This window comes from Ochotona curzoniae, unplaced genomic scaffold, assembly GCF_017591425.1.
Source record: "Ochotona curzoniae isolate NIBS_2020 unplaced genomic scaffold, NIBS_Ocur_1.0 contig_2210, whole genome shotgun sequence".
NCBI lineage: Eukaryota > Metazoa > Chordata > Mammalia > Lagomorpha > Ochotonidae > Ochotona > Ochotona curzoniae.
In genome coordinates, this window is record NW_024465369.1 from 45,360,917 (window position 1) to 45,492,284 (window position 131,368).

Below are 131,368 nucleotides of genomic sequence, written 5' to 3' on the forward strand. Positions count from 1 at the left end.
GTATCTGAGGTAAAGGGGGATATTGAGGGAGAAGACCCACCCTGTTTCCCACCCACCTCAAGTCCCGCATGTGGGGCATGCTCTGAGATACACGCTCAGGTGGTTTTGTTAGTTCACCAGTTATGAATCGCTGCCAATCTCGCCTCTCCAAACAGGATGAGGTCATTGAAAATTCCACTATTGACATAGTCCGTCATAGCGTCTCTATTTGCCTGGTATTTTGTTGCCAACCTATAGCTGAGGTGGTTGATTAACTTGTTCCATCCTCTGTCCTTGCATGGTTAGGGTTCTGAGTCTGGCATTTCAATTGGGGAGATCACCAAAGAAACTTCGTCTGAGGTGTTCCCAAGCCAGATTCTTGTATGCTCCAACAAGTACAGGGCCCAGCACAGTCCATTGCCCCGATCAGCTGGTGGCTGCAATTGCTGGGTTGGTTCTGTTTTCAGCCTCGCCTTCCATTGGAACCAATGGGTGTTGCATTCCAGACTGGTTCTGCACAGCGCATACTCAGCCCTCACCTAAATCAGTGGGAGCTGCAGCCTGGTGAGAACGACCCGCAATAACCCCCACCAGGCCCGCCCCCTACCCTGGTTTGCCAGTATGTGTAGCAGACCAGTCCAATCTGTCCCACATCCCCCTCGGCTCTCGTACAAGGCAATTGGCATTGAAGCTTAGTTCTATCTAACCAGCTCAACAATCAAGCCCTCATGGGTGTTGTTGAGTGCCTCTCTGTCTAGCCACCCCAGTTCCTGTCCTAGTTTTTGTGCCCTCCCGTGGGAGTGGTAACCCAAGAGGAGGGAACCCACTATTTCCCTCCCAGGTCTCTCACTCCTGGATTGTGCACTCTCCAGGTGGTTCTGCAGTTTAACTTGACAGAATTAGCCCCCTGTGCCAGTTTCTGCCAGCTGATGCTGCAGTTACGCACAAACAACCCTCATCCACTCTAATTTTGTTTACACCAGTAGGAATAATCAGCCCAGCCTGGCTTTTCCCTGATCTAGTCCACATGTTGCCCACAGGTATTGTAGCCTTGCTTAGTCTGGTCTGCCCCCATCCCGGCTCATGCTCTCCAGTGGGAGTAGCTGTCCAGCAAGGGAACCACCTCTTATTCCCCTGCCAGCTCTGTCCCCTCCCTTCCTGGTTCTCACGTGTACTGGATGGGCACTGCAGTCACGTCCGGTACAGACAACCTCATCCTGGCATTCCATGTTGTGCACTGGTTTTTATCGCGACCGAACCTGGCTCAACCCTCACTCTGTTCTGGTGTTCGGATTCACCAGTGGATGACGTGAACTGATTCAGCCTGGTCTGCCCCAGATCCATGCCTAATGTATGCCAGTGGGAAACTTTTTGTGGCCTATTCTGGGCTGTTTCCATTCATGCTTTTTGCACTTACCCACAGGGTCTGTGTCCTGTCAGAGGAGTTGCCCAGGCTCCTCCATCAGAACCCCTCTGAGTGCTAGATTTTGCGCATACCAGGGGGTCCATGAGCCAGCCCTACTCAGTCCACCTCCTGTCCTAGCAGGAACAGTGGCTTTTCCTGACTGGTCTTTGACCCAAGCTGGTTCTTGTTGTTGGATGTTTCAGCCCAGCCATGGCTCGTCCATACCCACATACAGCTCACACATGGTTCAGTAGGGGTTGAGACCTTGCCTAGTTCATCCCACATCTACCCTGGTCCTCCAGGAACACCAGACAGTGTTGGGGTCTGGCCCAATCTTGCGCGTCCAGTCCCAGTCCACACTTGTGCCAAGGGAGATTTCAACTGTTACTTGATCAGAACGCAGCCCCCATTCCAGCTCATGCACTCCTTGGCGGTAGCCTTAATCCAATTAGTTTGACACCTTAGCTCCCCAACTGGGCCTGTTCCCAGCCATAGATGGTGTGCATGCCAGTGGTTGCTCTGACTCAGCTCCTCACTTGTCCCAACCTCTGCCTTAGACACTGTGGCTTTATGTCCTAGACTTAATGCAGAGCAGTAAGTGTAAGAGCCTGGCTCGGAATCACCTGTGTTCCATCCTGGTTTCCATTTTTGCTAGTGGACTAAGGCTTGCTCAGTCCTGCCCGGTATGCCCCATTCCATTACGAATCCATACATTAGCCAGCCATTGGAGCTCCCTTGCCCAGCTTGTCCGACCCCCAAATCTGGACCACATGTTCACCAGCGGGAGCTATGACTCGCCAGGGAAGTTTCCCAAGTTCCTCCACTTGATCCACTCCCGGATCCAGTTCTCATACATGCCAATGGGTTTTAGACCAGTGCCTGGTGCAGTCTTAACTCCCATTTGGCTGTGTATGAGCTGGTGAATGTTGCAGCCCGGCCCACCCCACACCATATTCAGCATGCACATTTGGGTGCTGCTGCCGTGACCAGTCCAGACTGTTGCGGGTTCCTTTACCTGTGATTGAGGACATGCTCCTTGTTCACCCCGAGCTTAATCCATCACCTCTGCAACTCTTGAACTAACCAGTGGGGCTAGAATTTCCACAGTGCTTGGCCCACACACCCCCCACAGAATCTACCCCTGGATATGGCTCTCAAGTGCTAGTTAATGTCATGGCCCTGACCAAAGTGACCATTCTCCTGATCCATCATCATGTTAGGTAACAGAATATGATTCTTATGGACAAGCCCCATGCCATAGCTTTAGCATGGACTGGTATTTGGTGGTCAGCATTGCTAAGTGATAACACGTTCTTCAGAGGAAGAGTAACTGTCATTGGGAATCTTTAGAATATATTCACCTCACAGAAACACAATGGGCTCAACGTGGAGCTACATAAGCAGCAACTCAAACCACCAAAATTCCAGATCTCCCCTGCCGGATGGCCAGCAGGCAAAGCCTGGTGCCAATGGTGCACTGGCCGCCCAAGCCCAGCTCACCACGTGCACATGATGGTGGGCTCTTGGGATCCAGGCATGAGACACCCTGTCCCAGGACCCACCCACAGCCAAGAGGCTGCAGAAAGTTTAAACTCCCAGTGCCAAAGTCGCGCCCCACCCCAATCCTGTCCGCCGCCCAATGAGAGCAGCGGGTGGGCCTGCCTACACCCACTCCGGAGACCTCCCCACTCGGTGAGTGTACTCAGCTCAAAGGGACCAGCCCCAGAGCCCAGGCAGGCCCAGGCCCAGCTCACCACGTGCACATGATGGTGGGCTCCTGGGACCCAAGCATGAGACACCCTGCCCAGGACCCACCCGCAGCTGAGAGGCTGCAGGAAGTTTAAACTCCCAGGCCCAAAGTTGTATTGCTTTTATTTTTGTAAGAGGCCAATAAATTTTTCCATAAGGAGAAGTCTTCCATATAAGAATAATTTTATTAACAACATTATAGCATATTTAAGATCTTCAAGCCAGATCATATCGATAAATGTACATGTGGTGGCAGCTGGGTGCCCCACTTCCATACAGTAGCAAGGTACCTGGCTTAGGCAGCCTCAGTGGGCCTAGATGCTTGTACTGGGGCTGGGGGAGATGACCTGGCCTGTGAATTCCTGCTTATATTTGGGGGAGGCAAGGAAGAGGGTACTAGTGCCAAAGGCTGGCATGCTGATGTGGTGCGCTGATATAGTGGACTTGGGATTGGTTAATAAACTTGAGTGCACATTAGGGCCGGTATGGGGACCTAGCTATGATGTAGAACCTACCAGAATGAGCTGCAAGTAGGGACAAGCTGGGCCAGGCCACGCTGCAGCACCCACAAGCAAATGCCAAGATGAGGCAGGCCATGCCACACAGAGACACAGCACCCACCAGCACAAGTACCACTTAGTGTGGAGGGTGAGTCTAATAGGGGGCAGCTTGTGTGGGATCCCCTGCTGGGCCACTGCTCCTGCTAGTGTGAAAACTAGGATCTGGGGCAGAGCAGGCTAGGTAGGTTTACAACACACTGTGTTCTGCATATGAACTGGCTGACAGGCGGAACCAGATTGGAGTAAGTGATTGTATCACTGGTGAATGAATAAGTCAGAGTAAGCACATGCCGGTCAGGCTTTGCTGAAGCATCTGCTGGCATGTGATGGGAATGGAGGCAAACCCTGTCAACCTAGACTTCAGAACCACATGGAAAGTAGAAAAGGTAGGACTGGGAGTGATCCCAGTAACCAAATTAGGAACACCTCTACGATGGGTTGTAACTCACAAAAAAACCAAGGCTGGAGTGGACCTGGCTAGATAGATGGTGGCACCTGCCAACATGAGTATGGGCTGGGGAGTAAACTCAGTTTGGTTGAGCTAGGATGGAGAACACATTGGTGTGTAGGAGATGTGGCATATGGGTCAGACTGGATCAGCCTGCTACACATACCTTTATGCACAGGAACCAGGGCTAGGGCCGGGCCTGGTAGAAGCTATTGGGGGTCTCTCCAGCAAAACCGCAGTTCCTGCTGGTGTGTGTGAGGACCAAGTGTGTGGTGGGCCAGTTTGGTCTGAGCTTCAGCAACCGTTGGTTTGTGTACGTGATGGGTCTTGAAACTGAACTGACTCAGCATCTGCAGCCACCAATGTGTGTGTAGAGTAGTGTGGGTGATGGACTGAGCAGACCCCATGGTGGCCAGCACACACAGGAGTCTGGTCTGGGATCACTTCAGACAAGGTTTCTTTGGGGATCTCCTCAATTGAACCACTGGGCTCAGAATGCAACCACAGGGAAAATCACAGGATCGATGGTCTGATCATGGAGTTCATTTTTCAGAACCAGGATTCCTCAGTTTCTGAAGACAGTGCAGTGGGCGGCATGCCCAAATGCTCATGGAGAATATGGCAGTCCATTGGAGTCTGCAGAGCACAACTGGTACCATAGCAGAGGGTGGAGTGCAGGATAAATTGGACAACTACCCTAGCCAAGTGTTGGCACCAAATATCTGGATCAATGGAGTGTCTAAGTTAGATTATGTCATGCACTGGACCTTGGAAGGATCCATCATCCTTGGATTGGCAAGGAAACCAATAGCATTTGGAACTATTGGAACCACTGAAGCAGGACCCTTGGAGCATGCTTCCAGCCCACATTCACCATTCACCCCACTGTATTCTTCTTTCTTCTGTCCTTTTTAAAAATGTTTTTTCCAGTGGCATACTTTCATTCCTGTTTGCAATCACAAGCTTAGCACTCCATGTATAAAGATATCAACACATAGTAAAAGATTAAGATATCCTAGCATTTCTCTATATATAAGTGCTATAAATAATAACCAAATCCCAAATTCAGTATCATTGTTTTAATGCACACTTTTTTTACTCTGCATGGTATCACAGATAGGGGAAATATATTTGTCTTTTGGGGATTGGCTTGTTTCGTTAAGAATGATGGTTTCCATTTTGAAGCCATTTTGTTGCAGAAGACTTGAAATCTAGTATTGTGATGCCACCAGGTTTGTGTGCCCTGTATTTCCATTCCATATCTGAGAACAATGCCACTAGTTATTTGGAAATGCAGTTCTCTAGGATGGGACTGGTCTTAGAAGTTTTTGTCAGACATGAAACTTTTTAATTTTTCAGGCATAGGTAATGAATTCAAGAGAGGGAGAAAGAGAGAGGCTTTGTATTAAATGGTTCATTGCCCAGATGGCACAGGTGGCCAGAGGTTGGCAGATCCAGATCCAGGAGCTAAGGGTTTCTTCTGGGTTTCCCACATGTGCGTAGAAGCTTAAGTTCTTTAGCTATGCTTGGCTGCTTTCCCAAATACAATAACATGAAGTTGACTGAGAATTGGAGCAAGTGATATTCCAACCAGAGCTTATTTGGGATGCTGGCATTTTAAGCAGAAGTTTAGCCAACTATGTCACAATACCAGCCCCATGCACAGGTTTTGTTTTGTATACATAGTAATAGAAAGAGAAAACAGAGCTAACGGACAACTATGAAGGCCCATTGCATTAACCTCAAGAGGCAAAATCTAGAGTAAAACATGGAATTCATATTGATGAGCATGTCATGCAAATCATAAGAGTAATCATCACCATTAAATAGAGGTGTAAATGAATGTTTTAAATAATTACATTGGGATTTACCAAAATTTTAAATTTATAATTACTAGTACATTGGTTACTATAATATTAAGCTGAAACAAGGAAGAACTAAATTGATGTAAATGGATATTTGAAAACAGTTTTGGCAAATAAGCAGTCATGGAAATATATACAAGATCAAAATATTATAAGTGTATTATGTTAGAGATACAGACATAGATACATAAAATGGTAGAGCCAAGAAGACAGATTTCCAAATTCATCATTACAGTGGAATAAAACCACTGTGCAAAACCATATGAATATATGAATCTTTTGGGAAAAAAAAATAGAACAACCAACTGTCCTAAGCTATGAGGAAAAGATGCGGATATGAGAAATATTTGAATTACTGCTAATGAAGTATACGAGTTTGTTGCAAGGAAGAAATAGAATGAGGTATTCCAGGACTGTGTTCTCAAAGTGTATAGTGTGTTAAACGAACAGAGGGAGTTCAGTGTGCTTGATGCAAAATGTGTGGAGGTGAGGCAAAGGTGGATAAAGGAAGATAACAAAAGACCTCACCTTGTGTGGATAATGGTTTTAAATTCTATGTTGTAGGTAATGGTGGTAATGGTGAGGAAGGGATCTTAGGTGGAAAAGTAAAATAATCCAGTCTCCTCTAAGGAAAGAATATTAAGTCCACATTGCACCATGCACACAAATACATAAAGAAGGAGAAATATCAGTCAAAGAAGACAAGAAAGAAAAGAGAAATACTGCTCTAAGTAAAGGAACTTAAGGGGAATAAAAAGAAAGAACAATCTGAGAAACCAGTGAGAACAAATTTATAGCTTATGGAAGATAGAACATAGATACTCAGAAGTAGTTTTATAAGAGGTTTCCAAAAATTTGGAGTTAAGCAAAGACAAAACAAAGCTTATTAAATTTAGGTACTGAGTGAGATAAAATAGGAAAGCAAATAGTTGTATTTATACCAGATGATTATGAGATATTTCCATCAGCACAGTTTCCCTTCCTCTTTTCCTTCCTCACCACCTTCCTCTTTCCTGCCCTACGGCTCTCTGTTATTCAGTATAAATGCAATAATGAGGCCAACATGCTGACTGGGATCACCCAAAGAGAGTGAATGTGATTAGGGGGAGATGAGCAAGTCTCGAGTAAACGACAGTATGCCAGGGGCAAAGAGACAAAGCCAGTATTACACACAACAACAGCAAAATGTTCACAAGTAGGCTCAAGAGAAACATTCAAGAAGTTAAATCAGTAAACTTTGTAAATGCTTGAGAAACTGAAATGTAAGAGAATATTGGTTACTTTGGCTGTAAGATTTGAATAAATCCATTACTTTACTGATTCAGTAAGTATTTATGAAAAGTTTCCTGTGTGCTTAGGCTTGGGATAGAAATGTCAACAATCTATATTATCACATGAACTGCATTGAAATACAGCGACATCTGTTTTTATCAGTAGTATTGCCAGTAAAGCAGTCCCTTATGAACAGATTACCATTTGTTACATTAGGCTTTTATGTCGCATTCATCATCTAAAAATATATTTGAGTGAAAGATGCATTTCATTCTTTAATATCTATGACTTTTAAGCCACTAGGCCACGCTGCCGGGCCCATTAACTGCTTGCATTTTTAACTGTGAATCTTGTGCAACTAAACCCTGGGTCATCCAGGCTACTCTGTCTTTAAAACTTATGTTCGCTCTTATCCCTTCCTGTACTTCATGATTTATTTTCTTTTGCAGTATGTTGTATTTCCCATAAATTGTTACCAGGCTTCCAGAAAAGTTGATGGTTTGCTGAACTTTTTTGAAGTGTGTGTTTGCTCCCAGGATGGGTTTCTTGGGAAGTCGTAGGTTTCCGTTTCACACAGACCTTCTTGCCATAAAACAGTGATTTCATTAGTTCTAATAAGGATTGGTTATTTCTAGGAGTTCAGCTACTTCCACCAAGATAAAGTATCCTCCTTTCCTGAGAGAAATCCTTAATCTCTACCCCCCTCCTATTTTAACTTAAAGCAATCACTTTTTAAAAAAGATTTATTTTTATTATTTTTTTTATTGGAAAGGAGAGGAGAGACAGAGAGGAAGATCTTCCATCCGATGATTCACTCCCCAAGTGAGCGCAACGGCTGATACTATGCCGATCCGAAGCCAGGAGCCTCTTCCGGGTCTCCCACGCCGGTGCAGGGTCCCAAAGCTTTGGGCCATCCGCGACTGCTTTCCCAGGCCACAGGCAGGGAGCTGGATGGGAAACAGGGCTGCCGGAATTAGAACTGGCACCCATATGGGATCCCGGGCGTGCAAGGCAAGGACCTTAATCACTGTGCCACTGCGCCGGGCCCAAGCAATCACTTTAAATGTGGTAGGAGGGGCTTGAGTTGTGGCATCCTATATCCTATGTCAACTTCTCCTGCTTATTCCTCACTTCTGTTTTGATCCAGTTTTCTATCTGTGCTTCTATGTGAAAGAGCAGGTATTTGGATTCTTGCCACCCATGTGAGAGACCAGAGTGGAATTCCTGGTTCAATGGCTTGGATTGGTTCAGTCTCAGCTCTTGTGGGCATTTGAGCAGTAAAGCAACAGATAGAAGATCTCTGTCTTCCCCTCTTTTTGCCATCCCACCTTTCAAAATTAAATAAACTTTTTTGAAATGTAGAAGAGCAATCATTAGGTGTAACAGTTAAGATGCCAGTTGGGATGCTTACATCCCTTGTGAGAGTACCTGAGCTATCGTCCTATCCTTTCTGCTGATGGGCAGCACTCTGTGAGGACACGGATGAGGACTCAAGTGCGTAGTTCCCTTTCGATCTTGTGGGAGACTCCAACTGATTTCTGGGTCCCTGATTTTAGCCAAGCCAGCTTTGGCTGTTGTAGACAGTTAAGGAATGAACCAACAGATACATTTTCCCCCTCCCTTTCTAATATATAAGTGAAACTTATAAGAGGTAGATCCCATGGGTGGAAAAAAGAGGATAAAATTAAATGATAATAAATGCTGAATGCAACAATAATGTTAGCTTTAGCACTACATTATGTCTTTCTTTGTATATGGTTGAGAAGATTGAATTAGTCAAGTGATTTCCTATTATCATTTACTACTTAATAACTATAGTTAAATATTCCCTTTGCATTTGAAAAGGTTACATATGATATAGGTTCACTATTTTTCCAGTTTCTTTTTTCTCTTAAGTGAAATACATCATGAAATTTCTTGGCAATTCTGGTTGCTATGAAAGCTTTCATTGATTTTAATAGAAAGGAAACTGAGATATCATCCTTTTCTTATAGTATTTATACTTTACTCATTCTTTCTGCTGTTTTGTTGGGATGAAATACAGTATATCAGTGAAATGCTTCAGGCCTCTAGAACTGATGGTCGCTTTTTTCCATATACTCAAATTCCAAATGACTAGCATCAGATTTCCTAAACATGCTTGGTATCTGTTTTACTCATGTCTTTAGCAATGTATCTGTAGTCTTACATGTGGGAGCTACCCATCACCCTGAGTCTATCATATATCCAAACTCCCCTTTTATACTACTCTTGTTAATGCTTGTTGATCATATTTTTTCTCTTATGGAACCTCTCTGTCAAGTCAATTTTTCCTTCTTTTAATATTTTTTTAATATCTAAGCTAATGTTGAATGGAATGACTGCTCATAGAAAAATAATGGAATGGAAGAAAACATGAGTTTGGGTCCAGAAGTATCAAATAATATTAAAATTATGAGCTAAATATCAAAATCTAGAATATAATATATAGAGAACATCATGTGTTTGGATTCTGAGATACATTAGCAAACAATTTTTCCATTCTGGTTTATTTTTACATCTTTATTATGTAAGGAAGGATTATTAAATGTATCTAATTTATGATCATTCATAAATATAATGTGCTAATGTTAATTTAGAATCTAGGGTAAAGGGCCCAGTGCAATGGCACAGTGGTTAAGGTCCTCGCCTTGCATACCCGGGATCCCATATGGGTGCCGGTTCTTATCCCGTCAGCCCCGCTTCCCTTCCAGCTCCCTGCCTGTGGCCTGGAAAAGCAGTCGAGGACAGCCCAAAGCTTTGGGACCCTGCACCCGCATGGGAGACCCGGAAGAGGCTCCTGGCTTCGGATTGGCTCAACTCCAGCCTTTGCGGCCACCTGGGAGTGAATCATCAGATGGAAGATCTTCCTCTCTGTCCCTCCTCTCTCTGTAAATCTGCCTTTTCAATAAAAATAGAATAAATCTTTAAAAAAATGCATTAAAAAAAGAATCTAGGGTAAAAACAAGGAAGCTATAAGCTGAGAATTTATCATTATCTGTATTTTTATCCTATTTACTGGGAAGAAATATATATGCTTTTTAAAAAAATGATTTTTTTACCTGAAAGTAGAATTAAAGAGACAGAGAAGGAGAGGCAGAGAGGTTTTCTTTCCACTGATTTAGTTCCCAAATGATTGTAACAGCCAGAGTTGGACCAGTCTGAAGCTGGGAACCAGGTACTTTTTCTGGATATCCCACTTGGGTATAGGGACCCTTGTGTCTTTGAGACATTCTCCTCTCCTTTTCCAGGCCATACACAGGGAGCTGGATTGAACTGGAGCACATGGGACAGGAACTAGTAGCCACATGGGATATCAAATGCTGCAGGCAGAGGATTAGCCTGATATACCACCATGCAGGCCAAGAAACGGACAAGCTTAAAAGAAGATGTAAGACCCAAGAGGCAACTAATTTAGTTCAGATTATCATAAACTGAATTATAAATGTGAAATCAACCAGTCAACCATCAGCATTTAGATCAATTGTGGATGTAAAGATTTTTTCACTATTCATCAGTTCACATTAAGTTCTACACAACTGGACTTAAAATTTTATGATTTGTGGAAGATCGTTTCTGTGTCTTTGCCTACTTAGCCTATGTGCGAGGTCACAGGCATACAGCACACTACCTCCCTGGGGGAATACTTGACAATGGTATGGGCTGACCGAGACCTCAGCCTGACCTGTTCACTGGTCATATGGGTGAGAAGAGTAGGCTATACCCCAGTCTCTATGCTCTGTCCTTGGATGAGCTGTGCTGGGACTTCCTTGATAAACAACTCTGAGAAATTGGGGCAGTCACAAATTGCTTGCCAGCCACACATGGTGTGCTTGACTTTCAGCTGATCCAAAGCCACAAGTGGTGAACTTCACCTGTGTCGTTCCTGCCAACCATGTGTGTTGTATGTGACCTGTTACATGATAGGAGAGTCCTGAGAAATAGATATGCTTTCTAGCCAGTTACAGTGTTTTTGTTGGGTGGAGGATTGTCAGGGTACGCCCTTTTGCCCTTCCCTAACCCTTCTTAGTTTATATAAGTTTGTACTTGCTTTACAATAAACAGACATTCTCGATCAGATTGCCTCTGGTGGTTCATGCAGAAGAACATTGTTGTCTTATCCCCTTGGTGGTTACTGGGGACTGCCAGACAGGAAACCCATGAGAATGATTAGATATACTTCTGACGATTGTCCTGGGTGGAAATAGATGAAGATAGTTAGTTTTCCGTGTTTAGAGTGGTTCGCTCATCACTGAAAAGCAGGACTTCACAGATTTGATGCATTAGAGAAACTGAATTTCGAAGATATACGTTTGAGAAATTTCAAAATACATTCACTTATTTTGGTTTGATCTTTGAATTTGCCTCAATTTTATTTTACTTGAAAAGCAAAGATATAAACATAGATCTTCAATCCACTGATTCACTTCGAAAATGCCTGTAGCAGGCTTGAATTGGGCCAGGCTATCTCCAGGAGCCCAAAACTCTATTTGAGTCTCCAACATTATTAGCAGAGATCTGTATTTGAGCCATCTCCTGGTGCTTCCCAGGGTGCATGTTAGGAGGAAGCTGGGTCTTAGATGGAGGACCCAGGATCCAAATCAAACACTCTGATCTATGATGTAGGCATCCCATGGAACAGCTTACCTGCTGCACTGAATGCCCACATGCTGGTTTGGAGTCTTAAATATAGCATCCTGCTTACACATTGTTTTATACGTTTAATGGGAAAAGTGTTCATTCTTGGTAAGGTGCTGGTGTTTTCTCCACTGATTCATTATGTTATTATTAGGAAAGAGCAGCAATCCTTTCAGATTGCAGTTTTCCTACACAGTTTGCAATTCTCTGAGAACCAAAAAGAAAAAAAAAATCATAGAATCATTCTCATTCCTTTCTAAATATGTAGGATCTCTAAGTCCTTCTGAGATATTACTGGCAACCATTCCCTAAAACTTTAGCATTCTAGTGTCTCACTTTTGCCTAATCTTTGGTTATAAGAGCTATTCATTTCTTTTTTGGAAGCAGCGTTTCATCATCACCCGTGAGCTTGCTCAGATTGCACATTGTTTTCTCCACTCAATGGATTACCATGATGTGTGGCTGGTTTTCTAAATTGCCTCTTCACATTTTTTGTGTGTTTCTTGGAGCTGTTGGGTAGCATGACAGAGCCTAGCAATCCTTTGCTAGAACAATGTCTTTCAATATATGAAGCAAAATACATAGATTTCTAACAATATGTTGTATTGAAATTTCTTCATTGAAATACTGACAACACATATGTAGTGTAAAACAACTACCAAAGTTGTGAATTCTCCGTAATATCGCTACTAGATACCAGCAACAAAAATGATGGAATATGCCTATTTCAGTGATTTTTGTAGGGACAGCAGAGTGAAAATGTTCTCTTAAAACTATATATATGAAATACATATGTAGATTGTTAGATACCTAACCACATATGTCTAAACAAATTTTAAAGTGAGAAAAACCTGTGAATTCCAACAATTATAAAGAAAAGACATACTGATTTTCAGCCAAAGGCAAAGGAAAATAGAAATGTTGGTTCTCTTTGGTTCCAAATTCATGGATCTCCTAAATTGTTTCCACACACCCTAGGCAGAAAAAAACCCTTGCAAGACAAGTGATTTTCAACCAATCTAAAGAATACTTATATTATAATCTGATAAAAAGGATACATTGTGAAACAACATAAGATAGGATGAATATAAAATGTGTTCTGGGAAGTGATAAAATATATTGTTCTCCCCCAGGGCACGTTGTATGTAACACCTGCCACAGTTAAAGCATAGCTGCTCTCATAGTTGACTGGAAAGTGTTAACAAAGTTTTGTACTTTCCTGGCCTATCACTATAATGCTAAAAGCCTTTTCATGTGTTCCATATATCGTGAACTATCAATTTTTATTTTAATTAACACCTCTAAATTTTTATAGCCTTTTGGAAACAGCAAATTTTCAGGTCTGATTCTCATGGTGTGACTTCTAACCCCACCTGAGGAAACGGATATTCAAGGATCACAAAAACAAGTGAAGGTCATGAAGCACAATTCAGGGCCATGACTTCCACTTCAGCTCATAGTCCTGGTTGTGATTTCTGGCCTTAATGGTTATGGTTGCAAAGAGGCAGAGTGCCAAAGAGACCTGGCCACCATTTAAGATAACTCAGGGACGAAAAAAAAAAAAAAACCAGAAAGGGGATTCTTTCACTTTAGTTACTCTGGGAACACTATTCATACAAGGAAATTAGAGTATAAAAATGAACTCTTGTCATCGTGAAGCAAGGGACACAGGAAGCTGTCAGCAAAGCAACATGTTAATATTTTCTAGGTGAGATTTTGTGTAACAGGAATTTTTGTTTGTTTCATTCAGAAGCCTTTATTTTTTTAAATTATTTTTATCTGATACTCATTTTTTTTTCCATATCCTGTGAAGTGACAATGTAAAGCTCTTGGAGAGCTTTATATTTTCTTCTATATGTATTTGTAGTGGTATAAAGCACCAGAAAAAAATGAAATGGGCACTGATTACACTTTAATTTTATCATTTAACAACTATGTGATTTTTGACATATGTTTTCCAAAACTTGGTTTTATTAGTTACCATCTTATTTAGATACTTACCATCTCAGCTGGGTGTGTCTACAGAATAATGAGTCTTAGCAGGATCCAGCACAATTAGGTTGGGTGACCCAGATGCTCTGACTTTTATTCCTGAGCTTTTGATAGGAATACAGATATGTTTAGATGAAAATGGAAATTTTTTTATTTAATTTTTATGATGTTTACAAGGATGCATGCCCATGTGGACTACTGATTAAGGTGAGAAGGACTGAGTGTTAGGCAAAAATGTATGAGACCAAATTTCCCAATTCTTTTTTCTCTTCTTCCTTTAACTGGGAGAAGGGGGGGGGAGGGAAGAGGAGAAGCTGCACCAGCATCCTAACTGCATCAGTACCCAGAAGTAAGGAACAGTAACATGCTGTCATCTCAGGGTCCTAGATTCAAAGCATGCTCCAAGGGTCCTGCTTCAGTGGTTCCAATAGTTCCGAATGCTATTGGTTTCCTTGCCAATCCAAGGATGACGGATCCTTCCAAGGTCCAGTGCATGACATAATCTAACTTAGACACTCCATTGATCCAGATATTTGGTGCCAACACTTGGCTAGGGTAGTTGTCCAATTTATCCTGCATTCCACCCTCTGCTATGGTACCAGTTGTGCTCTGCAGACTCCAATGGACTGCCATATTCTCCATATTCTTAGTTGTATATACAGTGGCCTTGTTGACTGAAGTCCTTCAGACACATTCCTCACCGGCAACATACTCCTTCAATGATCCTCCCTCTTGCATTTCCCCTTATTCCCTTCCCTGAGCAATCCACAGGCTCTGTGCCCAGGCACACATCGGTTCCCTAGAGCAGTCCAAAGCTCAGTCTTCCAGTGGAATGTTGTGCTGGCCTGGAGCCATGCCTGCCACTAGGGTCCTAAGCTTCTGACATGTGTGCTGGCCTGAGACCTTAACCTTCCATCTACCCACGATCCAGACCTAAAGTCTCCCCCACCAACGTCCACCCAGCAGTGGTCTAGGTTGCATTGTACCTAGGCAAGTTTTACACTGGGATAAAAACAGGTAATTGCTGGTGGGCATCCTGGGCCTGGTTAATGCCAAATCTATTTTAACCATACCAGTGTGCCAATATAGTCTACTAACCTATTCTGGTGTTTTGTTTTGTTTTTGAGGAAATGAGGGAGGGTATTGAAGTTCTAGGAGCAGGGACCTTCGGGGGCCTAGGTCATCTGGCTTGTGTCCTAAAACTGACCTACACAGTGGGTGCTGCATCCATGAGCCTCAAAGGCCAGCAGGGCCTAGGTCCAGGAGTGTGGGGCACCAGTGACCCCTGGAAAAGCCCATTGGCAGCCTGTTGGAACCCTTTTGGGAGCTTGATATGTGAGCTTGCAAGGGGTCTAGAGGATGGCATAGACTGGGACATGCAGGCACATGAGGGCTCAAGTTCAGAGTTGGTGGTCTTACCAGAGAGTTCATGTGTCAGACTAGACCTCCTCACTGGAAAAGATGGAACAGTGGTTGGCAGGCCCAAATGCACACAGAAGATATGACAACCCACTGGACCCTGCAGAAGACACCTGGTATGATAGCAGAGGATAGAGGGAAGAACAAATTGGATAACTACTCCAATCAAATGGTGACAGCAAAAATCTGGGCAAATGGAGATGCTAAGGTCAACTATGTCAGCCAGTGAACATTGGGAGAATTACCTGATTGTTGAATCAATGAGATCAACAGCATTTCAGAACTATCAATACTACTTAAACAGAAGCCTCAAAACTTGCTCTGCACTGGGAACCCTGGGTTGAGATTGGGTGACTTCCCCCTTTCTGGGTATGGAGTGTGGCTTCTCCCCTTATCTCCCACCTTCCCCCCAGATATAGGAAAAATAAAAAGAAAATTTGGAAAAAATTGAAACAGTCAAACAATGTTCCCCAAGCCTGATCCACAGCACACCACACCAGCCTGCTAACCTAGGGCTCTCCTTTCCCTGCCAAACCAAGCATGTGGTGAAATCCCTAGGCTTGCTCCACCTGTCTTAGCATGAGCCCCAGGTCTCTGTATGCTCCCACCAGCTGCCTGCTGCCCACATTTTCAGGCATCCAGGAGCTCACCCTTCATGGTGCAAAGCCAGGTGCCTGCATTGACTCAAAGGCTGAAAATGGAAACTTTAAGCAAAGTGGAAGACAGGGAAAATATATATTTGGAGAGTTGGAACACAACAGATAAGATTATTACTTTCTATAATTTCCTTCAGCAAGTCAAAGATAAAGACTTATATTTCCTTGCAGGAAACTCCCATTCTGCACAGTACCATGCAGGTACATTTGCATTATAGGGTTATCATTTCTAATAATTCATGGATGCCACACTAATAATTATTGTGACTGAAATAGCGGAAAATAGCTGGTAAAAGTATTGTTATATATATATATATATAATCATGGAATATATTTGTACACCCCCCCAAAAATAAATATTTACTGATTTAACATGTGCTTAATTGAATCTAGGAATTCACAGTACAGGCTTACTTATATTTGTGATCTCTGGTAATAGCACAAATGGAAGTATATGGTTAGGAAACAACAAGGCTATTAAACAGCTTTCTATGTCTTCTAGTAATTATTTGCAATAGTCAAGAAATTTATTTCCAAACTTAGAAATCACAGAATTCTTGAAGCTTTGTGCAGAAACATGCACTAAGTACTATGCTGGTCTCTGACCCAGAGAGAACCTCTTTTTGTTCAAACACAACTTCTTTTAATTGGAGCCCTTGTATGTATGTGTAGGCAGTCCACCATGCACATTGAAATTCAATCAGTTTTTAGGTACAAACAACCATCTTGATTCTGCTCCATAAAACAAGCATTGTCCTGGACATGAATATAAATGGTCTAGGCTGTGGTACTGGGATTCTCAGATATCTGGGATAGAGCAAAAAGAAAAAAAATAAGGTAAGTTAAAGCTGTATAGTGAATATATTTACTCGGCTCAGATAACTTCTCATCACAGGGAGCCAGGTCAAGTTAGAGTAAGGAGAATTGGTGTGTCCAGAATGCACTGAGAGAAAACGAGGCTCCTTTTTCAAGAAATCGAGGCTAATACTACAAATGTTATGATGGAATTGATGCCGGGATAGCAAGCAACAAATCCACATTTTCTGTAAAAATGGGGAGTATGTGCACCCTAAATTTATGGAGCACATACTAACCTGTGAACTACTCCAAAAGAGCTCTGGTTGTGAAGACCTGGATGAAACATTTTTCTTTTCTATTCCTTTGTTTTCTTTTTTCTTTCTTTTTTTTGGTAAACATGTTGTATTTTCATATTCATTGAGATGGTAATCATAATAAAAACCACAGTTCAATGAGGGAATTTTTAATACTTTAAATAATAAGAATAGAATGAGTAGAAAACTTCCTTGTGTTTGAGTTGAAATAAGTTGCTTGTTTTCTGAGTGTATCTTGCTTTTGTATGACATGAATGTGGAGCCAGAAATGTGGACTTTGTGAAACTCTCTGAGGTCAGCAGAAAGAGGCTTCACTGTGGGTCTTGGTGTCCTGGCCACACACATGCAAGTGCAGTACATGCTCCATGTGGGGAGAGCATGAAGAGAGGTGGCTTTCTACTGTTCCATTTATTCTGTCTTTGTCCTTGAGCCTTGAATGATGTACATCAATCTAGATGTTGATAGTCACTATGCTTTTGGAAAACAGCATATAATCCAGTAGAAGCATTATCTTTGGCTGATAATTTGAATTTTTTTAAAAACATAGCCTATGATTGAAATATAAAAAAATCATGACAGGGAGCAATGATAACCCATTTAATTAAACTTTTTTATAACTGCCTCTGCTTTTGTTAACACTGTTTTTTTTTATAGCTGCCACAGAGTCAAATTAATTGGCTCTATAGTGTTGCTATGTTATGAAAATTACATAAGAGCAAAATACTTTCATTTAGCTAAAACAAGAACTTAATGAAAGCAACTAAACTAAATAAACTTTTTCATGTTACTAGAAGTAAAAATATTTAGTAGTATTATATACCCACCGATCTGTCAAAACAGATGCTACCAATAGTGTTTGCAAATTAAAGACATGAAGGTGTGTTATTTGGTGAAAATTCCAGGCGAGTGAGATATATAAACAACCACTGATCAATACTGAGCTATGGTGTTATCTTAAATTATAAATCATATTATTCAATAAACTTAATAGAACATAATGTATCTACTGTATCAGAAGCACAATGCTGACAACATTATGGGATAAAATGGAGCTCCTCCTTAGATATTTTTATTTTACAGTGCTATTTTGCTATCTGATGTCTCAGCTTGCTCTCAAGATGTTGTTTGTGACATTAACATCTTGTGTTATGCAACATCATTCAACGATTCATCACTAAGCAAAATTCTATTTATTTTCTTTTTTATTTTACATACAATGGAAGCACTTTATCTCTGAACACAATTTTGTCTTTTCTGAAAGTGTTAGGGATTCCTGTAGCTGTAGGAAATTATTTTACTTGTTTCATCAACTTTGCTTATTTATCATTTTGATATGAAGGTTCTCAGTTTTCATCCTTCATAAACAAAGGTGCATTTTCTGGTTAAAAGTTGTCTTTAAGAAGAATTGTTGAATTTCATTAATTCAAAACCAAGTTTTTTATTGTTATTATTAATTTCCTCACTGACTCATAGGTCCCACAATAGCATCATTTGCTTCAGGAAGGTCTTTGATTTTCTTTTTCATTTCTTTAGTGGCACATTGGTCATTCAGTAACATTATTTAACTTCATGATGTTGCAAATTTTCTATTTTTCTCTCTTTTGTTGATGTTATTTTATGGCTTTTCATTTAAGAGAATGTGTAGTAATTTTGTAATAGAGACTATCACATACAGATGTGGAGATACAATGCAGTGTGCATCTCTACTTCCAAATCGAAGATGGATTCCCAAGAAAAGTGTTGAATGTATCTTGACAATAGGATGCTGGACTCTCTTACATGCCCATTCCTACACTGTCAGGATACAATTTAATAGCAGAATGATGGACTTATGGCTGATTGTGAAGGACTCTAAGATAAGGGAGTTTAGTAGGAGGTAAGGATTTTGGGGAAGGGAAAGGGAAACTCTGGGGTCTTTGGAACTGTATCATGGAATAATAAAATTAATAAATATTTTTAAAAGGAAAATTGTTGATCAGCAGTAGCTCAGATTTTTGCTTTTGGTTTGCTTGTTTACTTTCTGTGTCCCTTTACACCTTTGAGACTTGCAAAGGATCCCAAATGCTGATATCTGCCATATGGCTAAAAGCAAGAATTTGGGGGAAATATTTAATTTTGATACACTTGAACCTGGCAATTAGGGAATTATTGCATGTTAACATCAATCATATTTTTGTTTGCTCTTACATAATTGAACCCTGATCTGTTATGAAGTTTTTCTTTTTACTTTTTTATTATTATTTCCATGTTATGGTTTTATAGGTAAAGGGTTTTCCCCCTCCAATTACTCTTTTTCACCTTTTCATTCTTCCCAACACCACTGTTTTGTTTCCCATATAATTACAATAATACAGTCAACAAACCCAACATTCTGCTAGTTTACAATAGCATTGTAGCTATAGGCACTAGTAAAAAATCTAGTATCCTACATATCCTACATATACATGTACATGTATATATGTACATATGTACATATGATATGTAGTATCCTACATATCAAGGTGTAGTTATCAATTTTCTTGGTAGTCCTCTTGTTGTTTGAGAGTAAAAATGCAAAATATGACATATCTTCACTTCTGGTTTGTTAGTCTTCATTATACACTTCATCTATGAGAATATAAGTATACAAAATTTTAAATTGTTCAGAATACAAAGAAAGAAATTTACTAAAAGGCAAAATTTTCAAAGCAAACTTTGTTTTATTTATAATATCCTGGCATATGCAGAAATTATGATAGGTATTAATACAATAGCAGGACTTTGTTTTTGATTGATCCCAAACTTGGTTCCTTGATAACTAATTACTCCTTCTTCAAATGTTCTTTAATCTGCCAGAATATTTCTAGGGTTTACAGTTAATTTTGTGTGAATTGTATTGACTTTCCTGTTATCCTAGATCAGTAAATGAAAACAATAAAGACCACAAAATTTCTTATACATAAGGAAATAAACACTTTCAGGATGTGTTACCCAGGTTTGTTATGGTTAAGTATGTCTGTCGTTCCTTTGACCGAGTAGGAAGGCAAGCATTGCTTCTTGTGCTCCCGTAATTGTTTCTTATCGCTGTTCAAGTTCCTTTGATTTGCTATTTTTGTTTAACTTTTGCCTTTTCAAAATCTGTTCAGATGTATAGAAAAATAACAAAATTTCTTTTTAAAATGTACTAACTTGAAAATCATACATAGAGTAAGGGAGAGAAGGAATTTAGGAGGGTGGGAGGGAGGCAGGCATAGAGAGAGAGAGAGAGAGAGAGAGAGAGAAAGGAAAAGAAGAGAGAGAGAAAGATCAGTCTTCCATCCTTTGGTTCACCCCCAATGGGAGCAAGAGCCAGGGATAGGTCAGTGCTGGCATGCATAGAATTTCAAGATATATTTTTCCCATGAAATTATTAATAGCATTTGTCAATGTCCCTGAAAGTTACAAAGACTTGTTTTTTCATTTTATGAAAAAAATAAAGTAAAACAGTTTTTTTCCATTTGTTGGTATTATGATGCTTTTATTGGAAGAACTGGCAAATCAAAACAGGGAACTAATTTTGCTAGATTACATTTTTATACATAAAATATAGCATTATCACTTCAGGAAGTTTTTGTCAAGAATTCCATTTTCATTCTGTTTTAACCTTTGAGGAAACTCTAATTCAAAACTCTGACAAGTTTTCTAAGGTTATTCTTGTTTTGCAGTGTTTTGCCAAATGACATTATAAAATAATAAGATATTCATAATTTTATTATTTAAAACTTTTAGTCATAGTCTTCTTTAAATTTAAAGTAACATTTTCTAGGTTATTGGCTCTCAACTGAAACATGTTTAATAATGAAAGGATAGTAAAATACAAATATATTGTTAGCATCAAACTTTTTGAATCTCCTTGCTTCACATTCTTAGAACAAAATTACATCTCAGAATTATTGAGTTTTAGTTCAAGGTGTAGTACTTTTTACCTTCAATTTCTTGAATGGCTTTATTATATTTGTTTTTCTTGTAACAGGAACAGTTGTTTTCTCATCAGTTATATTATTCTTATTTAGTACTTTTTTTATTATATATATTTTTTAATTACATTGTATTATGTGACACAGTTCTATATAGGCACTGGGATTCCCCCCACCCCTCCCTCACCTCTTTTCCACCCCTTCCCCCATGGTGGGTTCCTCCCCACCGTGGCGCAACCACAGTTCAAGTTCAGTTGAGATTCCTTCATTGCAAGCATACACCAAGCATAAAGTCCGCATCTCATTGTCCAGTCAAGTTCAGCGGCTTCTTGGGGAGACCCTCCCCAGTCCAAAGGCAGAGCCAACAGAGTAGAATCCCGGTCAATTAAAAGCCCCGACATAACATCAGCAACAATATATAACGTTAAGGGATAAATTGACACAATATTGAGCAACCAATTTGTCAAAATTGGATGCATGGTCTTAACCTCCTGTGACTATTTCAATGACATTTCAATAATCGAGGTGCGAAACAGTTTTACGAAGGGTGTGCAGAGAAATCTTCCATACTTTGGTGAGGAGCACTTAATCCCAGTGTCTTACCTAGTAAGGTGTGTGTGAGTCCATGCTGACCAAGCCTTCCGTGTTGTTCTCTGCCTATCCATTCCAATTTGTGTGTGTGTGTGTGTGTGTGTGTGTGTGTGTGTGTGTGTGTGTGTGTGTGTGTTGGGGGGGGAAGCTCTGGAGCGTCCCTTATTTAGTACTTTAATGTGAACTTTCAGTTTCAAAAATTTTTGCTAATAGATTAATAAGAGACTCTTACTTTACCATAAATATATTTTGCCTATTGCTTAGTTATGTTTTATTCTGGTGTTCATCCTAGTGTTCTACTTTAAGTTAAGGCCAAAGTATGTATCACTCTGGAAGATATATATTCATATGTTACCAGGCCAGTATATGCCAATACCAAGGCTAGTGACACTTTCCTTTTTACTTAGATCAGGAACTAGATAGAGATGTCAGCTGTTGCCACTATATTCAACATTTTAAAAAAATTGCTATATATTTATTTGAAAGGTGGATTTACAGAGGCAAGGAGAGACAAAGAGAAATCTTTCATCCATTGGTTCATTCCCCAAATGGCTACAATAGCTAGAGCTGAGCAGGGAGCCAGGAGCATCTTGTGGGTCTTCCAAATGGGTGCTGGCACTCAAGGACTGGGACCATCCTCAACTGCTTTCCTACGACATAAGCAGGGAGCTGGATTGGAGGTGGAGAAGCTGGGACATGTCCAGTGTCCATGTTAGATGTTGGTCCTTCTATTCAACATGTTATCGGAAGTGCTAAACACATTTCAGTAAAAATAAAGAGAAAGAAAAGAAGGAATGTGAAGGTTGGGCAGGAGAAAGGATGGAAAGAGAGAAGAAAGGATGAAGAAAAGGAAGGATGGAGAAAATGAAAGGAAGGAAGGGGAGGTAAAGGAAGGGAAGGAAGGAGAGAGGGAAAGAGGAAGGGAGGGAGAAAGAAAGCAAGCAGGAAGAAAGGGAGGAAGAAGGCAGGAAGGAAAGAAGAAAGGGAAGGAAGGAAATAAGGAAGGAAGGAAGGGTTGGTGGCACTGGATCCTAGGGATGGGAAGAAAATTGTGCAGCTAAACAGTACACAGTTTCTGGGCCCAACATGATGGTTCAATGGCTAAATCCATACCTTGCAAGCACCGGGATCCCATATGAGCATTAGTTCATATCCTGGCTGCTCCACTTTCCCACCTGATTAGGACTTGGGAAGCAGTAGAGCATGGCCCAAAGCATTGGCACCCTGTACCCACATGGGAGACCAGAAAGAAGTTCCTGGCTCCTAGCTTTGGATCAGCTCAGCTCAGGCCATTGTGACCATTTGGGAAGTGAACCAGTGGATGGAGAATCTTTCTGTCTCTCCTTTTGTCTAAGACTGATTTGCCTTTCCAAAAAAAAAATAATAATAATAAATCTTTTTTTAAAATACAGTATGTTGTATTCTTACACAATAATTTTTATTGTATAAAAATACAATAAATTTGACAGGTCCTGGTTGCATGTATCTGTGAAAGTATTATGAACACATTAGTCTCTATATACTAGAAACCATATTAATGGGTATGTTATATGATATATGAAATATGTCTCACTGAAGCTTGTAATTATTATAATATGGTTCCAGTTTTGGAATCAAACTTAAGGGGTACTATATCATAAATTAATTCTCTTTTATGGCTATTTGAATAAACCAGAAGCTGGCATTAGGTTCATAGGTTGATACCACTTGGCTAGAATTTCAGCTGTTCTACTTCTGATCCAGCCTCCTGCTACTATACACTCTTGTGAAGCTACAAGTGGCGGTTTAAGTACTTGTGTCACTGCCTCCGATTTTGGAAGTCCAACTCTAGTTTGCAAGCATTTAGAGAACAAGCCTGTGGATGTCTGTCTTTCTGCCTTTCAAGTAAAATTTCAAATGTTATTAAAGATAACCAGATCAAGTCTGGTGATAGTTGCAATTTTTAATCAAGTGCTTTTTTTTAGTTTATTATGTTTGTAATGAGGAGACACTCTGAGAAAAAGTACTGAAGTCCTTAAAATTAATATTGATACAGAGATATAAAAAAGAGATAACCGTGCATATGAAAAATCTTCAAAAAGTTCAGGGATTTAAAAAAATGTTTTGAAGTGTATTCATGGAAAAGGGAGCTGAGTTTCTGAATATTGTCCTGTTCTTGGGCATTAGACTTCTCTCTGCCTAAGAAGGAATTTGCCTCTGATCCAGCCTCTTGCGATGGTGCACCCTTGGAAGCAACACATGATGCTTGAAGAACTTTAGGTCACTGCCTCCCATTCAAGTTTTTCCATATAGAATAGGCAGTTAGTAATTTTTCGTTAACTGATTTATTCAGTTCAATTATTGATTTACTGAAGACTTCAATGAGGGCAGCAAAGTATATTTATTAATTTTAAGGAGTATCTCACTAATCAGTGTAAGTATTAACTTTATAAATTAGATTATTCAACATTCCTGTATATTTGAGAACTCAAATTTTTAATATTTCTTTAAAATCAAGTAAAAGAAACATTATACAGGCATAATATGAGTTGTTATAATTGATGAGAATATGTTGAATGTGTTTTACAGATAAATCAGATTTTTATTAGCAGATTAAACCAAAAAAATCTTCACATTTAAAATTAGAAGCAATAAATACAGGACTACAACTACTACCTCTAATTCTATGTACACTGGTTACATTAAAACAATCACTAAATTACAAAATGGGTATTTTGAGAGTAAGTACATTTTAAACTAACTGGAAAAGAATGACAGATCAGAGTTTTGATAATATTAGGGTGTGACATTTGCTAACAATTGCAGAAAAAATGAAAACTAGAAATGCTCCAATTTAATGCTTAGATGCCAAACAAATTTGCTCTAAAAAGTATTATATTTACTTGTCCTTATGAGGAGGATACAAAGATCTTAACTAGAACTTCAGCTGTAACATTTAAAAATATTGCTGCTAAAAATATATGGGTAAAAAATAACACTGATAATCACAGCGCGCCTGGTACTCCTGAAGACTACAAAAGATGGACTCCTATGCCAAAAGAAATCTGACCTAAGCTGAATATAGAAAAAACACACACAAAAAACTAGAAATTACAATATCATTGAAATATAATGCTTGCTGGCAATTCAGCATTTTCCAATGTCATATGTGGTTAAAATTTGACACTTTTTCTGGAAGAATGCTGAAATACCTGAACACTGTCACCAAAGAATTTGAATTGTTCCTTTAATAATAATAAATAATTGAAAAATGAATTTACTAAATTTTTTTGCATGATTTAGACAACTGTATGTCTGGAACAGCCTGCACTCCAGTTCATAACAGTTCATTGTGGCATTCATAAATTTGAAACTAAATTAATATATCTGCGTTGTGTAGATACCTTATAAACGGAATAACCACACCAGGTAATTTCAGTTCTCACTAATCTATGTAATCTTCCTAGATAATTTCAGTTGACTTCTTAACTCATCAGCTTATGACAGTTTAATAACCAACTTAAGACTAAGTAATTAATTTTAAGCAGACTGACACACTTCAAAAACACATACACATAATGTCTCCCCAAATTGACTTTTACTAGTTTAACTCATTGCTCTTTAAAGATTTCAGTGCAAATATAATCCAAGAAACTGAATTCATTTTAAATGTTATTTTTAATTAATTTGCAAAGCTTTCTTTCATCTTAAATTAATGGTTTTATAAATGACTGAAAATAACTATTTCATAATAATATGTATAAGCCTTTCAGAAGTTTGCATTGAAATGTACAGCAGCTCTATTAAAATATGAAAACGTTATGATATTGTATTTTCTGGTTCTTTTTCTTTGAAAACCTACAGCATTTCTAATATGACTTTTATTATATTTATAAAAGAAAAGGTTAGTCAAGGAATATTTTAATACGGTAAAATTGATAGAGTAACAGATCGTCATCTATTGCAGTAGTTGTTTAAAATTTCTGGATGAAAGTAGTAGTTCACCTTAAAAGTCAAAGAAAAAATATTTCTAGCTCACCTATTATTAAGGTTTAAATCACCAAAACTAATGTACCAATACGATAGTGAGTATTGCATTTTTTAAATAAATATTTTCTATCTTATAAAGGATGTTTCTATTTTTTTAGACTTCAAGAAGATTTCTGATGCTAGCATCTGGTTGTCTTTAAAATATTTACCAAATATAGAATTCCAGACTCTATTTTTTATTATAAAATCAGCCCAGACACAGTATCAGATATTAGCATGTGTACATTATTGCATTATGTATTTCCTTCTAAGAATCACCTAGAGTTCATGTATTTGATGTGAGGATACAAAATAGTAATGCAGTATTCACAAGCTCATTTTTCACTACTACTTTACAGTTTCTCAAAAAAATAAGAAATCCTTCGTTGACCTCCTTCATGTAAAATGATTGCTAAGCGATCTATACAATAGAAATGGAAGGGACACAATTTCTGTTGACAAGAACAGAGAAACTGATCCCTGTTCCCACTTGTGTAGCAAGCTAGGAAGTAACTGAGAAGGTGTTTTGTAATATAACCAGGATGTCTCCCTAATGAGAAAGAATTAGGGGTATATATTACACATCCTGTTCACCAAGTTTTGAAAGTGGATATGCCACAGGAAAAACTTGTGATGAGTCAGCAAAGGAGCAGCTTAAAGCAATTGTGCTCAGCTGCTCTTCTTAAAAGAGGATAAACTAGTAGGAATCATTAACTCTGTCTAGTCCATTTCACATGTTAATTGCAAAAAAAGAAAAAAAAAAGGATGGAATATTTTTAGGGAAAGAAAATACTACACCCAGGAAGATAAGATGAAGATTTAAAATACAAACAATCAAAAAATGTTCATTTTTCTCCATGTGCTTAGGATCTATTTGGATTTCTGTAGGCAATAAGGTTAGAGTTAGACCGAAGTAAATTGATGCAGGTGTGCAGGAGCTTGCTCAACCCAACACATGAGGGTTGATTGTGCTTATCTTTTTCCAAGTTCATATTTGCTAGTTTTCAGTTGGTAGCTGGAGTTCAGTCATAGTGGCAGTATTTTTACTGGCTAACATTATTAATCATAATGATTTGCACACCAAGAGATGGTTGTTAAACATCTGTCCTAACATATCTGATTTCCTGTACGGATTTTTTTTTTATGACTCTCTAGAATTCCGTATAACACTGATGTCTTCTGGCTGTGTAGATGTGGATCCAAGTCCTTGATTCAGAAATGGCACTAGTCAATGATCTCTGTATTTTCATATAACTAAATCATACAACTTTTCCTGTTTTAACACAACATTTTCCATATCGTGGAAGCTTTTTCCATTTAAGTGTTCACTTGGACAATCATGACTGAAACCTGGAACATCGCTGATGGTCGACACCGTGTAAGATGCACTACGAAGAGCATCTGAGTGGGAAAAGCTGTTTCCAAATTGGATTTTGTATTGATTCCAGTTTCTTCTCAAAATTGCTTGAACCTATTAATCATAAAAAAACAAAGAATAGGAACGTTCATGAATTAAAACGAAGAGATTTTATCTAAAGCACAATCAAATGTTATGTAGAAAACTTTTCCTAAGAAATTGATATGATTTATAATATTGCTTCATTGCTTTATTAGTCTAAAATTAAGTAAATAATCTGCACATTTGCAAACATGTTGTAATTCTCTGTATTTTTAGATTGCTTTAATTTTTAAGAGGCAGAGAGTAAGAAATAGACATAGAGCTTCCTCTCTTCCTCTTCCTGTTGATTCTCAAAATGCACAAATCAAAAAGCAGTAATTCAATCAAGCTCTCACATTTGGGTGGCAGGAACCAAAATACTTGAGCCAACAATAGCTGCTTCACAGGGTGCATGTTTGGCAAGAATTTGTAATCTGGAGTGGAAACCTAGACACAAACTCAAGTGCCCTCATATAGGAAGTGGGCATCCTCACCAGAATCTTAACTGATAGGAGATGTTTATGTTTTTCATTTCGTGCATTGGCTTGAAAGTGTTAATAATGTAAATGCACTTACTTTATTAAAAAGAATTAACTAGATCACCACCTTACAAGACTGCATGTACAGATCTATTTTATGTCAATATCTTTACAAATGGAATGAAATGATAATTAGTGAAAATAGGAAAGAGAAAAGATTAAAAACAAAGATATTAGACACATAAGGGCTACAAATTATTAATAAGATCATGACCATCATAATTAACAGCAACAGCAAACTGTTATTGGGAGATGATAATATGCCATCCATGGGTCATGTTCTGAGGGGAAAAAAAGAGCAAGCTATTTTTTTCCTCAGACATTTATTTCATTGGAGGAAAGGAAGTCTTTGATTAAATAATTACAAATCTGGCAAAGGTTGCAAAAAAGAAGCTTGGAAATGTCCCCACTCCATTTTCATATACTTGGAATGTTCTCTGCTTAACAGATTTTTTAATCAAATGATTCCTCTCTCTCTTATTGGAGCTTGAGTTCAAGGCTAGACATGGCCCATGTGACTTTGGTTTCAATTGGACTTAAGACAGCAGGGTGAATTCCTTCAAATAAAGTCAGTAAGCACACATGAGAATAGTCAAACATGAACATTCTCGAACTGATGAATAAGCAAACTGACTTGGGGAGGTCTGCTTTTAAGTCACAAGTATATTTAATCAAATCCCTCTAGCCTGAACTATGTCTGAACAACATGTGTCTTGCTTTGATTGATATTCGTTAAGTCACTCACTGCCCTTGCATCTTGGATTACGTCCCAGAGGGAATCTAATTTTCTAGAAGCAATTTTCCAGTAATCTATGTACCATAAACATACTACTACTACTAATTGTTTAAATTTATACTGCTTATAAAGAATTTCTCAACTTTGCAATCACTCTATTCTTATGCACATATCAACATTAAATATTTAAGATGAGCTTATTTATTTATTTATTATTTAGCTAAGTAAAGAAAGTTTCCAAATTAGGAGAATTTAGTAGCAAATAGAAATTCTCAGGATATTTGCAGTTCCCTGTGCTATTGCAAGTGCCTATTCAAATCTCCTATGCACTATCATTTGAAAGAAGCACAAAGTTTTACTATTTTATTTCATTGTTTTTAAATTTAGAAAAAAAGGAATAATAAATGCAGTCAATAACTTCGTCAAAATAGAATTCAAAATGAGTTTTTAAGTTAGCATATCTCAATAATTAAATAATTAAATTATTAAAATCAAACAATGTAGTTTATAAAGTTATATTGCTCTAAAGTTTAGCAGTTTTATGTTCATTTCTGTATACACAATTGCAATAGCTGGAGGAAATAAGTTCTATTCACATTAATCTGCCTAAAATATAAAAGTCCTTGTAGAAAAAAATATGCTCTACTTCCCATTTAGTTTACCAACACTGAATTCTCCAAATAAAATATTTAAACCAATTTAAAGTTAATATTTATACATGTAATATCTTCAAGAAAATTGATAAATGAATGATTTATAATTGTGCATTTTCACTACAGAAATTTTTTAAAATGTTAATCATCTAGCTAAATCGTATGGGAATTAGTTTTCATCCTGCTATTTTATGTTTAATAAAGCTTTACTAACATTGTTACTAAATGTTGAATTGACTGAGTGTAGAAACTGGTTAAATGGAAGTGAAATGTACCGTTGTATTAAAGACTACATTAATGATGAAGTAATGGTGACAAGTAGAATTATAGCTGTGATTCTAGGAAAGTCTTGAAAACGAAAGCTTGAATTCAAGTCTAAAAGGCAAATTAGCTGTGAAAATTTTTATCTTCTTTGAATAATGATATTGCCCCTTTTATCTTTTTTGATTAATGCTATTTCCTTCTTTTCTCCCTCTGAACAAAATCATCAGAAACGCCATGGAAAATAAATTTCATGAACTCTAGGGTATTCTTTTTTTAAATAAAAAAATAAATCTAATTGGATCCAGGTCTTTTGGTGCTGTTAGGATGCTGCTTGGGAGGCCCACATTTCAAATTAGAGTGCATGGCTTTTGAGATTTGGTTCCATCTCCAGTCTAGCTTCCTGCTCATGTGCGCCCAGGAAGGCAGGAAATGACAGTTCCAATACTTCAGTCCTTGCTACCCACAGAGAGATCCCAACTTTGTTTCAAGACATGACATTGGTCATCTCCAGCTGCTGCAGGCCTGCTTTTTAAGCAAACAAATCTGATCAAAGACATATAAACATTATAGACTTGTTTGCTTATGTTACTTTCTACAATGATGCTACAAATTTCATCTGTGTCCCATAATGCATATTGTCTATTCAATAGAACCTTAAAGGCGACACCCAGAATGAGGAAAATCTGAGGAGAGATATTTTTCTATTGTTAAGTATGTGAATATTTTTTCAGTCTTTCATTTGTGAATACTGTATAAAGTGTTGTAAGAGAAACTATTAAGAAAATAACAGTATGATTTTACATGCCCAGAAGCTATCCCATCCTTTTTACTCTAAATCAATTGAAATACTTAATAGAGATTCATATAAATATTCCAAGGTGAGATCAGTTCTCAGAAAACCTTATTCATTTTATAAAAGATCTACCCTGAAGCATTAAATATACTCTTATTCTGGGAGTCCCTAGACAGCTGTGTTAGCAGAGCACACTTTGTCTGTGCTGGACTAAGGATGAGACAAGAGCTGCCTGCGTGCTTGCCAGGCAACAGTGATTCAAATCACTGTGAGAAATAACAGCAAGAGACTCTTGGCTAGAATAATAAATCAGAGCTGAGAGTAGAAACATACACACACGTAATTAAGCAAAAGACAAATCACTGGAACTAACGTGGAAAACAAAGAGGAAATTAAGTGTGGGCAAATGATTTTTAGATGTACGTGACATAGTTGGAATCACACAAAATGACTTTGGCAGCTGTTGCTTCATATTATTAGAGTGGGAAAACCTAAAATTCAGTGGGACAAGAAGAAAAGGATTACAATGTTTCTGCAGATGAGAAATGAATCATACTTAAATAAGGTTTGCATCTCTAGAGATTAACAAAGGAAACTGATATGAGAGATGTGTGAAGAACTGAAGGATTTTGCAACAACCAAGCTCAAAGTTTTTTGTATCATTTTAATTTTCTAGAGCCAAATTTTTCTGTCTTAGGACATGGCAGAGGATCAAAGTTCCGTGTCCCTTTTGCTTACAGAGATAGAGTGAAACAAAAGTGTTAGGGATTAGCTGGGGTAATCCCTTGGCATGCTTGCTTAATAAAAGGGTTGATTTGAGATTTCTGATTTAATATGACTAATGTTCACATTTGCACATGTATTTTTAAATGAGTTATTTCAAATGTATTCCTAATATTTGACTGGTTGAATATCTACTCAAAGTGAAGCAATTACTAAAAACTTTATATTTCCTAGTTTACATTAAATCTTGTGAGACTTCTGTAAGTAATTTAGTTTTTATTTCTCCTTAGCAAAGACAGACATGCAACCTAGAAAATTGAGCATTTTCAGAAATAACATTGCCAAAAAGAAAGTGCCATCTCTGGGGCTCAAAGGACTTGCTGCATTTATTGCACACAGGGCCTGTCATAAAATATTGTGGTAATGATTAGGTTTTGATATTTGAAAATTAAACTTTAAAACGTAAGATCATTTTCTGTAAATTCAGAAGTACATTTTATATCCGATGCATATTCTTTGAGATGTGTCAATAACTGCTTTTGTACAACCTACAAGGCATGCAAAATTGTTTAATTCCCACATGCATCCTCCATCTGCGCTTCCAATTGACATTAGAAAAGCAGTCTTATTTTCTAAAAGCAAAAAAAAAAAAAAAATCATGAAAGCACAACCTTTAGGACTGAAATGTGACTGACAATTCAACAGCCTACGATAAATGGATGAAAATGTGTAGATTATAATGAAAATGTAGCATAATTTTAATTTAATTGAAATTTGAGTTTATGCCAAAAAAAGGAATCATCCTCATAAAATGATAATTGGTTCCACATGGTCCCCACCAGCCGCTTTGTGATAAGGCTCTCATTTAGCAACTGTCCCTACGTCACTCAGTTGTGCTCTGGGTTTCTAAAGTTTGATTTTGCTAAATCCTCCTGCAGGTTGAAATATGTCAAGAAGATTAAGAATATATAAATATCAATAGAGATCAAGCCAATGAGCTATAAAACTAGTCATAAGTATGAGAAATATGGTCCCATTTCAAAATGCCTGAAATTCTCAAATAAGACAAGCTAAATAAAAATAAATAAATAAATAAATAAATAAATATCCAAAGTCACATTTCCGGAGTACAAATTAATGTATTATATTCTAAATTATACATTACTTCTCATGCTTCATAACAATTTAATTTTTAAAAATTTTTTGTATCCACTAAAGAAACTTTCCAAAGGCCACAATGTGGAGAAGGCAAGCAAGAGAAATGGGTAAAGTGAGCCAATAGCATTTCTGATTAGTTGGGAGATTCTATGTAGTTACATTGTTTACACTAATATAGGTCAAAAGACTCAACAAATAAAAGTCACTGTTGGAATATTTCAGTCTTTCCCAAGGCTACAACTCCAATATGACTTAGCTTTTGGAACGATGGTTGCGTTTATGAAAGCAGACTCCATGATTTGGCTTTCTGATGAAAATGGAATTTAAAATAATTGTTTCTGGGGAATTTATAATTGCATCTCACTTTTCAAAGGAAAAAAAATAAATTACAAATATGAAATGAAGCAAGGGCTAAAATTGACATACCTCTCCATTAAAGAAGCAGAAAATTGTAGAGACTAAAAGGCCCTGAAAAAGAAAAAAAAAATACAAACCTCTGAATTTGAAAAAGAAAAGTTTCAAGCACTTGTAACCAATGTCTACATAATCAGAAATAACCGAGGCCAGATGTCAATTTGCTGACCAATTTCATAAGCTGTATTCTTGATGCGAATGCCATACCTGATAGTGCATTAGGATGTGCATGATGTAGTCATACAACTCCTCTGCTATCCGCCCTTCAGGCCGCCACGGGATCAGCACAAATTCAATGCCCAGCAAGGGCACCAGGATGAGAGTGGCTCTCACAGCTTTCATGTAGAGGTTAGATTCTGCTTGGTGTGTAACTTTTAACTTGGTGATGAGAACACGTACAATATTCAAGAGAAAGAAAAGATTCACCTAAACAAAAAATAAAATCGCATATAAAATTGTTTAAGAAATATTATTAAAGCATCTCCAATTTTATAAAGATATTTTCAATATTAAAATATCTTCTATTAAATACTTTATATACAAACTATTTCTATATTTCATGGAAAACACATCTCATAAAAATGCATGAATTTTGAAAAAATTCCACATCAAAATTTATTTTTATTGCATTTTTTATAAAGGTTTTGATATCCTCTATGAATTTATATATATATAGAATTGTGATTTGCTTATTTGCTAAGCACTTAAGTTAATGAATTTGAACTTTGAAAAAATAAAATTGTATTGTGGGAAACATGCAACTACTTGAGTATTTTTCTAAGCTCATTTTTTTTAACATGCAGTTTTAATTTTCTTTCCCTTTTCCCTAAACTAAAGCCTATAGATTTTTTCAGATGGTTATAAAACCACTTTATTTTAAAGCATCACTTTATAATTGTATGTACTATATAATTTCCAAATACATATTTCACCATAATAAGCAGTTTCATCTTTCGGTTAATCCTCTCTATGTTTATGTAGCAATAATCATTACAACAATTCTCCAAAATAACAGTGTAATATTCCTTGTCCATATAGAAGACCGAGTCGTGCAACATAGCCAGTTAATAGTCACCCCGGTATATTATCCAAAGCTAAAATCACTTGGCATTCTGTAGGACTCTTTGTTATTTTGTAAAAAAAAAAAAAAATGTGTATTTATTGTTTCCTGTGCCTTTACAACCTTTCTTAAAATACACCATTTCTTTTGATTGGATGACATAAAAATCCAAAAAATCAATAGTCCTATTGAATTGGATTCATTTCTTTCTCTGTTTTCTATCTCTCTCTCAGTGCTGTTTTGTCTCTTTCTTATATTCATCCTGGTTTGTGTTTTTCAACCTTTGTCTATTTTTAATCTATGTGAGGCCCAGTACTGATGCTTCACATAGGATTATGTGCCTTAACTCCAAAGGAGCCGAACGAGGGCTAATCCTTCTCTTTCTTTTTCTCTTTCTTTCTTTCTTTCTTTCTTTCTTTCTTTCTTTCTTTCTTTCTTTCTTTCGTTCTTTCTTTTCTTAATTTTTGGCATCTGACCTTTATTCAGTAATCTTACAGATCCAACTACAAATCAATATATAATCTATATATTCACATAACTTAATAAAATTAAAAATATTGGAAGTAACTCACTTAACATGAAAATACACAAATAATAGAGTATTTAAGGCATGTATTGAGAATAATGAAGCATAAAATCATTCAACTGCTATTCTTAGAGAATTTAATGTGACATTTGCTTCATAAATATAGAGCTCACTATTACAGTGATAGCAAAGTGACAAAGGAACATTTTTACAGACACGGGAATGTGATAAATAACAAAAGCAAAATAAGCTGTTTCAACAAGTATAAAAAGGAAATATGACAACTCAACATTTCAGCTGTTATTTCACCAAACTTCTTGTGTTCCTTTCCTGATCATTCATGACTATTTTAAAACTTATGACTAAATATGGAATTTACTGTTTTTGAATGAGACTGATATCTTTACATTTGAATATTGTTTATAGCCCCTTCCTGCATTATAACTGAACTAGGGTCTTTTCACTTTTGCTTGTTGGATTCTTTATTTAGTAGAGCATTACTTGCTTGCATTTTTAATGTAAATGAAAGGGAAGAGAAGGGAAGAGTGTGGGATGTATCATTATATTCTTAGAATTGTGTCTATTTCGTACATTAAATCTATCCCCCCTTTACACACATTAACATGAAGGTCCTTATGTCCTTACAACACTATAATAGAGAGTATTTTAGAATACTAACAAACAACTATAAATCATAAATTAACAAGACATAGTCGAAATAGTAGAAATGCTGTAGTTTACATGCACACAGCTTCTCTAAAGTCGCAAATCTATTTAACATGCAAAACTAGAAACAAAAACTGACAAGGGATAGTCCTCACACTATCTACTGCATGCTATCTCCCACAAAAAATGCTTTTCAGAATTACGATCTTTGCATGCTACTTGATTTTTATAACTACTACCATTAATTTTATCCAAAAATAGGATAAGAATTTTTTCACATGATATAATCCAATTTTGAAAGCAAAACTGTTTAAAAGGAAAAGAAGCCTATTTTTACCCCAACCCCCAGAAATTTGTATACCTATATACACAAGACGTTTTCATATCATGACGTCAATGATGTGTCACACCAACAAATGGGTGACATCGACATAAGTGAATTCTTGGAAGCCCTCACACACACGCACAATGACTGGGAATTCCTTAAGTATGCCCTTGGAATGATCAAAATATCTCTCCATTAATCTGAATTAGATGTAACCACTCTCAGCTTCTGTGAAGCAGTAACTGAACAATGCTGAAGTGTCTCCAATACCATCCTGCCTAAATTGATAGAGGAAGTGTGAGTGGAAAGAAACTGATTGTGGTTAGACTCTCAGATGGCACTAGCAGCTGGTGCAATCTACATTTGCCGTGAGCTTTCAATTGAATTTTTGATGCAAGAATTAGAACAGCACATCCACTTTTGCAGTTGGATCGTTCATAATAAAATAATGCCTTGGGTTTGTTTGAAAGCTCCTAGGTGACCCAAAAATGCTGTTCAGTTTCTTTGAACTCTGCTCAAAATGGAACCATAGTATCATACAGAGATTAAAATGCATAAAACTTTAAAACGTTTTCCCCATTTGAAACATTGTGCTAATCACTTTATTGAGAATATTAATCTTTGTAACACCTTGTGAAATGTGCACTCGTATTATTCATCATTGTAGAGAAAAAAAAGAAAAGTAAGTCCCAAAAGGCTCACAGCAAAATAAAAGAAAACTTGACTTGCAATCCACAGTCAACAGTCACAGAGCCAAGATTCAGTACTGGCTCTTTGAGGACAGACTGCAAAATAGTCAGTCTCTGAATATAGCTTAAAAATAGTGACTCGCTGTTGAAACAGAAAAGCAATGAGGCATTTTGCCTTTGAAAATTCACTACACTGTGCAGTGTGATACATTAAAAGTTTCATATAAAGCATAAAGGAAATAGAATGTTGATTTGTAAGCTTTTTGTCTTGTGTGGTCAGGCACAAACTAGAAATGTGACACTTGCTGTGTGTTTTCTACCTTTCAAACTAAGTACTTTTTTATGTTTAAGCACATTTGATACTTTTTTAATTTAAAAAAATCTTTAGATGTCACTTTTATTAAACTTGCTGTATTATCTATTTTACAAATGAAAGATTGAGGCAAAGAGTGACTATTTTAATTGCTTAAGATCACCAAAATCAAGGAGGTACAAATGCCATTTGTATGTAGGCATCAGTCACCAGAATGACTTAACAATTACTCATTTTTAAAAATAGCCTTAATGGTTTTCTAATATAAACATAAACACTAAATTGCAGCTGGTAAATACATTAAACTCACAGAACCACCCCTCAGCCACAACAGCTTCATGAAACCCTGCTCCAAGTACTGATTGTGACAGATATAATAGGCAGGACAATTCAGGAAGCAAAGTTTAAATACCAGTACTAATGAGAATAAGAGAATTTTAATTACATACCAGTAAAGCAGCACAAATTGGGCCATGGATAATGTAGAGGAGATGGGTATCAGAACTGATCCAGCAACTAGGGGATAAAATCAAGAAACCATCTTTAAGATTTTTGTTGTATTTAGTTGCAATTTAAATCATAAAGAGAGATTCTTACTTGTCGTTGTAATACAAGCTTCTGGCAATGGCATGTATACAAGCAGGAATCAGTGGAAATCCTAATGATATCAAAGAAATAAATAATCAGGCAAATTTCCTTACAGTTGAAATTCCTAAATTATGTCATGAAATGTGAAACTTCAAAGTCAGTGTAGAAGCAAGACTGACGGACTTCCAAGTTATTGAGCAAATATTAACTCTATGGTGAAGTAACAAATATGATGAATGACTATTTATGTTTTATGTACTTGTGTACATTTTCTTATAAGTTATTTGTGTTGGCAGATGCCAGAGCTTAATTTTATGAATGTCCCTCCTAGCCGGTATGGCTTAAGATAAGTACCAATTTTTGGTACTGGATGATATATGAGGAAAAGTTGAGACTGGTAAGAATGTCCATCAACAGAATAGCGGGAGATTAAATGCAAATTCTTACGTAGGAAACAGAAGAAAAAATGATGGTTTTTATAATAAGAATTTTGCATTTTCCAACATTCTAAATCAGAACTTTCAAACAGGAAATTTTAAAAAATGCTTTCTAAAGTAAAACAAGATGGGCCAAAGATTGTTGTACATGTATATAAAGGTATTTCAAAAAGTTTTTGGAAAATGAATTGCAAAGATGAGCTTGGTAGCAAAAGATGCTTCAGATTGATGCATAATTCTTTATAATATGTATTTTCCATGAATTTGAAATGACCTTCCTACATACTTCTATGTTTCTATGTGTACCTGTACTGTAGATATATAAGTTAAATTTCTGTTTGATTCTATATTCTAGTCCTATTGAATTCATTTTTGGCATTTTGTACTTTGCTTTATTACTTAGAAGTTATTCCTTTATGCCATAGTGTGTCTCTGCTTTGTGATTAATGCTTAGAGAAAAAAAAAATCTCCCAAATTTGTTTTTCTAATCCCTCTAGTCTTACTGTAAAATGATAGTTTTCTTTTCAGAAAAGATCAATTTTTTAAGATAGAATTTCAAAGTTGGTTAGATTCAGGAACTATAAACACGACTAAAAAGCAGATTCAAAAGTACTTGACAGCTGTGTCCAAAACTCATGATTCTAATTCCATTGTCTTAGCCATTAAGTACTCACCCATGGTGCACTATTAATTGAAATTATAACTACTGACAACAGTGTAATTTGGTGATACTTTGCTTTAGATATTTCAGTTTAAAGCAGTGATAAGAAATAAATTATGTAATAGTCTTTTAAAATCCTTCTTAGTAAACTAATTTTATCATAAAGGGAACGTAAATGCTAAAAAGGTTTCTCAGTCAGTTAAGTCATCTGATGTGTGTCATGACACTTACCCCAACCAAGAAAATAATACCACATTAAGTGTTGCTTCTCTGCAAAAACAGCCACCACAATGAGAGTGTGAAGGTAAATGCCTTCACAGAGCATCCAAAAGTAGTTGCAGCCCATCAGGTAAAGATGAATGAACTGGGAAACTTTACAGCTAACCTGCGGGGGGAAGAAAGGGTTGGGGCGGGGGCAATATTTAGTTGTTTATATTTAAACCATTGTCTAGCTCAAGAAATATGGAGTTTTCTGTCTTGATACCCTCTTGTATACTAACAGCTCATCTATCTATGCTAGTTTTCAGCATAGACTTAAAGGACTTTATCTCCAGAAAACAGTGTATAAACCCAAATTACCTTCATTTAGTGAATGTATGTTTTTAACTATGTTTGATTTTATTATATAATTGTAATTAACAAAGTTTCACATACAAGTGACTTTATATCTGTTTATACATAGCTTAAATATTCCATCATGAGTTCCTAGATGGTTGCATATTGGTGGGGAAAAGAATAATTTTTTAAAACATTTCACTCGAAATGCTCAACTACTTAAAACTCTTACATACAACAGGTCACCCATGCAAAACACTTATCAAATAATAATCTAATGAGCCCCTATATCCTATCCAAATATGAATTTTGAGAGTTTTATGTAGGTTAAAGGAACAAAAATATATAGGTTTCTTTCACATTTTTCCCAAGTATTCCTTTCTTTTTTATCCTTACAGAGGCAAGAAGATTAAAAAACAGATTAAATATAAAGAAATAAGAGATTTAATTTATTCTCTTCCCAAAGAGAATGCATTTAAAATGCTCCTAAGAAATACATTGCAAATTATCCTCATCAGCTATAATTTCCTGTCTGAAAATGAAAATTAATAATACTTAGTGGAAAATACCATTATATTTTAAATAAATATTTCCAATAAAAGTAGAAATGAAAGGCCAGAAGAAAATAAATATTAGATTATCATGAATTAATATTAATAATAATTGCATCAAATTTGCTTAAAAATGTATCGGGTTAAGTATTTGGCTAGTGATTAAGATGCTGTCACTTGGGTTCCCACATCCCTTACTGGAGTGTCCAGTTTGAACCCTAGCTTTCCACTGCTGATCCAGACTTTTTGGCAATGCTCCTTTAAGAGGCAGCAGGCATGACTCAGGTATCTGGGTCTTTGGGCTCAGCTGGGAAGCCATGATCTAGATATCTCACTCTGCCTTTCCAATAAAATAGCAACAATTTAAAATTGTTCATACAAGTATTTAATCCTTGCAGTAAATCTGTATTTATACAAGTATTTATACAAGTATTTAATCTTTGCAGTAAATCTGTAAGATATGCATTATCATTGTTGTATATTTTATAGAGAAAAAATTGAATAATGGAGAAATTTTTAAGTGATTTACTAACACTTGTATAGCACCAAAGTCATACCCTACATACAATTCCTGCAACTCCAAGTTTGTTACTACTACACACAGTTCCTCCTGGTTGAAGTATAAGTGAAAAGTATGGTCCTTTATTGGTATATGCAAAGAATATAAAACATTAAATTTAAATTATACATCTTTGTATTCAAATCATTTCAAAGATATGACTGAGTTACTCATCATATGATAGACTTCAACTTCAGATTTTTCTGTATGTTTTTTAGGTATTCAGATCTAATTGAACTTCAGATTTTTATTTCAATTAGAAACTAATCTACAAACCATTATGATAAGCATTTAGAGATTTTTGGAAAGATATTTCTTGTAGGGCATTGATTAAATGAACAAAGAATTTTTCCAAGATGGTGCTAAAATGTGTTACAGTTTATATTTTATGTATTAAATACAATTTCCTTATTTAGAAATACCAAATTTAGACTGTATTGTCACAAAACACTGAATCTCTTGGCCTTGGAGAAATTCACTCTAAAATTATGGGACATTGGCCAGTTTTTTATATTACTAATTATACCCCAGTGTGTTTCCTAACCCGGTGACCGTAGAGTGGAACATATACAAGATTAAACCATCCGGATGCACATGTGCAAACAATGCAGGGAATTTTGGAACTTTGGAAACTACCCTAAAAACACATATAAAGTACACATGAGAGTGTTGTTTATTGACCCATTGGTAACAATTCCTTCCTTTGATTTCTCTGATAGCCTAATCTTAAAAAACCACTGGACTCAAACACAGAAATTTGTCTCTAAAACTAGTATATCTATATATTCACTACAAACATTGTGAAAGCAGACCATTTTTTAGAATTTGAATCTTTCTTTCATAAATGCAGATATTACATTCAAGCAGAGCTGCATTTGCAGATGGCTTACATAAAATATATACATTTATAGAAAAAATAAAATAATGCCTTAGAAACATGATTTAGAAGAAAAAATGATATACTTGTTCATTGAGACAATGGATACTTGATACAATCTCTTAACCTTTTAATGTTTTTGTTGCTAAAGTTGAGTATTATGTAGAGAATGTATAATTCATTATTTTCCCATTTTATTGTTTTACAGTCAGCCTGAAACAAAATACAGTTTAATTTATGTGTCTTGTGTTTATATTTTTCCTAAGTATATGCAATTATTTTAAAATAAAGTAAATTTATTTATTTGAAAGAATGACATTGAGAGAGGGCCAAAGCAAGAAAGAGTTCTTGTATCTACTGGTTTACTCCCCAAATAGCCACAATACCCATTAATGGGCCTGCTGGATTCTGGAGCCAGGAACTCCATCCTGGTTACCCACATGACTAACAGAGCCCCAAGAACTCGGGTCATCATCTGTTGCCTTCTCATGTACACTAGCAGAAAGCTGTGTAGGAAGCAGAGCAGCCAACATTTGAACCAGTGCTCTGTTATGGCATGTTGTGGTGTTGCAACGGTAGGCTAGCACTCTAGGTCACAATGTTGGCCCAGATTTTGTTGCTTTGATTGATTTTTTTCCCTGGATTGGATAGATGTTATGTTGTTATAAACACTGTTCCAACAGCAGCATGATTCTACATCCACAAAGGAGCTGAAGATAGGTATACCACATAGAAACAAAGCAAAGAAAAGTATTGCTTTTTGGGAATATTGAGAAATATTTATTTCTGTTATGGTAACATATTCTTTGGTATATCAAATCATAACTATGCAAAAATTTGTGCTTAGTTACACACATAATGCATTTACCATAACAAACCCACCCCAAGAGTGTCTTTTCCCCTCTCTTGCTTAAGTAACCCTGGAACCAAAAGGCTTTTCATTGCACTTACGGGATTCGTGGCCACTAAAGCCTGGTTGTTGGCTACTGCAGTGAGGTGGATGATTGTCACAATAGAATTACAAACAAAGGAGAAGAAGAGATTTTTGTGTAAGGTGATCCTCTGGCAACTTAGGCTCCTAGATGGCAAAGAAATATAAAGTTTAGCTGCCAAAATGTTTCCACATTTCTACTAATTGTCATTCAAATAAAATGTAGTCCCAATTCACAGCCATTTTTTCCAAGTTGTGAGAAATAGCTTTCTAGCCAAGGCTCACTCACAATAAAAAATATTCAGAAAAAAACGTATAATTCCTTATAATTCCTTGAGCTACAGACAAATAAGTTGCTTCAGCAGAGATAGACTACAAATGGAATAGGAAGTTTACATGTGTTAAGGTCCAAACAAGAATTTTTTGTAATCACAGAACCTTATTGTTATTTACATTTATTGTTCAAATATAAAGCTGAGGTTCGGTCATATTAGGTAACCACTAAAAACACTTATGCAGCAGCTAACTAAGATGAACAACTTGTATTTGTCAAATTCTTGCACAAATTATATGCTTGTTATAAAAACACACAGGCTGCTCTGTGTGTATGATTTTCTGTGGCGGTGATTATGCAGACAAACCATGAGAAAGATAATGTCATATTTAAATGAACTGATAAAAAGAAATACAGACTTAGCACCAATGAGATTATCCAACTTGACTACATTTTTCTGATAGGTCCAGTCATGAAAAACAAACAAACAAAACAAAGTCATTAATGAAAGGGATATCCTCTTGTAAAAAGCAAGAGAGATGGAATGGTGATGTGAGCTTGTGTCCAAGTAGATGAGACAGAGGAATCATTAGCGATAGAGGAGTACCACACTCAGAAATTGTGTATATATAGACTTCCGTACACAAACTCAAGGAAAAATTCAAACACTACCTTCTTCATGAAGCATTTCCTTAAAGGCTTACTCCTGGTAACAATTTAAAATAATAGACTATAATCTCTTTGAGACTGAATACATAAGTCTAAACCCACAGAAAATCATTTCATTACACAAATGCAACCTCATTCTGTGTGTCCCATTCAGTTATAGAGTTATTTGCATCACACTAACCTACCCTACATAATTGAAACCAAAGATTTCTACACTGTTGACTTTAAGGAAGGAAAAGCATTATAGAACAGTGCATTAAGCTGCTATTTGCCACACCAGCATTCCATATCAGCAAACAGATTAACAATTGTTCCATTTTCAATCCAGTTTTCTACCAACACTACTGGGAAAGCAGCAGAGGATGGCTCAGCTGCTTGGAACAATACATCCACCTGGCAGACCTGACACAAATGTCTGGCTTCTAACTTCAATCTGTTCCAGCTTGGAAATTTCCACCTTTTGAGGAATGAACCAGCTGAGAGAAGATCTTTCACTATCTGTCACTCCACCATTCAAATAAATAAACTGTTTTTTAAAATAAACCCTTAATGGAAATTTCACCTGATTTTATCCCTAAGTACCTTGTTTACTCAGCATATTAGATTTAGTATTGGATACTAAGGTTTTCTATATTTAAAGCTGCAAAAATTAATCTGTATTTTTTCTGAGAATTCTTCCCTTATATATCTGTGATTTTAAACATAGCCCTTGTGTTTTTAAGAACCTAGAAGTATATTTGGACCAACTAATAGTTACAGATTGTTCATATGTGCATTCCACTAAAAAAGAGAATGCGAAATACTCCATGGAGTGCATTTAGTCATCTAGAGGAACTGTATAACAGACTATCCTACCCAAATGTAAGCATCTCTCCTTCCAAATCAAAGATGGACTCCCAATGGAAGTGTTAAATGCATCATGGCAATGGGATGTGGGACTCTCTGCCATTGTCCATACCTACATGTCAGGATACACTTAAATAGGAGAGTGAGGAATTTATGACTGTTTTTAAAGGACTATGATATTGTAATAATATAGGGGAAATCAGTGGGGGGAGGAGATTTTGCAGGGTAAGGAGGGGAAATCCCAGAACCTATGGAACTGTATCACAAAGTAAATGAAAAAGAAAATGAATTCCATTAGTGGAAACTTGTGTGAAAGATTTCATGCACAGAAATGATCTTTGGAAAGATCATTGGGAATGAGAAGACACTCAAAACAAACGTGTATGAAATCCCAGTGGAGTTCCTCTAAGAATGGTTAATTTCATATTGGAAAGTCATATTTCTGACTTTTGGAATCTGTAGGGTGGTAAGAGGCTGGCCATTATAAAATCTGAGAAATAAGATATTGATTATGTTTTACAGAAATAATGATTCTTTCAAAGTTTTGAATAAAAGAAGAACACGATACTTGTTATTACTTAAGGGAATACATACTAAAGAAAAGAGCTAAGTTAAAAAATTAATATTTCACTTAGATAAAGTAAACAAGCTTCATGCATTCACAATACATAAGGATTTTGGAACGCAGTGATACCACACACAATATCTTCCTTCCTACCCGCATTTCCTTCCCCCACTTCCTCCTTAATTATTTTGTTTTTCAGTTTTTGTTTTTTTCTAAGATTTATTTTACCTAGAAAGTCAGAAATACAGAGAGGAGAGACAGAGAGGAAGATCTTCCATCTGCTGATTCACTCCCTAAGCGGCTGCAATGGCTGGAGCTGAGCCGGTCTGAAGCCAAGAGCCAGGAGCCTCTTCCAGGTCACCCACACAGGTACAAGATCTCAAGGCTTTGGGCTGTCCTTGAATGCCTTCCCAGGCCACAAGCAGGCAGCTAGATGGGAAGTGGGGCTGCCGGGATTAGAACCAGTGCATTTATGGCAAGGACTTTAGGCACTAGGTTACCACGCTGGGCCCTGTTTTTCAATTTTAATTTTTACAATGGTATGCTTCATTTCACTTCACACTTAAGCCCAATTTAAATAAAATATCCTAGCGGTATTTTTTCTTTGAAGGCTCTGAAGTGAGTTGATGTATAGGAGAAAAGACCTAGTATGGAATATTCTTTCCAAATTGGTATATCTGTCTGCTGTGATGAACTACTGAACATATACAATGGTTACATGGCTTTATTTTGAAACCAGTGCTTTAAGGTTACCCCGTTTCTCCTGCAAGCTGAATCGTGTTTAGAGAGGAACCGATTGCCCATGTAAAAATACCACTTGTTTGTAATAGAATTTCAGTAACTCAGTTTTCATCATGGGGAAACAAATGTTTGCATCGCTGGGATGTTTTTTCCCCTTTCTGTTGATTATATATATATATAATATATATATAACTATATATTAGTTTTAATTTATGGCAAAAGTTTGAGAAAGTCTCCTTAGACAACAAACATGAAATATTTATAAGAAGTAACTTGGAAAAAGGAAAACAATATGAAAGACATTTTTTAGTTAATAATTGAATACAAATTTACATGAGCTGAAAGGATAGTAGATAATCAATACAATACAAAGAGCACATTATTAAAACTTTAAGTCAGTCATAATCATATGTAGAAGGATTAGAAACAATTGCCAACTTTGATCAGTTTTTAAAAATTTTTAATTTGCTTTATTCACCTTTTGTGCTTGTGCTTCTCTATGTAGTCTCTATTCCTTTCCTCTGAGAACTGCCTCTTCTCCTAATCTTCCTACCCTTCAGTGTGTTTAAATGAACACTCAAGAGTGAATTGCTGGTGCATATTCACTTGTAAACATGTTTATTGTGAGTGCAGCCACCACAGAATCCTTTTTGCTCTCAACAGATAATAACAGGGTATACTTTCATTAGTACTTTTGATTCCTAAACAATGTCTTTATGAACAAAGTTTAAAAATATAATAGAAGGGGAGTAGAGTACAGATGAAGTCGCACCATCAGAGACATGCCATCTGATTTTGAATATTTTATAAGATTATCTACATGGTATGGTTAACCCTAGAAAACCAACTCTCTATAACTCAAACCAAAGACTTTTGTCTCAGAAACATGATATCTAGTTTTTCTGTTCAAATTACCGTGATAAATTGGACGGTTGCCAAAGCATTTCAGTTTGTACTGTGTAAATATGTCCTATGGCCTAAAACAGTAACCTAGTGTTTTAGTTTCTGCCTTTCCTGCCTGCAGGCACTGTGCAACTTAAACAAATGCAGACAGATGATATCTGTCATATGGTTTTTATCAATGTCTTGAGGTAAAAGTGGCTCAGATTTTTCTGGTAATGGATATTATTTTCTTCTGAACATATTCACTAGCACATGTAAATGTGCTGGTACAAATAAAATCAACTTGTACTTGAAAACCAAAAACACATGATTGGTAAACAAATAGCTGGTTTAAACAAGAACCTTTCATTGTAAGAGATCTTTATCAAACATTAACCTGCAAATAATTTTATTTACCCCAAATTCTTAAAGCATCCTTATTTCATTCAAAATACTAAAATTAATTGTTTATAAACTCACAGAATGTTTTACAAAAGTCCTCTCTTGGTTTTTTAAAAATTTTATAACATCCCTTTATATTCTAGCATAACCACAGAATACAAAATGTGGTTTGTGGGTCTGAATCGTCTCCACTGAAAAACTCGACCGCTAATGATCTTAAAATATCATTTCAATATGTGGTTTTGACAAGCAGATTTACAGGCAGTTGGTGCAAGCCGAGCCAACAAAGGCATTGCACTCTATATGAAATAAGATCACATGTTTCCTATTCTCTTATGGAACAATTAGAAGCAGCTCATATCACTTTAGTATGTACAGTTCAGAAACCTGAAATGAGGCTACAGCTGTAGGAACCTTCTCTTTGGATTGAGTAAATTACTTCAGATCTTTCATTCTCAGTTTCTTCATTTGTAAATACATATAGTAACAGTGCTTCAGAGAATTGGCTTGAACATTAAATGAAATAAGCAATGGCACATATTTACCAAATATAACATTCAGTTGATGAAGAACATTTAGTAGTAGTTGGTTATTTTTAATAGAATATCACATGATGGATTTTTATCAAATAATCATAGATTTCTGTCATGAAAGATGAACTATCGCTTATTTTCACCTTGGTAATATAAAACTACCCCCTTTATTAAAACAAATACTTAAAATACTTCAGTTAGACATTAAGCAAATTTTCATCTTTTGTCACAAAGCAAGAATTTAGTATTTGGGAAAAATATCCCCAAGATCAATAACAGTTGATCAGGAAACCTAAATTTCCTTGCCTAAAATTTTCATCTTTCCCATAGTTGTCTTCAAGTTCCAATGTTTGCTGTCATATTGACCCCAAACACCATGCTGTTTCATCTGTACAATTCTGTGCTAGTATGGGCAAAAAGGTTGCCTTTGCTCTTCCATTTAGTTTTCACATGAGCTAGAAATTTCCAAGCTACTCTTCTCAATACTTACCCTGAGCATACAAAATAACAGGAGGAAGAAATGCCAGCAATACATAGACTAGTCTGCACTGTCATGTTTTCTGACTCTAGTTTACCTAATTTGATTCCCAAACACTTTGATCTGTTTCCAATAAAAAAATTAATATGAATCTGAGGGGAAAAATTCATGCCAATCTAGACACTGCCAAAGCAGTAGGCAGAAGACATCAAATATATTGAAAAGAATAAGCAAAACAACTATATTTTGTCTTTTGGATGGAACATTGAGTTGATATACTCAGCTACTAATGTATCAAAAGTGGTAGACATGTTTTCATCAATAGTTACTTTTGTTGACTACTGGTGATCCATTTAGTTAGATTAGTGTGTGCATGTTTCCACCACCATGACCAATGGAAACTTCCTTTACAGTGTAAATGGTTTTCTTCCTTCGTGACACGGCTTCCCTATCAATGCTTCTCTGGGGTGGTAATTAAATCTAACATGAATCACACTGCATAAGGAACAGCCATATTCATTTGGTATGGCCAACTGGTTTTCTCCCATTTGAGAATGATCCTGATACAGGCAATGTTACTGATCTCCTAATCCACAGGAAATGAGCCAATTTGTCTGAATTCTGTCATTTTTATCCTCCCACAAATAAACAAAAAAGTGTTTTACAGTTAAAATTGATAATAAAGGAAGCTACTCTTCTTTTGGTCCTTAGAATAATCTAAGCACAAAGTTAAGTCTATTATCTTATTTAACAACACCTTCAAGTCTCATTACATTTAACAAAATTTGAGGTAAATTGTACAAGGTCATATTTGTACCCGGTACTCGGTACTCTGTTGAATTTCAGTACTGAAATTTTAAGGAAGCACTTGGGTTTTGGTCTAACTTATTGTTCATGTGGGGACTTGCTAGTTATTTATTCAGAATAATACACTGAGCACTGTTTCTAAACACTGAAGAAACAGCTGTGAATAATACAAAGACGATTTCATGTTGCTCCTATTGTAATGGGTGTTACATAGATGCATAAATCATGCAACTCTAGATGATATAATGCGTTGTTTTAGAAATTAAAACAGGATAAAGGATACAGAGAGGCTGTGGTCAGAGAAAGGATATTCAAAGTAAAACTGAAACATTTCAACTCTGTATTGCCTAAGAAAAGAAGCTATGTCTGCAACAGTGGAAAATAGCATTGCAAAATATATTATGACTTTTAACAGAAAAATCTTATTTACGTCTATTCTCTGTTTCAAATCACAAAGTTTTAATCTATTCAGATAACTATACTTTTCCACTAAGTAAGAAATAATCATTTTTTTAAGAATTCTCACTGTATTTCCAAAAAAAGCTATGCTTAAATAGCACTTCGTTTTATTTTTTTCCAAGTAAAATGAAAAAAAAATCAATTTAGAAAATGGATGTAATTTCCTCAGATGATCCACTTTCTAAGCAACTAAATGTTAATCTGTTACCAGTTTAATTTTTTTAGTTATAAATACAGTGGGAATTGTTTCACAAACTGTGTGAAAAAAAGTCTTAGGTGTCTAGTTTAAATAATGTGTATTTCCATCAAAAAGAAGTGCATATTTAAGGAAAGCCTCACTAGAAGTGTAAATACAATTTCTGTTAAAAGTGTTTATAATTAAAGTGATGCATTTGTTATTTAAAATAAATCTAACTTCCTTAATGCAGTTATTTGCGTTACATTTTCATACCTAGAATTCTCCAGCATATGCTGATAATACCAATTACCTTTCAGTGGAACTGGTTTTTGTTAAAGCAAGTTTATTTCTTATTGCACTACTCTATCCTTAGTTGAACCTGGTACTCTAATGTGGAAATGCAATTACTGCATTATATAATTACATCCAACATGTTTTCAAAGTTTTCCAAGCAAGATTCACATTACTAAGTAGGAATGTGTTCATGAGAGATGGTTTCATCATGTCACTGATGAAGATTTACTCATTTAGAAATGTATCGAGTAAGATTTAATAAATGAAACAATATATAATATTTAATAAAATATCTAACATTGAACTAGAATAAGCCTGACACGCATTAAACTGAATAAGATACAGGACAATAATATATAACAAATTTACAATGCGTGAATGTGTCAAAGTTTAGGAAGCAAGGATGATGCTGCACAGAAGTGTGCTGTTAGGGTATTATTCATCGGCCATTTGGAATTCAACCCTCTGTAAACGTCCAACTGCGCAAACGTGCTAAGTTTTAAATAAATGGACAATGTCGATTGCCAACAAAGTTTTATCAACATTATTTGTAAGGAAAGGCTCAAGGTAGTATTTCTTTTACTAGCTAGCTGTGTCTAAATTGATTTAAAGATTAGATATTGTACAATTTCAGGAGAAAATTATATCTTTAGGAAAAAATCTAGCTGTAACTCAAATAGGAAGGAACTGTAAATGAGGTACAAGTTCAGAATACTGAAAAAAATATATGTTTATATACAACCCAGAAAAGCAGCAAGGCTGAAAAGTAGGAATACAAGGACTACAGGATTATTTCAGTGAAATACTTTGAGACCACCTTGGGCTTCCAACTGAACAAAATTTTTTTTGGCTGAATTTTACTTATAGCCTCTGATAACTACCTGAAGCAGATAATACTGTCTATGTAATTGCAAATATGTGACTTGAGTTTAAAATGGTTAGACTCCATGTTTGAAATGCCATAAAAATGCCATTTGGCATTTTTTGAAATGCCAAATGGCATTTCAAAACTAAGAAAGTAAAGAATTATTTTCTTCAAGCAAGTAACATAGACATGAAATGCTGTTTTTTACATGAAACTAGATGGATTCCTTTGTCTTAGATGAAAGTCAATGAGGTTTGCTAGGCTCTCAGATTTTCCTTTTTTCCAAGGAAATGCAGGGTGGGCTTTATTCTTCCCTTGCTGCATATTTTCTGGCTTTTGATGTAGCTTCCTCCCTTATTAAATGCATTCTCCAGGCAATCGAAATGATGGGATTTTTGGTGTTTTTTTTTTTTTTTCCTTCATATAAAGTGAACAAATGTCTCACATTTCACAATACAGATTTCGGAGCATGGTAGTACTTCCCACAATCACCTCCCTCCTGCACACTTTCCCCACCCACACTCCTTCTCCTCCCCCCTTTCTCTTCACAATGGCATTCTTTCATTTCAATTTGCAATCCCAGATTTGAAACAGTAATTAAAACATAATTTGTAACTAATTCCAGGAAAGTTTATTTATTTATTTTTTATTTAAAAGGTTCTGCTTTGTTTTTCCAAGGATCATTATGAGTAAGTCATTGCCTCTCAAGGCTTGGCAAAACTCAAAGTTACATTTTTCCTCTCTCTCTCTCTTTCTCTTTTCTGCTCTCCATCTTTTGCTCGCCTCTTTTGAATTGGATTTAATGCTATTGAAATATATCTATTGAATGATGTTTCATCTTCTGTTTCTAATTTGAAGTGGATGAGTAGATTTTCCTCTTTCTAAATAAGAAAAAAAATAAACAGTACCTTAAATCAACATTTTTCATAGTCTTTGGTTTTATTAGCATGCATCAGTGACCCTCAATTACCAAAGACTGGGGTGGGTGGAGCAAGTAGTTTTCTCTATCAAAGGCTATGTTAGGGTAACTACAGTGACAGGAACATAGTTACAAGCCAAAAAGGATATGTTGGTAGATTTTCTCTTATATGCAGTGATTTTATGTGAAACGTCAGCTCCTCTAAGAATTATTTCCAGATTACTTGGAATAAAGCTAATGATGTCTTTTGGCCCTAATCTACATGAGCAAGCTTCATGAACCATGTAGCCCTTATCTTCCTTTGATCTAGCTCCCCCTTCTTATTTTACACAGATCCCTCTATTGGTAAGAATTTTAAGGAGTCTTAGTCTAAAGGTCAGATAAAAGGAAAGACATCACGATAGGGCACAAAACTCAGTCCTACAAAGAAGCTTCGAAGCTACAGTATGTCTTGATTCCCCAAAAACAAATAAATAAACAAACAAAAACCAAACTCTTGCGTGCCTATGTTCAGGGCTGTCTGCAGAGCATCAGGGGATGTTTAAGGAAATAAAACAGAGATGTTACCTGCTGTAACAAAGCTGAGTAACATTATCTTCGTTGCTCCTAGAGGCCTTTCTCATTTTAATAGATAGATTTGGGGCCACCATGGCACCATGGTATATTTCAGATTTATCCTCCAGCTATGCTGCTAACATCCCATTTGGTTACTCATTCCATCCTGGCTGCTCCACTTCCCACCAGCTCCCTGTTTATTGCCTGGGAAAGCAGTGGAAAATGGCTTAAGTCCTTGAGTTCTGGAAGAAGCTCCTGGCTTCAGATCAGATCAGTTCTGGCCATGGTGGCCAACTGCTGAGTGAATCAGTGGATTTACCTTTGTCTGTTTCTCACCTTCTCTCTCTGTAAAATCTGCCTTTTAAGTAAAATAAATCCTTAAAATATAAAACTAGTTTTGAGGGGTATTTATTTCAAGTGTCTAAATTCGGTTTATAACTTTTTCAGTATCCAAGATGGAGGTATAGAATAAGCTATACAGTCTCCTATGGTAATAAAAGAAATCTCAGGGCCAGTATTGTGGCACAGTGGCATAGATAGGCCACCATTTGTAATGCTAACAGGCCATTTCTCAGGTGTCCTGGTTCTTTCTGGTTTTGATTTTTGGTTTTGTTTGTTTGTTTGTTTATATTGGGAATGCAGATATACAGAGAAAAGGAGAGAGGGAGAAAGATCTTCTGTGCACTAGTTCACTCCCCAAGTTGTCACAAAAGCTGGAGCTAAGCTGATCTGAAGCAAGGAGCAAGGAGCTTTTTCTGGGTCCCTCATGTGGGTGCAGGGTCCCAAGGTCTTGTGTCTTTCTCTACTGATTTTTCCAGGCCACAAGAGAGAGCTAGAAGGGAAGAGGAGCAGCTGGGATATGAACCAGTGCCCAAATATGATCCCAGGGTGTGCAAGGTGAGGATTTTAGGCACTAGGCTACTGCTCCTACCATGTCTACGCGTTTGTTAAAAATAGACCACCGTGCATGTATATCCCAAGTCCAAAGTTTAGGCCCCTTCCACTCATGGGGGGGACAAGATATTCCTGATGGTCCTGATTCCTGACTCCAGTTTGGCCTAGACCTAAGTGTTGCAATCATCTACAGAGTGAAATAGTCGATGAATATTTCTCTCCCTCTTTCTCTCTCTTTTTCTCCTCCCTCTCCAACATTTCTATCTGTTGTTCTGCCTTCTACATAAAGTCACATTTCTTTTGATCAATTTACCTACCAGGGCTAAATATCCATACCGCAACTTTAATACACTAAACAACACAGAGTGATTGCAGAGCCAAAAACTGATACTAACTAAATAAACTAAATAGAAAGAACACAGATTGGGATTAATCTTATCAAAACTAACTAATTTCTTAAAAAGTAAATTTAATGTCATACTAGACTGTTTCTTCATTGCTTATAAATTAAAATCTCTATCGGCTGATATTTTACTTATTGAATTATTTGTAAAAATAGATGATCATGTCAAGGCTCCTCTGATTCTATGAGTCAGGGCAAGTCTTTCCATTCTCATAAACCCATGACACTTAAAGGGCCATCATTACACTGGGTTTTTACCCTGTATTATTATTATATGACTGTTATGTTGGGTTACTATGAAAGGTAGTCTATTAGCTAAATTTATTTATGTAACTCTAGTGAAATAATGATTGACTCTTACCATTCATTGAATGGTAAATGCAAGATACTTTATAAGTCTTTTTATCCTAAAATTTAAAGAGAAAAAAAACATAATGGCCCATATAAAACAAATTAGGACTTGTTTAAAAGCAGGATCCAGTTAAGTCCATAAAATTTTACCATTTTAATAATTATTATAGGAAGATTTGAATATGGCATATTTTTAATTCAGAGCCAAGTGCATACCTATCACATTAGATATTGATTCTTTTCATTTTGATTCAGCTTCGAAAATGACTAGTTCATTGTACTTCCATTATCCACATATGAGCACAATACTTCTTTAAAAACTTGTCCAAGAAATGTAAGGGCATGCTAATGATTTAAATTGTATATTTAAAAAATATTTGTTTATTTCTTTGAAATGGAGAAAGAAAGAGAGAAAGACAAAATGAATAAACTAAGTGATTCACTCTCCAAATGGCTGAAAGCAGCATGGCTGAGTCAGGCCAAAGCCTGGAGTCTGGAGCTCTACCTGAATCTTCCAAGTGGTGCCAGGGCTTAAAGAACTGGCTATCCTGAACTGCTTTCCCATGTCCAGTAGCAGAGAGGGGAACTGTATGTGTTGCAGCCAGGACCCGCACCTGTATACGTATGAGATACCCAAGTCACAGGCAGAGGCTCAACTCATTGTACTACAATGCCAGCCCTGATTTTATGTTACTTAAAATTGAAACTCTAAAATTCGAAACAATGACAAAATCTGATATATATCTAGTATAAATCTTTGGACATAGTCTGGCTGCCTTGGTTGAACAGAATGAAAAGGAAAAGTCAGTTTACTCCATAAGCCTGGTGGTGATAATAATAGAGTTGAGGCAAATTAGATAGGCTGGAGGGATTCTAACGAGTTAAATTTGCAGGGCGTAGGGGAAATGGTGGGTAAGAAATGGAAAAGATCAGAGATTTTTTTCCTAATAGTCTGGTTATTGCCACTGGATTTCAAAAAGTATCACTCTTGAAGATGGGTCCTTCTCACAGAAAACCAGCATCAGGAAAGAAGTAGATATTTACAAAATTATTTTGAACATACATTTTAAGATATTTTTAAATTGACATGTTTCAAAAACTATCAAAAGATATATATCTGTTTACCAAGAAATCACAAGATTCTGGGACGGTAGCCTAAGAAAATATTGTAAAATATGGGAGAAGTTTTAACTGAAAATCTCCATTGCAGTGTTTTTTATTAATAGAAAAACACGAAGCATGCCAGTGTTCCAAACTAGAGGAGTCACTCAGTACAACATTGTAAACCCATGAAGTAAAATATTATTTACAACTTAATGGCTGTTTTAAAAAACTTTTGTGTCATATAAAGCGGTAATTACAGAACATTAAGTTATAAAAGTAGTTTAACTATACAAACAAAACTATAAAAACAAGCCAATATGAAATAAAACTGGGAAAATATGAGAAATTGCTAAATAGGTTGTATTAATTATAACTATTCAAATATAATCTCCTTAAAAGTTAGTAACATGCTTTATTTTTTTCTATTCTTACAAGATATTGTAAATTTAATTAGTTTCTGTTAATTAGTAATCACATTTTTCTTTAAATAATCAAAAGATTTGAAATTTGCAAATACTTTCCCAAGAAGAATGATAGGCAATGTTCAAACCCTTGTGATTTATAAATTATGTCATTAGTGGAGTGGAGGATTGATTTTATACCAATGCATAAACTTATTTTTCCTCATGTTAAAACAAAAATTTAGACAAAAACCCAGAAAACTTACCATTAGCTACATTCAAATTAAATAATAATTATTAATGTTTTTAATCTTTTTGTTTTCTCTCCTTTTAACAGATAATTTTAAATTATTAGACAACAATGACAATTACGGAAATACAATAATATAGATATTTGCTGTTGTCATAATGTATTTTATAATTGCTAGTAGTGATCAAAATTATAAAAACCCAGTTAAGATATACATAATGCATATATGTTTTGAAATTTACCTTTGTATAAATTTATAAGTTTCCTGTTGATTATTTGATCTAAAAATTAGAGCCATCATTCCCCATTCCCACAAAAGGAGTAGATTACAAATAAACTTCAAAGTAGAATTTAACCTTTTAAATGAAACACATACAAACCCCAAAAACAAACAAAAGTACCTGTAACTACAATTTGTTCATATTACATTTTGGATAATTATATGAGATACCATTGCTGGTACTCATACAAAACTCCAGTTTCTGTAATGTGCATGCAAATAGGATTAAAACTGATTAAGTTAGTCATTTAAGATGATATCATATGTATTAGTTATCAAAAGTTACCCAACTTTTTATGACTTGTTTCTTAGATTGCTACTAATTTTGTAAAGTTGGAGACTTAATGTTTAATCAGTTTCTCACTACATGCTTTTTCAATCAAAATCAATTACTCCAATTTTTAAAATATTTTGTTAATTTTAAGCATTATTAATTTTCTATATTTTGTATATTTTGTCAACTTTTCAGTTAAATATGCCCAGGACACTGTATTCACCAGAAACAATTGGTAACATTTTAAATATAGTTTATGTACTTACTTGAAATAAAAAAATATGCCAAGTGAAATAAGCAGTGAAGCAATGGATAGTCCATGTCCAATTATAGTCAAGTAAAACAAATTTAGTGCAGTCTATAAGTAAATAAAAGCAATAACAAATCATATTAACACTCTGAGTATCTACAATCCCAAATATTTATAAGCTCAAATTTATTTAAGTAAATTCTCTTTTTAAAAACATGCAAACTGATAGCCTTAAAATGATTATCATGCAAAACCTTAAATACTTGAATACATCGGGAATAAAGAATCAAATCTTTCAGATAACTTCTATGAATTCATAAATTATATTTTCTTTCATTTAAGAAATGAGAGGACATATTTGGAATCTATAAATTTATACTTTCATTGATATCTTGATTGTATAAGAAGCCAGTATTTTATATTTTGTGTGCCTGAAATCAATGATACTGGTCATTTGTTTTGGTCTGACTTAAGTGCCAAGTAAAGCTTGCTTTCTTTAATGAATTTCTGTTTTTCCTTTGGCAAATTTGAGGCTCAGAACCCAATCGCGATATGGTTATTTATGAACTACATGAGATTCATGTTTATAAATGTATTTTAAAATTCTCCTTATTTTGACTTTTTTCTTTCACTTTTTGTCTGTATTCTGATTAACTATACCCTATCACTTTATTGCATATCTTTATAGTTCTCTTCAGACCATTTTATCAAATTCTTACTCTATGCCAATCACTTAAGAACATTCCTTATATTAAACAAAAATAAAGCTGAATATCAATGTAACACAATGGCTATAAAACACATATATACATACATGCAGGACTTTTTGTCAAAGCCTTATTGTTAAGAAGTATAATTCAATTTGACTTTAATGTGTGAGAAGTGGGAATGTGGAGCAGGAATTTGCCTATTGGTTAAATTGCTGTTTAACATGTTTTTTAGAAAAACATATGTTTAATATGTTCTTTAAGAAAAAAAAGATTTATTTTACTTTTTTGCAAAGGCAGATTTACAGAGAGAAAAAAATACATAGAGAAAGATCTCCTGTCTGCTGGTTTACTACCCAAGTGGCCACAATAGCTAGAGCTGAGCTAATTCAAAGCCAGGAGCCAGGAGCTTCCGCCAGGCCTCCCACATGGGCGCAGGATTTTAAGGATTTGGATCATAAGCAGGGAGCTGAATGGGAAGCAGAACAGCTGGAACACAAACTGACGCCCATATGGGATCCCGGGGCATTCAGGGCAAGCAATCAGTCACTGTCCATCGCAAAGGAGCCATGTTTTAGATGTGTTTGTCCTAGACTGAAGACCCTGGATTTGGCACCTGGCTATCACAGCAGTCTCTGGGCAGCTATGGTGATGGCTTCAGCGCTTGGGCTCTGGCCATCCATGACAGACCTGGACTGAGTTTCTGACTAGTCCTAGCTGCTTCAGGCAGCCAGTGAATGGTAACACAATTGCTTTCTTTCCCACTTTCCTGTCTGTCCCGTTCTACGATTAAATAAACAATAAAAATAATTTTAAAGTGGAAACATGAGTCAAAGTGATCTAACAATAATCTTTTGCTGCCAGAAAGTTGGGGCTGGTTAAACCCTGCTGAGTTTATTCTGCTTACTTAAGCACAGTTTCTGAGGTAATTGCAGAAATTCCAACACAAATGACAAGTTTCCCCTTTCTTACACGTTCAAGGTATGTTTTCTTTGGGAAATTGGAGACATTAGAACTAAGACATTGACTTGTAAATACGCTGTTACCTAACAGGATTGCTCCATCAGTGTAATCTCAGAATCACGAACATAATGAATTGGCAACAGAGCCCTCAGTAGCACTATATTGGACAACCATTTAAGTAAATAATGCAAAGTGTATGTAAATTCATAATCACGAAATACCTTCACTTTCTCATGTGTGTTCACATTACACCGGGTGTAATTTGTCCACGTTCGGTTGCTTGCTGGATGTCTAAACCAGTTTCCATCTTGGTCACAGATCTTCGTAACTTTTTCTTTAAGATGAACAAGGAAAACAAAGAAATGGAACACTTAGTCTCGAATGCGTTACAAAGATGTCAGTGAGATTCGTGCACAAAAGTCTGCTTTTACCTGAAGGGTCGAAGTCCTGGAAGTAATCCGGGCAGTGCTGCATTGACTCTGTGCCTGCAGCAACATCATTCCAGCACAGCCACCCGTCCCAGGTGCGGTTGCAATAAACACCTGTGCATGGAGAGAACACCAGAATAAGTAACTCCCTCTGGTCACACAAGCAGAGAGGAGAGCTCAAGGGTGGTGCCATGCTGACAGCAAGCAAAACCTTCCCACTGAAAATGAAGATGTCGTATAAAGTCCATCTGATTTCTTGATTCCCCAAGTAGTAACTAGTAGAATAACTAGTTTCTAAACAAATTTAGTAACAGCTAAATACGTGAAAAGTCTAGATCTAATTCAGATGTTTTAAATATAATTTCCAACTCTGTAAATCAAGTATTGTATGTTCATTGTCCTTAGCTATCAAGTAGTTCTTAGCGTTCTCGCACTTGAAATTCGAAACAATATGGGATTCTGAAAACATGTTTTATTTTCAAATCTTTACCTTTGGACAAAATGTCCTTCTCTGCATAAAAGTACCCCAGTATTTCCTATCTTACAATTTTAACAAATGAATAATCTAGTGTGTAATCTAACCTGGGAATATACTTACAACAAATTCTAGTCATTTATCTTTTCCTTTACAAATGCAACAGAAAGTTTAATAACCTCAGCTTTTTTTTTTTCAATGAGAGGAGAACCTATTACATTGCAATATGGAAAAACGAACTGACCAAATGTTCCAGTTTTATTCCAGCCTATAATCAAAGAAAGCAATTTTCTAACTTGTCAGCTCCAGACAGAGCCATGAAAGCTGCGTGAGATGTTTATTATTCTTAACAGACTTGCATAGCAATCTTGGAATTGATCTAGCCCTCATGAATGTAGAAAAGTTCTAATGATCTGAAAGTCTAAATAATTCTAGTGTTATAAAAACAAGACAAGTACCTCACATAATCTCCGTTTTCCCTCCTCTAATTTTCTAAACAGCTATTAAAATACTTTACATTGGTATACTACTGGTTTAAATACATCTTTGGTTTATCAGAGAAAATTTTCTTGATATACTTTCAGAAAGCTTCTCAAACATGTCCATGTCATATAAGCCCCAAATGGTTTATGTAACTAAGTACAACATGAGCATCATGATAAATTTCAAGATCTAGATGTTTCCCAATTATGTTGACATTTCACTGAAAAGTTGATAGTTATTCCATTAATAAAGTGTTTGTAGTCAAGTTAATTTTGGAAATATGACTTTAAAATATAGTTATTTGGACCCTAGCAGCTGAAGTCTCACCTTATACCCAATCTGGATCCCATATGGGTGCTGGTTCTAAACTCGGCAGCCACCCTTTCCATCCAGCTCCCTGCTTGTGGCCTGGGAAACAGTTGAGGATGGCCCAAAGCCTTGGGTACCTACACCCATGTGGGAGACCTGGAGGAGGCTGCAGATTGGTGCAGCCCTGGCTCCTGGCTTCAGACTGGTACAGCTCCAGCCCTTGTGATCACTTGGGAATGAATCAATGGACAGATCTTCCTCACTGTCTCTCCTATATATCTGCCTTTCCAATAAAAATTTAAAATTTTTTAAAAATATATAGTTATTTATTATGATACTTTCTAGAAATAGAAACAAGGCTTTTATAGAAATAAGTTCATTATGAAGCTCCGGAAGAAATAACTTATTCAGTGATGTTGATTTATACTACTACAGAATTATTTTGTTATTAAACCCTTGTGAATGTATTCTTATTGCACCCCATTGTACGCAAAAACTACTTTTATATATGTCCAGATGATATGAAAGAGGTTAATTCAATAGCTATAAAAGAATAGCACTAAGATCTTAAAATGAGATGCCAAATCAATGAAAAAAGAGTATGTATATAAATATTTTAATTACTGACTAGCTCAAACCCTACTGTCAAAATGAGATGATCTCTTATTTTCTGGGATATTAAAACATATTCTAATTGAATTCAACATTTTTAAAAATTGATAGCATCTCAATATATCTCCAAAAATTAATATTTCCTTGGTTCATTCAATTAAGAATCCAAAAGTTGTTCAGGGTGAAAAGAACAGCTTTCATCCCCTTTCACAAAAAAACAAATTTGCCAGATACAAATATGAGTATAATTCAGTTTGTGGAAACTTAAAATAAAATGTAAGTTATTTTGGTGCAAAAAGATTTTTGAGGAACAGGCATTTGGTCTACTGGTTAAGATATTGGCTAGGATGCCCATATCCCATTATTCCATCACAAAGAATGAAATCCTGTAATTTGTGACAACCTAGACGAATCTGGAGAACATTATGTTGGCATAAATGAGCTAGACACAGAAAGGCAAATCCTGAATAATCTCACTTATATGTGAAACTGAAAGGGTTGGTCTCATAGAAGTAGGCAGCAGTGTGGAAGTTGTCAGATCAGGCAATAGGGCAAAGATGGGGGAGTTGAGGAAGCTGTTTGGAGGACAAAAAAATTCCAGTTACATGGGAGAAATAAATTCAAGAGAATGATTACACAACATGTTAATTATAATTAATAAGTCTATTTTTGAAAATTCTCAGTGAATTTAAAATGCTCACCCATAAAATTTTAACTGTGTGAGGTAAAATATATATATTCATTAGCTATTTTAGTCATATCACAGTGTTTGTGTGTGTGTGTGTCTGTGTGTGTGTGATCTGAAACACCATGCCATATACTTATTTTTATTCGATTTTATTAAAGAAGCAATATAAATACAAGGTATTTGTCACAAAATATTCCTCATACACAAATAATTAAAATTGCATATAGTAGTAAAAACTAGCAACTATTTTTTATACAGAAATAGGGAGACCATAATGGCATAACAAAACAACTTTTAAAAATGTCAAATGCATTTAGAACACATAGTTAGTATTACCTTCTGATTGTTGAATGGGATCTTGCATAATTTTTTGGTAACATTCATATTGAGCTGTCATGATCTTATTTCTGGTGACCCCTAGTTGAGTCAAATCATCAGGGCTCACTTGCAATTCTGCAGTGACAACAATCTAAAGGATTAAAAAAAAATTCACAATTTTAGACCTCTGAAAATATCTCTGCCACAGCCAGTCTGTCATGTTTGTAAGCAGCCAGTATGGTGAAATGTTGGGTGATAGAACCTGTCTTGGGAGAAAAAAAATTCCTGAAGTTTGGCAATTTCCAGGGTGTAAATGTCACCACTGTTTCCAGTTTCAAACAACCAGAAATAAAGACATCACCACAAGTAGACTTGGGAAGCTAGATTCAGGTTGTCTGCCCTGAAATGCAGGTAGAACTGTCTTCTCTAAATTTTTACCTGGTCTTTAAATGCAGGCAACATACTACCCATCACACCCACACATAAATTTTTGCTTTCTTATGTAAAATAGTATGTAGTAGTATAAGGGTAATAAAAGCAGCATATCTGTAATATTATAAAACATCAAATTGGGCCCGGCACGATAGCATAGCGGTTAAAATCCTCGCCTTGAATGTGCTGGGATTCCATAGGGGCCCCTGTTCTTATCCTGGCAGCCCCACTTCCCCATCCAGCTCCCTGCTTGTGGCCTGGGACAGCAGTGGAGGGACAGTCCAAAGCCTCGGGACCCTGCACCCAAATGGGAGACTCAGAGGAAGCTCCTGGCTCCTGGCTTCGAATTGGCTCAGCTCCAGCTGTTGTGGCCACTTAGGGAGTGAACCATCAGAGGGAAGATCTTCCTCTCTGTCTCTCCTCCTCTCTGTATATCAGCCTTTCCAATAAAAATAAATAAATCTTTAAAAAAGAAAACATCAAAAATTATTGCTATTATTACTGTATTTTGATAATATCATGGTAAACCCATTTATGCATTGGCAAATTACAGAATTTTTGTTGCATGCACATCCGTGAGGATTTGGATGACTTATAAATGTATATGTTCTTCACAATATGAAACCTATATAAACCTAGTCTTACACCTATTTCTCAATTTTTGTATTATATTTTTGTAAAGTTGTCTTTCTACTCCTTTTTTACCCCTACATTCTTTTTTTCTTTTTTTTATTGGAAAAGCAGATCAGACTTACAGAGACAGTGAGAGAGAGAAAGACTTTGCAACCGCTGGTTCACTGCCCAGGATGCCACAACAACCAGAAATGACTTGATCTGAAACCAGAACCAGGAGCTTCTTCTGGGTCTCCCATGCAGGTGTAGGGTCCCAAGGCTGGGCCCATCCTGTACTGTTTTCCCAGGCCATAGGTAGGGAGCTGGGTAGGAAACGAAGCAGCCTGGACAGGAAACAGCACCCATATGGGATCCCCATGCTTGCTAGGTGAGGATTTAGCCACTGAGCCTTCACTCCGGGAACTATCCCCACATTCTCGATTTTCTATTTCTAGCAAGCAGTTGGCCCTAGTGAAGTAAAAATTATATTTCTTATCCCAGTGGCAACAATCAAGTTTCACTGTCACTTGACCACCTTTTAAAAGCACACGTTTCATTCTTTGATTTAATTTTCCTATTAGAAAAATGGTTGAAAAACTAGAACCTTTGGAAAATGAATACTTTTAAATCATGGAACTCCTGATCTTCTCGGGAAGTTTGAAGAATAGAAAAAATCATTTTTATTCTGACTAATTTAATACTGTTTGTGAATGAATTTAAAAGTCACAAATGTTTATGTCGTAGTAATGAAGTTGGGAATTTATAAAAAGGCCCTGCGGAGGGCATCCCCGGCATGCTCCTTGGAAGGCATGAGCTGGGCAGAGGGAGTCCCACTCCTTGAATTCTTGTGAATTCAATCACTGCTCCTAGAGGTTAGATTGTTTTTTTCTCACCAAAAAATGTAATTTTTGTCTTGTTTAGATTTTCTGTATTTTTCCTGCATTTGTTTGAATCTTTGTGAGGTTTGCTCACAAACACCAGTATTTGCCAGTCAAGAGTAGATGAGAGTCTGCCTCTTAGTGTCTCATACATATAATGAGATAAAAGCATAGTTACTGTTTTAATTTGAGGCAGGAGATACATGACTAAAACAATTCATAAATGAAAATAAAATTAAATGTAAATGACATATTAATCTTCCAGCAGATCAGTTGATTTTTAGTCATGTTTTGTCTGCCTTCAACCTCCGGCCCTAGATTTCCATTACACACACAAAGGCTTCAAACTGATGAGTGCCTACTTCATTGGATGCATGGTTGGGGAAGCTGATCTAAAGCACAAAGAGTGGCTATGAGTCGTCTTTGAAACAATTTATGTCAATCTGTTGGCAAAATGGGAGACTCAAACAGAATCAATAGGTCAGGCTGAAAATACTCAACTGCTACATATTGCTATACCCTAGAGCCATACTGTTTTTTTTTTTCAAACTTTGCTACTTATTTCCTATAGTGTCTTACATATGTGTACTGATCTTCCTTACTGCAGCTCCCACCCTACTTCATCATTCTATGCCTGGAAGAAATTATTATATTGATTTAATAGAAAATTGGTTAATTTACATACATAATATTTTAACTGTGTCATTGTTAAAGTTATTAATTATAGATATATTAGAATTGACAACAGAAATAATCATGTAAGAGAACAATAAGAACGAATTATGCTTACCATTAAAAATGACAAGAAAATTAGAAAATACAGAATACACTTTTTGTCCATTATTAAAGCCAAAAAGAAGTATGTTTTTCGGTATAAGTCAATCTGCAATAGGAAATGAAGGAAATAAAACTCATTAGTACTTATATAATAAATTTAAATGAGTCTCAACAGAAAACTTCTTTCAAACTTTGCAATATTTTACTCTAAGGATTTAATTAAGAGTAGTATATGTTACTAATATTTATGAAGATCATGATTTAAAGTATTAAACAGTTTATTAAATTCTTACATTTAATATAGTCAATATATTTTAAGTAATTAGGTAAAAAGCATTCTCCTTGTCTTTCCCAAAATTAAGATAAAATGAGTTTTTAAAGGCTTTCACATAGACATAATCATATAAATTGGTAACATGTTTGTTGTAAAGATTGTTTTATATAACTATTATCATATCTTTATGTTCAAACATTTCCAGTAATTTAAGCAGGAAAAATGTACTGGAAAATTTCATAAGATTTATCCACATATCATAAGAATATTCTCATAATCAACACAGTTATTCAGCACTAGAGAGATTTGATTTTTCTAACTTAGAAAATATAAATTTGCCAAGTCATGTGCAATACTGAAGTGAGATTACAGGAGATCAACATTATCCAATAAATCTTTCCATTTAAGTATTCCAACAGTAGATAGAATCTTGAGTTAGCAACAACAAAACCTTCTAATTGTTACCCACTGTTTTCTTAACTCTTAGAGACAAATGCTGCTGGATTTACTACCTACATAAACCAAGAATAAGCTACTTTTGCATGCCATTTTTAAATTTTCTTAGTTAATTTTTACTATGTAGTATTTTTAATTACATATGAATTGACATGGTATAGCCATAGGTATACATTAATTTAACTAAACATGTAATTAAAAAAAAATTCAAAGGAGGCAAGAGAATTCCAGGCTTACCTATTTGCCATGTAACTATTAATATAGATTTAATTCTGCTAGAGAATAGCTATGATTTCATTATGTGTCTAATGTGAGTATAAGAATGTCCAAGTCTGTTCCACGTGGTCACATGTTTTACTGTTTCCATGATACATGCATTACTATCATTTAATTAACACACAAAATCTATGATGTTAGTCACTTTCATTAATGACTCACCTCGAAGTAACACTCCTGTTTAATTGCAGCAGTGTTTTTAATATTGTATTTTCTTCTATCCACTCTCCTGAGCTTTTATTATTAGATGATCTTAAAAGAAATATAAGCCCCCAAAAAGAAGTAAACAAAAAAAATCAGAAAATACTGTATTATTTTTAAATATGAAAAATAATATTATAATAAAAACAATAATAAATGTTTGCAATTAAGGAATTAATCTGTTGATATTTTAGTTTTTATTATATTTTACGAGAAAATCTGATTTCCAAATACTTACATGTGCAGTTGTCTCCAGACTCAAATCACATTTTCTTGGATCATATTCAGTGTAGTCTTGAAGGATTTCTCAATGCAAGGGTCATGACCTGAAATATTGATCGATGTAATTACTAAGCATTATGTTAATGAGCTAAAATTATTTCCATAATAAATTGAATATTTAAAGTAAATCATGCTTTTATTAAGTTCAAATCATGCTTTTATTAAGCTACTTCAATTTTTTTAAATTATGTCTTGTTTTTAGTATTTTGAATTACCTACCAGCATATTAATCACACGTTTCAATATGAATGTTACACATATTTGAAGAACAGACTAGAAATATAAATATTTTGTGTTAGTGAATTATTTTAAAAGAATGGTGTGTTTTTTCATGTTAAATTTGTTTAATTTTATATTTATGTTTAATTTTACATTTAATTTTACATTTAATTACACTGAATTTTACATTTGCATTTGCTTTTTCTCACAAAGTTGCTAAAATTGTTCCTATGTAAATATGCTATACTTATTAAATCTATATGAATAACTATACATTCTATTTATACTACCTAACTATAAAGTTATTCTATATACCTTTAAAAATCAAATTTTGTTTTTCCATCTCAGTTTGGACTTTAATCGTCATTCAATTTTCAAAGAAAGGCAAAAGAAAGGGGGGTTCTTTTGCTTTTGTGTTTTTTGTGCTTTCTAAACTGGCAGATTGTTGCATTCACAATAAAATTTCTAAATTTTTTGTGATATTAGTGATAACATTAAAACTTGTTAAAAAAACAAAAACCTGAAGCGATTTGAAATCATCCATAGCAACTGAAGATGAATGTCTCAGCTGGAACTAGGGAGATCTGGGTGCTTACAGATGTGCTGTTTGTCCAGGGGTCTGTGCAGTGTCGTACAACACTGGAAGCTGCTAACCTCTGGCCTCCTCACAGCCAGGGCTTACTTTTCATGCAATGTAAACATAAGAAATCCTGATGCATTTATCCTTACTTGTTCTGTTGGCAAACTTTCTTTTTTAAATTATACATTCTAAATACAAATCACTTAAACTTTTCTATTTAGTATTTTTCTTTTAAACTGATCATTTTAAAGAATATTATGTTCTTGATTCATTTTGTAAAACTGTGTTTATGGAAACAATATTCATCTACTTTCACTAATCTAATAAAATATTTTACTAAGTAAATTTCAAAGAACAGCAAAGGAGAAATCAATTTCTTTTGATTAAAACTAAAGTTTAATTTTCTCTGAATATTTTTCTTCCATTATTTATTGAAGGATACTGCATTATTATCAGATATGTATCTTTCTTGCTGTTATAGCTTGTGAAAGTCAGAAAGCTTGTCTATCTTCACATTTGTGTTGGTGGTTAATAAAAAATTCTTCTTACATACATGAATGAGTGAATAAATGAACAATGATAAAACAGGTTAATGAAGTACTTCAAATTCCTAAAGTCACAAACAAGAACACTTACTGTGATTTTTGGGGAAGATTTGTTTATTCTTATTGGAAAGACAGATTTTAAAAGAGAGGGAAATAAAAAAAGAAAGATTTGTCCACTGGTTCAGTCCCCAAGTGAACAAGGCAGCCAAAGCTCAGCCAATTCAAAGCCAGAAGCCAGGATTTTCCTCTGGGTCTCCCACATGAGTGCAGGGTTTCAAGGCTTTGGGCTGTCCTCTACCGCCTTTCCAGTACACAGGCAGGGAGCTGGATGGGAAGCAGAGCAGCTGGGACACACACCAGCACACGTATTGGATTCCAGTGCATACAAGGCTAGGACTTCAGCTGCTAACTCATCATACCAGGCCCTATCATGATTGTTAGTTATCACTTTTAAAGATTTGTTTTTATTTGAAGGACAGATTTCTAAGAGAGAAAGAGAGACAGAAAGGTGTCATTCTAAAATTAAGGTTATATTTAATTAAGGTTAAATTTTTAAATTAGGTTATATTTGAAACTTAACTGACAATGAAAATTGTCATAATTGAGGCAACATATATACGTCTGCTAATCATTCTTCAGTGTCTGTAAGGGCCACACTAGGCCAGACCAAAGCCAGGAGTCACAAGCCTGAACCAGGTCCCCAGCGTGGGTCAGGGACCCGAACACTTGAGCCATTGTTTACTGCCTTTCCAGGCACATTACCAGGGATTACCAACTGAAGCAGCTGGTATTTGCAGGCACTGGAACACCACACCTCTCCACGATCTCAGCCCCTTATTGTTTTGATTTGGGAGAAGTATAGTGTAATATGCTATAAGTGGGCAACATAACACATGGCTTAGTTTTGTTCAAAGGTTATGATACCCAGGGAACATTGATATGTGTGTGAAATATTTCTGTTCTCCAAAGTTACACTCACAAAGTAAATAACATGGAAAAAGAGAATACAGTGTATGGCCTGTAAAATTCAAGATATTTTGGAAGTAGAGTAGAAGTTGAAAGATTTTCTTCCTTAATCTTACAGTTAGCATACACTTTTAATATTAGAGTCACAGATTCAACTGATTACTATAAAGATAAGAATTGCTATAAAATAAAATTTTATAAGAATTGCTATAAGAAATACTATAAAGAGAAGTAAATTCACAAAAATATAAAAATAACAAACATTTGAGAAAACTAAAAGCAGGTTTTCAAGGCATTGGCATGTATGTTTTTGTGTTTTGTTAGGTTAGTACTGATTTAAACACACTGGTTTAGACTTTTCATGTAGAATAGAATATCCTTTTATACTACAGTAAACCAAGAAGATTGTTGTCTCAAAATTTATGAACTTCAAAATGTACAGTGATGAAAAATTGACATGGAGAGCACTTGTGATACTTTTAAGAAATAAAGCTAGAAGGAATCATTTCCTACATTCCTGAGAAAATAGTCAAAAAGTATTTCAAGTTCTTTCAGATTGCATAAACTTATTTCCAAAAGTTCTGTCTATGGTATCACAAAAATTTCTCATTTTAAATAAGTTTTTTTTTAAATAATATTAAGACATTTTGGGTAAGAAGCATGAAGAATATCTGGAAATAAGCACATATGTTATTTGAAAAAAAGAAAATTATCTCATTTTTAACAATAGAAACAGATCTTCCACTTTGTGTAACTTAGAATAATATGTGTAGCATCCACAGCATTAGCAACTTTGTGGACAAACTGTAGATAATTACTATTAGCTCTGCTCTGATGACACATTTCTAAGGGTCTAGATTGCCCAAATCTGTAGTAAACTACTCCACTTGCAGATTTATTTAATTTGGCTTTTTAAAAATTTACTTGATCTGTCTGCCAAATTAGATGAAAACTTGCATGATTAATATGCAGTTAAACTCTAAAGGTGCTCCTATTTGCATTGATAAATAGCCTGTGAGTTGAATAAAAGCACCTGTAATTGCTTCTCCGTGGCTCATTTAGTGACCAACTTGCTTTTTGAAACACTCTGCTTCAAGTTTTTGAACCTATATGTATAATTAAAGGCAATTTAATCCTAACTCATATGTAAAGCATGAAAACACTGTTTTGCCAAGCTTATCTGATTTCCAAATAGAATAATATTTATTTGTCCCTTTAAGTACATATATATGTATTTCATGCAGAACAATATGAATTAATAATATTTTAAAAATCAACTATACATTTTAAATTTATGCACACAAATCCAGCACATGAAACTGATTGACATTCAAACAAGCACAGACTTCAAAACTAATGTATTCAGAATTTTATCTTTAAGAAAGTAGAAATGCTGATGTAAGAACATTTTCCCTCAATTTTGACAATTTTCATTGTCAGTTAAGTTTCATATATAACCTAATTTTTAAAATTTAACCTTGATTAAAAAGAAGAATTGTAAAATGAGAGAAAACAAATGTGTGTGGAGAGTAAGATTTTAATGTTTGAGTAGAGTTTCGGAAGGGGGGGATGTAGAGAGACTTATCATCAATTGGCATCATCCCCAAATGGTTGCAACAGCAGAAGATGATTCAGACCAGTGCTGGACATCTGCAGCTCAATCTAGATCCTCTGAGCAGTTTGCAGGGACTCAGCTGCTTGAACTCTCACAGGCTAAAACTGGGTATAGAGCCAGGAAATGAACACATGAACTCTATGGGTTGTAATTCTCTTAAGCTCTTGACCAAGCCCTCGGAGAAAGTTTGAATGCCTCACTCCAACTGAGACTGAAATGTTCTTCAGTTTTGGTACATGAAGCAATATAAAGAAATTTCAAAATATAGAGATCTTTCTTTCATAATGATCTGTCACTAAGAAACTAAAATTAGATGTCCTTATTGTGATGTTATTTGAGGTTTTTATTATTTTATAGGCTGTTCAGTGAATTGGTATCAAAATGATGTATAAAATCTACTGGTTATTTGCATTAGAAGAGCCATTAGAAACTGCTGAAAATGTCAGAATGGACAGGTTCCACCAAAGAACCTCTGAATCAGAATATTTGGGAAAAAATTTCAGAGTCTTAATTTTTAATAAACACCAAGGAAATTGAGGGCTTGCTAAATTTAAGGATGCACAATATAAATTTACCATACTCCCCAGAGCATGCTAGAACTTAAATTTCTATTTCTAGATACAGATCAGACCAACTTTTAAAATAAGTATAAGTCAGGAAAAACATTCAGCAATGTTTCCAGGAAAAATTAATGTCTCAAAACTCCCACAAGAAATTATGGAAATATCTATTTTAAAACATAGCATGTGGGAATTCAGCGACCATTTTAAAGTAGATGAATAAATTTAATCTACTTGGAGAAGCTTGGTATATTCTTTACTCTTCCAAGAGTAAGTCATCCAACTTAGTTTTCTAAATAATTGAAGAAACAGAAAAAAAAAGAGAACATTGCTTTAATTCCATTCTATGAAATTCTAATTTAATTCTTGATGGGAACTGAGACAAGTTTTTTCTTTCTTTTAGGTTTCCCGGATGAATCAAATACACTGCTAGCATTGAAAGCCAATATTAAAGACAGAATATTCCTCTTGCTAATATGAGATAATCAATAGTAGAGGAAGCTGAGTGTGTTTTATTAATTATGACATATGTATCATACTGACAGAACACATTAACAACATGGAAGATAATACTACTTCACAATTTTTGTTTTGTTAGTTCAAAAACTACTCTGAAATAAAAGATTTATTTTAAGATAATCCTGTTGTAGGTGGAATAATGACCACACAAATATTTCTGAGCTGTATTGCCCAGAATCTATAATGACAGGTGAGATTATAGATCTTAAGCTAGAAAGATTACCCTAGAATATCTAGAAAAATCTGTATTAATTACATGAGCCAGTTAGAGGTGTGGCAGAGTAAGAGGGACTTGAGTTCAAAAGAAAAGAATAGAAGACATACAAAGACATTGATCCATTTTTGCTCTTAGGAGCAAACATGCAATGAAGGAAATAGCTCAGACAGACACCAAGGAAAAGGGGACTGGTGTCTTACAATCTGAATACATCTGTAGACATACTCTCCCCCAGAAACTCCCAGAGAGAATGCAGCACTACCAATTCTTATTTTTGTTTTATTATTATTATTTTTTTGATAGAGTTTAGTTGGTGCTGAGGTCTTCCTTCTGCCTTCCCTCAACTCCCTCCCCTCCCCTCTGTCTCCCCTCCAGTGTAACAAAAGGTGTCTTTCGTGAATTTTCCCAAGTCCATCATGCTGCCACTGGAGTGTCCCCCAACAATGTTGGAGACTGTCAATCATTTTGTTGTGAGTTCATTCTTGTATCCCAGGGCCCAATATATTGGGCCTATCAGCCTTGAAACAATTTGCAATTGTGAGCTAACAAATGCATATTTTAAATTACTTTTTTATCTCTGTGATAGATCATATGAATGAGATTAGAAAGTAATAATAATAAAAATCCTTACCTAATGAAAAAGTTTTCTCTAAATAGCTCAACTATTCCACTTGGATTCCTCTACTGGAAAGCAAATATTACATTGGAGCTTAACCCTCTTTTCTGTTGCATGCTTGTTAGAAGATGTACACTAAAATCAAAGAAACAGCTTAAAACTTTCGATCTTATAATACTTGGTATTTCTAAGTTAATTCTGAAGTAGATACACTGATTTGGAAGTAGGTGCACAAGTAGTAGCTGTTTGAGGAAGTTGATAACGATGTAACTTACACAGAAAAAATGCCATTAATGCCTGGTTTAATAATGTTTTTAATTTTTGTTACAACTCATTTTGTTAATACATTATAGAACAGATATAAAAAACCTTGTGATGGGTATTTTGGTTTAGTAGTTAAGATTCCTGCACACTGTCAAAGGACAAGGGTTCGAGTCCTGCTCTGCTTCTGTTTCCAGACTTCTGGTAATGCAGATCTGGGGAGGCAGGAGGGAATGACTCAGGTAATTGGATTCCTGTCACTTTTATGTGAGTGTGTTTTTCTGCCTGTCTCTTGTCTCTCAGAACACACAAAAATCCTTATCTCGTAGTAAATCCACTGTTTTATCATCTGTTTTATCTGTATTGCTCTTAGTCATAGCAATGGTGTCTCAATGAAATGAACGACGCAAGTCCAGTACACAAATTTAAGTCACTTGCCCAAGGACGTTAAGATGATTGGGACTGACTCCAAGCTCAGAGCTCAGATTCTTTCATATTTTATCCACAGCCCTTTACCCTGTATTACACTGACTCAGAGAATACAGTCACTTCCTCAGATAATTAAGATTTGTAAAAGTACAGAATCTATTTTTGTTTATTGAGTTATTACCTAATTTCCTTTCATTTTAGTTCATCAAATTCATTTATACTTTTTTGGGCAAATTTTCTTCCTCAAGTTCTTTTAGTAATATTGTCATAACAGATATTTTCTTTCACTTTGGTAAGGAGCTTGAAAGCATGCATTGGACATTTAGGTGAGATGACTAAGTAACACTGCATGTCCTGGCTTGCTTTTGAGCACTTAAAAATACACTTTAAATGACAAAATACTTCCAGAAATTCTGTTGCTCGTTCTACCCTACTTAAGGAGCATCCTCACTGACCTTGTATTGCAAGGAGATAGAAGTCTAATGTTAAAGTTGTTTCCCTTAATAAAAAATAGTTATCAAGTTGGAGAGCAGCTACCTGCTGATTTTAAAGGTCAGTACATTACATATATATGTGTGTATATATACATATATATATATATGTTTATTTATTTATTAGAAAGTAATTTAGAGTAAGAGAGGAGAACAGATCTGTCTGCTGGTTCACTGACCCTGTATGCCACACTGAAGCAAGGAACCGGGGCTTCATTTCAGTTTCCCTCATGAGTGACACAGCCAAGTACTCTGGTCATTTTCCACTATTCCCAGATCTTTCATAATAAACTAGATTAGGATGCCAGTATCAGTGTCACAGCATTGGCTCTAGCTGCTACATCACAATTTTGGCTCCAGCATATTGGTTTTTTTTAACACTATCTAGAAGCCTGGTGCAGAAGCACAGCGGCTAAGGTCCTCTCATTGCACATGCCAGGATCTCATGTGGGTGCTGGATCTAATCCCAGCAGCCCCACTTCCCATCCAGCTCCCTCCTGTGGTCTGGGAAAGCAGTGGAGGATGGCTCAAGTGCTTGGGTCCCCGGACCCATGTGGAAGTCCCAGATGAAGCTCCTGTCAACTCAGCTTCACCATTGCAGCCATTTGGGAGTGAACCAATGGACAGAAGATCTCTCTGTCTCTCTCTGTTCTCTCTCTTTTCTGCAACTGCATCTTTCAAATAATATTTTTTTAATCTAAGAAAAAAGTGAAATGATTTTCTCAACATTTTCAGCAGCAAGTTAGCAGTCATGAGTCTTAGCCCTGCCTCAGTCACTCCTGACCCTGGGCAGGTAATACCTCTCTAGGTGTCTCATTTTTAAAATGAGGAAGTAGGAAAAAAAGAATTCAAGCCTTTGTTAAGATTTCAAAACTTACAAACTGCAAAAGGAGGAACAGCTATTGTTTAAACTAAGTTGAATGCAAAGTGTTTTGTTAGCCTTTTCCACCTGACACTATTATTTTATGCCCAAGAATGCATTGCCTCGGTCTCTAATTGACTATGGGAGTTTGAATTTAAGACAGTAGAAAGAAGGCCATTTGTCAAGATAATTATTCTTTTGCTAAATAGAAAATCAGAGAGAAAATATCCAGGATAAAAATAAAACCATTTATCTTGTTTATGCATCTTCATATTCTGCCTCTCTATTGGACTCTATTCTGCTTGAGAGCATCTAGTCAGGCAAAATCTACTTCTCTCTTCTTTGCAGAAAGCTCAGATTAGATAAGCAACATACTTCTTGTTATAAGTCTCAGAACAGGAATCTGATCAGTTCATCACTTCAAGATAAACTGAATACCATGAAAATTGGAATGTCTCTGATATTACTGGAAGTAGGAATTAACAACTTCTGAGTTTTGGCTGTATTGCATTTTTGCCTTTTTTTCATTTAAGAGGTAATTACTTAGCTAAATTTGTTTAATAGAAAAGGTAATAAAGATTACAGGGTAATAAAAAAAAAAGAACATGTTAAGAAATGATTGAACTGCACGCAAAATCAACAACATGGTCAGGGCTCACATTTTGGCATAGTAGGTAAACCAGCTGCCTGCAACCCTGCAAACCAGCTTCCTTCTGATAGTCTAGGAAAAGCAGAGGAAGAAGGCCCAAGTGGCTGGGCACCTGCAACCCATGTTGCAGATCCAGATGAAGCTATCAGGTCCTAGCTTAGGCTGGGCCTGGATCCAGCCACATGGGAAGTAAACCAGAGGCTGAAAGATTTCTCCATCTTTGTTTCTCACTCTGACTTTCAGATAAGTAAATACATCTTCTTTTAACTAAAAATCACACTCACAGAATTGTTACAGTTAATTTTTAAAAATTCTATGGATGACTCAGCATATAAAAGAAAATCTAACAGCCCATTTTAAAAAAGTCAATGAAAACTCTCACAAAGTCAGAAGAGACATTAATTACAGTCATTTATGGTCTATTCCACACTCTTGGAAATATGTGCGATTATATTTGTACCATTGCTTAATAGCACAGTTTTCTTTTTCTAGATAGGTACTCAAAGTGTCATTCAAATAATTTTTAATAATTATTATAGTGGAAGAATAATATGTGATATCAGAAGTAAAGGCAGTAGTTGTACTGATTGCAAACATGAGTTAAACTTCCTGATTCTAAAATCCAGTTTATATACAAACTAGCTATTTAAACAAGTTTAAGTATACTTACAAGTTCTGTAAGTATTGTTTTCTTATATAAAAATCATTCTTAAACCAGAAAATTAAAATGAAGTAATAGAAATAAACTTGGTATATATTAGATATTAATCATTATTATTACCATATTTTGTGAAAAATATTTAGATGTATAAGTAAGCTTATACATATTTTGACTTATTTACCTGAGTCTCAATAGCATTATAAATTGAGAAAAATTAAAATTTTTAATAACCTTGAGAACTAGATATGTATTTAGGACACTAAATGATATTTTGAAACAAATGTAAATTGTATACTTTTATACAGTCAGTATAAATATGTCTGGTTCCTCAAACATTTATTATTTCCTTGCAAAGAAAATGTCTCAAATTCTATTGTGTGGTAATGAGTGCTGGCAAAGATGTGGAAAAAAGGGAAATCACTGCACATTGTTGGTTGGAATTTAATTTGAGTCCTGCCATGTGGCAGTCAACATGAAGTTTCCTCCAAAAACTACACAAACCTACTGTGTAATCCAGCAGTCCCACTGCTAGGCATATATGCATGGAAATGAAATTTGTCTTTCAAAAAGACATTCTTATCCCCATGTCTATTACAGCACTATTCACAACAGCTAATAATTTGAACAAAGTACTCGTCCACTGATAAATGCCTAAGTAAAATAAGTAGAAAACTTAAGCACCTTTCTAAGTGGTAGGCTATATTGAGATTTTAAAGAAATTTTCTGCAGAAACAATATGATTTTTATTTCATCGTTTATGTAGTTATGGAAATATCAAGTAAAGTAAATCAATAACATTTTCAGATATTTGATAATATAACTGAACATTTTGAACTATTGAGTCTACATACACTGAAGCTTTAGCAAAATTTTTGTACAGATTGTAATGAAATAGAAAGTAATTATTGCAAAGATATAATATACTAATCTTTTAAGCACCATATATATAATCTGAGATCTGACTTCAATATCAAATTGATTCCAATAACCTTTATTACCTTCTATAGGAAAAAGAAAGTTGCCTTTATGTTTATTTATCTGCTTATCTAGTGAACATTCCAGGCTGAATAGTTGAGCAACTATTAAAGAGAAATAACTTTTTGATTAAGTTTGAGATTTCATTTTACACTCTAAAGTACTTACTCCTGGGAGTAATTTTCCCATTGTGGGCATAATTAGCTATTTTCCGGTGATTTGGGTCGCTCTCCTTTTATCTGAAAGAGGCAAGTGGCCAAATCTCCATCAAATTAATACAAGGTGGGAAGAACCTAAAAAAATGCTTTTTACTTGATGGAACAATCTCCCTCTGGGAGAATCAATATGGAAAAAATTAATTGCTTAAATAGCACAGAAACAAAGCACACCTCTCCAGCTCTTTGGATTAAAAGCTTTATACCTATTTCCTTTTTATGAAATTAGGAGTCAAACTCCATGTGAAAACATGTTTTCTTCTACCAACAGTAAAATCAGCAATAACATAAAAAGACATGGTATTCTTGTTTTATGGAACTTTCCAGTCTTTCCAAAATAAAATTCATTCAGCGCTGAATAGCACATCTTACCATGTAGGAACACATCTTATTTACTGGCAAGATGAAGCTTTTTTCCAACGAAGTCCCTTCTGGCACAATTGAAACGTAACGCTTGCTAACTGAGGCAGGAATTGACTGAAATATAGTCAAGCTAGTACAATCCTCTGATGGAGGCGTACAGATGCAAGAGCTGAGGACTGGTAGAAAATCTAGAGACATGTTTTAAAAATCCTGCATCAAATCATATTTAAAGTCCTTCAATTCTGTAATTCCTCATCAATGAAACCATTCAATTGTACTTCTGTACCTAAAATTGTTTGATTTGGAGATATTTTTTGCAACCAAAATACTTTTCAGCAACATTTTGAAAATTGTTGTAGTAGAAAGATCACTAATTATGGAATAAAAAAGTTTCATGTTGCATTGTAACTGTGATTAAATGGGTTGTGCTAGGCCAACTTCTTGACATGTAAAATAAGATAACTTCAAAATTCTGTCTGTAATTAAACTAGATATAGACTATTTTTTTCCTTCACTAAATCAGGACTTCATTACTCATAGCTATAACATTTTCCAAACTCAGCCAATAGGAGTTCATAATTGTCTTTATTTATCAAAATACTTTTTAAAGTGATTCTCTTCCAAATCTGAAATAGACTTAGCAAATCTAGCACTTTCAAGTAATTCACAATTAATGTGTACCTATGGCAAGGTGTTTATACCTAATTCATAGAGCAAATACAACTCTTAAACAAAACATATGAATACATTTTTGTCACTTAGGTAAGTATTTTTTTATATTGGCTATCAAAAGCACAGTGACAAAAAGTAGATAAACTGGACTACATTAAAAGGAAACAGACTTGAAAAATAATACCATTAAGAAAATATAAATACAATTCATTGATAGGAAGAAAGTATTCAAGAATCAGCTGAAAAGGAACTTAAATACAATAAATCCTTACTACCTAAAAATAAAGACAATTCAATGAAAAAAGAGCCAAAGGACATTACAATATTATTAGCCATTAAGTTGTGAATTAGAAGTTGTTAGGAAAAAAGATACTCAAAAAAAAAACCACTTCATAATTACTGAGATAGCTATGCTAATAAAAGAGAACAAACAGTAATTAGTATAAGAAATAATGTGGACAATTATAACCTCATACTTTGCTGAAGGAAATGCTAAAGATAAAGGAGCTTTGGAAAATATTTTAGTAATTCTGTATGTTATTCAGAAAGTTACCATATGATACAGCAATTCAAAAGAAATCAAAGCATCTGTATGCCCAGGCATGTACACATGCATGCAAATAGCGTCATTATTTTTCGTAATTGAAAGTAGAAACAACCCAAATATCCAGCAGTCAATGAATGGATTAAAAAGTCCACAGGCAAATTATTGGGCAGTCAAAAGAAAGTCACACAAAAATGGGCTATGATGTGGCTGAATTTTGTAAACTTTGTGGTAAGAAATAGGTTAAAACAGACATGTGTTGGGGTTGGTGCATCATTGTTGTAGCAGGCCTGCTGTGCCTGCAGTGCCAAGATCCCATATAGATGCTGGTACTGTTCTGGCTGCTCTACTTCCCAGCCAGTGCCCTGCTTGTGGCCTGCGAAAGCAGCAGAGGACAGCTCGTGTGAGAGACCTGGAATAAGCTCTTGACTTCTGGCTTCACATCAGCTCAGCTGCAGCCATTATGGCCATTTGGGGAGTGAACCAGCAGATGGAAGACCTCTTTCTCTAGATCTCCTTCTATTTCTATGAAATCTGCCTTTCAATATAGATACGTGTTATATGATTTGCTAATATGAAATGCTGAGAGTAGATAAATCCTTTTAAATGGAAAACATATCACAGATTGTGTAGGATTGCAGAAAGATATGTAATGGGATGTGATTGCTAACAAGTGCAGATTTGTTTTTTTTTATGAAAATGTCCTAGATAAAATGTGGTGATAGTTGCACAATGCTGTGAAGATTTATATTAAAACCATTTCATTGTACACCTTAGATGAGCAACCTATATGTTATGTGATTCATATCTTAAAAAGCCTAACTAAAAACAAACAAAATGAATATTCAAATCATGCATTTCCAAGTGAAGACTTAAACTGAATAGAATATTGAATCTTTCTCACTTCCTTGCTCTCTCTCCTTTCTCTTTCAAATGATAGATAATATTCACAATGTAGTATGAAAAGCATTGACCAAAAAATCTCTCTAGTGTAGGTGTAAATTCTGTATTATTTCTATGTTTCACAGCAATAAAAATGTACTGTTTCACATGTATAGAAATGGTTAAGCTTGAAAATAATAGCACACCTTACTTAGTACAGAATCATTTTTTAATTCATACACTAAAAATATATTTTACAACTATATATTAAAATAACAACCACAGTTTTAACAGTATAGTTACATAGAAAATTTCTTAGTCTTAAATAAGAACAATAATTAGCATTTATCTCATAATTTACAGTTTAATTTTCATTTCTTAACAAGAGTAGAAATTAGTAAATTGTATTCAAAATATTTTATCTATGATGTATTTTAATTATTATGAACAATAGCTAAGATGTCCAAGAAATATCAGCAAGAAAGAAAATAGAAAAATTGAGCTTTTGCTTTTACACTTGAGAGTTAAGCCTGATTCATTGAAAGAAAAGTGAAAAATAGAAAGAAAAAATCATGAAAGGAAAACAAGAAAGGAAGGAAGGAGGGAAGAAAGGACAGAGGCAGAGAGGGAGAAGGAAAAAAAGAAAACAGGGAAAAATAAAAAGTGTGTCTCAGGTAGATGCATATTATGTTTAAAATTAGCTCATCCATTCTTATAAAGATGCAACCAAATTGTCGATGGCACTGAAATTTGTTCTTCTCAGCACCTCTGTTTCTCAAAGTCAATAATCAAATTCGATCTTAACACTTATTAATGTTTATTCATGTGTGTACTCATCCATTTAAAGATCTTTATTTTAAACCTAATATATTCTAAAAGCTAGGTTCAATAGTAGTGCTGTAATTTATGCTCTCAGACATCTATCAACTGTTGTTGGGGAGAAAACACATCTACTCCTGAAGTGTTGGTAATCAATTATCAATAAATCTTAGTGTCCATGTGACCAAATGAAATGATTCATTTTACATAGGAAAAGTGAATTGTGAGTTTGTGTGTAGACAGAGTGCCAGAGAGAGACGGGGAGAAGGAAAGACCTACCTAGAGAATATGATACTTGGGCTTAGTTTGGAACTATGGTCTTGAGAAATGCCAGGAATGTGAGAGATACAGCTTCTGAGATAATGCTGTAGAATACAGATTTTCATTTTGTTGCCCACCCTGATTCACTGGAAATACCAAGCAGAAACATTATCCTGAGAAGTTTTAGCTTTAGTCTCTCAGAAAGAATCCCCTGGTACTTTGATGATGTCTCCTGCAGGCACTGTCCTAGTCAGGAATGACAGGTATTTCATTTGTTTGCTATCTGTTACCAAAAAATAACACTGAAGCAGTAGAGCAGGATGACAAAACAAAGTTGGAAGATTAATTCAAAGATGAAGGAGGGGGAACTGTAGAGATACAAGTTAGACATGTACAGGGACTTTACAGCAAGTGAACAAAGCACGTAATACTGAGGGCTGCAACTAATAAAAATAGTAGTGGAGAGAACTGTATAGTTAATGTTTATGTTTCCCTAAATTCTGTATGTTGAATCTCTGTGTCTCAATATTCATGGTACTGAGAATTGGGGAATCTTTTAAGCATAATTAAACTTGAATGAAGTCATGAAGAATGTGGAAACCCCATTGAGGGATTGATGACCTTATAACAAAAGAGACAGGAGGTCTTTTTCTCTGTCCCCACCCCCATCAAAGACAAGTCCACCCATGCTGACATCCTGCTTTCAGTTTGTCACACTCCAAAACCATGAGAAATCTACGTTTGTTGTCTAAGCCGCTCACTCAGTTCTTTGTTATTTGTTAGACAAGGATGGTCTATGAGCTAGGAACATATTTAAAGTCAGATATATAAAAATAATCTCCTCCATAAGGATCTGAGAATTTAGTGGATGTAAGAAACTTTGACCAAATTTTCAAAATTTTACCGTGAGGTCTCGATAGGCTTGAATCTTTACAATAAGGAACACAATATAAGCAAAGGGGTGATGAGGAAATGTCTGAATGGAGTTCAGACATCTGGAAGAAAAACATGCCCAGGAATGTTTGTGCACTAAGTTCTCCAATCCAAGAAAGGAGAGCATTGAGATAAAAAGTTCAGTTATGTCATGATAGACTAGTGGTTAAAAGAGTATCATTTTACCCAGAAAGAATGTATGATGGGAAAGGAAAAGAGCATGTTGTCTAAGAAATATATATGTAAATGTAATTAGAGCACATTCAAAACACTGGTCCTCAAGGAATTCAGGGTTAGCAAGGATATGCACTGGCAGGAGACACAGGGTAGAGCTTTCTAGGAATGAAGAATGAGAAGCCGAAGTCATGGGCACAGAAAGGAGCAAAACTGCATGAGTAAAACAAAGGCAGTGCCTGTAGGAACTTGAGCTTCTCTGGGGAACTTAATGAGTGAAAACCTAGTTAGATGACACTGTCCCATGATGCACTCTCTGAACTTCTGTAGTTTTACACACACCAACAGTGGCTTATTTTTAATTATTTACTTCTGTGACTAAGTCTGGGTCGTAATTTAAAAATAGATTTTCCAGTTTAAAAGCAGGCGCACAGGAAGGTGCTGCTTGCTGAATTAAGCAATGCTTAAGTGAGAACCGACCCTGGAGAACAACACGTTCCCTGTGAAAGAGGATGGCAGACCCATTTCAGCGAGGCCAACCTTTACTGAGTGCTATTATCAACTCAATTGTATGTTTTTTCCTGTTTCACAAACATGTTCCCAAAAGACTTTTAAAATAGCTTTCTTTCCTGCTAAATTGTTGTGCCAAGCACTTTTTCTGAGTCTCTGTCTCAACTGAACCAGGATGTGTTAAAGAGGAAAAAAAAAAAATGCCCTGTCACGGTTGACAGAGTTTACTAAGCTTTAACATTGTCAAGAAACATTTTGCTAACCTGACTGTCCCCTCCCTCAACGAAGTGCAATTTTCATGAAAATGCAAAATACCCTGAAGATATTGGAACAATGCCTTCCCAATAAAACTACCCTGATTAATCAAGTCATCTAGTGAAAAAAAATCTACTGAACAAAGCTGAGCATTTATTCTAGCAAAAAAAGGCTACAGATAAAGACTTTTGTATAAAATTTAACCTATAATAATAATAATAATAATTACATAAAATTATTCCCTAGACTCTAAGAGATCTTTATGTGTCTGTGGACAAAGCAAAAAGCTGTGACATCCTACAGTTTGTCTTGCTCATTTCAAAATGAATCTGGTATCAATACTAGGACACTCTTCTCAAAATGCAGTCTGACTTATAGTACCAGGAGTGCTGTGTTCTCAGTGAAATATTTCTGACCAAAGGTTTTTTGAGCTGCAAAAACAATGGCAATCTCAAAAAAAAAAAAAAAAAAACACAAAGATGAAAGTAAGTGTAAGGTAAACACTGTTTGATGGCTACTGTGGTGGAGGCTGGAGGAAAGCTCTCAGAAGAGCCTTCTGCACCAGGAGTCAGAATGGCTATCCGAGTAGCATGTTACTTTTGGTAGAAGATAACAATTTAAAAGATAACAGTAGGGGAGTTGTATTGGGGAAAAGCTATAGAAAGTCAACTGGTGGGGGCATCAGTTTTGCAAGGAGGCATGGTGGTTTGTGATTTGGAACGGGGAGTGTCAGCAGTCATCTTACTTGCACCCTTCATCTCAGACTCTGCAGCTCTCTGATGGGGATAATACATGTAATGTATCGGAATGGTGGAGATTTAGTAACTCATTCACACATTCCAGCATGAAGCAAAAGACAACTGCTCAAAAAGGCAATGACTTGATTTGCTTTAGTGGGACCCTATTTGAGCATTTGTAATTTTGAGTGCCTCTCTATGAATCCATTTAACAGTACCGACATTTCCAGCTTTTTGTAAAAGAGGACACTGGGACACTAAAGTCCTTGGGATTTTCATATTCACAGGTAAAGGAGGAGGGACACTGTATCCAAAAATCATTTGCCCTCTTGGAAAATTTACTCTTGCCCTGCATATGTAACTACTGATCCTTGTTCTGTTGATCCTAGCAACATACACGTGTGAAGATCTATTAAATCCCAGTGATGAAGTATCTCTAATCTCTTCCCACTAGCTTGAGGACAGTATTTTTAAGGTGAAGCCTTGGGCCTGGTGTGATGACTCAGTGGCTAAATCCTCCTTCTGCAAGTGACAGGATTCCATATGGGTGACACACTTGACTCTTGGCTTCACATCACCTCAGTTCTGGGCATTGCAGTCATTTGGGGAGTTAACCAGAGAACGGAGGATCTTTCTGTCTTTCTCTCTGTAAATCTGCCTTTCCAATAAAGTGAATAAATATAAAAAAAAAAGGTGAACTCTTTCATGCTTTGTCATGCAATTTTAACATTTCTACATCTACTTTATCAATACTTGGCTTTCCTTTGTTTAATACATTTTTTAGAGGAAGAAAAGATACATTTTTTTAGAGGAAGATATCAGATATGTTAGAGATAGCAGGGAGTTATTAGGGAAGTAAATTCATGCAAGAAGATAAACTGCAGTAGGCAAATGTCGGGAAAAGATTTGTAGGTTAGAGAAGTGATGGTTGTGTGCGTATTCATGCAAGAACCCAGGGCATAGGAAAATCTTTTAGGATGGGCATTGACTCAACAGTTAAAATGCAAGTTTCCGTGCCTGTTCTCTGGGTCAGAGCACCTGGGTTTGACTCCTGGCTCCACTCCTGATTCCAGCTTCCTGTTCATGTACACCCTGTAAGGCAGCTGATAATTAAGTATTTGGGTCCCTGCCTTTCCTATGAGAGCCCTGAGTTTGGTTCCTGTCTTGTGCAACCCCAGAGTTTTCAGGCAAGTGAAGCAACAAAAGGGAGGACTGCCTGCCTGTCTTCTTTCTTCATCTCCCTGCCTCGCAAATTGATTTTTGAAACTATAAAAAAAAAAAGTAAAAAGATGATCTTCTATTTTTTTTTTAAGATTTTATTTTTATTATGTTTTTATTGGAAAGGCGGATATACAGAGAGGAGAGACAGAGAGGAAGATCTTCCGTCCCATGATTCACTCCCCAAGTGAGCACAACGGCCGATACTAAGCCAATCCTAAGCCAGGAGCCTCTTCCGGGTCTCCCACGCGGGTGCAGGTTCCCAAAGCTTTGGGCCGTCCTCGACTGCTTTCCGGGGCCACAGGCAGGGAGCTGGAAGGGAAGCGGGGCTGCTGGGATAGAACCGGCGCCCACATGGGATCCCGGGCATGCAAGGTGAGGACCTTAACCACTGTGCCACCGCGCTGGGCCCGATCTTCTATTTCAAGGACATACTTCTACCTAGACTATCTGACATCCTTCTGTATAGATACCCATCAGTGTATGTATAAAGAAGCACGTGCATGTGTGTTTTGTGTGTGTGTGTGCGTGTGTGAGTGTGTAAATGAAATGGTTGTCTATATTGGACTTTCGGGCTGCTGGGCTTTAACAGTTCATTTAGGAACTTGACACCAGACCACACCACCAATCATCCTCAGACAAAAACACAAAATAAAACAAAACGTCAAAGAAATAAGCGACAAAAAAGCTAACAGTTGCTGATATATTGAGTCTGAATAACAGCAGTCTGTCATCTTAAAGAGTCTTTTTAAGTTAACATTTTCCTGTAATGTTGTATATATGCTGTTATTTTATGAAAAATATTTTTTAGATGCATTGTTAGAAATTAGAAGTAAATGATTTACCAGGTGAAGATGGAATGAGTGTTCAATTCACTCTAAAATTATTCTGCTGAAAATCATCATGGAGAAAGGAACTTTGAAGAGGTATGTGCCTCGGGAAAATGGTTTGTGCTAGTTGGCGGAAACAAGAAAAAGCAAAAGGAGGAAGAAAGAATGGATACTGAAATGTGCTTTTACTCTCCCCACCTTCCTTCCTGTTTCTTTGTTTATTTCATTAATATTATTCATACTTCCTTTTAATTATAAACTTATCATTAGTACTCAGAATAAAAGACCACAAAATATTTTTTTAAAGATTGAATCACGGTCTGCAGTAATTATTTCTTAGTGTTTGTATGTAAGACACATACCCCACGTACAAAGGAATGACCCAAGAACACTAAAACTAGAGAACAATGTTTCTAATTGCTTTCTATCAGAGAAGGGGTGATAAAATCAGCATCATTCAGTAAATTAACTATTTAATGGAAAAATGCTAAGATCCATAGACAGCACAAATTTAGAGAAAATCGAACTATTTTGTATAAAAATGGTAATAATGCTTTGCTAACAATCTAATTACAAGACTTTTCGTAAGTTTGACTCTATCAGTCTCAAGAAACATAAGTGTGAGCTCCTTTCATTTTTAGCAAGAAGATGGACTTGCATTGAAATAGAAATATACAAAGTTTTCTCTAGCAAAGAACACAGACTTAGGTCACACATTGCATTTAAAACTTCAACTAGCATTAAGTTGAATGGATCTAAACCTAGTTTCTAATTTTAACCAAACCTGAGGATTACTGCAGAGACAGAATCGAGGCTGTTCTGGCAACAACAGGTGCAATTCAAAGGCTCCTCCTGCATGGTACATTAAGGCCGGCTAGTATTCCCACCTCCGTGTGTTGTCTTGGTTTCTGTTACTAAGCAGGCTCAATATAGTTGGAACAAAATCATTTTTCTTCTTTTGGCAGCATCCATTGTTTGATTTTTAATTTGTAAAATAAAGTTATTTCCCTAAAATTAATGTGCTCTCTCTCTTCTTTAATTCCATTGCTCTTAGTGTAAAACTATCATTAAGTCTTTGACACATATTAATGAAAACAAATGACATTTGGAAAGTCAAATTTTAAAATGAATCTTTTTCTACTAATTTACTTCAGATTGTACATGCAATGAAACATCACAGTTTACAACATAATGCTATTTTCATTGTTGGATGTAGTTAGGGTACTTATTTTTGAATTTTTTAATTTTAGCAAAAATAAATCTTTCTTTCTCCTCTCAAAGCCATATCAATTAATGAGTAAACCAATACTCAAAAAGGTATGAACATATATTTTGAAGTTTCTTTATAACATTGAGTAACAGAAAATTTAGAGATAAAACTTGAAGATATTTAATATTTATAAAATTATATACGCTGTATTTCATAAAATGTAGGATGATACAGAAAGCCAAATGCCTATTGAAGAAATAAATAAATGATTTCAGTATAACCCTATTCTGGAATCCTAAACCTGTACAAATTAAAAAACATAAATGTAAGACTTCCTTCTGCAGCTGATTTTGCTTTTGCTCTTGGGGTAAGCCAGAGTGGCTCTAGGTTTTATCATTATTCGTGTGCAAATTCTCACTTTTCAGACAAGATACCAACAAAATTTTAGAAAGTAAGTAATTTTATCAACCTGAAGAAAAGTGAGATAAAATTATATGCCAGCAATAGTTGGAACAACATAAGCACTATTTATAAATACAGTTTTTAAAAGCATATTTATTTTCTTTCTTCAGCTCTTTACAGTTAGTAGTTAAAAACAATGTTTCATTTTAGTTTAGAATATGCATTTTCCTTAAAAAAAAGTAATAATTTCACATTTTAAAGGGAGTGCTGGTAAATCAACTCAGAAAACCTAGTGTTTACAACCTGTTGGTTAGAGGTCTGAAATCATTCCCCTTCTCCCCACTTCCCTCTTTCTCCTAAGATTGTAGCAGTTCTGGAGAGCATTTTGTAAAGGAATGTTTTACATGTGAATGCCTTTGGTTGACTGTGTTTACCGGAAGATGGATAACAGCCTTGATCTCCCTGGGAAAGTGTTTACACCATCAAGACTTTTCTCTGCACCACCCCACCCCTGCCAGCCTCCCCCACCTCTGAGCAGGGTTGGTTTTTAAAATTTATTTGTTTTGATTCAGGGAAAAACCTTAGTAATGTGTAAGGATTTCCCTCTGGACCGATAAAGGAGATGTCACTGTGATCTAAGTAGCTAACAAAAAAATAAACCTTTTCTTGGTATTTCCTTTCTAGAACACTAGGCTCTTTAAAGAGAATCTGCAATGGATCTTTGACTTTATAGTAATGTAAACTGAATGAAGTGATTGCATAATCCATTGAAGACAAGTTTCCAAGATATATTTATAGTCAAATTACTGGCTCATATTCTGTACACTACAAAATATTAACAAATTTACACACTCAGAATACGTTTATTGGGCCACTAATATGTACCTAACACTTGATTAGATGTAGGTAAAATTATTGTTAATAAAGAGAGCTAGATTAAGTTCCTACCAAAATTGTAATTCAAGATAAAAATATTAATAAAATATTCACACAGATTGGAAAATAACAGAAGATAATCCTTATGAAGGATGGAGAATGAAATCTGGAGGACAGTGGTGAAAAGGATGAACACTTTTCTAAAGAGAAGACTTGAGAGAGATGGAGACTGGGACAAGTAGCTGAGACAGGAAGGATAGAGGTTTAATTGGATTAGGTTACACGGATTCTTGTGTTGCAAGCTGGGAAAAAGCTGACTATATCTTTTGAGCTTCAGAATTTTCTACCCATATAAGATGTAGCCCTAAGTCTTTCTTACTTTTCAAAGGCACTTCTACTTGTTCTATTTCCATTAGTCAGCTTGAGCAAGTGTCATTTCTTTTTTTTTTTCTTTACATTTTGTTTACATTTTGTTATTATTGCTATCATTTTATGATACAGTTCCATTATCTCTTATCCCCTTCCCAATTCCCTCCGCCCCAACTAGTTCCTCTATATCATTACTAACATATAGTACTTCATACACAGTCATATGTCCATCATTGTGGGCATGGACAATGGCAGAGAGTCCAGCATCCTATTGTCAAGATATAGTAAACAGATTCATTGCAAGTCCATCTTTGTCTGGAAGCAGAAATGCATACCACACTGCATTCTCACATCTGGATGTTAGTCTCCATTTCACAGCTACTGTACATCCCCTTAAAGGAAAAGTCTTAATACATAATCAATAATAGAAAGAAAAATAGAAATTTACAATGCCATGAAGTTAAATGACATGTTACTAGATATGACAGTCTCCATTACACAGCTACTATACATCTCCTTAAATGAAGAGCCACAAAACGAAAACAAACATCGGGGGAAAAACGAAATTAGCAACACCACGAAGTTGAACAACATGCTGTTAAATGACTAACGTGTAGCTGAAGAAATGAAAATCAAGAACTTTCTTGAAGAAAATGATGCCACTGCATGATCTACGAGTCACTGGATGATTTAATCAGAAGAAAGTGTTTTGAAGAGATGAAACCAACAGAAAACAAAACCCATGTGATAGTTTCCACTGATCTTTGTTGGAGTATGTTTCCTCCAGACAATAAACAGATGGGTTTTGTTTTTTAATCCAGTCTACTAATCTATGATGTTTGATTGAGCTTAAGCCATTTACATTCAGAGTTAAATATGTATGGATGGTACTTTGGTCCTGTCATTTTAGCAATGGGTTGTTCATTGGTTTAGTCTTCTGTTGTCATTTTACTGGGATGTTCTTCCCGTTTGCCTTTGGTTTTGGTAGGTGCTATTCCTCTTCTCTGTCAAGCGAACATCTTGAAGTATCATTTGTAGGGCAGGTTTGGAAGAGGCAAATTCTTTTAGCTTTTCTTTACTGTGGAAGAATTTTATTTCATTTCCAAAGACAAAAGAAAGTTTTGCAGGGTATGTTATCCTAGGCTGACAATTTTTTTTCTTTTAGAATCTGGAACATGTCACTGCATTCTCTTCTTGCCTGTAGAGTTTCCTGTGAGAGATCTCCTGTGAGCTTAATTGGCATTCCTTTATATGTCAATTGATTTTTTTCACATGCACATTGAAGGATCTTTTCCTTATGTTCAATTGAAGAGAGCTTCATGATCATATGTCTTGGTGAAGATTGCTTTTGATCAAGCCTGTTGGGAGTTCTGTGCCCCTCCTGGATGTTGTTTCCCAATTCTTTCTCCAGATTAGGGAAATTTTCCTTTACTATTTCATTAAATATATTTGCAAGCTCAGCTTCTCTTTCTGCACCTTTCGGGACTCCCATAACTCTTATATTTGGCCTCTTAATAGTGTCTTTCAATTCTTGAATACTTTTTATGGCCTGATCCAGCTCTGCTTCCAGGTCTACTTCCAAATTTTTGTTGCTTCCCCCTGGTGACAGGAGATATCTTCCAATTCTGAAATTGCTTCTTCTGCTTGCTTCATTCTATTTTGGAGACTCTCCACTGTACTTTTAAGTTGTTCTACTGTGTTCTTAATTTCTGACATACCAGCCTTGATTTGCTTTATTGCTTCCTTACATCCTTTGAACTCTTGCATGAGCTTCTCATTTTTTATCAGAATATTTAAAATGACTGTCATTTCATAAGACAAAGATTCATTGTGGAATATGGGTGACATTTTTTCTTGAGATGGTCTAGCGACAAGAGAGCCATTGTGGAGTAGACTAGAAGAGCAATGAATGCAGGACCCAGGAGCATGGACAAAGCCTTTTAATAATGTGTGATCTGAGCAAACTTTGCAAATAAACTTATCCCTCTGACCCTCTTCTTTCTTCATCTGTTAAAGGATTTCTGCTATAGTTTGAATATTATCTGGATTCTTAACTCACACAGAGGCTTACCTCCCAGAGTCATAAGGTAATGGTACTGATGTCACCCCTCAAAGTACATGGGTTTGAGATCTGTCTCTGGCTTCTGAGACTGATTTCCTATTAGTACACACCCTGAGAGCCAACAAATGAGTCAAGTAGTTGTGTTCTATCTACCCATATGAGACAGGTCTGGATTGAGTTCTGAGCGCTTGGCTTCAACGCAGCCCAGCACAGTCCTGGCACTTAGAGGATTTGGGGAATGAACTACCAAGTAGAGTTCTTGCTCTTTCTGTCACTCTAAATACATATTAAAAGTACATTAATAATATATTTAGAGTGTGGAAACAATCTAATTGTGTAACTAAAGACGTTATCTACTTGAAGTGAGCTTGGTCAAAGGATATGTACCCTAGCAAGATAATATTTTTAAAGACTTATTTGATCTTGCTTAAAAGCCAGGGTTATAGACACAGAGAGAGGGAGAGATAAAGAGATCTTTTTTCTGCTGGCTCACTCCTCAAATGGTTGCAATGGCTAGAGCTAGTCAGGTCAGAATCTGGGAGATAGGAGTTCCTTCCAGTCTCCTATATTGGTTCAGGGACCCAAAGCTTTGGGCCACCCTCTGCTGTTCCAGGTAATAATCAGGTAGCTGGAGCAGAAGTGGAGCACCCAGCACTTAAACCGGCACTCATATGGGGTGCTGGTACCACAATCGACTGGTACAGTGCTACTTCTCTACATTGGGTCTGAATTTATTTTCATGAAAGGATTGCTTAACAGTCTGAGTTTTCCTTGTTCTTTTATTTTAAACCTTATTGCTGAATTTTTACTTTCATCAGATTGATGATATTTTTTGCCAGTTAATTTAATTTTTTCTTCCTCTTCCTTTTAGGACAAAAAGCAATAAAATGTTGTAAGATCTTTACAACAAGGAAGACATAGTTGCCATATGCCAGAATCACTAGTGTAGATTTGGAACAATCTACTATATCTTGAGCAAATGAATGGAAATTGTTTGTCCATTCAATAATTCTGATAGAAAAAGATCATAAATAATTGTTCTGGTATTGAAATAATCATTTTTATGATGCAATCCATGTATTAACAGTTCAAGGGCTGACACACAAAAACTGATTTGTGTCTCAATAGATAGCATGGCAGACAGGGCAATCCTCAATTGCTTTGCCCCTGTTTACATCTCAAAGCAATTGAGAGTCATTTGCCATTTCAAAGGAAGGAAACTTGGTTCTAGGTATACAATTAGCCATTTGCTGAACTCTGTTTTCTTCAGCTGTGATTAAAACTGATACTTGTGGGCCCGGCGCGGTGGCGCAAGTGGTTAAAGGTCCTCGCCTTGCACGCCCGGGATCCCATATGGCCGCCGGTTCTAATCCCGGCAGCCCCGCTTCCCTTCCAGCTCCCTGCCTGTGGCCCGGGAAAGCAGTCGAGGACGGCCCAAGGCTTTGGGAACCTGCACCCGCGTGGGAGACCCGGAAGAGGCTCCTGGCTTCGGATCGGCATGGTATCGGCCCGTTTCGCTCACTTGGGGAGTGAATCATGGGACGGAAGATCTTCCTCTCTGTCTCTCCTCTCTCTGTATATCCGCCTTTCCAATAAAGAAAATAATAAAAATAAATCTAAAAAAAAAAAAAAAAAAAAAAAAACTGATACTTGCAATGTGTCTGCATAACTAAGGGAAAATATCGCTCTAGCTTCAATCTCTAAATAAATAAAAAGTGAATAGAGATGTTACATCCTATGTATGGGTTGATCTCAAACAGCTAAGAACATTTTATGTCACACTTTTAATTCCATAAATGCTGGTTATTACTATGATGTAAGTTTAATATGACGTGTCATTAATTATTGTAATCTAACATGAGGGATGAAAAGTGTTATATTTCATTTGGGTCAGCAGCTTAAAGTAATATTTAATCTATGTGCAAAATTTTGCTTGTCAGAGGAAAGCTTTTTCATTCTTTGTTAGGATGTGTTGGTTCTCAGAAATTATACCCCAGAATGAAGGCCTCAAATGCCAACTTTCCCTCTGAGATTCTTAGGCTGCCATATTTTTGTCCCTCATTTCCCACAATTCTTTTTCCCCCCAAATAACCATACAACCTAAAAATATTAGTCTTTCTCCCACTTTTTTCTATAATATGTTAAACATAGTTATCAAAAAGTTTTTTCATATAAACTACTTATTCCTTTAGCATTTAAAAATCTTTGACACTGAACAGCAGCACATCCCAATAAATATGTATACAACTTTATATTTGGAGTCTTCAAATCCAATTCTCTTATTTGTTTGTAAAATATATACTAGGTTATTGCAAACTGTAGTCACTTAGCTTTGTTGTATAACTTCAGAACATACTCTGTTGGTCTAGCTGTGTGTTGGTACGCCTTATCCAACTTCCATCTGTTGGCTATTCCCTATACCTTTACCTTTCAGGAATAATTACAGGTTCCTAATTATGATTAAAGATTGAGTACTAAGTATGGGCATTCAGTGAAGCAGTTAGGATGTTGCTTAAAAAACTCCGTGTCCTTATATCAGAGTCACCCAGGTTTGTGGCTCTGGCTAAACATGTGATTCCAGTTTTCCACTGGGGTGCAACTGGAATGGAGCAGGTGATGGTTTCGGTGGTCAAAACCACCCACACAGAAGTTGCTGGATGAATTCTAGGTTGTGGCTGCAGCCTGGGGCAGTCTCATCTGTTGCAGGTGTTTGGGGAATGAAGCAAAGGATGGAGAATCTCACCATCTCTACCTGTCACTAGATCTGTCTCTTTGCCTTTTCAATACAGTGAGGGGAAAAAAAAGCTTTTTAAAATATGAAAATATAATATTTACTTAAGATATTGAGCAATGAATTCAGTAATGTTTATGATAGAATGTTGATTTAAATACTAATAATTAAACCAAATTATTACAATGTAAAGTATCTATACTAATCTGGAAATTCTTGCCATTTAAAAATTTCCTGATTTTTAGCCTGCATCAGTTCCAAAAGTTTTTTTTTCCAGATTAGTGTTTAGACAGGTAATTGATTTTAAAAGAAGTAACAATATAATGGAGCTTATCATTTCATAGACAGACAATTCCAAATAGGCAATTGAGAATCATTTGTTTCTAATTTTTAAAAATTAATTAGTTGAAAGGCAGAGTGACAGACAAATGGAGAAAGAGAAGGCCAGATGTTCCATCTGCCAGTTCACTCCTCAAAAGTCCATTCACAGCAGGAGCCAACAATGCAGTCTGATTCAACCACATGGCTGGCAGGCAACCCAGAGCTTCAGTGATCAGCTGCAGCCTCCTATGATACATGTTAGTAGGGAGCTGGACGAGAAATGAAGGTGGGACTCAAAGCTAGGAACTCTGGTATGGGATGCAGCTGTCCGACGTGGCTGCTTAATTTGCTTGTGCCACAATACCAAACCGTGTTCCTTTGCATCTATATGTAAACACGAAACATTTGTTTTCTATGTATAGTCCTCTACCACATACCTAGTGGCAACTTCTAACATTTGTTTTGACTTTTTCTGCTTACAATAGACCGTAAATCATTCATGAAGGTAAACATCACTAGTTATGTCCCAGCAGTCTACTTTTCACTGCTATTTTAAACATCCCCAAGGATATAGACCAAAGAGTTCTCTAAATGTCTCTAACCTTTAAAACAAGCAGAGTAGGCAATTGGAAAGTTGATTAAATATTATTTAATTGATCCCTTGTCAAAATACTGAGTAATCCATTAATCCATGTAAAGTTAAGTTACAGTGCTATAATGTCTCAATGTTAGGCACGATTTTGATTCAGAGATGGCCTTTTTCCTATTTTGTCCAGTTTGGCTTGTATTGCAGAAAATTCCACCTCTAGTTTGTTAGGAACTGTTGCAGTTGCATATGAAGTTATGCCCTTAGTACACGCCTATATTTGTTGTAATTTCAAATGATACTGTACTTGGAGACAGAGCTTTTAAAGAAGTAAGGTTAAGTAAAATCCTAAATGCAGAGCCCTGATCCAGTCTGATTGATGTGCTTACAAGAAAGGTAGAAATGTGTGAACACAAAGGAAAAGCTGTGAGTAAATGTTGCCAGAAAGTGGCTGCAAACCAGAGAAGTGTGAAGAGAAACCAATTCCACTAACATCTTGTTCCTCCACTTCCCTTTCCAGCATTATGAAAAAAAAAAAAATTCTGTAGTGTGAACCTTCTACTCTGTGGTATTTCATTATGATATCCCAGGCAAATTGCCATTATTAGGTCAAACCTGCTTTCAAATCTTAATTTTAAAGTGATAGCCCTCAAAAATACCCTAAGAATTTAAAAATAGTATTACAATTGCCTCATTCAAAATGCTTTCTTACAAGTAGGCCATTTCATTTATGCAAATGCAAGCACAAAGATGTATTTTGATTAGCAAAGGAAAAATTATGTTAGCTAATGAAACTTTACTGAATGTGAAGTTAAATTAAAACATGTTGTAAACGCCTTCCCATGACTGCGTCACCAGAGGTATACATCTTCTCTAAAGGTCTGTGCTGGAGGCTTGGAAACATTTTGAGGAGAGTAGCAAAATAGCAAGACTTCTTTAAAACAGCTTTAGAAAGCTATGACTAATATGACTAATTACTCTTGGTTCTGGAATCCCATGCTAAGATTTTGGGAAGGGAAATTAGTTGATGTGATGACTTAAATTTTGTTTGTCCTACTAATCATTCAAACAGGTGGCTCTTTTCAGACGGAGTTACAGATTTGTAACAGAAGCTGCTCAAGACTCTTTATAAGATTGAACAGATACTAACATTGCTAATGGGGAAAGTACATTCATTGAGTGCCTGAGTATTTCATGCGTTTCACAGTTCATGTATTTCCCACGTAATATAATATAATACAGAAGTTTCTTTAACCTCATGAATGAGTTTGATTTAATGAATCATTTGATGTATGAATACTGGACGAGACCAATGTTCTTTTGTGAGATTATGAAATAATATTCATAATGTATATCTTGGAAATACATTTCTTATTTAGTCAAACAATATTTTCCCAAGTGAAAAGATGATACTAGTTGAAGTCATAACTCAAGAAGTGGAAAAGCCCAAATCATATTTCTTACTCTTTAGAAAATTTTTCAAAAATAAAATAAGTCAATTGGAAGGAAGAGGCATTGGTGCTGTGATTAAGATCATTGTAGAAGATACGGATGTTTTCCACTTTCCATGTATTTGCCTAGAACTTTAATAAAACTCAGATCATGCAAAAAAAGAAGAGAGTCTATTAAAAGAACACATCGAGAGTAGTTATGAAGTCTTGTCAGCTACTGCCAGGACAAAAATAAACCATTAGGGCCCACACAGATTTAATTAGTAAGTAATCTAACAATCAGTGGGGATCACCTTAATATATTTTGAGTATACTGGTTATAGATTGAGTGATATTTTGAGTGAACACAATTTTTTGTTTGTGTGTGTGTGTTTTTGTTGTTTTTTGGTGTGGTTTTTTTTTTTTAACTGTGTATGCCAGGAATGCAGAAAAGTAGAGGTATAAAGGAGGTTAGGATTTAGAATATAATGTAGAACAAAGTAAATTTCTAAAGTCTAGTCTTCTATATAGGGTAATGGCACATAAAGGGTCTCACTTCCAAATATACTTAATATAGGACCAGGGTTGTAGTAACTGGGTTAAGCCACTGGCTTTGGTGCCAGCATTCCACGTGAAAAATGATTTGAGTCCTGCCTGCTCTACTTCCAGTCCAGTTCCCTACTACTACATCTGTGAAAGCAGCAGAAGATGGCCAGAACACCTGGGTCCCTGTTGTTTATTTGAGAGGCCTGTATGAAGGTTCAGACTCCAGTTTTAGTCTGGTCCAGTCCTAGACATTTTGCCTATTGGGGTAATGAACCAGTAGGTAGATGTTCTTTCTCATGCTCACTCTGCCTCTTTACTCTCTATAACTCTGCCTTTAAGATAAACAAGCAAATAAACGTTTAAAACAAGCAGACATTGTAGAATATTTTGTGCTTTGCATGAGTTTTGAGAAAGGATTGGATTTAAAGTTTCAAGCCACTTGGGAATTTTCTCTGAACATACTAAGGGTACCCATGAATACCAGTTGATTATATCCTGGCTAACAGGCAAGAATTTACATATCTCTTTTCTTAGCTGGAACTGTCTATGCCAGGAATAGATTTACCCTTGATGCAAATCAGCAACAAGACCTCCCATGTGGGAATAGCCATATTCATGAATTCCCATCTGAAAAATAACTTTACTAAGAAATAGCATATACCATCCTATTGCCAGGAAAATCGTATAGGAGCCTAAAATAGTTTGAATAGTCTATATAACCCTCTAGTTCACTTACTATGTTCACAAATTCAAACACTTTGAAACATTATCATGGTTCCGTAGTATTTAAATATTCATCTTTATTATGCCTAAATAATTTCTCATATAATTACATACTTCTTTTTCCACCAAAATTTTATGAGGCCCCAGATCTTTGAATATTGAATTGTTTTTTCAAAAATAAGTCCAGGTTTTACACCTGAGAACTTGGAATATTCAGAAACCTGCAAAGTTTGAAGCTTTTATGATCGGGGCGATGGACTGTGCTGGGCACTGTACTTGCTAGCACATACAAGAATCTGGTTTTAGAACACCTCAGACAAAATTTCTTTGGAGATCTCCCCAATCAAAATGCTGAACTCAGAACCCTAACCAAGAAAAGAGAAGACAACAGGTCAACCAACCATCTCAGCTATATCTTGGCAGCAAAATACGGGACAGAGACTCTATGATGGACTGTGACAATCAGTGGATTCTTCAAGGACCTCATAGTGCTTGGAGTGGCAAGATCGGCAGCGATGCATAACTGCTGAAATATCAAAACCACTTGAGCAAGAACCTCAGAGCACACCCTACATCCTGAGGAGGGTGGGAAATTGGGTGGGCCTTCTTCCTTAATAATATCCCCCTTTAAATATGAAGGAAACAATATGGAAAAAAAAACAGTCTTACCCACTTTCCTTTAGCTCTTGAACCTTTTTACCCTAATTAACTATGTAAAGATTGTAAAAAAAAAAAAAGTTTGAAGCTTTTATTCAATATCTTTAAGGGGCTAAGTCACAAACCAATCTTTCTTTTTTTTTTAAGATTTTATTTTCATTAGAAAGTCAGATACACAGAGATGAGGAGAGACAGAGAGGAAGAGCTTCCATCACTCCCCAAATGGCCACAATGGCAGAAGCTAAGCGCCCCCAGGGTCTCACATGCGGGCTCAGGGTCCCAAGGCCCTGGGCTGTCCTTGACTAACCGTCCAGGCCACAAGCAGGGAGTTAAATGGGATTCAGTGCTGCCAGGACCAGAATCAGCACCTGCATGGGATCCCAGTGCATGCAAGGTGAGGACTTGAGGTGCTAGGCTACCGCATTGGGTCCTTCACAAGCCAATCTTTCACAAAATCATCATGCATCATTTGGTCTTTAGTGCTCCAACTTACTTCATCTATGTCTTCTGCACTTTTGAGTCAACTGAAGTAAAATTAATCTTGGCCCTATATGCCACATCTTTCCTAACACTGTTTTCTGAGGCTTTCATAATCAACTCTTGGCAAGCAGTAGTTGTGCTGCCTTCTATGTTTTGTGAAAAATGGCTTTAAAATACCCACTCCACCAGGTTGCCACCTGAGCCCATGGGCACCAATATTCATGTCTTTAGTTACTGTTCTGTTCGTAAGACTTGCTTGTTTTTATTGCAAAGGTATATTTACAGAAAGAGGAGAGACAGAGAAATCTTACATCTGCTGCTTCACTCTCCAAATGGCCACAATGACCAGAGCTGGGCTGACCCTAAGCCAGGGGCTAGGAGCTTCCTCCAGGTCTCCCATGTGGACACAGAAGTCCAAGGACTTAGGCCATCTTCTACTGTCTCCCCAGGCCACCAAGGAACTGGATCAAGAGTGGGGCAGCTGAATTCACACTGGTGCTCACATGAAATGCCAGTGCTACAGGTAGATTAGTAGCTCCACCCCCTCACAAAGAGATTTCTACATTTAGAACTTAAAATCAATTGCAGTGTCCAATGAAGGACAGAGACCGTGTCCATCTGCTCTTTGAATTTTTGTGTTTTCATCATCACAGATCAATTCGCATGTAACAAAACAACACAAATCAAGTATATCCAATATCCTCTCTTGTGCAGAGGTTCAAAGCTTTTTTGTGTATTATTTCAACCATGTGAGGACAGATGGCAGTAAAAATGTAGTAAGGAACTTGGCAATAGAAATGGTGTTTGGACCAAGCATTCTATCTTCTTTCCACCTTACCAATAAAAAAAAAGAATGCAAACATTTTCAAGAATTTGTTGCCATGACATTAAAAAATCTAGTTTTGACAGTAAAAATAGATAGTAGGGAATACAAGTCAATCAATTGTATAGCTGCATCTAATGTTATTTCTGAAATTTCAATTGGAAATTTGTTTAGTAAAGACATATTAACAATATATGGGTTAAGATGGACTAAAATAATTAATGAGTTAGAAGTTACATTTAGTACTGTATCATTATTTTTCCTCTCTTCAGCAATATTGAGGCAGCTTAAGGCCCAGTTAGCTAGTCAGCTTCATCTTGTATAATACATTATGTTTTTCTCAGTGCTTTTCCAATATAAAACAATGTGGATTCACTTTATTAAGGCCTTATTGCAAATAGATATAACTTGAGATAAGAGAAACGCAGTAACAGGAGAATTGAGAGATCTGGTATATACAAAGTAGTCAGAAGTTGGTTAAAAGATGTGTGTGAATGAAAACCTTATTATGTTATGTTAGAGTGTGGAAGCAATATCAGAATGTTATTTGAAGATGGGAATATCAACTGCACAGCTTATTTGAGTAGGTATTCTGTGAAATCTTCATGAGATATTTTATAGCAATAATTATCCTGCCACTTAACATTCACCAGCATGTTATGTACGCCCAGTAAGAAAATAACTTTAGAAATTCAATAGACAATGCATTGAATAGAAATCCAAAATGGTGTGGTTTCCTGAAATCCAGATCTAACATTATGTGACAGCTTACTTTGTGGCATTGTAAAAGAAACCATTTCTCAAGATTTCTAACAATAATGAGAATTTACAATAATTGTTTAATTCTATATTCAACATCCAAAAAATAATGCAGTAGTATATGGTAAAAAATTAAATTTGTGTAATGAGTTTTCAAACAGAAAACTTGTAGTTTCAAGAAGCTTTAAACATGATACTTTCGAATGTCTGTAAACAGACTTTTGAAGGTGCGGTACCCAAGAATGGTAGCAAAGAGAACATAGGATACATTCACATGCGCCTGGAAGAGAAACAATTGATTCTTTCCTATTTAGTAAAAATTCCAAAGACAAAATTGACCTGTAAAGACAGCATATAACAAAAATAGTAAAGAAACATTAGAAAAATTGTCTTAACTACAAAGAAAGAGACCTTTCCTGGCAGCCACAAGAAAATGTAAAGCAGAATACACAGTGAGGAAGGCCCAGTTACTGGACTTATTGAATCAGAGCTTTTGATTTCCTTGTTAAATATAAGGTTTGCTTTTTGTGGGCATGTATGTTTTAGATTTAGCATCTTAAAAAAGTTGTAAATATTTGCTTTGGATTTCCCTTTGTGTGATGACCTACTGCAGTCTGAGAAAGGAATACCATTTAGCCACAGCAGGAACTTCCTGAAAAAGCAAAATAACTGTGGGATAGCCTGACTAAAAGTTTAATTTTGCTATATTGTTCCAAGGTCACGTATTTGAGAAAGAGGAAATGTTTTGTGAAAATTGATATAAAGCCCATAAAGATAATTAGCATTCTTCAAAAGAAAGAATAGGTAAGGAATTGGGGACAGAACGAAAAACAAATTAAAATATGAAAAGATTTTTAAGTGCATCACACGAGTATTTTGTTTTGCTTTGTTTTATATTTTTTAATGTAGGGTTTCTTACGTAGGAGAAATTCCCACTACAATGACTAATGCAGTTCTGGAGTCTAATGAACCCTGGCCTTAATTTTATCTGAGTGGTTAGAAACTTAATGATACGTACCGCAGAAAAACCTTTGACATGTGATAAAAACTTCTTCCCTAGGTATTTACTATTCAATTGATTGCTTATTCTGAGTCAGTCCATCTTAGGAAAAAAAAAACTGTAGACTTCTCACATTTATATCAATATAAATATTGACAATCTCTCATGTTTTGTGACATGTATAATGTTATTCATTATCGGAAGTAAAAATAAACTACTTGCTAATAGTCATTTCACATGGAATTGGTCAGCTCAAGTCAGTAGGGACTTTCCTTAATTTCCTTATACTTTCTTATTTTAATTAAAAAGAGAGAGAGAGAGAAAGAAGCCCTTCTGGTATCTTCAGCTCAATAATATTTGGGGCCAGGTGTGGTACCTAGCAGCTAGTGTCCTTGCCTTGCACACACTGGGATCGCATATGGGCACTGGTTCTAACCCTGGCAGCACAGCTTCCCATCCAACTCCTTACTCGTGGCCTGGGAAATCAGTCAAGGATGGCCCAAAGCTTTGGGGCCCTGCACCCATGTGGAACATCTGGAAGAGACCCCTGCTCCTGGTTTCGGATGGACTCAGCTCTTGTCTTTGTGGCCCCTTGGAGAATCAGCTGATGGAAGTTCTTCTACTCTGTCTCTCATCCTCTCTACATATCTGACTTTCCAATTAAAAAAATAAAATAAAATAAAGCTTTATTTGTATTTGCTTGTAACTACAAACCTAATTTGTACTATCAAATCATAGTATTTCAAATCCATACTTTCCTCCTTTATTTAAGTCAGGTATGCAAAAAGGGGTTATTTGCTCACAAATGCATTCTGCAATGCAAAATGTGAAATAACTTTTTTTTAAAGAAAATTATATGCATGCTTCTTGATAAACTTATTTAAAGTGAGTTCCATGTGGCAGAGGATGTGCAGAGATGAATGGCATACTCCAGTGCAAAGTAGTATTTTCTGTATTTTTGACATCTTCTGCATAATAATTTGCATGAACTTTATCTATTTCAACAGACAGCTCAAATGCAATGTGTGAATTTTGGGGCACATGTTAACTACTGACGTTTTAAACTATTACTCTTAAATCATGCATTAAAATGTTCTAAAAACTACAAATACAAGAATAACTTGATATTTACCAGATTCAAATAAAAAATAAACGACTGTGCTCGTCTTAGCAATTGGAAATTGTCCTTCTTTTGTTTCTTTCATTGAAGCCATATTGCATTCCACTCCCCATGCTGCCTCAACATATAATTTTATTCTGTTGAGATATTTTTCAAGTTACTTTAAGTGAACCCTTGAAAAGTGAGGTAAGCTCATGACACCAAAGAAGAAATGATTAAAGAGGGATAAAAGGTTTAGCATAGAGAGGGATAGAAATAGAATTATAGAGGATATTTTGAACTTTATTATGTTTGAGATTCTATATTTTCATTTGAAGTTGTTGGTATCACTATTACATAAACCTCTTTAAATAAATTAATACCTCTTCAAATCTTCTCTTCTGGAAATTGTCACCTAGAGAATTTATCACCTTGACAATTATCTTGCAAAATGTCCTGTCCAAATTGTTATACAAGGGATGCTTATCAAAATCCTTGTAGATTACAATGTCACCACAGTTTTTTAAATTAGAAGTAGTGATACTAATAATAACAGTAGAAACTGTTTTGGAGAACTTACTAAATTCCACAAACTAATGTATGCAGTAACTACTTACATTTCTACCTAGAGCTATTCATGTACAGAGTTACCACCATGCTTGGAAACTCAAATATTTAATAATACATGATTAGTTGACATTGCAGTATAATACATTAAAGAGTAGTTTTTAATTTTCTTGAATTTATGTTCACACTGTGAAAGATTACATCAGTTAAAGCTATGATTATTAACTCACGGAGAAGCTGAGTTGTTCATTAACTACCAAGTGAAGGCAAGTGGTCAATTCAAGAGTCGAATTTGTTAGCCTGTTAAATTCATTATAGATTTTGATACAAAATATTGAAACACAGCTTGTCTTAAACAGAACAAGTAAAATTCTGTGAGTAATTCACAAGAAAGGGCAAAATATAGTGGTTTTTTTTTTTTTTTGAAAAGAAGTTTGGAAAATATCAGTGTGTTCATTGTTATTGTCCCCCTTACTTGTGTTCAGGAAGATTGTCAAACCTTTCAGAAATACTCCTTGGAAAGATTCAAAATGAGAGAAATCAAAGAGAGAGAGAGAGACAGAAACACAGTCAAGAAAAAGTTGTGACAGGAGATATTTAAAAAAAAGAACTGCTGCTTTCCAAGGCCACAAGCAAGAGGCTAGATAGGAAGTGGAGTAACCAGGACACAAACTGGCAGCCATATGGTATACTGGTGATGCAGGTGGAAGATTAGCTTGCTACTCACCATGCTGGACCTGTCCTTTTTTGTTTTAATAGAATCAGCTATTTTTGTCAACACACAGCCCTTTTGAAGTAAATGTCATAGATACGGAAATATTTTAATAAATAGACATATATTCATAGGTGTCACACTAAATTTTAAAAATCATAAATATTTTCTAATAGTCTGAAAATATCACCAACATTGTAAATGATTCTAGAGTTCAATTAAACAAATAACCAACAGCAAATTAGTCTATAATAAAAATTTTTTCTTTTGTATTTTTTAAATACGTTATTTGATTTATAAGTCAATAAAGGAACAAATATTTAATGAAAAGTAATGATTGAACTGCTCATAACTATTGGGAAAATATGATTTAATATCAAATTATGACTTAAATTTGGTTCCGATGCTCTGGGCATAGCATGTTAAACCACTGCCTACAGAAAGGGAAACCCATAAGGGTGCCAATTCGAGTCCTGGCTTCTCCACTTCAGATCAAGCTGCCTGCTGGTGCATTTGGGAAAATAGCAGAGGACAGCTTAAGTATTGGACTCCTGAACCTGAAAAAAATCTCCTGGCTTCTGCTCAGAGGAACAGTGAGTCATTTAAAACATAAAGTGAAAGGGAAGATGACACATAAAAAGATTGAATATCAATGACATGCCTAGGGACAAAAGACAAGTATGTGAGTATATTTTTAGTTCAGGAAGATGTCTGCGGAATTTAAAAATTACAGTTAACTACAGAAGAATAAATTATGTCATGGAGTTTTGATGCTAAGACAAAATAATTTGGTAGATTTTACTTTCCATTAATGTTATGCTTTGTTAGGATGATTCATAATGAATAGTTAACAACTTTGTCATCTAAAAATAAGAGCAGGAAATCTAATTTGTAGGAAAGGGAATGATTATCTATATTAACATTTACATTCCTAACATTTTATTTGTCTCAGAATTATAAAACCAAATATAAATAAAAAGACACACTCAGCTGCAATGATAGTTCTTTTTGAAATCACTGATGTGATCTTTAATGCCCAGGATTGAAACTGAAATTGCTTTGCCAGGGAAATCTAACAAAAGTACTTAAAATAACTTTAAATAGTAAAACAAATTAGCTATAAGTATTGTTTTACATTGTAGTTATGGGAAAGTTTACATGTTTATTAGACTATAACAATGATGACATGGATCAGGAAACAGGCCACTCGATAGATGAAAGGGGTTTAGTTCAAATGAACAACCTCTCTGCATTATTCCATAACAATCAACATATCACATGTATAGTCATAGTAAATTATAAATATATACCCATAATACATGCATGTACAATATAAGTACCTATTATCACTACACTGATAATATTATCTCTGCTTCTCTGGCAAAAGGGAAAAAATATGGGATCTACAAGAAAGAGAGAAGTTTATTTTGGTGCAAAAGAAACAAAAACATGGGGGATTATCCTGATCACCAAGGTCTCAAAGACGTGATTCTGTGAGTCTCACAGACATGTGCATTTCCCCCGTTTTCAGTATTTTGTTAAATTTCGCTTGTAATCTCTCTTTTCTTTAGAGTTTACTTCTATTCCATCCCCAGAAATATTTCTTACTATTTATTGTTAATGTGTTTTCATTTTCTTTGACATTATTGAAAATTCAACTTGTTAATTTCATTAGGTCATGAATGTTCTTTTGTAAAAAGTGCAATACCTGAAAGTAGGGTCATCCACAGTTTTGACAGGTGGCAATATAAGTGGTGGGTGTATCATCGTGGCAACCTGGGTGATAAGAGAACATTCCTGTGAATTTGATAATGTAACTAGTGCATGATGAAATTTTGCTGAATTGAACTTAAAGTTCTATAGTAATGTCTCTTTCTCAAACCCTTAAACACATATATTTTAAATGAGGACATTTGGGAAGTTGGGAGACAATATATCAGGCACAGTTATTAGGTGGCCATCATTCTAACTTGGAATTACTCATGGATTTTATTCTTATTGTGTGTTGGTTCCGAGGAAGGGGCACAGTGGGGCAAGATCATATAGGCAGATGACTTGCTTTGTCCAAGGTCTTATCTATAGGAATATGTGGAATCCATGGATGCATGGTTCTGGTATGGGTTCTAAGGATATAGCAGTCACTACGCTCATGGAGATTCTAAAAGTGGGGGGAAAAAGCAAACACGTATTAAAGGATAAGCAATAGCAAGCACTATGAAGAACGCAGGTGTGATGGCTGTTCAGAATGGTCATGGAGAGTCTCTGTAAACAGGTGGCTTGTGAAAAGACACCGGAAATGTAGGAGAGCATCATGAAATGTTCAGGAGAAAAATCATTTCTAGAAGGGATGATTTGGCCAGTAGTCATAAGAAGAAATCATTTGACTGGTTCAAAGTATAGAAGGAAGATTAACATGGACCATTGAATGGATGAGAGCAAAGGGTGTTCAGCGACCTAGTCAAAAGAGAAAGTAGCTGGTAGGTCATGTCAGTCATTAACATCAAGAATACTTAAATATAGGGGGTTAATATCAGAGAAAGGTTTTCCACTGATGAAGAGTGAATGCCTCTAAATGTGGTTGAAATATTTATTCAGATCCAAACTAAGGTTGAAAACAGCTCTGAGCTACTTTGTCTGACTAGTTTTTCGCATTTACATAGTAAACAGAACTATAGAACTCCAAAATTGTGACATTTGCGTTTTGAAAATTATTTTTAATTCCCTGCAACATACTTGCTACATTGTAAAAATATTCAAACACGCTTTTGATCTTTTTCTGAAAACATTGTGCATTATCATTCTCTATAGTGGCTCTCCTGTGTAACAGAACACCAGAAGGTATTCCTAACTATAAATTAAAGCCTTTAACTTGATGTTTATCTTAATTAACTCGTACTGTGATTTGAAAGGCTGTCACTGACAGTATCCTCATGGGGGACATTCCTTCGCAGCTGTGTCTAACAACAGTGAGTTATTGCCAAGGATTTGTGCAAAGCCAGTCAAAATGCTTCTGTGAACATTTGAAAGCATTAAGAAAGCTTATTTAATCTCTGCAATAAAATGTTTTCTAAGCCAAAACATTTTAATTTTGTTTATAAAATTACTTTGTAAACTGTATACCTTCTTGCATCTCTGTCATTTTAAATCTGTCATTACAACTGGTCTGGTATACAGCACAGTTAGGAACATGATCTGGTCACTGTGGAGATGAATTTTTGCACCTTAGCAAAAACTCTGCCAAATCTGGTTATTCTAAAAACTAGTCTGGAAAAAGAAAAACTCTTGCCAGCCTCAGGCACAATTGTCATACCCGTGAGATTCTGCAGGTTCAAAGTTGAAGTCTATTTTCAGCATTTTTCCAACTTGCTGAAAAATGCCACTAGAAACAGAAATGCATGAAGAACACTACTGCTTTTTTCCCCCCTCTATGACTCTAGAAATTTCATTTTTTTAAAAAAGATTTATTTATTTTTATTGGAAAGGCAGATGTACACAGAGGAGGAAAGACAGAGAGGAAGATCTTCCGTCAGATGGTTCTCTCCCCAAGTGACCACAATGGCTAGAGCTGAGCCAATCTGAAGGCAGGAGCCAGGAGCTCTTCCAGGTCTCCCACGCGGGTGCAGGGTCCCAAGGCTTTGGGCTGTCCTGGACTGCTTTCCTGGGTCACAGGCAGGGAGCTGGATAGAAAGAAGGGCCGCCAGGATTAGAACCAGCGCCCATATGGGATTCCGGCATGTGCAAGGCAAGGACTTTAACCACTACGCTATCGTGCCAGAACCAGAAATTTCATTTTTTATCCAAATTGAAAATACTATGAAAGAACTGTTCTATTCTTTTGATAATTTTAATGTGTAAACAACACTAATAGCTAACATAAATTTTGTAATGTGTTTATTTTGGTTAATTAAGGGTGGCACATTTTCATGAAATTGCTGTGTATATATCAGAATATACTCACTACCACTTCCTTTGAAAAGTATCATTACTGGCATGCCAAATCAGAGCAGTAACCAATAAGAGAGGATACAGGGAATTTTTATAAAACTTTAATAAAGTTGATAAAAATTCCTACAGAAAACTCCCATGACTATATGATGTTTCATGTATAAGAAAATATATTTTTACAGCAATAAGTGACACAATCACATGTAGAAAACTGCAAATTGCATCTATTATTTTAAATACTGAAAAGATTTTTAACAGAGCATGTATATACACTGGGATTATTTGCTCTGAATCTCCCTTTAATTTTAAAGCATATTTTGACAGATAATTGATGAGGGGTAAGCAGAGTGTTGGGAATATGGCTCTAGACATATTTCAGTCTGGGAAATCCAATTCACATATTTCCATATTTAAAATGAATGATGCACTCTCTCCTTTTTATGAATCATCTTATTAGAAATAGTTAATTATTAGCAAAAGTGATTTAATTTTACAAAATCAAGTCACTGTTATACAATTAGAAACAAATGTTTCAGAGGAAAGTTCTAATCCACATTACATGTAAAATCACTGTGATTCATAATCAGGGAACTGCAAATAAGAGTCACAATGAAATACTATGTTACACCCACCAGACTGGCAAAAATTAAAAGGTTTGACATTGATACACAGTACTAGAAAAGCTTGGTTGCATGGAAATCTTGTATAGTGTTGGTGATAGAAACTGGCACAAGTGCTAGAATTCTGACATCAATCTTGCAAGGATATATCCTAAAGTATCTGACGCACTTATGAAAAGGAGTCTTCATTTATGTCTTCATTGTTTCTAGCAGACAAATGGTGGAAGCAATCCAAATTCTCCTCGCAAGAAAAAGAATTATGTTCATTGTGGCATATTCTTATGATGGAAAACTATGAGAAAAATAGACTCACAGCGACCCACAATAATAACAAGGATGCACTTCTAAAACAAAATGCTGAACGAAGAAGCACATCTCCAGGATGATGCCATGTTCATAAAGCAAACATAACAAAACTAAGTCATGCAGCACTTGGAAACACAGGCATATGTGGTAAAACAAGGCCAATCGAGAGGATGGTTAGTATGCATTCAGAGCAACAACTTACTTCTTGGAATGCATATGTGCATCAATCATGGAATAACTCCAGAGTCAAACTTAGGTTTAGACAAACAGTGTTTTTTTTCTTTAATAGGAAACTTACATTTTACTTCATCTTCTCCAAACAATTTTAAAAAGTTTCTTATAAACACTAAGCAAATATGACTCCTCAATGGAATCATTTGTCTGTTTTAAATCTATGAGTCAAAATATTTGAAAACACAATGTATTAGTTTTAAATCTATGAGTCACAGTATCTGAAAAGGCAATGAATTTGGAAATTTGGGGTGGAACATGGAGTTTCCTCATGCAGTTCTGACCAGTTTGAAAGTGTATTTAGTTTTTTCAGAATATTGAGATTGGCTTCTTATAAGATTTTACAGTTATATAGCAGAGATATGAACAACTTGTACACTTAGAATTCTACAGGGGCCAGTGTGGTGGCATAGCAGTCTAAACCTTATTCTGTGGCACTGTCTTCCCATCTGGGAATCTGCGTTCCAGCAGCTTCACTTCTGATCCAGCTTCCTTCTTATGACCTGGGAAAGAGTAGGGGATGGCCCAAGTTCTTGGACCTCTGTGCCCAAGCAGAAGACCTGGAAAAAATACTTCTGGCTTAAGACTTCAGATTGATTCAGCTCTAGCAACCATTTGGGGAGCGAACATGCGGATGGAGGAACTTCTCTCTATCTCTCCTCCCCTCTCTGTAAAATCTGACTTTCAAATAGAATATTTAAAAATTATACATATGTATAAATATTATAAAATAATTTTATAGATATGTTTTACATAGATCAAAGAGATTTTATTTCAGGCTACTTTCATAACTATATCAAGGAAATCTTAAGTCTCAATGACAAACTCCTGAATCAACGTGTGTGTGTGTGTGTATGTGTGTGTAGCTGGAGGGTTGAATATGGTGGAGTTACAGACCTAGAAATCAAAAGAAAGTAGAAAAAGTCTGTGAAGTTGTATCTTTGTTTATTGCCAAGTTCCTAAGACTTGAAAATTAACGCAACTAGCTAATCCTTCACCACCTCCTAGTTCTATTATCCATATGGGTGGCAGTTCTTGTTTCAGCTGATTCACTCCCCATTCAACACTTTGTGTCCTGGGAAAGAAGCAGAGGATGGTCCAAAGCCTCGGAATCCTACACCTGCTTGGGAAACCAAGAAGCTTCTGGCTTTGGATTGGCTCAGTTCTGGCCATTGTGGCCATTTTGGGGATTGAGTCAGCAGATCAAAGATCTTTCTTGGTCTCTCCTTCTCTCTGTAATAATGTATCTAATAAAATCAATCTTTTTAAAAAAGCTATAATTATTCACAGAAAATGTGCCCCAAATCAGAAATCATAAATTCTTGATCTAGAATCATAAAATATTATCTAGATTCTGGCATTTGCAGGTTGTTCAGTGTGAATTCATATTTACAGCTTAGTGATTTTGGAATAGTCACTTGTTTTAAACACGGGCCTTGATCACTGTTTTATCTTGTTATTGTAAGCTTTAATATTTTTTATTCTTAATGTCCGGCGTATATTTTATTCTTAATGTCCGGAGTTCAGTGAAGAGAAGAGTGTTTGGGGAAATGCAGGGATCATTTACACATGACCTCTATCCACATGCTGAACCATCATAGATTGATTTGGTAGAATTAAATATGGGCTTTCCGTTTTACCAAATAGCCCTGCCTTTTTAAGTGTGATATGATTAAGTTAGTCTGATTTCTGGCTTGCTTATGTTTATTGAGAAATGGTCCTAGGAGACTGAGACTTGCCAGCGGGTTGGATTTATAATCCCTCTTTAATTTGATTCAATTCTCAAAACATGAAGGCAGTAGTTTCCACCCAAAAGATGATGCTCATTCTCACACTGTCAGCTCTTATCAGAAGGAGTAATCGCAAGGCTCAATACTCAGCGTCATTCCCCATAGTAGAAGACACTCAAACGATCCACAACTTTAAACCAAGCAGGTGGAATACATTTGCATACCTACTAATGAGAGTACCCATTGTCAATGGCCATGTCTCCCAAGCATCTTTGCTCCTAGCTGATAATGCTTCAGAAATGAATCTTTACTACTTTTTTGACAAATAAAATATGCATTTAGTGAACCAATTTATTTTCTTTTACATCTTATTCTCTCTCTTATCTTGATTTTTTTTATCACCTCTTCTATTCTGGTTTATTTTACTTTCAAATTGAATCCCAGATTTTGGGTTTATATCTGTTTTCTCACTCATTTAGCAATAATTACTAATAATTTTATTATAGTCACATCGTTGTATTCTGCTAGCAAGATTCCTAAAACCTTCTTTGTTCTCTTCTTTAATGCTTCACTCATTAATCTTTTTCCTTTCATTTATTTTTCTAATATTTATCTATTCTTATTTGAAAGGCACAGAGAAAGTCTTCCATCCACTGATTCACTCCCCAAATGGCCACAATAGTCAGAGATGAGCTGATCTGAATCTGGGATCCAGCAGCTTCTTCCAGGTCTCCCACAGGAGGGCAGGGGCCCAAGGAATTGGGCCCAAGGACTTCTTGCTCTGCTTTCTCAGATTATAAGCAGAGAGCTGGACTGGAAATGAAGCAGTCAGGACATAAATTGACCCACATATGGGATGCCAGTGCCACAGGCAGGAAAATTAGCCTGTTGAGCCAGGGCACCTGGTCCCTGCTCCTTTCATTTCTAATTTCATCAAAACCTGAAAGCATTTTCAAACCTTTACCTTGCCATATGCCAAAAACTGGTACACTCCTGTGACGAATGTTCTGTAATCACTTGAAGAAAGTGAAATTTAGTTTGTATAAAGGTTTCCAAGTGTTTAGTTGAAAATCTACAGTTAGAAAAATTTGGCATTTGTAAATATAGAAAGTACTCCCATTTCTTTAGAAATATCTGCAGTAAGAAGCTAGTTAACAATAGAAACAGGTTAAAGCAGAATGTATCAGAGAATTGTTAATAAAGTTGGTTTGTGGAAAGCATCACAAATTATGAAATTGATTCCCTGCTGTGAGCCAGCTAATCATACCTCTATAGTACTACTGTCAACTTAGAACAGAGAGCTTTGGTACAGTCAGGGTCACTCAGCATATATAAGAGCTGAGGAACTATAATGACATTTAGGAATTTTATATCTTTCCACAAAATCCATTGTGCAATGGAGATAAAATTGTTATAATTGGAAAAATTATTTAAAATCTACAACAAATGCTATACTTAATTTAGTATTAGATAATTAATTACTCATATCTCAAATTAGCCTTTCTTCAACCTCCAAGCATTTTTCTGTTATAAAAGGCAATCAAGGATATTTGCTGCTCTTATAGAAACTGGATGAATATGAAAACATATATTGGCATTGTCTTTTTACCGTACAGTAATATTCGCAGTATCTATTTGTCATTTTAGGATTAATACTAGAAATTGTGAAATGTTAAACATGCTGTGAGAAATTTGTCACCTTTCAATTTTGAGCACAAAGTAGCAAAATTATAAATTATATCAAGGCTTCTATTTGTATGAAATTTTTAAGTTCATTTCACAAATTTCATTAAGTTTATGTAGATTAGAGTTTTATTACTCTTTTGTTTTCTAAAATTTATTATTGTTTCCAGTTTTATTTTATGATAATTTATACATTAGGAAAAATTGGACAAAGATGTATTTTACAAGATTGGACTGTCTTGCTATAAATAGACATCCCAGAAAGAAATGAGTGAAGATAAATTAAGAATAAGGGATAACTTTTGGTGGGACATTATTATTTTATATTTTATGATTATGTGGTCATAAGTGCACTTTTTGTGACAATTTCAAAGTAAGTTTGAAAATTTAAGATGAGACAAGAACAGGAAATGATAAAAGTAAGAAGAAGCCATCAAAGGCTTTGCTTTTCTTTATGAGCAATACTTTTGTTTTGGACAAGGTGGTTTAATCCAAGCTACTTTTTGCTTAGGATTTAACATCTGCTCATTTGTGTTGCTGCAGAGTATGCTGAGGAATCAGAAAATTGCAGCTTCATTGCAGTTCATATATGTAGGTTTCCCGAATCCTAAGAATATATATTAACTATTTTGGTGAATTTTTTTTTTTTTCAGAAAGATACACGTCTGGACCTAGAAGAGGAAAGCTCAATTGTGATGTCTTTGGGTGAGTAAATGATTGGAATTCTATTTAATAAAAATATCCCACAAAATCAGTTCCATGAATTTCAAGTGAGACTCTAAATTAAAACTAGTTCATTCTTTAAAAATATAAGTTATATCAATTCAGACTAATACTGTGCAAATTAATAATGAGGCTCCTGTGTATCTCAGGATTTGACTTACTTGCAAAATGAAGGTTCTTGAATTTATGTGTGCCAAATGGAATCAAAGGATGAGTTTATTGTGGTAAAAAAATTTTTTTTAGAAATCCATAGTTTTTAAATATATGTTTTTGTTAAATTTTTTGGAAGAGCCTCTAACCCATGGACTTAAAGTATTTTTTTTATGCCAATGATGGCACAACAAAAAGTTCTTGAGAAAATGCATTTAAAAGTAGGTTTACTTTGATGTCAGATTCTTTCCAAAATCATGGTTTTAACATAATTACTCATAGTCCTTTGGTGTTTAGCATAGAAAATTTGCAAAACAATACAATGATGAAAGTCACTGACAGTTGATATTATTTTACAATTATCCTTAACTGTCTAGAGATCAATACCTAAAGACTTTCTAATTTATAGGTTAAAAAGACTTTACTCGTCACTGTCCGAATAGGCATTTAAAGCTTTGGCAGCTAAAGAAAATTTGTATTTTGCTATATGTGGCTTTATAAAATATTGATTTATGTTGTTCCATTTTTTCTGATAAGTTTTACCCTCTTCTATGGACTCCTTAATGCTATTGCTCAGACATGCAGTAATTAATGGGCTAAGGCTTTGTTGGGAGGCAACAGCTGGCACATCTGTAAATTTCAACAAGAAATTCTGCTAGTTTCAACCATTGTTTGGCCATTTGAGGAGAAACTTCAACATGTACTAAAAATACTCAGAAATACTCTACACTAGTTTGAAAGGTCACTACTTGGAAATCGGCGTTGTAATGAAGACTAAGTTCCATTTAGAAATATCTTTATTAATTTATTTTCTTATGTAGAGATGGTGAAGAGGTAAATATTGTTAATCTAAGAATAGTAAAATGGTCATTAGTTAATGAATGTTTTCTTTGGCTATAATACCTGGAGAATTTTAGCTGCAGTATCACTTATATACTGTATACAAAATCAAGTCAAGGACTGGTGTAAAGAAACATCTATTCATTTAGGTACTAAATGTAGGCTATATTAGTGGGGAATGAATGAATAATGCTGGTCTGAACAGGTCCCAAAGAAAAGCTTACATCTCAGCAAGACTGAGGGTAGGTAAGGGAATGAGCTGTATGAATAATTGGGAGAGATATATTTTATCCTTATTGAATGAAACTCAGATATATTTCTACTTCCATATATTTGCACTTTTTATTTTAAATGAACATTATAAAATTTATGATATATAGTACTGTATTTCAATATATGTATGTAATGTGCAGTAATCAGAGAGAGGAGTTGGTATACTTGTCACTTATTTGTATTGGGAATACTTGAAATCTTTTCTACTATGTTTTTAATAATATATGATTAAATGTTATTGTACTGCGTTATAAAACATTAGAAGTTGTTGTTCTTATCCAACTGTGCGCCCCATTCATTTTTTATTCTTTTAGATAATATGTCTTTGTTTCTTTAAGTTTGTGCTAATCCATTACAGAAATATTAGCAAGAAGAAAATATGTCTAGAAAAGAGGACCCAAGGAAAGAAGGAACAAAAAAATCCAAAAATCAGGAATTATTAGTACAAATAAATTTAGACTTGCTTCCTGTTAATTTTCAATGATAAACTCATATAATGAGCTGTAAAGGAAAGCAAACTTGATAAACCTGAAAGTTTACTCATCTACTTTATTCAAATAAGTATTGCTTGATATTATAATCATCTGTCAGTAATCCATTACACAGTGATCTTCTTGATTTATTACAACTTCAGTGTCATTCCAGTTTCTAATTCAAATCTCTGTGATTGATGTTCACATTGAAAAGTTTATATTTTATATTTTTAAACACTGTTTCCCTCCCATGATTATGACATCATGTAATTATTTCTGAAAGGAAATTGTAGGCCAGGATGTAGAACAATCCTTAAACTCTAAACTATTCTGAGTAATTAGGAGCAGATTGTTATCTAAGTCTAAAGTTCTAACATCTTCTAATTGTTTTTCAAGTATGTGCCAATCCAAGACCTACTTCATAGCCAGAATTAATGTAACCCTCTGAGGACACACTGAGCTGCAGTTAACTATTTCTAAGTTAGTATCCATTAACTAGGTTTATATAAATTTGCCAGTCTCCTAGGCATGGAAGCTACATCTAACATCAAAGGTTTGAAACTTGCAGTCCTTTATGGTACTAGAGTTAACATTTGAGAGCTTGGTAAATAAACAGCTTTTGAATACAACTCAACAGAAATATTATACATTAACTGAATGTTGTTAAAGATAAGCTATAATGAACCTCAAATACATACTCTGATAATTTTTCTTATATTTATTTTGTATTAATGAGGCTAGATGGGATTCACTTGATTAAATGTAGACATATATTAATTTTGTGATCAAAATGACATAAACTATTAATTTCTATACAGGTAACATGGAGCATAGCACAGGAAATTATTTTTGATAGTGCCTGATTAAGGAGATTACTTAATGTGAGGAAAAATTCATTAAAAATTCAAATATTATTTGGGAATTTCATATTATGGATTCACTCTTTCAGATTATTCTAGTTCTCAATATATACTCATGTCATTTAAAGGAATTCATGTACAAATTAATAAGGCCAAACATTCTTTAAAATTACATTCTTAAGAATGTTATCTTTAATCACATTCATTTTGCTTGAAAATTAACAATTTCTGTCATATAGTCATGACATTTATATCAGAATTAAATTCAAGAAAATTCTTTGTGTTAACATATGAAAAATCAAAGTCTTAATAGAAGCAATACAAAAAGACGCTTTCGTTATGAACAAAATCAATTTAGGATAACTTTGCCCTTGGTTTCATATTTTTGGGGTTTTTATGCCTATAATCCCAGGTATCCTAAAATAATGAGTATTTATATTTTCAAGTTTTATAATTTTGGTAAATGCTGTGATTAACACAGTGAGCTCTGATCTCTTTAACAAAATGAAAAACAATGTGTCAGCCAACTGTATTGATTGAGGTAGAGGTGATGTTGTCCAGAGCAGTGGTTCTTTTGACTTCCTCACTTTAAACACTTAGGATTTAACCTGACAATGATAAATGCTTATTAAAATGTGAGTTGTGCTGTTTAATCTTAGTATCACCTAATGAAAATAGCTATGTTATGTCAAGTTTTAGAACAAAGGTGTTCTAGACAAGATGAAATTATGACATGAACAGAAATCAGAAAGAATTCTTCTCAAATAAAATAACTATAGTGGTGACAGATTTTAATTTGGTTGCAAAAATAGCAATTCTTGAAAGCCTTCTATTGATGACTTATAGAAAAACACAAAATCATTACCTGAGTACAGAAGATGGTTACAGGGCATTTCATTTGGAGAAAAATTAGGATTAGACAGATGAAGGTGAGAGAATTTAGTGCAGGAGGAAGGGTGTAGAAAGGGACATGGGCATTTATCAATTGTAAATTACAACAATTATATTGCTTTTGTTTAGAGTCATGCCTGCTATTTTACAAAAATGATTTTCTTTCTATTGTCCATAGTTGAGATTTTTATTAATGTCTTTTACTAGATGATGTATAGAAGTTTCTGAATGACTTAAAATACATACACACAATTTAACTCACTACTAAAGTAAGTTACATGTAAATAAAATTGGAATACAAGTTCCTACACTGAGAGTCTATGAGTCATTAAGGAATTCATGGAAAAGAGGCGCACAATGAAGCTTGTACAATGATATAGAAAATACATGTCTTCAGGATTGAAGTCTTACATTCTCAATGCATGTAAGAATTCATGAAATACTACAAGGCAAAATAAATCATCTTAAACCAAAACACAAATATATTTTTGCCATCTACTACTCAGGTATTCTTTTTTTGTATTTTTGAAATACAATTCAAAATTTGAGTGGGATGATACAACTTACCTCTAAGAGTTAACTGACTCAATTGTATAAATATAGCTACAGTAAGAATAGATCTAAGGATTTCAATTTTGTCTGAAAACAATATCATTACAGACTAAAATGAGAATAACTTAAACTATATTTTTAAGTCATATATAAAATGTAAGAAATATTGTTCGCAAATACATATTTGAATCCTTTATTTAAGTATCTCTATATAAAATAATCTAAAATTGTAGCTAAATAGATAAAGTTGAGAATAATAGTTAAGATTCCAATTATGATTTGTTACTATATAATAATGATGTCAACTTAAGCTCAGTTTGTGTTTAATGTGTTCATCAAATAATGTTTCCAAATGAAGATAGAGTAGGGAAGATATTTGTTTATGATAGTAGTTTTGAATTTTTTACTGGAATGTGTTTGTAATGCATGGATATAACGGTAGGACATATACAATGAACTATTAAATGTTCTCATCAATGTGACAGACGCTAATTCCACTTAAATTGCATAAGATGCTAGGAATCACCAGTGAATAAAGTACAACCACTGATCTACTCATTTAGCATAATTTATAAAATTATAGACCCAGTGTAATGATTTTCACTTCTTTGAATTCCATTTTCTTTCAAGGTAAATGAATTGTTTTACATGTGATGAAAATCTACATTAACTTACAAGATACTTCTTTGGAACTTGGTAATATATTTAAGAAAAAAATATCTAACAATAACTTAAACCATATCCCATTAAGAAGTAGAGTATAAAAAATAAACCTTTTGTGCTCAAATTATTCATACAATTTCTCTTCCATGTTTCATTTTACGTCTTTAGGATTGGTCTTAAATTAAACACTGGCTTTATGATGCAGGGAAACATCATCTAAAATGTAAATTAATATCTTTATAACTAAAAGCAAGCATTAATTTCACATGTCCCCCTAATAGAAAGCAAGGAATAATATGAATTACAATTTCAAATTCCCAGTTATTTACTGAAATAATGTCTTTGCCTGATGACCCTCAGTTTTCATTGCCTAGTGTTTCAAAGCTTGACGACCATGCTATTAGAATGGGCATGGATATTTAACCAAACTATGTAACAAAATTATGAGCTTGAGGTTAGCAATGAAATAAAAAGTAGAAAAGTTGAAATCACTTATAAACATGATATTAATATGATAATTCCATGAAAATAAACTGAATGTAAAATATTGTTATTTAAATTTCTGATGCTAATTTGTGGCATTAATCATTTAATTCTGTTTCCATTTCTTCCCAAATTAGCTAAAGACTATTCACAAATTTGAATTCTCAGAACGTTTCGCATATCTATACTGCAATTCAAAATCTAACAACATAGAAATATGCTAACATACTTTTAAAGAATCACAAATTTCATTACATCAAGAAATTTGTGGAAAAACTAAGTCAATAATTGCTCAAAGCTGGTGTGTGAGTCTACTGTTGATGGGCCAATTTTTGAGTGATTAAGCCCATGGTTCTTCCATTGAAGAATAGTTCACAGAGAGTAATTTCTTTTAGTAAGAAAATCATTTGTAAAAAGTTAAGCCAATCATCATGATTTGGTCATTTTGACCTGGATTTGACATCCAAATTTCTTTAGCAACGGGGGTATGATATTCCTATACCAAACCTTGCTAAGTAGAGTCTGATTTTTTTTTTCTAATTATCCAGAACAGTCTGTACGGTTGGAAAGAGCATTTACAGATGTTTCATCTCAACATTTCAGTGAGCTTTATTCTGTTTTTATTCTGTTTTTATACATACTTTAATTTCTGCTTCATGATCTAATATACTCATTTGGGAAAGTTCTGTTGCATTTATTTATTCACAGAGTCTGTATGATACTCTTCCCCAAACACTTGCCAGGAAGACTATCAAGTTGAAGAAACACAATGTCTCAGCTAAACATTCCTGAAAATGAGAATAATGTCAAAATTTATCCTTTTTTTAAACTCTAGGTTTTTTGTTGCTTTTATTTTATTTTACCATCATCATTATTATTTTTTGTACTCCACTCTATGATACAAAATCAGTGGAAACATTTCGGGGGTCATAAAAGATTTAACTATATCTGGCTGCTACAGACAGTAAAACAATGAGGATTCCATTAGTTTAGAGATATGCATCTAAATAGATGTGAAAGGCAAATAGAAGCAAATACAATGAACACAAATATAATAAGTCCAAAGTTGTTCGCTTTCTTTTGTACGGGAGCGTGAGACTCTGAGACCCCAGTGAGAGGTTATTCTTTCACCCCTTTCTTAGAATACTGATTATATGGAAGTTTAAAAAGTAAAACCTTTCCTGAGGGAGGGAAAATGTTTTTCAGCTGTCAAGATTAAAGCTTAGCTTAGTAGTAGAGCTAATTTTAAAAGGCATTGTTCTCTGATTAAGGTATTTCCTCAGAAATAGGGCTTTCAAGTTTTAAGATGCCTTTAACTTTTTATTACTTGTTAAATTTAGTTTCCAGAACACCACCGTAAACAGTATCTTCCAGGAGTAATGAATTTTTGCATGCATTTCGGGAAGGAAGGAGGAACAGGCTGTATAGTTAGTTCCTCTAACATGTGAAACCCATGAGATGGTTCCAACATTATATTTCAGTTCCACTTGCTGAAGTTCCATACTAGAATTATTGTTAGACCGCATGAGAGTACCACCCAAAACAAACATATTTATTTTGAATAATGTACTTACCCAGCACAGCTTCTAAGGAAATTCCTGATGAAACAATCTTAGGATGGAATTTGATATTCTGAGTTTCCCCAGAAGAGATCTGCACTCTCCCTCCGTTCCCTCAGGCAAGGTGGGGAAGAGAGAAAGCCTTGCAATGTGCTCCTGCAGGCAGTGTGAGGTCCAGTTAGCAGAGCTGGCAAGTCCTAAAGCAGGAGTTGACACTGCTGGAGAGAGAAGGGTTGTACTGAGTGGATTGGACGTGTTGTCAGATTGTAAGTGATCAGCAGCAGGAGGGAAACATCAGAGCTTCCTGTTACATCACTCTGACCCCGCCTGCAGTTAGTGTTAGGTTACTTTCTTTCTCAAATAGAGCAGCACTCCTTTCTTTCACTCCTTTCTGACACAAGAGCAAGAAGCAGCCTGAACAGAGATCATATGCTGGATGAATATATTGTTACTAGCAAACGCTGGCTGGCTTTTACCTTGACTGAGTTCTGTTAGAACTTGCCAAGCAGTGCTGCCTGTGATTGGAAGAAAATCTGAATACAAAGTTCTGTTCAAATAAAAGAGTTATGTATCCGTGTGTGTGTGGGTGCAGGCACGTGAGTATGTGTGTGTGTGTGTGTGTGCCGAATTACAGTTTACAAAGCCTCTAGCAAGTTTTTATCTAGCACCTTCTTTCTTCACAAGTAAGCATGGAAAAAGCAACTGCATTCAACATAATTAATTCTGCCAAATGACTCATTGATTTTGAGCTCTGATAATTCAATGCTGTTCCTCAATCAGGTTTCCACAATTAGATCAAAAACCATTATGAAATGGTTTCCTAAACATTTTTAACTTTGCTCATGACAAAATTATGTGTGTATGTGTGGCTGTAGGGTATTTTTTTAATAGATATTTGTAAGTATATAAGTTTAAGAAAATAATGTTTTCAAAAAATTTCTAATTTTTAAAATAATTACGCTTCAAAATATTTGGTGTACATTACACATACAAAATGAAAATTATAAAGTTTTTACCTCAAAAACCTTTAAGAAAGAATGCATATATTATAGATACATAATGAAATACAATAAAATATGTTACAGACTTTAATTTGAAAAAAGAGAATTTACCCTGAAATGTAACTTTATCCTGAATGTTTAGCACACCATTGGATGTATGATCAGGAAACAAATTTTAAGTTTCTAATGTATTTGTCATTTTGCATAACTAAGAAAGTATGTGAGACAAAATAATAATTATAATTCCTAAAACCCAAGTTATATTAACAGTCATTTATTCTATTTGGGGCATCAATTTTCCATAAACTACAAATGATGGATGAAATCATTTAAAATAATTTTTTTCCTCAGATTTTGAATCAATATTTTTATACCATTTAGAGACAGTTAAGTTGCTATGAAGACCATTCCATTATTATTTAAGTGAAATCAGAAATGTAGATAGTTAAAATACACAGTTCAAGATTAGAGTAACATATCTAAAGTATTTGTAGACTAACAGTAGAAGAAAAGGCATCATACAATAGGGGATATCGTTTCTGAAGAAATGTGCTTCCCAACATGGAAAGATCAAGTGCAATAAAAGATGCCTGTAAAAGGAGAATGACTGATAATCTCTACTGCTTATAATTGTAGAAAAGTACGTTACACCATTGTGGTCATTGTGAGATTAGAAAACAATCACAGGAGTTGTAGCATTTTGTACCTATTTATTTATTTACATTTATTTCTAACATTTGTTTGGTTGGGCACTGAGCTTTTGTTTCTTTTGAGCAGCTTCCTTCTGTTCATGGAAAGGAAAGTCAAAGTTGCAAATTATTTCTGGGTCCACAAAAATGAGCCTTCACTCTGAAGTCCGACAAGTGTATTCTTAGATGAAAGCTTTTCTGGGTACTGATGTGGAGCTCGTGCACTGCTGGGAAAACCACCAACAAATAGAAAGCTCTGGGATGAGAAATTCTAGACTTAATTCTAATATGTTCTGGTATGACCTTGACAAAGTTAGGTGTTCCTATCTTAACATTCAGAACAAAGTCAAATATTTAGGTTTTAATACTCGAATGGTAATAGCACCTCTCACAGGTGGACTGCAATGCCTGACCTCTACAAAGAGATTGGTGTACATCATTTGAATTTTAAGTCAGAAAGATCTAAATCTGTTCCACTAAGTTTGCAAGTTAAGAGTTTGTTTTCTGATAATTTACTGATTTTGTTTACGTAATAAGAATAAAGTCCAGTAAAGGGAAAAATTCATTCTTTGAAGTTATGTCCTAAGCTTTTGCCAGTGTTCTCTCTGCTCTACTCAAAAGAAAGTGCTATATTAAGTGGGAAATTAATGGAAATTACTGTACCTACTCTTAAATTATTAATTAGGCATATAAAGCCATGCTTGCAATCCAAGAAGAGCATATGATAATTTTTGTCAACAGCACCTGTAAGCTTTATCTAGAAATAACTGGAAAACTGTATCTTAGTAATCACATTGTTGAGAGCTGCCTTTTTTTTTTTTTTTTTACAAATTCCAGAATAAATAAATGTTAGGAAGACTTCCAGGAAGTTGTTCTACTCATACCAAGTTATACAAAGATAATTGAAAAGATAGATCATGGAAACTTCTGTAATATAAAAATAAACATGAGAACAAATATTTTGGAAACTGCATCAGAACTAAATTAAGAGTCTTTCATTAATCATCAGGGTATTTCTCAATCACTGTTGCATTAATATGTTAATTCAATCTTACATATGATCAAAACGCATATGACATATATGATGTAGTCTTTCCCCATTAAACATGGAAAACAATTTAATAAGTAGTGAGTCCCAGCCTTATTATTTAGTGGGTGAATTTACTGCCTGCAACTCTGGCATCCCAAATGGGTGCTGTCAGTGTGTGTCCCAACTGTTCCACTTTCAATGCAGATCTCTGCTAATAGCCTGGGTAAGCAGCAGAGGATGACCCAAGTGTTTAAGGCTCTAGATTCCACCTGACCCAGAATGGGAATCTCTGGCCACTGCAGCCATCTGTGAGTGAATCAATGGATAGAAGATCTTTCTGTTTTGCTATCTCTCTACCAACCTTTCAAATAAGTAGATCTTTAAAATTAATAATTTAGAAAGTAACAATTCAGCCTCATTTTGAGCTGGGTGCTGTGTAGGCTGTTTACTACCTAGTCATTAAAAGCACAAATTGACTAGCACTCAAGGAATCAAGTGCCAAATTCTCAGCAATTGGCAATTGAGGCTGCCAACAACCTGTAGGTAAAACCAGGCGGACGTAGCACTGGCCGTTGTGGTCACTTGAGGAGTGTATCATCGGACGGAAGATCTTCCTCTCTGTCTCTCCTCCTCTCTGTATATCCGACTTTGTAATAAAAATAAATAAACCTTTAAAACCAGGCCGAGCACTGTCATTGAATCCAGTGTCGACAGGAGGAATGATGTGTAAGTGAAGAATGGCATATATGATGAACAGTCACACTGGGCCATTTCAGCATCCTACAATCAGGATGTGTACTACATTTAAGGTCCTATGAAAGGCTCACAAACTTCATAGTAATCCAACAAATTTTGTGTATCCTGCTGAAAGTGTGCCAACAAGCAGAGGAGAAGCAAATAAATGCAATTATCTTTATATTAGAAATCTATACCAAAAATGGGTCAATCGGCCCTTTATTATTTTACCTATACGTTGTTGTTAGCATTTTATATTATATGTTGAAGCAAAGCAATATAAAATACATCTACGAAAAGATTGTGGATCCCATGACTGGGTTATTGAGCATGGATAGATTGTTGTTACTACTAGAACCATAGGACTGATTTTCACTTCAGTTGTGCACATGACTTATTTGAATGAATATTGTATTTTTTAAAAAGTTGCTATGAATAAGGATTTGGCAGTAGTATAAAATTATACAAATTTGTGTTTATAAGTAAAATATTAACTTGCATATTACAGTTTTTCTTTTAGCATGTTATAGTGTGTTCCTAAAGAGGATTAAATAATATGAAAACAATTTACCAGTATTTGTCAATTTTATGAATTACTACAGATATTCAATTTACATGTTAGATGGTAACTATTGCTAGATAAATTAAACTATTGCTAAATAAAGGGTAGAACTGAAATATGTCATAGACTATCTAAAGATAGATTTTTAAACACCACCAAACTATAAATTCTTCCTTTAAATAATAATAATACAAAATGAGCTTCCTGAGGATGAACAACCTTTAATGCATATTCATATTTCTCAGTTTTCTCAAGTGTGTTAATTTTTTACTTCTAACTTTAATATGTCCAAGTATTGATGAAAAATTACATGGGGTCACTCTTCCCATAATCATCCATGCTACATTGTCAAGTGGTCCATAAATACTGAGTGAGAGAGATTCATTTGGAAAACCCTTGAACTCCTTTGCCAGATGAGTTTAAAATGATTCTTCCTACTTCAAGAATAGTTTAGTTGACATTGAAAAACATGGGTTTTTAATTTTTGGATATGCATGTAGCGTGAATTTATTGTAAAATTCTTTTTAATTATAGAATATCATTGTTCAATGTGAAAATAAAGGTTTGTTTATATGTGAACTCAGGAATCTTGATCTAAATCGCATTTAATGGAATGACAAATTTCCATACTTTGCTTAAACAGTTCAACCATTAAGTTCTGAATTGCAAAGCAGCATCAACAGCCTTCTAATATTATTTTTTAAATTTTATATTGTCATGGTATTTACTTGTAAACGTTTTTACAGTTCATATTTTTTTTCTAACTTCTTAAAAATTAGTTTGTATTGTGAAATATCTTTTATCATATAGAAAGACTTAAAATATAAAGTGGTGTTCTATAATATGTGATATATGTATTAAGATTGATGCAATATGTATATGTACAGAAGTCTTAACACCTTGGAAGAAAAGTAGGGTCCTTTTTCTACTTAGTGGTTAGTAGTTGGTTATCTGTAGTCTTATCCTGCCATCTAGTGTTAAGCAGTATCAAATTACAGAAAGTTGCTTCCTAACCGGAGTAAACATAAATTTTCTTTGTCTTCAGTAAAACCATTCTAAAAAGCAGGAAATATTTCTAAGAGAACTTTCTGATGCATTTGATGAATGGTGTAAGGATGTATAGATACTTCCTGTAGACTATACAGTTAAACCTCAGTTTATTTATATTAAAAAGGATATGCAGTTCACAGGATATTGAAATGCAATGTAAACAAGAGTTAAAATAATGTTAACATGCATCAGAAATTGAAAATTACAAATTCAAATCATGTGTATCATTAAAAGGCTTAAACATTCTGTAGACAAAATGTGTACATTCTTAAGAGATATGTAATATGTTATTACATTTTTATGCTTTAATGTGCCTAATCAGGGTAAATATCTCCTCAAACAACTATCTTTTCAAACATTGAATGTTTTTGGTGGTTAAACATCTAATATCCTATCCTCTTGCCTTCTTTGTGGTAGAGAAATATAAAGGAAAAGAACGCTGTCTCTGGTCACCCTACTGTGTGAGAGAACAACAGAGTTCCATACCCACATCTAGCTAGAATGTAGTATCTATAAACCAACTCATCTGTAATACTCCCAACATTAGACTTTTAACTTATATGAAACCTAATCTTTTTTTTTTTTAACATATTACATATTCAGTGATCTCCACTTGGTTCCTTATCTTTTGAGTCAGTGACCGTGGTATTGGAATGTAGGCTTAAATTGCTGCTGTCTGGAAAGGTGATGGCTGGGGTATCTCACTCGGCCACTATCTTGCTTTCAGTTCACATGCCATTTTCTTTGTTTTTTTCCCCAATTTATATGTTCATGATCCACAGGTAAATGTGTTTGAAAATTGGTTAAGTCAAAGTGCATTAACTCCTAAATCTCTGAGCAGGACTACCAATCAGATCTTCAAACACTAAAACCAGAATGCAGGCCCAATGCAATGGTTCAAACAGCTAATACTCCCCCTTCAAGCACTGGGATCCCGTATGGGTACTGATTTGTGTCCCAACTGCTCCTCTTCCCATCTAACTCTCTGCTAACTGGAGTAAGTAGAGTAAGCCTGGAAATAAGTAGAGGATGGCCCTAAACCTGTGGACCCTGTGTGGGAGACCCAGAAGAAGTTCCTGGCTCCTGGGTTTGGATGGGCTTATCTCTGGCCATCGCAGCCACTTGGGGACTGAACCAGTGCATGACAAATTTTTCTTTCTCTCTCTCCCTCTTTCTGTAAACCTGTCTTTCCAATAAAAATGAATAGAGCTTTAAAAATGTAAAAAGAGGGCCTAGCATGGTAGCCTAGCAGCTTAAGTCCTCGCACCAGGATCCCATGTGGGTGCCAGTTCTAATCCTAGTGGCCCAATTTCGCATCCAGCTCCCTGCTTGTGGCCTGGGAAAGCAGTTGAGGATGACCCAAAGCCTTGTGACCCTGCACGCGCATGGGAAGCCTGGATTAAGCTCCTGCCTCCTGGCTTCGAATTGGCTCAGTACCGACCATTGAGCCTGCTTGGGTGGTGAATCAATAGATGGAAATTTTTCCTCTTTGTCTCTCCTGCTCTATGTATATCTGACTTTGCAATAAAAATAAATAAATCTTGAAAAGTGCAAAAGGGACAGAATGCTAAATGCTGTTCATATTTAATATTAATAAAAAACCAGCCTCTCCACTAGGCATACAAAATTTTTATTATTGTATTACTTTCTATAAGAAAAATAGTCCATCATGGATTCAATATAATGATATTCTAGTTTAATTCATCTGCCATTTGGGAGCTAAATACATTGGGACATATTATTGATCTCCAAGATCTGTCTCTATTTGTACTATGAGAAAACAGAGTTCCTCACCCATAGTTATCTGTTGAACATATAGGGAATGATTATCTACCATGTTCCAAGCTTTTTAAAAAATTATTTTATTTAAGTAAGATGAAAAAAATATTCATGCATTTCACAATACAAAACCAGGAGCATAGTGACACCCCCCATCTCCTCCTCCCTCCTGACTTACTTTTTACTTTTTGAAATGGCGTGATAAAAGTTGGCTTCATAATTGCAGGCTTAATATTTCATTAGATAAGGAATTTGACCCAAAACAACTAAAACAAAACAAAAACCTTTGCTTTTGGGTAGATCCTGGAAATTCAAACATTGGTAATAGATTCTCTCGAGGAAATCACATTAGACATGTAAAAATCATGCCTCTTGCTTCCTGTTAGTGCTTACATTGCTAGTCTTTGATGTCTGAAATATGGCAGTGCTGAGGGAGCTGGGACGGAGGAGAAGTGAAGAACCCGTCTTACAGAAAAGCAAAAATGCTTTTCCAAAGGCAATAATTATACAGGAATCCAAAATGTAGGAAGCCTAGATTTGATGTGATTGTTTGCCATAGGGCTTCCCAGATGCAGAGCCAAAAGAAGTATTTGGGTGCAGATATTTTACTGGAACTACTCTACAGTGTTTGAGAATAAGCAGTAAGGAGTCAATGAAGCAGATGTGGAAAGAAGAAGAAGGTGATTATGTCTGAGACTCAGTTCAAAATATGTATTTGACCCAGTCTACAAGTGTGAACCAAAGATAAAAATTAGAATTATACTGCCTTGGTGCACAGGGGTCTACCATTGTTAGGTCTCTGTCATTTTGTCCTCGTGTGAATATCTCCGGGTGGAGGGAACACTTATTTTAGGGTAACTGATATCAGCTGAGGACATTGTCTTGAGAAGGCTGCAACTGGTAGCTAACAGCAGCTAGTTCCCACCACTGAGGGATGAGCAGACAGGTTCATTAAAGGACATGTGGAGGGAGAACCAAAAGAGTTTACCACCATGATGATGGCAGGTAAATAAAACCTGTTCCAGGGCTGCCCCTGGGTTTTCCTGGAGCTTGAAGATCATAAAGTAATAAGTTTTTTTAAGAAGATATTATATTCTGGAATTTTCATGCATTATTCATCAGGTTGTAAGACCAACAACTGAAGTTTCATTGACTATATATGATGTAGCCAGCACTGTGCTGAGTGTTTTGTATTTGTCTTCTTAAGTATCCTCACAATCGTTCCAAAGCAAAGCAGCAGAGGACTGGAGCTATGAGAGCCAGGTGGGATCAGATCCTATGTTCTTCATTATTTTTTTTTCACAATATGTGAACCTTTCTTCACTTATTTCTAGGAATGTATTGTCAGCCAGCAAAAATGAGGGACACTGTGAATTATGCTGTACTTTAAAGATGGTATTCATAACTAAATGACTATGTGTCTGTCTTTGTGTTGTTTCTGAGGGAGTTAAAATGGGAATAAGCAAAATACTCACTTGCATTGTGGTATAGTGAGTCTGTAATGCAAGTTCTACTCCCAGCTGCTCCACTTCCAATCCAGCTCTTTGCTAATGCATCTGAGAAACTAGTAGAAGATGGCTCAAGTACTTGGGCTTCTGCACTCAACTAGAGGATGCAGCAGAAACTCAGGGCTGCTGGCTTCAGCTTGGTCTTGTGCCAACCATTGCAAGCCATTTAGGGAAGATGAATCAGCAGATGGTCTTTGTCTCTTCTCTATATGGCTATCTTCCAAATAAATAAAAACAAACCTTTAAAAAGTAAACTAACATTTTCCAAACATATACTTAGCTTTACAATTCTAAAGAATGTCTCATTGAATAGTGACAGATATTTTCAATTAAAAAGGCAGTTATTTCTACTACTTTAGAGTAGCAATTTCTTGGCAAGATGGATCGTGTAGGTAACTCACAGCTGTTCACATTTTTGAAACTCCTTAGAAATGTCCCTGGAGTGAATTATAAATTCTTTGGAACATTCTGTTGAGAGTGGGGAATATGTTTAAAAAATGGATGGCTACTGGAATGTCAGAGTACTTTCTAATTCCAAAACCTAAGACGGAAGTAGCTGTTTCCTCTGGCTGCTAACTTGAGAGCACTAAGCTGTTTGCAGAGGTGGCTAGTAAACTAGAGATATACTTTCTGTGAAATGACAGATTAAGTATACATTAAAACCTTGAAGGCATTCAAATTATACCACTGAATGAGGGATAACAAATCTTAAATAATATTGACAAAATAGGTTAACTTTGACAAATATATGGGTTCATTTAAATTTGTGAGAATAGTTCGCAGATTTGATGGAAAGATTTTGTTTCTAGGGAAATATTTTCTTTATTTTCAAAGACTTATTTTACTTTTATTGGAAATTCAGATATATAGAGAGGAGAAGAGACAGAAAGGAAGATCTTCTGCCCACTGATTCACTCCCCAAGTCGCCAGAATGGGCACGAGCTGAGCCTATCCAAAGTCAGGAGTAAGGAACATCTTCCAGGTCACCCATGAGGGTGCAGTGTCCCAAGGTGTTGGACCATTCTCTAATGCAGAGAACTGGATGGGAAGCGGGGCTGCCGGGAGATGTAAAGAGCTTCCATATAGGATCCTGGTGTGTGCAAGGTGAGGACTTCAGCAGCTGAGCTACTGTGCCGGGCCTGAGAAATAAATATATTCTTAATTTGGCTAGAATAACTTAAAACAGACTAAACATGTTCGCATTTATTTCAAAACATTTCTTTTAATATTTTAGGATGTATTGGTGAATAATTATTCATCAAATGCCCACAAATTGTTTCCCTAGAACAGTAATAAATAATAATAATAAATAAATAATAAATAATCTTAATGTGGAATGAAAGTTAATAGTTTCAGAAAAAAAATTGGCTATAACCAAATCCAGTTGCTGAGGGATTCAGAATCTCCCACAGGGCCTATGTCTCCCTGTTTGAAATCATTGTATGTTTGAGAACTAATGAAGCACAAAAAGGCAAATTGTAGATGTAATCAATATGGAGATGGCCAACTTCATCAACGTGGGCTACTTCTCCAGGAATTTAGAGTATTGCTGTAAATGACTATCCATACTAGAAGGATGTAGATATTCACAACATTAGAATCTGGGCAATGTTTATTTTTGGTTTTGATTGTAGAATATCTCTGTATTTGGCTTAACATAAATTGACACTGGATGTTTTTAAAAAGGATTCTTATGAGATCTTACAGTGCTGGAGTGGGCCTTGAATGCAGCAGTTAATACATCATCTGAGATGCTCACATCCCATATGCAACTGCCTGGGTTTGAGCCTAGCTCTTTTCCAGTTGCAACTTCCTTCCTATTCACACACATCCTGGTTGCAGCAGTTGATAGCTCAAATACACTGGTAATTGCTACCTATGTGGAAGACCTGGAATGAGCTTTGGGCTCCTGGCTTTTATCTGACCTATCCCCTACATGTTTGAGAAGAGAATCAGTGAATAGATTTCTGTCTCTCTTCTTTTTCTCTCTCTCTGTGTGTGTACTGTGCATGTGTACTGGGTGTGCATGTGTCTTTGCTTAGCTGTCACTCTTTCAACCAAATAAAAGTTTTAAGTGTCTTAAAGTGCCAAAATCTTAATTTTAGTGATAGGTAGCATAGTACAAAACATGCACTGTTAAGGTCAGTATAGAGCCAGAGAACTCAGATATCTCATCTCTTTACTCAGTGTTGGTATAAGAAATAAAATCTTGAACGAATTTTGGCTGAATAGTGAGAAGGTGCAATGTCTTCAGCCACAGAAAGATACTATACAAAGGAAGGACCATGTTCCCAGGGGATTGATTTGTGGAAATTTTCATTGGAGACTGAGGAAAGTGGAATGAAGATCCCATGGAGCAGAGAGGAGAGTATATAGATGCACTGCTTCCAGTCACAGTGCCAGGTACTACTGCATCTGCATGGCCAACTCATCTGGTCAGGGTAAGGTGAGAGCAAGTTGTCATAGCCCTTACTATGGCTGAATTTGACTGAGGGATAATTTCATACCACCCACTGGTATGAATCTGGCCTGGGGCTCTGGGCAACTACTTTGACCCAAGAAAGGTAGATTTACTATCTCCCTGCCCTTCCTCCATTCAAAATTGCTGTAGTGTAGTTGCAGCAAATTCTTTCCTGTCTCATAACATTGAATGGTCCCATTGCTTTGGAAGCTGCCTGGCATGGGAAAGGGCAACCTGCAAGGTACAGAGCAGATGCCCTGCAGCCTGTGATTGTGGCAGTTATAGGCACGGGAAACAGAACTGACAGGGTTGTGAGTGATACTTGGGCTCTCATGCTACCACTTGGTCTGACTGAGGAGATACAGAGTTTCTTTAATGCTGTGTTGAGAAACTGTTAGAGGCTTGCTGCATGGTGGGTTGGTGTTCTGTGTGGTGTGTGTGCCTGGATGTGTGTAAGTGTGCTGCTGTGGTGCTGGGTGCCTATGGTATGCTGACACCACCAGTTCACTCTAATATAGGAATTAGCTGGTTTATCCAAGATTAGAGAAGGATTTGACTGTGAGAACACAGCCAGTGCAATTTCCCTCCCCTCCCCCCGACCACTGACTATAGTCAGAGATTCTTCACAAAAGCCACTTTGGAATATGGACTCTTGCCCCACCCAAGAGCCCTAAGCACATTAGCTTCATCCAACACATACCCCTGGGAATGTAACCTACAGGCATTCCACTGAGCCACAGACATACATTCCAAGAATAAAACCTTCAATTTAAAGAAACAGGAAGGAAGGAGAAATGAAGGAAGGAAGGAAAGAGAGAGACAGAAGGAAATAGAAAGAAAGAGAGAGAGAGAAAGAAAAGAAAGAAAGAAAGAAACAGTGAAAAAGAAACAGAGAAAAAGAAACAAAGAAAGAAAGAAAAAGTAATAGAGTGAGAGAAAGGGAGAAAAAAAGAAGGAAAACAGTTAAATCATTCTCAAAAGGATTCAGGAACAAGAGACACCTCATCCAACCATCAAGATGAGCAAAAACAAACATAGAAAAAAAGAAACTTTGAGAAGGAAGTAAAAAAATACTGCATTAAGAGTCAACTATGAAGAATGGGAAATTGACAAAATGCCTGAAAAAAATAATTTGGCCTAATGGGTAAAGCTGCTACCTGCAGAATTGGCATTCTTATAGGCACTAGTTTGAGTTGTGGCTGCTCCACTTTCAGTACAGATTCCTGTTATTAACCTGGGAAAGCAGTGGGAGATGATCTAGCATTTGGAAACCCTGCACCCATGTGAAAAATTCAGAATATGCTCCTGATTTCAACCTATCCCTGTCCCAGCTGTTTCAGCACCCAGCTTTATGTAATCAGTGTTAGTGTATGTAAAGGGAGACATAAACTCCAACAAGATAATAATGGAAAATTCCACACCCCCACCTTTATTAATATGAACAGATCAACAAGACAGACAAAAAAATTCATCAAAGTAGCTGAGTTACTCTACACTACAGACCAAGAGGATTAATGAGATATCCAGAGAACATTCCGTCTCACAATTGCAGATCACACTTTTTTTTTCTTCAGTAAATGGAACATTCATAAGGATAGGTCATGTGCTGTGCCATTAAACAAGTTCCAGCAAATCAAAAGATAAAATCGTATCAGGTATCTTTTCTGATTATAATGAAATGAAGCTGGAAAGTAACATGAGAAACTCTGGAGAATATACAAACACATGCAGACAAACATGTATTCTTCAATGGATAGTGGGACATAGAAGAAATCAAACATAAAATTGAAAATTCCTTGAAATGAATAAAAATGCAAGCATAGAAAAGATATAAGGTATAGAAAAATTAGAGAATATATAAGTGCCTACATCAAAAACTAGGATTCTTTCAAGTAAGTGATCTAATACTACATCTTAAGAACCTAGAAAAGTAAACGAAACAAAAGAGAAAGTTAGCAAGAGTAAGGGAACAATAAAAAGGAATAGATAAAATTGAAGCAAAAAAATCTACAAAAATTAGTTGTTCAACTAATACAAAAATGAAAGAGGGGCTCTTCAGATTAATAAAATCAGAGAAGAAAAATGTGATGCTACACATGAAGTGAAATGCAAGAATAATTAGGATTTATTAAAAACAGTCACATGGCAATGTGTTGGAAAATCTACAAGAAATGGACATGTTTCTGTACACATGCTTTGCAAAATTTGAAGCACAAAGACCTGAAAATCCTGAATGAACCAATTTCAAGAATGAGATTGAATTAGTCAGAAAAAATCTCTCAACCAATAAAAGCCCAGAGCCAGGTAGCTTCACTGCTCAATACTGAATGCCTTAGAAATAGGATCAGGGCAAGGCACAGTAGTCTTGTAACTAAAGTTCTCACCTTGCGAACTGACATCAGTTTGGGCAGGTCAGGGCAGCAGCACCCGAGTGTGCATCCTAAAACAGGATGTGAGGTGGGCTGAGCTGCAACTGGAAGGAGGTGGACCTGGCAGGGCTGAGCAAACCTCAACTCACAAGGAAGAACAGAAATCAGGATAGAGCACAGGTCATGCCAAGTTAGGCTTTTACACCAACTGGTCTGCATGAGCCAGGGATACTAGGCCATAGCCTCAAAGGCAAAGGCCAAGACAGGTGAGGGACTATGCCAAGCTGGGTCAGAGCAACCACTGGCATGCACGCTATCTATGGTTGGGAACAGTCCTGATTGGGGAGCTAAGAAGACACCCTAACTGGGCAGGGTTCCCACTGATGAGTGTGGGGCCAGAGTGGGAGCTGCGTTCTGGTCTGGACATGGCTGCAGTCTCCCTGGCACAAGTGTGGACCTGGACTGGATGCACCAGGCTGGGCTAGACTCCAGCACTGTCTGGTGCTCTGGAAGACCAGAGTAGATGTAGGATGGACTAGGCTAGGTCTCTGCTCCTACTGAACCATGTGAGCCATGTCTGGGTATGGACGAGCCTTGGCTAGGTTGAACCATAGAACAGCAAGAACCAGAATGGGTTGAAGGCCAGTCAGGAAAGACCACTGCTCCTGCTAGGACAGGAGGTAGACTAAGTAGGTCTGGCTCATGGACCCACCGGTATGCATGGGATCTGGCAATGTGAAAGATTCTGATGGAGGAGCCTGGGCAACTCCTCTGGCAGGACATAGTCCCTTCAGGTGAGTGCAAGAATCACGATAGGGAGCAGCCCAGACCAGGCCAGGGAAAGGTACCCACTGGTATACATCAGGCATAAGTAGGGGCAGACTAGGCTGAACCAGTTCACACCAGCTGCTGGTGAATCCGAGCACCAGAACAGAGTATGGGTCGGGCCAGATATGGTCGCAATACATACCAGTATACATTACAGCTGGGATTGGATGCCTGCTGGGCTGGGCTAGGCTATAACCCTCACCAACATCAGCCAGAATTGGGGGTGGGCCGGGCCAGGTTGCTACACCCACTGGCAAATGCTAAGGTGAGATCGTACCAGAAACTGGGCCTCAGCACCCAACCAGCACACATGAGAACCAGGGAGGGAAGGGGCAAAGCCAGCAGGGGGAATGTGGAGGGCTCCCCAGCTGGACAGCCACTCCCACTGGAGAGCATGAACTGGGAAGAGGGCAGATCAGACTAGGCAGGGCTACAACACTTGTGGGCCTCATGTAAGCTAGATGAGGGAAAAGCCAGGCTGAGCTGATTGTTCCTACTGGTGCAAGTGCGTGAGGGTGCTTGGGCTTTGCTGCAGCATCAGCTGGCAGACGCTGGCACTGGGGATGAATTCTGTCAAGTTAAACTGCAAAACCACCTGGAGAGTGCATAATCTGGGAGTGGGAGAGGCCCAGTAGGGAAATAGTGGGCACCTCCCTCTTGGGTTACCACTCCCACTGGGGAGCATGAAAACCAGCATTGGGGCAGTGGTGGCCAGACAGAACAGCACCCACCAGTATATGTGTGGGCTGGATAATAGGGCAGGTTGGGTTGAATTAGGCTTCAATGCCCATTGACATGTAGGAGAGCTGAATGGGATATGGGACAGAGTGAACAAGCCTGCAGTACATACTGGCATGCATGGGAACCAGGATGGGGGCAGGCCTGGTGGGGTTATTGGGAGTCGCCCTGACTAGGCTGCTGCTCCCACTGGTTCACATGAGGGTCAAGTATGAAGTGTACAGGATCAGACTGGACTGCAACACCCATTGGTTTGTGTGAAAGATGGGGCTGGAAACAGAACTGACCCAACAATTGCAACCACCAGCGTATGCATAAACTGATCGGGATGATGGATTGTGCCGAACCCTGTACTGGCAAGCACACACAAGAATCATGTCTGGGATCACTTCAGATGGAGTTTCTCTGGAGACCCCTGCAACTGAACTGCTGATCTCAGAACCCAACCCTGAAAAGACTATGTCAGCCAGTGGATCCTGAGTGGATTTCATCGCACTTAGAGCTGCGGGATTGGCAGCAATTCAGAACTGTTGAGCTATGAAAACTTGAACAGGACCCTTTGAGCATGCCCACGTTGGGAACCTAGGATGGGTGGGAGCCTGGGTGGGGCTTTTCCCTTTATCTCTTTGCTTACCCTGGATACAGATAATAATAATAATAATAATAATAATAATAATAATAATATTGTGGAAACAAAGGTCTTACCCACTTTCCTGTAGCCCTTGACCCTTTGTACCCTAATCAACTATGTAAAGAT

General features: G+C 35.8%; 1 protein-coding gene across 2 annotated transcripts; it reads right to left on the reverse strand.

The window, feature by feature from the left end:
- Nucleotides 1-23,566: 23,566 nt before the first annotated feature.
- On the reverse strand, nt 23,567-116,144 carry CALCRL (calcitonin receptor like receptor). Of its 2 annotated transcripts, XM_040971834.1 has the most exons (16): nt 115,877-116,144; nt 101,588-101,655; nt 63,905-63,992; nt 63,628-63,717; nt 62,473-62,565; nt 59,779-59,911; nt 56,879-56,989; nt 56,669-56,781; nt 54,794-54,885; nt 41,124-41,250; nt 37,862-38,015; nt 36,542-36,602; nt 36,394-36,460; nt 32,573-32,791; nt 32,378-32,419; nt 23,567-27,118 (listed from the first exon to the last, which is right to left on the reverse strand). In XM_040971834.1, exons 5-16 carry the CDS (start codon nt 62,521-62,523, stop codon nt 26,894-26,896), a joined length of 1,395 nt encoding a protein of 464 aa, XP_040827768.1. In that variant the 5' UTR covers nt 62,524-62,565; nt 63,628-63,717; nt 63,905-63,992; nt 101,588-101,655; nt 115,877-116,144; the 3' UTR covers nt 23,567-26,893. The 2 variants fall into 2 exon arrangements, with proteins under 2 accessions (XP_040827768.1, XP_040827769.1); XM_040971835.1 differs by lacking the exon at nt 63,628-63,717.
- Between the last annotated feature and the right edge of the window lie 15,224 nt (nt 116,145-131,368).

Coding starts and splice junctions, on each gene's coding strand:
- CALCRL (XM_040971835.1), bottom strand. CDS start 62,523: ATGGACAAAAAGTGTATTCTGTATTTTCTAATTTTCTTGTCATTTTTA. Junction 56,990..59,778: donor TCCCATTCAACAATCAGAAG/GTAATACTAACT, acceptor CTCCATGCACAG/GTGTTTATTGCAACCGCACC. Junction 32,792..36,393: donor CAATTTGTGCTGCTTTACTG/GTATGTAATTAA, acceptor TTTTTTGTTTAG/GTGAATCTTTTCTTTCTCTT.